The sequence below is a fragment of the Melanostigma gelatinosum genome (assembly GCF_949748355.1).
Source record: "Melanostigma gelatinosum genome assembly, chromosome: 24".
Taxonomy (NCBI): Eukaryota; Metazoa; Chordata; class Actinopteri; order Perciformes; family Zoarcidae; genus Melanostigma; species Melanostigma gelatinosum.
Window position 1 is genome coordinate 7,488,417 of NC_136657.1, and position 119,375 is coordinate 7,607,791.

The 119,375-nt window shown below is 45.3% G+C and overlaps 8 protein-coding genes across 17 annotated transcripts; 4 read left to right on the forward strand and 4 right to left on the reverse strand.

The window, feature by feature from the left end:
* The first annotated feature begins 25,872 nt into the window (after positions 1-25,872).
* Positions 25,873-28,909, forward strand: mmadhca (metabolism of cobalamin associated Da). The gene is made up of 8 exons (XM_079296086.1): positions 25,873-25,923; positions 26,395-26,439; positions 26,697-26,838; positions 27,063-27,280; positions 27,593-27,698; positions 27,793-27,911; positions 27,999-28,085; positions 28,173-28,909. The coding sequence occupies exons 2-8, from the start codon at positions 26,428-26,430 to the stop codon at positions 28,389-28,391; spliced, it is 903 nt and encodes a 300-aa protein (XP_079152212.1). The 5' UTR covers positions 25,873-25,923; positions 26,395-26,427; the 3' UTR covers positions 28,392-28,909.
* A 1,088-nt stretch (positions 28,910-29,997) lies between these two features.
* lypd6 (LY6/PLAUR domain containing 6) lies at positions 29,998-31,506 on the reverse strand (the record flags this gene model as incomplete). Its single annotated transcript, XM_079296845.1, has 4 exons — positions 29,998-30,171; positions 30,268-30,398; positions 30,522-30,620; positions 31,389-31,506. The coding sequence occupies 4 exons, from the start codon at positions 31,504-31,506 to the stop codon at positions 29,998-30,000; spliced, it is 522 nt and encodes a 173-aa protein (XP_079152971.1).
* A 4,704-nt stretch (positions 31,507-36,210) lies between these two features.
* pspc1 (paraspeckle component 1) lies at positions 36,211-44,098 on the forward strand. Its single transcript, XM_079296554.1, has 10 exons — positions 36,211-36,652; positions 37,109-37,258; positions 37,353-37,504; positions 37,601-37,696; positions 37,798-37,994; positions 38,111-38,195; positions 38,296-38,398; positions 40,548-40,605; positions 42,663-42,799; positions 43,241-44,098. Exons 1-10 carry the CDS (start codon positions 36,281-36,283, stop codon positions 43,517-43,519), a joined length of 1,629 nt encoding a protein of 542 aa, XP_079152680.1. The 5' UTR covers positions 36,211-36,280; the 3' UTR covers positions 43,520-44,098.
* Positions 44,099-47,682: 3,584 nt separating this feature from the next.
* LOC306797276 (rho GTPase-activating protein 20-like) lies at positions 47,683-56,513 on the forward strand. Of its 3 annotated transcripts, none has more exons than XM_079296552.1 (15): positions 47,683-47,921; positions 49,455-49,528; positions 50,680-50,853; positions 50,964-51,113; positions 51,256-51,297; positions 51,391-51,475; positions 51,622-51,699; positions 52,204-52,270; positions 52,586-52,771; positions 52,879-53,291; positions 53,364-53,476; positions 53,562-53,754; positions 53,847-53,958; positions 54,122-54,894; positions 55,177-56,513. In XM_079296552.1, the coding sequence occupies exons 1-15, from the start codon at positions 47,850-47,852 to the stop codon at positions 55,870-55,872; spliced, it is 3,228 nt and encodes a 1,075-aa protein (XP_079152678.1). In that variant the 5' UTR covers positions 47,683-47,849; the 3' UTR covers positions 55,873-56,513. The 3 variants fall into 3 exon arrangements, with proteins under 3 accessions (XP_079152678.1, XP_079152679.1, XP_079152677.1); XM_079296553.1 differs by having other exon boundaries at positions 52,879-53,051; positions 53,127-53,476; XM_079296551.1 differs by having other exon boundaries at positions 52,879-53,476.
* Positions 56,514-63,777: 7,264 nt separating this feature from the next.
* LOC306797053 (complex I assembly factor TIMMDC1, mitochondrial-like) lies at positions 63,778-73,733 on the reverse strand. 4 transcript variants are annotated; one of them, XM_079296228.1, is made up of 16 exons: positions 73,563-73,733; positions 72,284-72,616; positions 71,600-71,765; positions 71,417-71,505; positions 70,962-71,029; positions 70,251-70,329; positions 68,989-69,099; positions 67,713-68,871; positions 66,858-67,010; positions 66,634-66,742; positions 66,272-66,450; positions 65,841-65,930; positions 65,148-65,270; positions 64,914-65,019; positions 64,492-64,626; positions 63,778-64,404 (listed from the first exon to the last, which is right to left on the reverse strand). In XM_079296228.1, the coding sequence occupies exons 2-8, from the start codon at positions 72,592-72,594 to the stop codon at positions 68,721-68,723; spliced, it is 975 nt and encodes a 324-aa protein (XP_079152354.1). In that variant the 5' UTR covers positions 72,595-72,616; positions 73,563-73,733; the 3' UTR covers positions 63,778-64,404; positions 64,492-64,626; positions 64,914-65,019; positions 65,148-65,270; positions 65,841-65,930; positions 66,272-66,450; positions 66,634-66,742; positions 66,858-67,010; positions 67,713-68,720. The 4 variants fall into 4 exon arrangements, with proteins under 4 accessions (XP_079152354.1, XP_079152355.1, XP_079152356.1 ...); XM_079296229.1 differs by having other exon boundaries at positions 65,841-66,450; positions 67,726-68,871; XM_079296230.1 differs by having other exon boundaries at positions 64,914-65,014; positions 65,841-66,450.
* A 116-nt stretch (positions 73,734-73,849) lies between these two features.
* On the reverse strand, positions 73,850-77,808 carry poglut1 (protein O-glucosyltransferase 1). Of its 4 annotated transcripts, none has more exons than XM_079296730.1 (11): positions 77,719-77,808; positions 77,052-77,142; positions 76,744-76,887; positions 76,482-76,617; positions 76,248-76,369; positions 76,093-76,152; positions 75,866-75,965; positions 75,671-75,729; positions 75,408-75,575; positions 75,103-75,159; positions 73,850-75,012 (listed from the first exon to the last, which is right to left on the reverse strand). In XM_079296730.1, the coding sequence occupies exons 1-11, from the start codon at positions 77,789-77,791 to the stop codon at positions 74,856-74,858; spliced, it is 1,167 nt and encodes a 388-aa protein (XP_079152856.1). In that variant the 5' UTR covers positions 77,792-77,808; the 3' UTR covers positions 73,850-74,855. The 4 variants fall into 4 exon arrangements, with proteins under 4 accessions (XP_079152856.1, XP_079152859.1, XP_079152857.1 ...); XM_079296733.1 differs by lacking the exon at positions 77,719-77,808 and adding an exon at positions 77,536-77,621; XM_079296731.1 differs by lacking the exon at positions 77,719-77,808 and adding an exon at positions 77,381-77,447.
* A 719-nt stretch (positions 77,809-78,527) lies between these two features.
* LOC306797150 (calsequestrin-2-like) lies at positions 78,528-83,922 on the forward strand (the record flags this gene model as incomplete). The annotated part of the gene is made up of 11 exons (XM_079296349.1): positions 78,528-78,770; positions 80,608-80,692; positions 80,876-80,976; positions 81,411-81,519; positions 82,235-82,308; positions 82,888-83,018; positions 83,091-83,136; positions 83,210-83,264; positions 83,361-83,461; positions 83,559-83,633; positions 83,713-83,922. The coding sequence occupies 11 exons, from the start codon at positions 78,528-78,530 to the stop codon at positions 83,920-83,922; spliced, it is 1,230 nt and encodes a 409-aa protein (XP_079152475.1).
* Positions 83,923-85,951: 2,029 nt separating this feature from the next.
* Positions 85,952-113,580, reverse strand: LOC306796984 (vang-like protein 1). Of its 2 annotated transcripts, none has more exons than XM_079296104.1 (9): positions 113,509-113,580; positions 107,606-107,873; positions 101,879-102,005; positions 94,424-94,855; positions 93,739-93,914; positions 91,118-91,251; positions 88,827-88,983; positions 88,484-88,718; positions 85,952-88,390 (listed from the first exon to the last, which is right to left on the reverse strand). In XM_079296104.1, exons 2-9 carry the CDS (start codon positions 107,674-107,676, stop codon positions 88,130-88,132), a joined length of 1,593 nt encoding a protein of 530 aa, XP_079152230.1. In that variant the 5' UTR covers positions 107,677-107,873; positions 113,509-113,580; the 3' UTR covers positions 85,952-88,129. The 2 variants fall into 2 exon arrangements, with proteins under 2 accessions (XP_079152230.1, XP_079152229.1); XM_079296103.1 differs by having other exon boundaries at positions 91,091-91,251.
* Positions 113,581-119,375: the final 5,795 nt, after the last annotated feature.

Genomic DNA, 119,375 nt, shown 5'->3' on the forward strand with positions numbered 1-119,375 from the left:
ATTAAAAGTGTCTTAAAGGTAAAAAAAAAGAAAAAAAGAAGAAGTAACTGTTGTAAGAATGGGTGGAAAAAAAATCCACTTCCTCATTTAAAGTTTCATTTAATTTACAAAAATACAGTCAGAACTATTTAGAACAAAAACCCCATCGTAGTTGTCATTAAATGCACAGAAAAGGTTTTCTTTCATCCCTCAATCGGACTCCTTAGGACAAAGGACACACCTGTGATGCATTGCCGTGATTGCAGGTGCAGCCTACATGAGGCCTGTTGGTTTCAGGCTCTGTAACACACGACTAAGACCTGCAGCTCAAATATGAAGGTGGTTTTTAACCTTTATTTGCTCTCTTGAACAAAAGCTTTTTTTTTCATTTGCGGTACACAGAAGCCTGGAGTTAAACCACACACATATTTCCCACTGGATCTATATGTGCTCTGGTGGATTACTTTTGGGTGGTTTATTGATGCCCGGGCGGAGAATGAGCTCCAGTCAACAATATACTGTCAATCCCTGTTCTTTGTAAATAGATCACTGAAGTAGCTTCATTTCATTGTTGGTGAACAAAAGCCTGTTTTTTTTCCAGTTCTTTGAGACTGGCTTAAAGGTAATATGGAGCTGTTGTTATAGCAACAAGTGCTTCAGTCCAAACCTGCAGAAGTTCAGTTCATTCTGGATCAAGACATCTCTCCTCGAGTCAGATAATAGAGGCACTAATCTCTATAAACACATGATACGGTTTGTGTGTCACAAGTGCTCTGGTTTACATTTGTAGTCCGAGTAGTATTGACCAATCGCGTTCAAGCAGGCTTTCTTTGAACACAGGTAAACAGTCTGTGTGGAGAGCGAAAGAGAAGGAACCCATTGGCCGAAATTCAATCCGGGAACCCATCGGCGAATGTCTTTGCGATTATTTAGCTTTTCATTGGTTGAAAAATGAGCTTGTTAAATGGCTGCTTGTGAAACAATCCGGTCATACACAGGTTCTGAGATCACAAATACACCAGTTACAAAAATGATGCTACAACTCATAATATACATCTTCTGAAATACCGTAAAAATCTGAGTACATTTTTTAAAATTCATAATATTTACTTAAGTAGGTTGTGGTGCACAAAAATGTACTTAATTTACTATGAGCAAAATAAATATATTCAACCCAAACTTTCATTATGAGACCAGGGATTTGTCATGAAATACAAAAATGTGCAAATATATATATATTACTCTACTTTTGTTACCTTTTATTTAAAAGAAATAGATATAAGTCAAGATGAACAAATCCAAAAATGTAACTGTTCAAAGGACCAATTTAACTGACAACGAACAAACAAGTTCATTCTATCCCGCTAACGTAACGTTAGCGTGCAGACTCGGGCCTGACTCTGGTGCAGTAAAGCATCACAACAAACCGTACAGAGGCATGCAAAAGAAGCAGCATTGTGTTTACTGAACACACTGGAAAAAAACCCAGAATCGCCAGCGATGCCGCACCAAATGGGTTCAATAGATCAGCATTTACACAGCGGAGTTAACAGTTGGACTTGAGTCCTGACCGCCTTGACATCGCAGTGAAAAGCAGGTTTTGTGGCGGCTGAATGGAACAAAACGCTCTCTGTGAGTCAGACTGCATCGTGTCGTCTGCTACAGGGCAGGCCTTGGTAAATTCCCGGGGGCTGCCGAGCAGGCGAACTGCTTTTCCTCACACAGCGAGCCTATATATGATGACTTCATCACATACATGAGGTCTGTGATGTATTGGGTTGTCGGGCGGCAGGAAAACAGGGCTGTGAGGTGAAAAATAAATGTCAGAGGTGAAAGACCTCAAGTAACATGCATTTATATTAGATTTAAGTCTAAAACGTAGTCTGAAAACTAATTTCTTAAGATTCTAAGTGGACTAGCATACTGCAGCTACAATATATAGAGTGCAGTAACAGCTCTTATTACGATTTGTCCTTAAGTCTGTCGTATGTTCAAGTGTATTCTTTTAATTAGCCAAATTATGGCAAAGTTCGACATTTTGGGGAATCGATCATGGATAAATTGACATTCTTATTTTCTAGAATCCTGAATCTAAACTTCCAAAAATCAAATATATATATTTTTACATTCTGAGGTTCTACTGAGGTTTTCGGAGGAAGCTTTGAATGTCTGAAGTCATAATTTGTGATCATCACCCTAAAAAGAATAAATCCTCGAATAAATTATCTGAATAAAGTTTAGCCTTTAAAACATGGATCTTTCGATAGATAAAAACATTGCTGTGATGATAACGTCTATCTTAAAATCTATTTTAAATTGTGAACCGAGAATGAATTTTGAATCAAATCCTGACCCCAAAATTCAAAATCAAATACAGAATCGTAAGATACTAACAGATTCACACCCCGTACTTTGGACAGCGCCAGGATAGTTGTTTGTGTGAAGCTAAGCTAACAACTGCTTTGCAGTCAGTGTAAAGACATGAGAGTGGGGACGATCTTGTCATCTAGTTCTCAGCGAGAAAGCCAAAAATGACATTTTCCTTTCAGCCGTAAGTGCTATCTGATGTTGTTCATGCATTCATAAGGTTAGGGGAACAATTTTCAGCAAAACAGCAGCTGCAATCAGGTTTAATGTCAGTCCTTTACTGTTACACAGCATGGGCTTCTTTCTAGACACATAACACACAACTCTGCTGCGCAAGATGTAGATCAGACAACACTTTCTCCACCCGGATTATTGCCACATTAACCAGAATGTCTGACATTTTGAGCATTTGAGTGACGGACACAACTAACTGCAAAAACCTGGTTTCTTGCCATTATTGCCTCCATTGTTCTTTTTCACACACTCTCTGAAATGCATGAATGCAGCTGTCCATCACTGACTCGCTACGATACCGACTCCGATCCTTACAAAGAACACAACAGCTTTGCGGCAATTTAACCCGAATTCTACCGCCGGGTCCAGCCTTTGACAGTATTTAGCCTGACCCAGATACTGTAATAAGTAAGGAATCCTACTCAAGCACAGCGCTGGTCTGAAACACTCCCAACCGTGGACCGAACTGGCAGAGAATCAGTCTTCAGCAAGTCTGCAGTCCACCCTGTCCTCTCCTGTATGTGTCCCACAACGTCTCATTTTACCCAGCCATGTTGTGCAAGTATGGGCGGTGAAGTGAGCTCATCCATTGATTGCAGATGTGCTGTGAGTGTTTTCCGCCGTTTTCCCAAGATTGTGTTCTTATGATTTGCAGCTGTTCAGATCCACCAAGTATGTTTTTTAGGCTTGCCAGTGTTGTGGCTTTAAGGAATGGCAATGTTGTTTGGTCCGCCACATCCAGAATGAAATATCACAACTATTGCATGGATTGCTGTGGAATTTGGAACAGACATTCATGGTCCCCAGTGGAATCCTACTGACTTTGGGACTGCTTACTTTCCCTTTCGCAATGCCATGAGGTTGACATTTTAGTTTTTTAGTTCAATGTCTCCACAGCTATTGGATGGATTGCAAAAGAATTTGGAACGAGCATGCATGGTCCCCAGAGGATGAATCCTCGTTACTTGTTAATCCCCTGTTCTTTTGGTCTGGCGCCACCAGCAGGTCAAAGCAGGTCAAAGTTTTCACACATCCTGTGAGATATATCAACATCTGACGGATTGGCACACCATTTCGTGCGGTTATTCATGGTTCCCAGATGATGCGTCCCACTGACTTTGCTCACTTCTAGCACCACCACAATGTTGGTGGTTTTGGAGTGAAGCATCCTCACAGCTATTGGATCGATCGCCATGAAGTTTGTTTCAGACATTCATGCTCCTCACAGGGTGAATAGCGTGGCTCTAAACTCGTACTGTTGTTTATTATAAACCTCTCAGACAAATAGACTGACACAGACATGACACACACATACAGCGCTGGCATTTATGTGAGAGAAATGTGACAAGAAGCCACTCCTAATCTGGCACATGGAAAGGTTGAGCTCCATTGTAGCATTTGGCAGCTCAGTCCCAAAAGACAAAAGTTGTCTGAAGAAAAGAGAATTAGAGAATCGTGTCTTCATATTCTTTTGTTTACACCTGCCTTCCAGTCCATTCATCTGACAAGTGACAAATCGTGTGCTTTGAAATGGAGCTGGAAGGCGTCGAACGTTACAGGATGCCATTCCTCATTGGACATTTTTCTTAATTTCAAACAAATAAGTGTATCAAACCTAAGCTCATGATTGCTTAGTTGAGTTTGATTCATGAAGGGCGAACTATCCTGAGACCATTTGAAAGTATCACTCAGGATTTGCGGCACTTTGATAAATAGTTTTAATATTAAGCCGAATAGCCTTTACCCACTCTCCAGTGCAAAACAGAATAAATATCTCCATCTGTCTGCAGTAACAGACTTAGAGGGAGATGGAAACTATTCATCAGCATCTTTGTAGGAGCGAAGAAGCTTTTCCATCTTGATTAAGAAATAAGATCGCTTGGATGAACCGTGATGGCAAAAGCAACAACTCGATTGAGCGTGGGGGGGGGGGTCATCTATCACCCGCTTATTGCTTTTTGCGTGCGATCGACCGCCTGAAGTCGAGGCCGAGGTGGGAGTGAGTTGTTGTGTTTCGCGCGGCAGCTCAACAAAGAAGCAGGCGTCATCCACGCAGCATATTCTCACACGCTCTTGAAGTTCCCCGAATGTGAACGCAAGCTTCCCCCAAGTAGTGTGTGTGTGTGTGTGTGTGTGAGTGAGTGTGAGTGAGTGTGTGAGAGCAGCTGCTAACATCAAACCCCCACACAGAGTTTTCCATTTTCCTACAGGACCAGCTGGGGCGGACGCAGACTGGGAGCGTGTGGATCAATAGGTCCAAACTGGTGGTGCATTGTTGTTGTTGTCCCCCTCCCAATCCTCCTGCCGCAGACAATCAGTCATGCACAGTTGTAAAATAGAGACGGGCTGAAAGCGAAACAACGGGCTTTTTTTCTTCTTCTATCTTTTTACAGACTAAGCTTGTTGCTGGAAGTCTTGAGAAAAGAGGCTGAAGAGAAGAACGTGTTCTCTGAGGCGCACAGACGGCTTGCGCCTAATGACGAGCCTTTGGTTCATTATGAATGAACTGGTGCATCATGGGAACAAAACAAAACAAAAAGTGGCCTGGCAAAGTAACAGTGTAGAGGCTTTGTGTACAAGAGTCAGAGAACGCTTCAACTACAGGTTATGAAGCAAAAACAAGGACATGTTTATTTGGGAATTGATAAAAAAAATCATATTGTTTTCAAAATGTCTATCATTCAGCCTGGAACATCAGATAGTGTGTCATTATTGTGAATTAGTGAAGACGTTGTACTAATAAGTAGCATCGGCTCACTGCTGCCCTCCATGGGGGCCGGTGTTGGGAGGAGACTGTGGGAACGACAGGAAAAGAGCTTTTCATGCTTCTCGGTGGAATGTTTCTGTGGTGAACGGCACAGCGGCTGCCAGATCACCAGAGAAGTTCCTGACTCGTGTTTCGTTGGATTCAGTCTGCTTGGGAGCTCGCTAGCGCTATATCTTTCTGGGGATTTTGGCACCGATTGAGCTTTGACTAGAAAGCTCGGAGCTGTTTTGACATTTAAGCTTGACATCAACGACTTCAATTTCCACACAACTGATTTTTTTATATCCCGGTGAACAGCGTTCCCTCATCTTTCTCCAATATCCTCTCCTCTCCGGTCTGGTCTGCCATATGTCTGATCCTCACCCTGGACTACATCCAGACCGCTGACCTCCTGCTTCACCTCCTGCTTCACCTCCTCTCCTTGCCATCTGCTTCCCCGGCTCGGCCTTTTTGGTCGGGAGCCAAACTCAACACATGTTTGAGCATGTTGTCAGGAGAGAGTCTTCATCGCCTGCTTGAGCTCTAAATGTATCTCCTCAACGCAATAATATCAGTCAACATTATAGGCTCGGTGGGCTGCAGCCAACGATCCACTGGGGACACACAAACAATCATTTTCGTGCTCTTCTGCAATAACATGCAATTTAACCAGCAGCACATTTTCACATCTAAAGCCCAATCCATATCAATTTCAGTGTAATTTACCGCTACATTTTATTTGAAAAACTATTAAAATGAGTTCCATTTTGACGACATATAAATGACATGTCTGTATTTCTTAAATTTTTTTGTCAAACACCAATTTATTAAAGGTCTTCCCATCTGCTTACCAAGTGACCCAATGTGAGGTCCCAACCTCAAGGTTGAGAAACTGACGTAAAGCGACTCGACACAAAACGTAGTTTTTGAAATTTATTCCACCACTTTGGTCCACAACTTTGGAGCGATTGCCATGACATTTTCTTCAGGCATTCATGGTTCCCAGAGGATCAATTCTTCCTCCCAAAGGACATTCGTTGTCCCTTCGGGGTAACGGGATGACTTCAGACACCATCAGTGGGTCATGATGTCAATTTGACTTTGGCTGACGACCAAGTGCCTACAAAACGAATGGCATTCCCTTCAACCCTGAGCTGTGCTTAGAGTTCCGTGCTAATCAATGTTAGCATGCTCATGGGGGTGTTGTGGTGGATGAATAACACAGACGAAAGCTTGAGCTGACGCCAAACGTCGTCTTAGCACACGTTTAAGCACGTTTCGAAGATGATTCACACTTAATGATCGTCCTCTTCATCAAACTCGTCTTATCCGTTTGCCTGTTATTCTCAGGCTATTAAATCACAATGACACTCCTGCAGCGGCTGTTTGTCGATGGCCTGTAATGTATTTGATGGCCTTAGCTCAGCAGAGAGCCTCTCAAAGTGTTTTTTGCATGAGGGAGGGGACTTTGCAGTCCAAGCCCCACACCAACACTTTGATCGTACAACACACGCGGGGTCTGAACTGTGACTGGTGTCCCAGAGGGGAGGAAGAGGGAGGAAGAGGGGAGGAAGAGGGGAGGAAGAGGGGAGGAAGAGGGGAGGAGCAGCAGGGTGGAGATGCGCCATCATTAGCATAACTGTTTGCGAAGCCGATCGGCCTCCCGCCAAGGTCAGATATGGACCAATCGGGTGTCAGCCTCCGAATGATTTTGTTTAGTTTCCATGGCAACACAGTTCTTTTTATGTGCATCGTACGTGACGAGAGATTGGAAACTGTCAGCTCTTTTGAATATTAATTCCACATAGGATGCTTTTGTTTTGCTCAATTTGCATTGTTTTAAGCTTTTGTCAGTACGTTGAGGATCATTTTTAGATGTTTATAGTTATCTAACATGGCTGTATGTGTGTTCTTGTTGGAAAGGCCTGCACTAGCAGCTCCTGGATCATTGTCTGAGGCAGGCATATGTTGTGATTACTCTCAAAGCAGTGTGCTTTTAAATGCACGACGTGACAACATGTTGAAGCCTTCGAGCAGATTTGACTGTTGCCACTGTGTCAGGAACGTCCCTTAGAGGAGCTGTTAATACTGAATTCGTATCCTCACACAACAGCTCGCATGATGTCTTATGGAAAAGATACTCCTCAGTTTTCGTGCGTTTTCCTACAAAAGTCAAGCAACACTTGTCAACTTCCGCTTGTAACAAATAAACGTACGTCTTCACAGGAAAGAACTTCGTTAGGTTTAGGAAAAGATTGTGAAATACTTAAGTTAGGTTTAGGCAACAAAGGTACTTGGTTAGATTTAAGCAAAATAAATCGTGAAATACTTAGCGAGGTTTAGTGTTGGCCACTAGTTTAGTTTAGTTCAGGCCACTGAACCTGCCATGGTCAGGTGACGGGAACCACTGGAATCAAACTGTGTGTGGAGATCAGAGGCGAGTCCGTGGGATGCTCAGACTTGGCTTATCAGCTGTGTGCAGCACACTTGAGTCCTCGCGTATCAGTCATCTCAGAGCAAAGCCAAAGATTGAGGATGGATCACAGATGGAAGAAGCTGCAGCAACACGATTATTAGAATCCTTATTGGAAACATTCACATGCATGCAACCGGAGAGCTGCTTGCCTTGCCGAGCTGAGAGCAACCCAGAGTGCAATCTTTGCTCTTCGCAGTTTTTAGCGACTGTGCTCGTTTGAATCGAATTGTAATAAGAAAACTGCCCTTTGTGTATTCGAGGAGGTACCGCGGCGTCGGCTCAGAAAAGAGTAGACTTGCCACCGACAAAAATAATTCAAGGCTTTCCTTTTAACGTCGGCACACAAAGGAGTGCAGCAGCTTCGGCAATTCTTTGGAGGCGAAAAAGTGAATTTGTGAGTAAGATGACATTTGTTCGCCAACATAAGGCACACAGCTTTACTGTTATGTAATCATGACGGATTGTGTGGGCTGAACAATAAAATCGTCTTCATTTTGTCGTTGCATACAGTGGAGAACGCAGGAATATGATGGGTTTGACTGCACTCTGTGATTTGTAGTAATTAACACATTTGACATTCACGTGAATAAAGAGGTGCTATGGGTGTATATCCATAATGCAGATTTATTTGAAAATCAAATTATTCTCTGCATGGTGAGTGTAAAAACAAAGCATCTTCGTTGAGTGAAAACGTGCCTGAGTACCTCCGAACACTGGAGTCCTGTTCAGCTGCCACAACCCTCCCAGAGGTGCTCGACAGCCAAAAGCAATTAAACCTCAGCGAGGTTGGATGACTCAAAGTCCCAGCGAGGTGGGGGCCCAAAAACTGAAACTCAATTAAACAAGGGGAACACTGTAACTCCGCTGTCGTTGTGCATATTTCAAGGCAAACTCTCGGGATTTCCCCGCCATCTGGAAAATTAAGAAATAAACGAAGGAAAAAAAAACCCCGAAGGCCTTTCAGAAGGTCCTCCATCATCGAATCAGACAAAAACACCTGAGAGATCATGCGCTCATTTCCAAAACAAAGAAGGCACAACAGTTCTGGAGAGTTTGTTGTAATTAAATGTAAGTGATGGACATGGACAATGATGGGAAATGGTCTCCACCCAGAGGAAGCAACAAAGGAAACCTCAAAAATTAGAGGGCTGATCCAGCTGAAAATACGATCCCCCAGACCCACAAAGAAGAAATGTTGGCGATTCATACGCAATTGCTGACTTGATATCACATTTCTGGGTCTTGAAACTCCAGAGATTCAAAGCTTCTGGCTGCCAGATGTGTGAGATTGTCTTGAATGGCAAGAATCTTCCAACAAAAAATTAAAAAATACACAAATTTCCGAGCGTTGAATGAAGTGTACAGGAAGTGAGAGCTCTCCATTCTGAGAAAGCTGGACCAACGTTAGACCTCGATTGCTCCTCAGGTGTGCTCTGGTACTCATTGGTTAAGATGAGCATGCCAAGTGCAGTTCACCGAAGTCACATTGTTGGATTTCTGGCGACTAAACTCATTACATTCCAAGCACTTATCTCTTGCTTCCATTTGCAGCTGCCAGTATGTGAAATTGCCTTGCGCTGCTTTAATGTCAGACATTCAAAAAGGTCCCTTTAGAGATCCCTTAATGGTCCCATTTAACGAAAAACGTTTTTTTTGTGTTGTCTGGGTGAACGGTGTCATTCGTTGAAAGCATTTTCTTGTGGTTTTTGTGTCCCAATCCAGCCTTTTCTTTTGAAGGATCAAAGATTCCCCAAGCTGACAAACACGAGCAGTAAGAGTTCAAGAGTGTGGTTTCTTTTCCTCAATGACAAAAAACAGAAGCAAACGTGTACGCCACAGATGAAACTTTGGTGGTCTGCGAATGTTAGCATGTCCGGCTAACTAGCTAGTAACCTAGCATGAATCAGCATAAAAGGAGTTTTGATTTGACTCGATAGAGATGTCAAGGCTTTTATTTTGAAGTTGTCAATAATGTGTATTCACTGATAGGCTACATAATACAATAAAAGTGCACGAGCAGTGAACTTAAAGTGACTCACTTCATTTTGTTGAGTTCTTTAGATCATTTTTTTAGTTTTTGCTTAATTTATTCCTTTTTTTAAGTTGAAACACAAAAGGCTCAAAAGCACACAGCGAGTTCCAGCTGGTTCAAGATGAGTCGGATGATGACGACATGGATATTGATGATTACTTAAACGGCTGCAACATTAATCAACAACTACATCAATAACAAGGCAACAAGGACGACACTAAAAAACTTTTTCCAGGCAATTTGCCAAGGACAATTTTTCTCGCGACTGCCAGTAATGTGTGCTGTGTGTATAAATATTCCTCTGAGGAACCTCTCTCTCTCACACACTCAAAACACACCAAAATATTATTATTAACAATGGATCAAAGGCGAACATGTTACCCCGGCAGTCAGCCATGTTGGCTTTGCATTGATCCATGTAAAGCATTTGATGAACGGGGAGGCCTGATACATGTGGATTGGATTAAAAGGAAACCATCTTGCATTTAGCTTTGGTCCATTGAGTCCATCCTGGAAATTGTATCGTGACATGTGTGACATGTTCTCCAATGCATCCAATTAAAAAAAGACATAAAGCACAAAAAGCTAAAGGATTGGTTTTGACTCTTGGATTTTATTTCGCCATACAATTAAAAGTTCAACTTTTTCCTGATAGAAAGGAAGTCTGGGAGCTTTTGACAAGTTATGAAATAGCATCCGAGGCTCTGCTGAAAAAAAAGACTTCTGAGAGAAGAATATGACCAAGGTCCAGCTTGCGTTCAAAATCTCACATCCAGCAGTCTAAAAGAATATGTTTTGCTTTACCTGAAAGCATAACTGAGTGTGACAAAAAACAGGTCAACCCTTTCAGCGCTTTTGTGAAAACCTCATTCGACCTTTTACAAATATATATATTGAGTATCTATTGAGTCAGGTGTTGGATTTTATCCCGAAGGACGTTTGCTGAAGAATCCGTCTTCAGAAGTCCCAACAAATAATTGCATCTTTACCCTTTTAGTGCACTGTGCACAACAGCAGCTTGTCCTATAGATGCTGCAATAAGCAGTTTTCAAGGTAGGTCAAGTTAGATGGGATAATCGAATTTGACGCTACAACACTTCAAAGATATTTGCTGTGGCTCGGTTTTGAAACCGTCACAAACTGACAGGCGGCATCGAGCACGCAACATGCATTGAAGTGAGCAATTTGCTGGGTTGAATTGAAAACATGCTGTTGTTTGTGATTAAAGTTAACTGAGGCAACTGAGTTCATCCGTCAAGCAGAGTGACTGATTGATTCATTTTATGTTAAATTGTCACGTGTAACATCAGAAGTGGACCAAAATGTACTTGGATATTTCGGAAAGAAACTCGCACGATTCCTTGCTGACCGCACAATCCGAAAGATGAGAGAGAAGTTATTCACAAACATACACAACATACAGATGAAAGGATGCTGATGAGGAGATATGAACACCAGAAGATAAAATGCTCCACACATGAGCTGCCCGTGTGTGGATTTCCATTTATAACGTTTGATTAAAACTGTGTGTTTTCCGTCTTGCGATAAGTTTAAGCCTTTGTGTCTCTGCTCTGTTCTTTCTTGTTCTGTTGCCCTTTAAATGTGTGCAGTGTCGAAGGATTATGAAATTAGATTGGATATTGATTAGACTCTTAATTGCATTTCTTTCTCAAAGACCATTGCCTGCGATGACTAGTGTTACGTCTAGAAGAGTATATTCGGTTATTACACACTGAAAAAGTAACTAGAAAAACCTACTGACTGCTAAACTGCAAAAATATAAATTAAAGATAACTACGTTGTCAGGAATTCGCTGACAGAATATACCAAGAATTGATAATAGATAATCCATTTTTAAAGAGGCCAATGTTGTCCACACACTGACATATTTGAAAACAGGAAAAAGGATCGTGAGACTTTCTGAAAAAAGTTAGGAGTTGCTGAGACTCATGAGATACTCAACTTTGATTCAGTTTTCAAGGGTACGTTTGAAACTGCCAAACAAACACTTGGAGATGAAGTGAGGCTGAAGTGATGGGTGCCAAAGAAAAGAGAGAAAAACAGAAGAACTGGCACGCTGTCAGTCCTCTATCCCTCTACATTTATTGTCTTCACATTTCTCTGTACAAACCCATGTGGGAGTGAGGACGTAAACATCAAGAGACTCCAGCATCTCTCTATAGATTAGTCTCTTTAATAGTGCCTCGGAAAAATGACTAATTAAAAAGCGCTGCAGGTGCCTCTTCCATCGCCTCTGACAAAAACACAATTAGTCACCGGTTGCAGAGAACAAACTAAAAAGCTTCTTAATTGCTTTTAGGGATCCTTCTGTGCAACATAAGATCGATTAACACCAAACTCCTACACTGCTGCAAGTGCCAAACCAACCATGTAAGTCCATCTCTCAATAGTTCTTGACCTCCCTGGTCTGCAGTCCAGCATCTCGGGGAAATTCACTCTGGATTTTGCCTGTTTGTAAACCGTAACCATGGTTTTACCCTCACTTTAATTGTTTGAGTTGCCTCACCCTAACCAAAGCTTAACCATCGTTTATTTGCCTTCACCACAATTTGTTCCCAACCTAACTAGAATGCACCGATCCAACTTGTTCAGTCCCGATACTGATACCGATACCAGGGCTTTGGGTTTCAGCCGATACAGAGTACCAATCCGATACCAGAGCCGGGTTTTTAGCAAACTTTGCTCAAACTGGAGAAAAGAGTGCCTTTGTTTGGGACTATTTTCAGTCGAGAAAGAGAAAAAGGTCATTTGCTCCATTTGTGTGATGCTTAATTAGGTGGTGAGAAATCTAGAGCCTAGACTATTGTGCATACAGTAATAACATGACTGTCACAGTGACCTGCTCTATTTTTCAAAGATTCTCCAAGGACTTCAAAATCAGTCGCCAGGAAGAAAACAGGGTAAAAATTGACCTTTTAGATCGCTATTTGACTTTGAGCCCAAATCCAGACCCCGAACAACCCAATAATGCCTTCTCTTTCAGGGTTTTTCTTTCCTTGTGAGGACATTTGCTCCACATACACAAACATCCACTGGCACGTAGTGGACCGTTCATGTGTTTTTAACTACGCTGCAAACACAGATCTGTTTTTCTTTTCCTCTTTTGAAGTTGTGGAGGTTGTAAATGCATACTGAACTCAACAAAGCTAAAATAGGAGTTTTCAGACCTTCTATGAACTGGAAGCCGAGTAGTTTGCTGTATGCTGTGCTTAGTAACCTTGTACGCCTAGAAATAGTCATAACGTGTATTTGTGAAACCATCCGACGCAGCAGGAGCAGCTTGACTAATTTAAACCTGAAATCCTGAACACAACTGACTCACCGATGCCGGCGTGGAGCAACAAATGTGACAGCGAGTTGTTGTGACTTCACTTGTGCGAGCTTGAGACTATTTTTCTCTGCGCTGGTGGAGACCCAGATACGCCATGTCTGGGATGTGTGTCGCAGAAAGACTTATCTTTTCAAATTCCGAAGCTGCACACTCTTTCCTCCAGTGGCTGAGCGGTTGTTTTTTTTCCCCCTCCGCCATAGACCTTCCTGTCAGATTGTGTAAAACATGCAAAAACAAAGCAACAGACTAATTCATTGCGGCCAAGGGAAAAGAAATTACTGTAAGTCGCACTTTGTCTGTATTGTCATCCACAATAAGTGAATGTACAAGTTCCAGTGTGTCTCCGAACAGTTGGAAGTCCAGCCGCAGCCCTTTCATGGTGAAACACACCAGACTGACGCTTCAGGCTCTTTGTGGTTTTCTCTTTGTTTCGTATGTTTTGTTTTGTAGTTCCAGGCAGTAAAACAGCGGAGCCCTTCTGTTCCAAGCAGAGGATTAATAAAAGCTGCATATCTCTGGAGAGGCGCCAGTGTGCCTCGCTTTCTGGCAGAGAAACCAAACCGGATTCAGCAAGAGACGAGGGTTTGCCCGGCTCTGTGTGTCGACGGCACCTTCATGCCTCCTCAGGGAAACACACACAGGAAGATGCAACAGCTTGAGCCACGCCGATTGGCTGAGTTACAGAGAGAACAGGTGCCGTGTGGGAGTTGAACATCATACAGTTTTGGTGCTATTCACCTCCAGTGTTTTGGCATCTGGAGTTCTTCATGAGGACTGTGAATGTGTAGGTTAGGATAGAATTGTATACGCTTTTACGAGTTTAGTGTGTTCATACGTAGCAAATACAAGGAGGAACCGACTTCCAGCAACACAAGTGTGCTGCAAAAAACCGAATCCCCTCAGTGTGCGTCGATGAATGCTGAAACTCCCCCGCTAAACACTGGCAGCGTTTTCATTTTTGTGAATAACTTCTCAGATAGGGTGGGATATTATTTCCACTCAATACCGAAAGAAAATTCAGGACACGCAGCTGCACAGTTAGTTTATTTGATGCTTTAATTCCCAAGTGAGAGACAAAACTGCAATTCACAAAACAGAAAGCACATACTGCCACTTCACTGCACATCCTCTGGCTACAAATGACTACAAAGCTTCAGACGGAATTCTGTTTCAGGGCATCCAAGTGACAGCCGTGGAAGTACAAACCGGTAATTTGTTTTTTTCGCTCTTTTTTTGTCATTCCTCACATATTTGAACATGAAAGATTTGAACAGTGAGCACTGAACATGTCCCAGTTCATTACAAAGTAATTTAAGTTAATTTTAATCTCCCAGCGTCTGATTCTCTGTGTCTGACAGCGCGGCAGACTGTTAACGCCGCAGTTAGATCAGTTCACGTTTGAATTTATTTAATCTTGTGATAAACGCGGAGCCCAACTGTGACGAGGATGAAGATGAAGACTGTAATTTAATCACCGCCACGCACTGCAATCACAAGACTGAGTAGCACCTCATGAAGTTGATGCGGCTAATGTGTCAGCAAACAGTTGCCTACAACCAACCACATGCGGCAGGCACTGCTTCCAGTCTTTTATGCTAAGCTAGGCTAATCGTCTCCCGGCTCTAGCTTCAAATTAGCATAGTTCTTCTCATCTAACCCTCGCCTGTTTACAAAGATGTCAAACTATTTTGTCAAGAGTTTTATCGCTTCAACAAAAGAAAGACTTCAACATCTTCTGAGTGACACTCCTGTGTAACGGCACGTGCAGCGTCACTAAAACCTGCCAGTATTTTGTACGTCAGAAAAATGACCAGCGATCATCTCGTGACCCATAGAAACAGAGACCGGGCGGCTGCGGAGGTGCCAGATGTGGGCAGGTGTTGCCATGTCTTTGAAATATACTACATGTACGCTACAGTAATATTCCATCATCAACTCACAGCCTGATTTGAAGAGAAATGGGGCACAAAAGAGCAGAACATCTTTCAAATGATGTTATATCGAAGCTCCGCCTTTAGGAAAACCTCTAATGTCCCATTAACTCCTAATTCTATCACGTTTCAGTTGAAAAAAATATAGATTGAGTTGCTTAGAAGAGCTTTACACTGATGTGGCTTTTAGTCAATAAGATGAATGTGTTTGATTATGGACAAAGTGGTAATGAATAATCAGCTTTGACACAATATTGATACACTTTTACACGCATGTACGGGTTCATATCGACGTACAAACGAGCTGTCACTCAAACCGAATTCACGTGAAGCTTTCAAATTACAGCATCCCTCCCCTTCAGTGTCCGAGTCAGAGAATAAGAAAATGGCCACGTGGTGTTTTCGGCATAGATTGCTTTCTGGTTTCCCACTGATTTAAGAAAACATGAGTGGTGTTTTCCTTTCCCTCGGCGTCCTTTTGTTCTCTGCCGCTTTGAGGGGGGGGGGAACAAAGTGTTGCAGGGGGCCACAGATGAAATGAGCGGTGGCAAGTTTCCCCCTGGGAAGCTGCAAATGATATCTCACTGAGCCAACGTTCTGCAGACGCTGTAGAATGTTGATAAGGCCGCTTATTGCTTTTAAATGCATTCGTTTCATCGGTTCAGAGTGGATGCGGTGCGTGCGCCACAAGAATGCAATATAATCCTTTTTTTTTACACCAAATGTGAAGGGATATCAGGTTTAATGCTTCCACATTGGATCTGCATTTTCCAAGCTTGATACGAGATTAAGTTTATGCAAAAATACATCTTTTTTTGAACGGTGACGTCACACAAGAAACAACAAAGCTGTCATCATCTCAATCTGAGTTGTCTGAAAACAGTAGAAAACATTCTTACGTGTCTCATAGTATTCCTGATCATTTCTTAGAAATGAACTGACATATAACTGCAAAATGCTTTGGAAGATTCCTGAAGAGGGCTGCAGACTTTGGTACTAATTATAGGGAAAATGGAGAGAGTGTTCAGCTGATACACTTTCAATTAACTTACTCAAATGAAGTGCTTGCATAACCTAGATAGCTCTTAGTCAGGGCTCAGTAGGTCAGCTGAACAGGCAGAAATATAATTCCCTGCTTCTTACGAACTTAACGCAGTTGATACTTTCTATCCTGTCTCAGAGTGCTGTCTCTATTTTCCTTTCGATTAGTAAATGCGAAAATGCAAATTCGCTTTTCCACCCGAAGCGAATGTTTATTCCGCCATACCACTCACACAGAATGGAAGTGAACGGGTGGCTAATGTTAATTTCAGTGTGTGAACGTGCCTTCAAGATGTTACGGTGACATTCTATGTTTTTGCATGTAGAAAACATTTATGACATTATTTTAGATTTTAAGGTTTTGTGCATAAATATTACATTTGCGTGGACATAATCCATCAAAAAATATAAAATATTCAACGTGGTGATCATTTCTTCTTAATAAGAAGCCTTCTGTGTCCAGCTGAGGAAGAATGACCGCCACATGAGGCAGCTGCAAGGGGATAAAACCAAATGTTGCATAATGTTTCTTAGAGGAGAAAAACAAAAATCAGCTGTTTGCCGCAGCTTCGGCTGACTTTGACCCAGATCAAAGATCCTTCGACCTCCATCACGCTCATGCATCGGGAAAAGGGCGCTTCACCTCCATCTGTTGGGGGAAAAAGAATCAGAGCCATTTCATATCAGAGCTGGTTTTTGTGTTGCGGGAAACAGAAGAAGCCCGAAATTACAAGGTCAGCAAAAACATGAAGCGACAGCAAAGATGGAAGTTTATCTGCCGGGGGAGGAATGGTGCGACCAGATGCTGCTGCTTCTCCCGCCGGCCCTTGTTGCTTTCGCGAGGCGACAAAGGAAAGCACTCTCACAACAACCAAAGTGCCACGCTGTCGCAGAGAGCGAGGAGGTGAATTCATGTTGTCTGCCCATTACCTGAAGGCACAGAACTGCTGATGCCGGGGCTTTTTGCTACATTGTCGGAGCCTCTCCATCCCATCAGTGCCTTGTCACAACCAATCCAGCTGCTGCTTCTGATAGCTTTCTTTTTCATTTACCGCTCCCCTCTCTCTGCATCCCCAGCCTCTGTGTTTGTTTCGGAGAGGCCATCAGCTTTCAACAATGTCTCTCCGAGGTCCCACCTGTCCTTGACCCTCATCTTCTGCTGCCGATGTGTGCGTATGAATAAGCAATGGAGGGGTGACATTGGTAGTGGGTCGAGTTGTTTAACCTTTGCAGAGCAGAGTGAATGAAAGAAACAACGACTGAATCCTGGTTGGTGCAGATGGAGTCGTAAGATACAGGAGTGGTGCATCGCTGTATTTGTACCCCTAGCTGGGCAGCAGCATGCACCTGTACCTGCGAACACTCATTGTATCTGGATTACAGAGCGACCCTGAATAAGAACGTGTTCGTCTGCTTTCCTCTGTGTGTCCTTCGCCGTGCTTTAAAACCCACGATGCTGCCGCCCAGTCCAGCCGAGAGGCTTTGTCATGTGTCGAAACCAATTTGTCTCCTTCATCCAGCTCCGCTGCCGCACCACGAAGGCGTGGGGGGGGGGGGGGGGGGCGGTGGGCTTAGGGCCTACTGTCTGTCACTGCGCGCAGTGTGGTAATCCACAAGATCGTCCTTTTCTTTCTACTCTGCTGTTGCTGGTAAAGTGGTTATGGCTGTGGTGGTTCTGCCTCCCAGAGATCACTTATTTCGAGTTCCCTAATGCTACCCTGTTCCTCTCCTGTTTACTCCAAACAAAACACATCACCGCCGATGAAAAAGCTTCCCATTGTTCAGTCGTGACCGTTAGCAAAACAGGCCTCGTTTAAGCTGCTCTGGTCAATATTTTTATGTTAACAATGGTGCTTTTTAGCCTCTTCAGCACATTATTATGGTTTTACCGCCCACAGCTTTACTCCTTGGATTCACACATTATTCTCATTGTTGTGGTCTCTTGAGACGATGAAGGTTTCTTGTGGAGTTCAAGTAATTTGTATAATCTCAAAAGGAATTATTTGAGTTTGTTCTGCTCCTGCTGCAGGAGATTTCTGTCCCAAAAGTCACAATTGGATCTCTGACCTTCAGTTTGTCCACTTAACCTCCACAGCATCCGCAGCAGCGATGAGACTTTGCTCGTCTGGCTGAGAATCAGACCGCTCACCATCGCCTGAATCCACCACGGCTCCTCTCGCTCAAAGTATTGATTTTGAACCTCTTCCTCAGGAGACACTGGCCAATTTGGACTCAGTTATGAGTTTGCACCACTGGTGAGGATGTGCCGGTGCCATGTCGAGGATAGATGCTGGGTTACATGTTGAGGGGGAGCTGTGGGAAGATTAAAGCAGGTAGGCCTATTGATCGGGCCGATAGACGACGGTAGGCTGGCCATTGATTGGGCAAACAGCCAATTTTTGACCTCGGAGTGCACTGGCTGAATCGATGGTCTTAATCCAGAGGGAGAACTCACGAATGAGAGGACTGGTCCCAAAATGTCCTCCAGTTTAGCAATAGACAGCCCTTTTCTTTTTCTTTCAATATGAAATGTGTTATTCGTTTCTTGATTTAATGTTTCTGTGGTTGATGAATCTATTCTGTTTCAATGTTTTAATTAATAACTTGCAGATGCTCTTGACTTCGACACGCGTGTCAAGATAATCAGATTCAAGTCCTGTCCTGTCTTCCTGTCACACAAATAACCTAAACGCAGACATTTGTCTGTTCAGTCAAATTCATTCAGTGTGCTCCAGGTCCAGATGGAAGATGTTGACCTTTTGAAATGACTGGTCAATCAATACCATAATAGATACAGGTCATCTCTTTGCATATTCATGAGGGGCCCAAAGAGTGGAGGAACAGGGCCTGCATGACATTCATATATTTTAGCCGAATGTAGTCTTACCATTGTATAACAATTAATGCACATAACATTTCATAAAATGGCTTTAGAGTCTAAAATGAGCATTGTGCGTTGGGCTTACCTGAGTAAACTTCCTTCGTTTCTACCTGACAACAAAAGGGCATTATAGAAAAGCCGTTGCACGAACCTGGATCGCCGAACGCACCATCCTGATTTCCCTCCACCTGTCACTGGCTTAACAGCTGCAGGGAATTTAACCGGCACGCAGGTTGCTGAAGGTAACATGAGCGGATCAGAGATACCCCGCCAAATTAGGTCAGCCCTCGTCGGATCGTCGCCCCCCCGTCCGATTGGGCGAGGTCAGCGCTCTCACCTTGTCTGGCGCGTGCACGTCCCTGCACCGGACGCCGAGCGAAGCCAGGAGACGAAAGGCCGCCGATCGCGGAGCAATGTGGCCACGCTTCAACGCTTCGCTGCTGCTAACGCCGCCCGCAGACTGGAAAGCACGGAACCGAGTGAAGTGTGGCGGCGCTCCGGGTTTATGGCGTGCGAGTCATTAAAAAGAGGAAAGGACGTGTTTTGATATGTCACAAGGCTTTTTATCTAATGATGCTGCAGAGCCCCGGGAAGAGGTTAGCCTTTAAAGTTTTTAACCACATACTGTGAAGTAATTCAACATCTGCTGGATGGATTTGCACTAAATTGGGTACAGACATTCATGGTTCCAAGATAATGTATTAGACATTCATGGTACCAAGAGGATGAACCCTTTTGACTTCTGTGATCTCTTGACTTTGCTTCCAGCAGGTCAAAGTTTTACCTATCCTGTAAAATATTTCAACATCTGCTGGATGGATTTGCACTAAATTTGGTGCAGACATTCGTGGTTCCCAGATGATGTCGTCTAGAAACGTTGGGGAGTCCTCTAGCATCCCCATGAGGTTGGCCTGTGTAATACGTTGGTTTATGACTGCATGAACGTGATATTTATATTGGCCTCGTTTGTACTTGGTGTTTCTTGTGTGATTGGTGCTTATTAGCAAGCGTTAGCATGCTAATGCAATAAACCAAGACGATTGTAAACATTATACCTGGTAAAAGAAAATGAATGAATCCATGGAAACTTGAGTTTAAATCCTTTTGTAAAGAAGTAAAATTATTCTTTTCACCAGCATTCTCTTAGACCTATTATTTGACCTGAAATGCAAACATGTGTTGAAGACTGTAAGGTCCCTGCGACTCTTGACCTTTGAGAGATTTATGTGCTCATGTGGTCACTCATTGTTTCGCAAAGGTGCTTTGCCCCTCGGCACGGCATCATGCTGCTCCGTGTAATCCGACCATGAAGAGTTAAATCAGCCCGGGGGTGCCTGATGTGTGATGAACTCATTTGGATCCCCTCCAGCTGTCAGCTAGGATTATCCCAGCCTCCTGTATAATCGTGTTAGTCAGTTTCCTGGAGGCTAATTTACGCCTTTAATAGTTTTAGCGCTACCTGGTTGGTGGTGACGGCAAATGTGTGTCACCGGATGCATTTCACACGGTCTTTCCTTCTAGCTGCATAACCTCTCTGAACAAAACAAGAAGAATTATTTATCAGAAATAACCCTTCCTGCCTATATGTTGCATCGGCTCTCTATTGTCTCACCGCATGTGGTCTATGTAGGTGGCTCACGGGCATGATGGCGATCATCAGAGCGTGTGACAAAGCCAAAGCGACGGCTGACATGAACACATCAATACACATTAGGCCTCACACTGTGAACTTGTTCAGCTTCTTGCTCTGATGTATATGCACCCTCTCGTGACATTATTGTCTTGAGGAAAATGGGATTTTGTTTCTTCGATAAGGAGCTCTTTCATCCTCCAACGGGTCGATAAACAGCAGCATTGTACTCTGAGATTAGCTACATTACCGCTGGGCATAGAGTGTGAAAACCCGCCCCCTCTATCAAACTGCGTTAGAGTCACAGTGCCGTCGCCTTTTCGCACCGAGTTGCCACCCTCCCAGATCTGACAGGGATTGTGATCTCCTGCTGTTTTGAATGGAAACTGAAAGCACAGGTTAGCAGGGCATTATGAGCCGTGGCATCTCCGAGCCCCATCCACACCCTCTGCGCACCACGCAGTCATCACAATGCCGTCTTGTGTCATTCAGCCTGAAGGTGGTGGATGGGGTTCCTCGCATGGGCCACACTGAAACAATGCTGTATTCCCATTGCTGCATTCCTCCGATTTCTCAAAACACATGAAAACATGAACCAGAACCACGTGCATGATTCGATGTCGCAGTTTGATCAAGTCGTTTGAGCCACCTTAAGAAAGAAAGTAACTTTGAGAAGCTGGTACTCACCCGCTCCTTTATAAACACACTGGAGCCATGTTGTCTCTTTTCATTTTCTTTCTCAGACATGACAGAAGTTGGGTATTTTTACACACTTTCAGAGAGCTTTTCCCCGTCGACACCGCACACACTGCTGCCGTAATCCGAACAGACAGTGCTGTGAGACGGTGGCGAGGTTCTGCGTGCCTTCAGAAATGTCACCCTTCCTCTCGTCGCCGGGAAATGATGAGCGCCGACGCGCACTCACACACACACACACAAGATGACGTAGAAGTTTTAGTTACACATACATTTCTCGCGGGCTTAGCTGATCCGGAGGCAGTGGTAATCTCATTGGCTTGAGTTGAAATGTCAGTGGGTGGGACTTTCCAACGAAGAAGATGTTAGATGAAGGCCTGGTTAAAAGGCAAGAGACAAGAGACGGGGAAATAAGCACTTTGCTCCGTAAGCTTGCATTCATGACATGTAAAGATATGTAAAATGGCTTAAATGATCAGGGTGCCACAAGCTGGAGTGGCCTTATATGCAAACTGCGTAGTAATTATCTTCCTCATAATTACTACTCGCCTGAATTTGAATGAACCCCTTGCCGCATAAAGGAGCTGCTGCAGGTATGACGTCCGTGTTAGTGAACAAAGTCCAAACTGAGCAAACAGCGATCAGGGATCTCAGGGATTCGCCAGCATATCAGGATCTGCCATCAACTACCAGCAGTCACTGGGCGAGCGTCAGTTGGGGCCAGTGGTGCAGCTACACCCTGGGGCCCGTTACACATCTACATCATTTCATGCGCACAGTGCAACAGCAGACACACACCCACCGCTACCTCATTAGTGACTGCAGCCCCCCCTAGGCTCACAACCGGGGGAAAGGCCCTAATTGCACAGTTCAGCAGCACTGACAGCGCTCGGGGCGGGTTTTTTTTTTTGGAACAGACTTCGACAAATGAGCATCAGGTGCGAGCACCTACAGTAATATTCTGTTATTCCCTGACCCCGGCTGTCACGGTTGTAACCGCCGAGTTGAGCTCATGCTAAGTCCCTGGAACTTTCTGGGAGCACCGAGGGAACAAGTCAAGACTCCGTCCACTTTTTGTGATTTTTCGAGCGTGAATGTAGTCGCCAAAAGTAAAAAAGCTAACGCTAGGCTATAAACGAACTGCACCATGGTCACCATGGTCATGATCGCGAGACTATAAAGGCGGACGAGTCGGCGTGATGACATTTTGTCGTCTTACTAGCCGCTCTTTAGCAACATGCTAGACATCAGCATGTTAGCATGCTGCCGGTAGCATTTGTCTCAAAGCACTGCTTTTCCCATGTGGAGCCTCACAAAGCTGCTGGCATGGCTCTTCTTGTTGAACCACCTTGCCAGTGTTTTGGTAATAATAATCAATAATAATCTGCAGAGAAATCATCTCTGCAGTGGTTTATTGCACTTGCCCGAGCCTCTGTGCTACTTTCTTGAGATATTATCACACTTGCACCTGGTGCTTATTTGTTGAAATGCATTCCAAAACGCCCTGAGCGTTGTCAGTACTGCTGAACTCTTCAGTTATTCTCCGCGCGCGCAAGCCTGGGGTTTACAGCCACTAATGAGGGAGGGCCGTTTTTGAGCCGTTATTCTGAATTCACATAATCATGCATGTTTCAGGAGGGGGGGGGGGTGTTCATGCATTTTGCATCAGTGCCCACTGTGACCATGTTCACCAAGTTTGGTCAATCAGGGAAGAAAAATGGATATGGGGATTAATATTTAAAAGATTAACCCCATCAATGACATCGGTTTACAGGGTAACAACCTATAAATTGCAGTTTTAAATATCCCACCCTGGAGAGGCGTAGATGTGGTCGTGATGCAGTGGCAGCAGAGATTTGATGAACAAGAAAAACACACAAAACACAACCCGGCGAGGTCATCGGATAATAATTGAGAGCTGGAGAACCGGATAGATGAGGAAATGAACATGGTAATTCTCTTCCTCCTTGAACTTCAGCTAAAAGCTTCTTTATTTTCTGAAGTTCACATCGATGTCATCATAACAGGATGTAGCCTCGTAATACATGTGAAAGACTACATAAATACTTTGTCGCATGGGAGTGTCACAGGTATTGTCTTTGTCCTTCTCGTTCGTAAGTCCGTGTGAAAATCACGGGCTGCTGGGAAATGTGGACACCAACTTGTCCAGCCTATCATAAAGCAGTATGCTCATTGGAAAAAATTACAAAACATAAGTAATAAAATGGAGGAAAATCCCCCTGAATATGCTGTTTTTTGCCATTTACCAAGATTGAAGTTTTTCTCTTTATTCAGCTAAAAAAGCACCGTGGTGTTAGCAGGCAGTTGGTGGCCAGATGGTGATGCTCCGCAGCAGCTGAGAGCCTGTAGACATGTGTCTGGCTGTTTCAATGATTAAAGATGTGACTGCTAAACAGAAAAGAGACTTCTTGGAACCATCATCGCTCAAAATGAAATTATTGTTGCACATTAAAGAAATAGTTGTGTGTTTTGGATCAATGTGTTTATTTGCTTTCTTGAGAGTTAGATGAGAAGATTGCCGCCACTCTCATGTCTGTCCGCTAAATATGAAGCTACGGCCGGGAGACGGTTAGCGTAGCTTAGCATAAAGACTGAAAACAGAAGGGAAACAGCTAGCCTGGCTCTGTCCAAAGGTAACAACATCACCCAACCAGCACCTCTAAAGCTCACCAATAAACAAGTCATATCTTGTTTGTTTCCCGAAGTCTTGTGATTACGGGAGGATTTCAGGAAGAGAAAGATAAAGGCACCATCTGGAACCGAAAATGGTTCTTTAGAGTGATGCCATAGAAGAACCATATCTGGTATTCTTAGCGAGGCCCTTTAAAGATCTTTACACGTGAGCTCCGGGGTTCTACATTGAAGTTGTGTGGAGGTGGTGGCAGGTGGGAAACAGAACCAAAACCTGTAACTCTGCAATCCTGATAGGTTTGTCCTCCTCAAATGCTGAGAGATGGGATATCGGCCTTTTAATGGCTCTCACTACGTCAACAGTTAAGGCAGTAACTAGAGTGCTGACTTGAGCAGGCATAGCTCACAATGTGTGGAGGGCTTTTTTTTGACAGTGGATGAAATGTTTATAGAAAAGTGCTGATTCCAGACAAGATCCGATGTGGCCTGACAGCGCGGCGATATGAGACCTGGAGTGACTCATGGCTCTGTCTCGAGGTCTCGAGGCTCCGCTGAACTGAGGAATTCCAGTCGGAAAACCAGCTGTCCAGGAAAAAAAGGGTTTCATCGAAACAATTATACCGCACCATTACTTTTAACTGAGCAATGGTAAGTGCATGCTGGTAGATAGGCTGAAACATACTCTGTAAATTGTGTGTGTGTGTGTGTGTGTGTGTGTGTGTGTACGTCCCACAAGGGCTCCGTCTAGGGTGGATGCTGCATTGCTGTTACAAATGATCCTGTGGGAGATTGGCTGACAGCCGAGCCCTGTGCGGTTCCACATGCCTCCTCCTCATCACACACACGCACACACACACACACACACATGGGGTAAACTCACACTGCACATCCTGTCAGTTCAGAGAAAATGTCACTCAGCTTGACCGAGTCAGCTGTAAAGAGACACGTCCACGCCAGCAAAACGCACTTTCGCTGTCCTTGCCCTTCACGACTTCTGACAGCAAATATTACTGTTCTTGCTGGGACAATTCCTCTTTTCTACTTTTTCTAAAAACTTTATTGATCAAGGGAGGGGATTTTTTGCTGAGCATGTGTGCCGTTTCTTCTCAGTTTCCCACCTGGGAACCACCCAGTGCGAACCCAGTCTTTGATTCTGTACATTATTGAGGTTTGTAGGGAACTTAAGTGGAAATGTGATTAAAGCACTTTCCCTTGCCCAGGATGTCGTAATTTACACAGGGGCCTGACATCGCAGAGCACTCAGGTGTTGATATACTGTATATTGGTATTCTATCTGACAGCTGTGACGTCCTCAATGCAGCTGCGCAATCAGCTGCCACACCTGGTATTAATTACCTGCTGTTTTCTACCTGCTCCTTGTGATTTTTATAGAAACCCCGAAGGCTTGAAACAACCAATATGTCTTCTTTAGTCGGACAATACAATTATCATCAAGCTGGACTATAAATATCAACAAAAGTAAGACTGAGTAACCCTTTTTTATTTTTTATCACAAATAACAATATGGGAGGCAAGCCAACTTGCAATGTTAAAGAGGAGCAGTGGTGCTGTTGTAATCAAATATTTGGTCGTGTAAACTTGCTGCCATCTTGTGGTGAAACATGGTAAAACACGTCCCTTTTAATATCTGATAGCACCGGTAAAAAGGACAAAACGTCCGTGGTATTATATAATAATTATCGTCTCAAAGTAGCACAAATTCACGCAGAGAATGGCGCACATTGAATTCTCGTTCAATAACCCCATTGTCTCTTACGTCACAATGGATGTTGATATAATTGTTATGCAAACTGCGCATGACTTGTTCGTCCCTCATCGCTTCCCGTCGTTGTTTTCGCGATCGGGAAACAGCCCATAGTAGAGTCGCGGACGTGCGATTTCACAGGTAAGAACAACATGTACTTTTCAAGATATAATCCCGTTAACATATGTATATCTATCGTTTTCTGAATCACGTTGTCGGCTGTTTTGTGCAATCGTCATATCACGTTCGGGAATATGAAATACTGCCTAAATCGGGAAAGTGTCAAAGTAAGCTATCAGCTGATCTAGTTATGTGTTAGCAAACAACTCGCTAACGCTAGTAGCTAACGTTAGTTAGTTAGCTGCTTTGAACCCGACCCATTTTGTGACGATGTACATACTACATCCGTTACAAATTAAACGTCTTTGTTACTTGCGAGTGTATGACAGACTTTGACGCTACCCCGTGAAAGATTGCATCATGCCAGCTAGCATGTGTGTTGTAACTAACTCCGGTTAGCAAACTTCAGGTTAGCTAGCTAAAGGTTGTTTTTCAATTTAAAAAAAATACACACAGTCTGAGTTGTCCTCGTTGTTGTTTTGAATCCAACAGGTTAACGTGAGAGGGAGAAGGAGACGAACCACAATGTCCAGCAGTGTAAGTTAATTAACACATGTAATTTAAAATACAGGCAATTTTCCAAGATGTTGCTTATCGTACAAATGACATGCAAAAGTGAAACAATTTAGATTTTTGTTGAATCACTCAAAAGCCGAATTTACCACAACATTTTAAGCGATTCCTAATCGTAAACATGGATCTGCAAGTGTGTGTATCTGAGAGAAGAGGCTGCTGTCCTGTACTTTTCTTAAAATGCTTCCGGCTGTTAACGAATGCCTTTTGCTTCCATACAGGTGCTGTGTGGTCGAGGCAGGTTGGTTCTGTTTCAGACTGCCGGCCATCAAGCATTAGCTGCCCTGCGTCTCGGCAGAACCAGAACCTTCTCTGCTGCAAGCTCAGATGAGCCTTACGTGGCTGTATCCCACACAGACTCAGGTGAGTCGTATAGTAAATGAATTAGTCACCAGTTACTGGTAAATGTGACAGGACTCTGATCTAGAGCTTATGACTGTTGAATTGAATTCTGTTGAATTGTGTCGAGAGACGAGTCAAACATGGCTCCAGACGATGTTCCAGGTGCAGTTCTTCAGCAGCAAACTGAGGGTTTGTCAGAACAAAGGAAAATATAAAGACTCGTATCTTTGTCACGTCCCCTACAGGCCCCAGGACCGTGTGGCCTGACGAGAACATGGGACCATTCGGACCTCAAGACCAGCGCTTTCAGTTACCGGGTAACGCCGGGTTCGACTGCCACCTGGAGGGCATGGAGGACCAGAAGAAGACTCCGGTCCACAGGACGGTGCCGGACGTACTGACGGCCCCAAGCTGCACAGAGAGGCACCAGTTCATACTGGCCCAGTTTGTGAATGAGTTCCAAGTAAGTTTTGTTGAATAGTTTTTGTTTTAACTTGCAGCTACCATGTAAGGAGGTTATCTTGTTGTTTGTGTTTTCAATCATTTATTTGTGATTTTGACAACCTGGGGGGGGCTTAACATTCTCTTGTACCTAGTGTACATGTAATGGTCATTTAACAATACATTTTTAGCCATTTAACCGTCGAACATTTCGATAGATTCTTCACCTGCCAGGTATCTCATTATCAAGTGCAACACATGATATAAACAACTACCGGTACTCAAAACCCTGTGTGTGTGTGTGTGTGTGTGTGTTCGTTCGTTTGTTCGTCAGGGAAACCTCGGTACCATAGACACGAGAGTCCATAAAGCTGAGCAGTACTTTAATCAGACAGAGACCGACTGCTCCATAAATAACTGCCCTGAGCTGCTCAGGAAAGGTAAGGGGCCGTTATTCGGCATCGACACATCTTATACACGGACTCCTCATAACCTGAAGTAACAAAACACTTTGTGTGTGTGTGTGTGTGTCAGATCTTGAGCTCATGTTCCCCTCGGCGCCCACCACCTCCATCACAGTTGTGACGGTCACACAGAGTAACAGTCGGTGTGAGGAGGCAGCAGAGCAGGACAAAGACCAGCTGCTGCGCAAAGTGAGTCCTGTGATATTTCATCACTGAGTAAGTTAAGAGATGTGACGTTGAAACGGCGTACTGACGTGCGGTTTCCCCGAACTGCAGTTCGTGAGCGGAGCGAAGGAAATGTGCTTCGCTCTGTGGACTGCAGGCTACTGGGCCGACTTCATCGACCCCACAACAGGAGCAGCTGTGAGTTGCTCTTGTTTGCAGTCTGGATTTCTTGCATTGACGGTGATTCGTCCTCCCTGTTCACATCGCCTCTTGTTCCCCCGACAGTTCTTTGCATCGCCGTCAAGTCAAGGCAAACTGCGGACGGAGGAGGAACTAAGAGATTTGTGCTTCCACATCGAAGTGTCGGGCTCCTGCACAGTCATTCGCCACATCCTGAGAGGAACGCCTCAGTTTGTGGGGACCGTTTTCACCAACGCACCCGCTCACAGTTCTGCCATCGCGAGACTACAAGGACTTTCAAATGTGTTCGCTGAGGAGGAATAGGCTTTTTAAAAATATATATATTTCCCAGAGCGAAATCCATGCGAGGTGTTTTTATTTATGGTTTGAAGGAGCTTGGATCTCGTTGGTGTTGGTACACGGTCGCGTCAGTGAAAGGTTGTGCAAAGTTTGTCGTACTGTAACAAGGACTTGACTGAGACTCTAAAGTAGACTTGGCTGCTGGTCAACCCGGCTAACCCTGCACGACATCAGGGAGGAACACAAACTCTGAGGCCTTTCAACATGTGACATCTGTTAGAAGAGTTAGTAGCCGATGTTGTCCCTTCAGATGACATCATCTGTGTTTTATGATAATAGAGCCATGGATTTGAATAGAAACGCAGATATCGGGGGAAAAACTTTTCAAACCAACGTGTACCGTGTTTTGTTTCCTCTTATCTGTTGCACATAATTTAAAGACGTGTGTGTGTGTGTGTGTGTACTGGTTGATTTGAATCACGACAGTTGTGACCGTCAGAACTACTGAGCCAATAAAGTGACTTCTCGTCAGGCTGCAGTGACACCGTTTCCTGTAGCGGTGAGTGTGTGCTCCGTCACAGAAGTGTTTCCCAAATGTATCGACCCATTCTAGTACACCGAGAACTGAATTATCCAGATTCATATTTAAATTGTCATAATGGAGAGTTGCCTATACTTATACATGATAAAATATACAACAAAATAAAACAATCATGCAGTGATTACACAAGTATCAAGTATACTTCCAAGTACCGAAAGGAAAAGTACTTATTATGCAGAATGGCCCTTTTCAGATTTGTATATACAATATTGCCTCATAACTTGATTAACGTGTACATTTCTAATGTTATACTGCTGGGTAGTTTAACCTGTATTAATAAATCACAGTGTTTTTATTCATCAAAATTAGCAAAGTAACCTCATGAAATAATGGTCGTGGAGTAAATGGTTCAATATTTGCCTCAAAATGTAGAAGTATAAAGTTGCATAAAATGGAAATACTTAAACAAGTACCTCAAAATTGTACATGAGCAGTGTTTTTCAGTAACTGTATTTCCCACCATTGTCCAAATGAAGATCCAGTCAAGCAGACTTCGCATTGAAACAACCATGTTGCAAATGGCTATCGTACGTTTTCAACGTTCCCAAACATGTCAGTGCGGAGGATATTCATTCAAACACACACTGGATTGAGTCTGGAACAAATGTGGTGCTCGCAGACACATTTTTACAAAACCTCAGAAAATACACTAACATGGCGACAATAATACTGTTACAATTTAGTATAAATATATAAACGAAAAAGCTTCAGCAAATTGTAGAAAGAGGAAGGGAAGGAAACCTAATTTGAAGGGAAGGGATTTTGCAGCAGTGACAGTTTTTTTTTGTCTTATTTGGCAAACCTCACGTTAATAAAACAGTTAATTGCATTTCTGTGAGTTCCGTGGTGGTTTGTGAAACATCCTTACGCAGTTCTAACATCTAATATCAGCTAGATAAAATGAACACGCTAAAAAAAAATACCACGAGATTAGGCAATTTGTCATTGTTCTTCACCTTCAGCAAATATTTACACAAAAAGTGTCCTTAAGTTGGGTCGGACACGCACAGAGATGCAGAGGTTTCCCTCTCAAACGTGTCCAGCTGTAAAGATGGCCATGATGATGATGAAGTAGCTCAGCGTCACAGGAGGGAACCCTCTGCTGGAGCTGGCCAGAGGAGAAGTCGAGGAGAAGACGGAGCTGCTGGCATTCCTCGGCACCAGCACGTTACAGATGTTCCCCTCGCAGCAGGACGAGCACATCTGCCGGATGAGACCGAGATGTTGAGGAGACGTCCTCCTGATTCCGTACAACACTCTTATCTCTTTTCCGCGACATGAGAATCAACCTCCACCTACCTGATGGCCGTTATCGGTGACACCAGCGCAGCCGGTGAACAGACAGTCCTTCAGGGCCACGCAGCGCTTGGTCACAGACACACTGTTGCCATGGTTATCCATCATGTGCAGCGTGCGACAGTATCTGGCATCTGGAAGACATGGCACACCTTCACGTCTGGACTATTTGTTTTACTACTGACAATAAGCAAATGTCTTTGTAGAAGTGAGTGCGCATTTAGCTCAGTGTAGCTGAAACAGACGAGGCGACGTACCTTTTGGACAGTAAACATCTGGCGCCCAGCGGTTACACTCGTAGTTATCTGCGGCTTCTTCACACGTGAAGCACTTGAAGCCACCAGGATGGGGCGTAGCTGTGGACGACAGACGCACACACACACACACACTTAAGTACTCTTGAGTTTGTGATGTCTGATCTGATCACAACATTCAGGATTTGAGTATTTATCAATACAGGGTTTCACTGTTTGAATTAATGCACAATTTAAACACTGATTCAACCAAGCACTTCCCCCACACCCACAGAAAGGCCTTGAAAAAGACGTGACACACTCCAGTCAGCGCGGTCGAGTGGCACCAGCGCTAAAGGGACGAGTTTAAAGGCTTTGCTGCAGGAAGTCTCCGTTAACAGCACTGCCGTTTGGACTTGAAGGACCTTACCAGTCCTCAGACAGCGCTACTCGACTGTGACGGCGGAGCCTCTCACGGAGAGTCCGCTGTTGTTGCTGCTGTATATTGTTTGCGCTTGAGCGCGGAATGTGATGAAACTGTACCTTTGCCAAACCTAGGGGCAACCTCCGGGTCTTAAAGGTGAAGCCAAAGTGGAAGTGCCTTAAACCTGCATTCTTTCTAATGGCCAGCAGGGGGCAGCTCCTTTAAAAATAAGTCTGGTTGTATAGAAGTCGATGAGAACATGACTCTACTTCTCACCTTCAATGCTTCAATGCAGCGTGATGTTCATTTCGTAAATGATGGTCCATTTAGAGTCAAATAGACTATAAAGCGGGGTATGCTTTAGGGCGGGGCTACACAGTGATTGACAGGCCGCTACCATGCCGTTGTTCAGAGCTCAGTTGTACAAAAAGACACAAAGCCGAGTCGGCTGTTCGTTCTTTTCCTACTTGAGGGATGCAGCAGGATGATGTCCGTCATGGAGAAGTCCCGTGACTGGACCGTTGTCAGCCAATCAGCAACGTTGGTCATCAGCAGCACCCAGGCCACTGTTGACCAGGCCTCCATCTTTGGCCCAAAGTTCCTTCATGCACTTTGCTTTGGCACTTTGAAACTCTGTGGGAGAGAATCAGAAATAGGTGGTCTCAGATAAACCCCCAAGAGGAGCACCTTGATACATTGAATATATATATATATATATATATATATATATATATATATATATATATATATATATATATATATATATATATATATATATATATATATGTATTTTTCAAAGAAATTTCGTAGCTGCAGTAAATGCAGAACATGAAAACAAATGCCTGGAAGCTGACATCTAATAATAGCAGGAATTATACAATCTATAAAGGTGATCTGCTGTGTGTGCTGCTCACGCTGTGAGCTCGCTTCATTATTTAAATGTCAAAAGGAACCCCACCAGTCTGCAGACAAAGGACAGGAAGACGTCTATTGTACATATCAACACTTCTGACATAAACATGAGTTATGTTTCAGTTACAAGGCCTTTTTTGCTCTGGGGATTTAAACATTGGTCCTTGCTTGCCAGATGCTTTTTTTCCAATGTCACACTCGAGAGCCAGTGTTTGGTTTGTCCGCTCTGGGCTACCGTAGCAATATGTTGGTGCAACATGCTGCACTCAGTAAAGAGGATATGTAATAACAATAAACGGCTCATTCTAAGCGAATGAAAACAATGATTCTTAGTTTCCGTTGACAATACACAAAATAATGAATATTATATTCCATTTTTGCCGTTAAATCCCCTTCAATCCGGCACACTGTTCCTTTAAGAGGGGGCTTTACTGTTATAAAAATATGTGAGATGATATCTGAGTGGCCTTTTATAAAGATTTATAGCAGTATTTGTTTCTATGCAACAAAAAAAAGTCTCTTAACAGAAATGTAATAAATATTCGATGGGCTTTGGCACATCGAATATTTAGGCTGTATTTGTATGTCTTGACTCCTTCGATAACATCCAATCGTATTCAGCTACATTCCAAGAGGGACACTCTCTGACAAATGCTCTTCTTAAGATTCAATGAGACGTCAGTCAGTGAATTAGACACCAGATGACCTGGTTTTGCCCCTGATCTGAGATCAGTTGTGTTAGTTCAACGTTGACTTCAGATGCCTCCTGCTCCATTTTGTGTTTTTTCATCCCCGGGCATTGTGCTGGCTGTGTGGTTGTAAATGCTTGTTTTCTTAGCATTATGCATGCCCCAATAACATTGATCCGTGTCTTCGCTGCAGACTGAACAACCATACTGTACTATGCTGTACACGGCACACCCTAAAGGCTCCCTCAGCCACATTGAACACTGTACGATAAAGACTTTTACACAATACTTGAGAGGGAAAGCAAATCAGCTGGACGATAATTACTGTAATGAAACTTGTTGTAATTAAATGATACGTTATTATGTGATACAATTCAGGGAAGTCTTTCAATCCACGGGTTTACATTGACTGAGCTCCTGCTCAGAGCCAGGGCGCTGTACTGTATAGCTCATAATGATATTCTGTAAGCTGAAAGGAAAACTCAAGATCAGCTCTCCAGCTCTGAGCTGCGTGAGAGATGCCAGGCCTTGCCCGGAGTAAAACTTGGAGTGCGGGGGGGGGGGGGGATTAGGCCTCCCTATTACAACTGGAGAGGGTTTATATCTCTCAGGGTTCAATCAGCACCGACCAGCTCCTTTGGGTCGCAGCGCTGAAAGAATCTGAAGGAGGGCAGCTTTTAAAACAGGCGATAGAGTTTGCAGATTGTGTCAAAGTCGACGTTTGGAGCATGAGAGGCATCCAAAAAGTTGTTCTGTGCTGTGATTTTGGCTCGGTGGTGATGCAGCCACCTGCACTTTAGTGTCACATTTTGTTCCTTTATCCACAAAAGAAGAAGAACTACGTTTAGACTCTGACTCGTGACCCTGCCTGTGACCTCTTCATACCAGAGGCAAGTCTGGTCTGTCTGCTGAGTCCGACGCTATGAATCAGTCCTCACAAGGCCAGAGGTTAAGCTGTGTTTTATGTAAATATACGACTTAAAGTATTCATAAATATAGACCTGAATTAATAACATGGCAAGTCAATGGGGGAAAAAAACAGCAAATTATTCCCAAGACGCTGCGTTCAAGTGCTGTCAGAGAAAACAGATTTATGGCTGAAAGACACAAATGACCCAAAACCTTGTAAATATAACTGAGAAAGCCATCTCCATCGGAAATCACGCTGCGACCGGTGAAAGAATACAACATTTCAGTCCACCGTGGGTTGCCTTTGAGGTTCAGCCGTTATCGACCAGACACATACGGCAGGAGCTTAACTTCTGTCACGCTGCCGCTCATGTGCTCCGCTTCCACACTGAGGTCGGACATACATGACTGCACCGGAGAAATTCCAGCAATCGCTGCTGGATTCTGCTGTTTGACACTTCACTGTTGACTGGAACACTGGAGTATTATTGTGGTTAAAGTGCAGCCCCCCAATGCACACACAAATACACAGTCTGCACTGTAAGAAAGTAAAAGCATCAAATCGTGCTTGAAGTACCAAACCTGCAGCAGATGTCCCCTTAGTGTTGTATCATCATATTGTTTTCAATTAAAGAGAAATGTTTGGTCCATGAAACGTGAAGAGATTTGTACAAAAGAAAATGTTACAGAGTCAAACATGACGACCTCAGATGGTCAAAAAGTCCCCAAATAATATTTATTTAAGAATGATTATATGAGGAAAAAAGCATGAAAAGCTTCTCATGATCTTCTCAGATTATCAAAATAGTTGTGAATCAGTTTTTGTCTGAATCGACTTATTGACTCATCGTCTCAGCTTTATACCATATTATTGGATTTCTTTTCTTGGATTTCTTTTTTTCATACAGAGTCCTAATGGACAACCACCCTAATCACAATTAAAACAGCCTCAGTGTTAAAACCGCTTCAGTACAAACACTGAACTGCATTTGAGGTGAATCACAATCCAAATCATAATCCTTAATTCACGCGCATAATTACACCGATGCGTGACAACGACACACACGTATTAACACTGACCTGACCGGTCCATTTGACTACTTACCCGCTGTATTTCCCCGGTAAGTCCGCAGCAGACTTGCAGCGCAGATGGAAGTCAGAGAAACTACTGCGCTGCTCAGAGGAGCGCAGGGAGGAGGGTCCCGCGACGTCACTGTTACGTCACTCTTACTACTACCATAAGCAACGCTACAGCTGAACCAGTGAACCTGTTCAATGATGAGATCAGTAAGAAGTGATCCGACGTTGTCATTATAATCCAGCGGTGTCATCATTTGACAAAGTATTTTCCCCCCAAGTACTTTTTTAGAAGTACCTCAATTTTGAGGTACTTCTACTACTTCAAAGGCAAATATTACTCCACTCCATTTATCTGATGTTATGTTGTATGTTTACAATTTTCACACAAAACGTATGATCACTGTTTATAATGTTATGTATTTTAAGATTAAACGATCTGACACATAACATTCTTAGAATTAGCTTCACCGCTATAGCACTGACATGCTTGTTGTACATTAATGCATCAGTGTTAACTATCAACAAACATTATACACAGTAATATAACACTCACAATTAATGTTTAATGAACATAAACTTCATTGAGACGAAGATGTTTCAGATATGTAAAATGAATGCTTCAGGGTTGTGCTCAGGATCAAAAGAGATCAAACAACAAATGTTCTCTGTACTATAATGAGCATGCATTATGTCTGTAGGCTCATTACAACAATACCCCCACAAACCTCTTGCTTATTAATATTCCCGAAGTCAAACACATGTGGACAGACTCATTCGGGGACTCAGTGACAGGCAGGAGTCCTCTGACTTGCCTGGACACAGGATCCCTAACAGGAGAGCAATGAGTTCCCCAAACAGAGGAATATGCACACAGATGTGCCATAATATCTGTCCAGATGGCCAGTGCATCATGGGAATAGCTCCCAGCAGGCCCCCCCTAAGCTTGCACATTGCTCAAATGACAAAAAACTGACAGAAAAAGACACGAAATGTAGCGGATCAGTCAAAATGTATGTGTTCATGTTGGAAATAAGGCTTGGGAGCTTTAAAGGGGACATATCATGCTCATTTTCAGGTTCATATTTGTATTTTTGGTTTCTACTAGAACATGTCTACATGCCTTATTGTTCAAAAACACTTTTTTATACTGTCGGCCTCTGTGTGAAACGCTCTGTTTAGCGCCTGTCTCTTTAAGCATGTGTAGACTTTCAGCAGCTAGACTATCACAGAAGTGCCAACACCAGTTAATTATGTGCTAATGTACTCTATTAATGTTAGCTCCACAGGTTATTTTATGGAGATCAAAACATTACTATGTGAAGAGTATATATACATCTTACTAATGTTTAGTTGATTCATCAATGAGTCCATCCATAGAACATTAATCAGCAATAAATCAATACTTCTGACACTCATTGTCAAAGCAACATTTGCTTTTATTTATTTATTCATCTATTTATTTATTATCATTAATATTTATTTATTTGTCGATGTTTCAGGGCTCTCAAATGTGAGGATTTGCTGCTGTTATTATATTATATAATATTATTGTATTAAGTAGCAGCCCTAATTTGATTTTTTTGTCACAAAAATTCCAGTTGGCGTCCAAATCTTCCACGCCCCTTGAATGGGTCCAAACATCAAGTTGCGCGCGCATGCACCGCCATCTTTGAAATTCAGGAGGTGTGCACCATCAACACTGGCCCACGAGCCTTCTCCTCAAAGTTAGTTTAATTTAGATACCGTACCAAAACCTACTCTGTCCGAGAATGGCTAACCGAAATATGCAACAAGCGACTATGCAAAGCAGCAACTCTCCTCAACCGGAGAGGACCGACTCTCCGGCGCAGTCTCCGGCACACAAAGACAGTCCGGTGGCTCCGCAGCAGCAGCATCAGTCACCCGCGGCCGAAGGAGCCGAAGAAGGAGAAGGAGTCGAAGAGGGACGGGCTGAAATGACTTTGGATATCACGAGTTTTCGGAAGCCCGGTGAGAAGACGTTCACCCAGCGCTCACGTCTGTACATCGGAAACCTCCCGCTGGACGTCCCGGAGGAGGAGTTCAAACACATCTTCGCTAAATACGGGAACATTAGCGAGGTGTTCATCAACAGAGACCGGGGGTTCGGCTTTGTTCGCTTGGTAAATGAACGTGCATTGGTTTTAAACTGTGCTGTGGGTTTAACCTCAGCTAACCTGTAACTTCACGTGTTTTATAACTGGACCGACATGTGGCTAAGAGGCGCTAGCTAGCTGCTATGTTAGCATTAGCACAAGGTGCAGGTTGACTTGACACCCATTCATATCTAACCGTGTCTTACATTTAACAACAACATATTGTTTTTGTGGAACCAGATGTATGTTTCAAAATTGCATTTCATCACACCACATTGTATCGAGTTAGGTATTCATATGTCATATTTTGAATTATTTGGACTTATGTGACACATTTTCTTTGGTAAACATAGACAATACAGTGGTGCAAGGCCACATTTTGAACTGTGTAAGTGAAGATAACATTTGTAATGGAATGTGTTCTGCTGCCATTATGAATGCCACAACCTGCCTCACTGTGGTATCATCAACCTTGGCTTCCAGGAAACCCGCATGCTGGCAGAGATCGCTGTAGCCGAGCTGGATGGGACCGTTTTGAAAAATCGACCAATCCGGGTCAGTTTTGCGACACATACTGCCGCCCTGACGGTGCGCAACCTGTTACCTGCAGTAACAAATGAGCTGCTGGAAGAGGTATGTGGAACAAGAGCTTTAAAACCTCAGAAATACAACTGTACTTCCTGTGTCTGCTGCTCTGTGCAATCTGAAAACCACCCTCTACCATCAGGCGTTTTCTCAGTTTGGCCCGGTGGAACGGGCCGTCGTCGTGACAGATGACCGCGGTCGCCCCACCGGGAGAGCCATCGTGGAGTTCGCAAACAAAATAGCTGCACGCAAAGCCCTGGAGTGCTGCACGGAGGGAGCGCTGCTGCTGACCACGTAAGGAGTGCAGGGACGATGGTTTTTTGTTTGTTTGTCGCAAAATGAAGGGTTTTCTCTCTGAAGTTTAATTCACTGTCGTCCCCCTTTCTTCAGCACGCCTTGTCCGGCCATCGTGGAGCCGTCGGAGCACTTTGATGACCAGGATGGACAGCCTGAAAAATCACTGCAGAAGTCTGCAGCCTACTATAAGTAAGTAAAGTGTAAAATTATTTGTTGTCGACATCTTATAGTTAAGATGTGCTTGAGTTTGTTCTTGTTTTTTTTGTATTTATCTTCTTTTTGTACGCCAGGGAACGAGAGCAGATGCCCCATTTTGCTCAGCCGGGTACATTTGAGTTTGAGTATTCGTCGCGCTGGAAAGCTCTTCATGAGATGGAGAAACAGCAAAGAGACCAAGTGGACAAGAACATCAAGGAGGCCAAAGAGAAACTGGAGGCGGAGCTAGAGTCGGCCAAACATGAACATCAGCTCATGTTAATGAGACAAGGTAAGGGCCGCTTTAGTGGACTTGGTATCGCAGGTTTGGAAGATGTATTTGTTGAGGTTGTAGGTGCCTGTGGTGATAGATGTAAAGAGAATGGTGTTCTTCCTCCCTTCTTCCAGATCTCATGAGGCGCCAGGAGGAGCTGAGGAGACTGGAGGAGCTCCGCAACCAGGAGCTGCAGAGACGGAAGCAGATCGAGATGAGGTGCGTTGTCCTTTCTTGAGCAAAGCAATAGGACCGAAGGTACCGTTTGACTTGATTGCGTTTTATTCGACGATTCTGTCTTCGCTCTCTCCGGCTGTAGGCATGAAGACGAGAGGAGGAGGAGGAGAGAGGAGGAGATGATGAGACACAGAGAACAGGAGGACCTGAGACGCCACCCGGATGGCTTCAAAGCAAACTACAACGTGAGTACAGCTGGAATACAAACAAGCAGTCAAACACACTTAAGCTCCAGTTACACACAGTCAAGAATTACAGCCACCAAGGAGTTAAAGTTCTGCAGGTGCATACGTAACCCGGCTCTCTATTTTGAACATCACCTTACTTGTTCTTACACTGATTTCTTTTAGTTCAGACATACAAATTAGAAGTACACATGTAGTGTTTTAAGCATTTAATATACTAAATATCATAGTCTTTGTGTGTCGTAGTGTGAAATAGTTGTCGACAGCTTGTAGCGTGTACATACTTCACCTCCTAAGCAGTGTCGTCTGCAGTTCACTGCTCTGCGTTCTCCGTTATTGGTCTTTGACGTGAGCGTAGTTTTATAGTTTCTCCAGCAGCTTTCAGTCTACATCTATAAATCTATCTCGTTCAGGCAAATCTTATTTGACCGTGCGCTACGACAGGAAGGGTCCCCCGAAAGTTAGAAAACGTGCGATGAAGTTTTAACCAGTTCTTGGTGAACAGAAAGCCTCTTTCTTCATTTTGGATGCTTTTGCTTTTCCTACATTTGAGCAGAACCTCGACTGAATTGCGTTGCTGTGCAGGAACTTCTTATTTCCTCATAGTTCTGTTGCAGCTTTCACTTGTGAAAATGTTGTCTCTGTATAACCACTCTCCTGTATGCAATGGTACCACATCACTGTAATACTGTGGTTCATTGTGTCACAAATACCCACTCTCATTCAGTTATTATGTATATATGTGTGTGTGTGTGTGTATGTCTATATGTATGTATGAGAGTGATATTCATAGCAGAGGGAAACAGATTCGATGTAGCTTTGCATAAGTGGATGAGAGTAGAAAATATAGTTTTGCTCTCAAGTGGATCTGCGGTGATAAAAAGCCGCTGTGTAATCAAAAACCAAGTTGAATTCTAGGTAACTCAGCGTGTCTGTTGGTGTGATATGTTGTTGATTTCTATGTCATAACTTTTCTCTTCAGATCCGTTGCTCTGTTTAGAGGTCCCGTTGGAGGCTGCGATCTTTACATGCACGTCACACACACATCTAGAACCACCCGTCCAGTTCGTACCGACTCCTTCGCGGTCGCCGGCTGAACCCAAGTAGTCTCTGGTCAGTTCGGTGATTCGCATCAGAACACCGATGATCAGTCTCATCCGCGAACACACCGTTTGGGATGGAACACACGAGACCTTTCTTTTGTACTTTTAACCCGAGGGTGTGTCGTGTCATACAGTCGGTGTGCATTGACATGTTTATAGAACAACTTCGCAAATTAGTACAAGTCACACACTTCACTTCCCGAGCTGCAACAATGTGAACTCCACACTAGCTTCCTTTGCCGCGTTGTAAAACATAAACTTTGATTTAAAGGTGTTTTTTTTTCCAACACATTTACTTACGCTTTTTTGGTTGTTGGAAGGAAAATTGTCAGCGATGACTCCCAGAATACAAGTGCTGCCATCTAGTGCCAGCAGCAGCTGCAGCTCACACATCACTGTTGGATCTGACGGCGGACAGAGTTGAAGCTCAATGTCCTCGATTTTAGTGGCACAGTGATAAAGGGCTTCGTCATACTTTGAGCATGTTACTACTACTTGTTATAATTGCAACATATTGACCATTTAACAGGTAAGTATATCAAGATTACAAATGTTGAGCATCACAATATTTGCAGTAATTTAACGTATTGTTTTAAATCTCATAAAGTGCCGTATGTGTGGGACAGATTCTGCTGTAGCTGTATAGCAACGGGCTACCGATATGATCTCGATGTCTATATTTTCACCGCTGCCTCGGTCTGTTTGTGTGCGTTACCGCGTGACGTTGGTGAACACCAGCTCGCCCTTTAAAACACCAACGTCGCACAGTAACGCAACGAACAAACGCACCCGGTGTTCTGCGAGGTGACCTCCACCTGCACTTCACTGCTGAAATGTGTGAAACTGTATACATTGGTGATATTGACCCATTGGAGTGAGTTCATCACGTTCCGTAAAGAGAAATTATTTGGTCATTGATGTCCAGTTGGTTAGTTCTGTGTCGAAATGATTACTTTGACGCTGTGAGTGTTGGACGACAGCCCATCCGCTAAAGACTTGTTCTTCAGTGGAGTTTTGTTCTGAAGGCTCTTCTTCACTTCTTCCAGAGAGAACAGGAAATGAGAGTGGGTGAGCTGGGCCCTCGTGGAGCCATTAATATGGGAGGTACGGGCATGATTGTGTAACCACTGGTTGATACAAAGACCGGATCAAGTGACGATGATGATGGCTGTCTTTATGTCATTTATTACTTTTATTGGTCTTGCATCCCACGTGGCTCTGTTTCAACAACATTGTTTCAATGATTTTAAGTTTCACTTTGTATGTTTCGACTCCTTTTTTGGTGTGAAATGGAGTCACATGGGATGCAATGCAAAGGAGGAAAAACCCCATAATGCACCACATGACAACATAATGTGTATACTAACAGAATATACAGCGTACTGAGTGGGCGTGTTTTTGTTGGGGTGAGGGTTCATAGTGTTGAGAAATCTTTAGTTCCTGAGCTCTCATCCTCGGCTCTATGCAGATTTGAAATGAAATGATTTAAGCGTGACATTTAAAAGCCGCTGGAGCCTTTTAGTCTGTTCAAAAAGGCTCCTAAAGGCCGCAGCACTTATTTAGCACTTTAAAAAAAATTGTTTGTGGCTGGAAATAATTGGAGACGAGCGTCTGTTTATTTCCATCATGAATGAAAAGTGACGTCGCTGTTGATCTGCTGAGGATGAGGGCCGGGGACTGAGGTTAAAGCCTGTAATGGGGGACAGATTGTTAGAGGTCCATGGTGGCTCTTCAGCGTACAACGATTATAACCGAGGATTGCACATCATCTATATTGCACATCATCTATACTAAAAACGTTTGTCATGTTGTAATGTGCGTTTTAATGTCTGCTGCAATTTTCCGCCGCCTCAGTGGACATTTCAGCCTCCTGCTTAGTTTACGTCGTGCTTTATTTGCCACGTCTGTTTCCATTGCACCAAATGTTCTGTCTCAGCCAAGCATGAGAAGGTTTTTGCAATATTTCAACTTCAACTTTCCGTTATTTCCACTCTGGTGTTTTAATGCACAAATTGAAACTGCGCGTGAAAACGGGTGGCTGGGAACGCGTTTAACTTTTACCCCGTAACATTTTACAACATAACTTTCAAAATATGATAACATCCAACAGTGTATAGCCCCTATAACATTAGCTGATTTGATGTTATTATTTTGATGAAAGTGCCAGCAGAGGTGCATTTGCAGACACGTCTGTAGTTCTTTTCACAGTGGGAGATTGTCGGTAGTTTTAAATTTCTTGTCCCTGGCTCGGGGCTGACGCAAGCGTGTTTTTCCCCGTTCGGCTGGTGGCGTTAGCAGCACTTTCAGATGTTTTGCCTCACTTGTCCATGCTGTGTACGCTTCACATCAGCCATCATGTTGCAAACGGGAAGTAACCTCCGGTTCTGTGAGTGAAGCCGATACAGAAGTGTCTTAAAGCTGCATTCTCTCTAGTGACCACCAGGGGGCGACTCCTCTGGTTGTATAGACGTCTCTGAGAAAATGACTTCTCCCTTGATTTATTCCCTCAGTAAACATTGTAAACATGAGTTTATGGTCTCAGTCTGGAGTTTCAAGTCTTCTTCAACACAGCATGATGTTCATTTGGATAGTATGTGTAGATCAGTGTGATAGTAGAGGACTCTGTTATTCGTGTGATTGGGATTGAACCTGTGGTGTCTGTGCTCTGTGTGCTCTGTGTGCTCCATGACTAAGATGATGTGCAATCCAAGGTGTAATTAGCAACCGATGTGGAAGTTGGCACGTCAATAATTAGAGCCTCTCATTATTAACGCATCAAATCTGTAAAATGTGACTGTTAATATCTACTTAAGCATAATATATCACCAGTTGGCTACTTAAAATTGATGTTGGTTTTTGGTTATATTGGTGACACATTTGTATGCCTTCTTTATTTGTATACATATTACATATAAATGCTTAGTGATAGGGCTATTTGTAAAGGTCTCACTTCAAACAGATGACCGTTTACTGTTAAAGTGAACTGTTGCGGTGCTTTTTAAATGAGTTGCAAAGTTTTTAAACGCAAAATACCAATTCTAGATTGCCGTCGTCATTAGCTGTCAACCAAAAGCCAACGTTAACTGTTAGTTTCAGCGTTCAGCTACCACAGTTCTTGACCCACCAAATCACAAACCAATGCTCCGTTGTTTTGCGTGTAGATGGCTTTAACCAGGGCTCTCCGGGGCCCACTGGTAACCAGGGTCAAATGATGGGCATGAGTGGAAGGGGAGCAGCCATTGGCCCAGAGGGAACTGCAAATATGGGCACACCATTGATGTCAGAGAATGGAGCCATGGTAATGTATCAGGACAAATAGATGAAGCTTATCTCTTGATTAGTCCGTCTTCACCATTTAAAAGCTACTCTACGCGATCATTGCCTAAAACAGTACGTCAGTCAAACTGTGTTAACAAAATAAAAGTCATCCGTTATCCTTTTAACTCAGCCTTATTTTGAATCGGATGCAGAAACAAATACTAAATTTGTAAAGACCGTTGACATTTGTTTTAAACTGCAGACTTAACTAATAGTCCCTTTCCTCTCTTTCTCTTTGTCTGCTTGCTTCACCTCCTTTTACTCTCGGATGGCCGCACTTGGATCAAACCCGGACTGATGAACTTTGAAATTGCTTCTTCTTTTTCTTGGGATACGATGCATTTGTCTTTGACGCTCAAACGTTCTCCCGACTATACACCGTTCACATTCTTTTCATTACACGGACTACATGATACCTCAGCGAAAAGATAGATTCCCGCAGGGTGGATCGATGGGGGGGCGACCAGAAGTTGAATCCCCAAAACAGCAGCCGCAACAGCAGCCGCAACAGCAGCCGCAACAGCCACCGCCGCAACAACAACAGCAGCAGCAGCAACAACAGCAACAACAGCAGCAGCAGCAGCAGCAGCAACAGCAACAACAGCCTCAGCAGCAGCCGCCATTGGGCCCTCAAGCGGGGAGGGGGAGTCCGGTAGGGGGGGTCTTTGATGGGCCAAACCATAAGCGCCGCAGATATTAAATCCTCTCTGATCACGGAGACACGGCACTCATGGATCTTTGTTTCTGCCCCCCCTTCATCATCTCTTTCTGTTCTACGTCGGTGGGCAATGCGACAGATTTTTGTATTTTTGATTATCTTATGTAATGCAAGTTGGGACAAGGGGCATTTATTTTGTGATCGATTTAAAGTACAGGATAACTCGTCGGATCGACACTTATTTGCAATGTTTATACAATATCTTTCCCCGTCTAATTGCTTTTTTTTTTGTCTGCTGAATATTAACTGCAAACGAGTTTCAAAGCATGTCGAGAAGTCCTTCGTGGGTCCACAGCAGCAGTGGGTGACTGCCATTATTTTGGAGACACGTTATGAAGCTGCTGTGTGGGATTGTTCCATTTCAATGAAGAAGAGTTCGATTGATTCTAAACCAGACTGCTGATCTCTCAAACTGAAAGGTACAACAGACATGTTGGTCGTACTTTGTGGTCATCATACATACTGTTACTCTTAGCTAAGTAGATGTTCAATCCTAAAGTGAGTGAATGTTTCTGCAGCTGTATTTGATGGTGAAGAGAAATAAAATATTTGTAAGTCCTGTCTCCGTGTGATTTGAAAGAATTGTGTGTGTGTGTGTGCGCTCGTCTCACTGGATCTTGTAAATGTCTTGATTTTGTAAGTATCCCGACCAGGTGTCACGGGTTCTAAAGAATAGTTTTATAACAGGTAATTACAGTTCTTCTGCATACTTAACTATATTTCGGCGTCGTCTGCCTTTCTCTGTGCATCAAGTGTACGAATAACGTGTCGTCAGTAATCGAGATGAATCCGTGCTTTTGCATCAACGTGACATGACCCAGTTTTACCACAATTGCTGTCGACCCTGAAGATGTGCAGGACGAATGAGTAGAAACATCCGTCACCTTTTTAAGTGTATGCATGTATACGTGATATTTGTTTATAACGGATTTCTGTGAGTCAATTTTAGATACAAAGCTGGGTCACTTCATGATGATTCATTTAAAGACTATTTGGACTGTAAAGGCAATTTATAGATTTCATCCATTACATGTATGTACTTTCATCTGGTCATTTCTGAAAAATATTCTTTAGATGTTCAGTTGGAAGCAGGGAGGCGGTGTGTGTTGTAGAAAGTGTAATGTCAGCAAAATGTACAATTTTCAATACGAGAGCAGCTTTAAAGTCATCGGCCAGGGTTGCCTCTGGATTTAGAAATCATATTTGTTTACGTCAGCCATTCAGTGATTTCATACGTTTGTTTCATAATTTGGAGACTGGAAGCTACACAGTTAAATGTGTGGTATGGACAGGATAACAGCTGGTCTCCATCACTTATTGCTCCCATAGTTCCTGTAAATGTAGTTTTGGAATCGGATGCATTTCTTTTGCTGTTTCCGTTTGATCGTTGTTTGAATTCTGGCAGAAAGAAGTTTTCTATATTTCGCACTCATATTTCTTCATGAAATAACACGGTTTAGAGAAAGTGCCTTTAGTTGTGTGCTCAGTGTTGCAGAGTATTTGTTTTAAATATGTTTTCTTCTCGTCTCTTATAGGTCCGGCTGGTTTCCTGCCTCCAGTGAAGGAATAGGTAAATCCCAACACACACACACACACACACACACTGAAATATAATGCCCTGAAATTCCCTATATATAGACATATCAACTTTGAGTCCATATAGTGTCAAAAAAAAAAAAAATACAACAACAATATATCAAATACAATCTGAGGACACCAAGACACAAGTGTAATCATTGCAGTTAAAAAAAAGTCACTCGTTGTTAAAAACAGACATTTGTTCCAATGTTTCCAGAAACAAGAAGTATATCTTGTGTCACTTTGTGTTGGATCAGTTTAGGCTTTTATAATTACATTTTCGGAGTCATTTCGTCATCATCACTTAGGTCATTCCTGATGATGTGACCCAAATATTTCATTTTGTGCACCACATTTAGCTCTTGACCTCCCATACAAATGAGGGGAAATGTAGCTTCTGATCCTCTTTGGTTTCACTTTGATAACACTCTTTAGAGTTGAATTTGATGTCATACTGCACGCCATACCGTGAGCAGACTGAGCAACTGCTGTAAACCAGCGCTCTGAGGAGACAGGACCACGAAGTCATCAGCGTACATCAGATGGTTTACAAGACTTTCCCCCACCGTACATCCTGTCTTACACTCTTTTAGTTTTTTCGAAAGATCATCCACACATAGACTAAAAAGAGCAGGTGACAGTATTCCACCTTGTCGGACGCCATTGGTCACTCGGAAGGGTGCAGATACACTCTGACCCCACCTCGCTCGCATGGTTTGATGTGAATACCAAAAGTGCAAAATCCTTGTCCAGTACGGAGGGACCCCTCACTCGTGTAGCTTGATGAACAATTTACCATGATTAATTCGATCAAAAGCGTTCGATGCATCCAGGAAACACAGAAACATTGTAGAGTTATGTCTCCTGTACTTACGAACAACTTCCTTCAGTGCGTATATGCATAAGTCTGCTATGTTTACTTTTAAAACCAAATAGATTGTCAGTGGTTGTTATTCTTGAAGCCTATCGAAGAGAATTCGTTCTAATTCTTCAGAGAGGACACTAGCCAGAGCAATTGGTCGGTGATTTTCAATGCTGGATATTTTACCGGTTTTATCTTTTGATTACTGGCACGAACAAAACAGTCAGCATAGAATCAGGAAGTACACCATGCATGAACAATCCAGAAAAACACATTCAATAAAACTGAAATTCTGATAAAACTGATAAATATCATCAGGAAGTACATGTCACTTTTACTTGGTGCTTTTCTCTGCCATGCCCAAGGCTGCTCATTACCAACACGAAGGGAAGGTAATCATTGAAGTGATCCACTTTTTTAACGGGGCTGATTGCGGCCAATTTGGGGAACGAATACTCCGCGTCTCTGCTTCCACTTGCTGGCCTTGTTCTGCTTTAGCCCAGTTTGTGGCCCACTTCTGTATCTAGAAGGACTATCGATTTTGGGGCAATTGTAATTTGTTCTTCTGAAAACGTCCTCATTTCCTCCCCATGTGGTCAGGTGTCGTTTGAGTGCCCACTAGGGATTCAGCCCTAAATGTATCTAATTATCTATCAGACGTGTTTTATTACAGCTTTGATGCATTAACATCTGCTTTACAGATCAGACGCGATGGCCCTTTGTAGAGTTAATTGAAGAAGAATCACTTAATTTCAGGTTTGAGTGCGTCCTACATTACAACCGTATGGCCCAGATTGCAGTCAGTACTATTCATGACGATCCCAGAGACACTGGAATCTAATGATGTGTCTTCAGCCTGATGGTGAGCCTGGAGCTAATGCTCTGGCAGTGTGCGTCAGACGCATAATCTCAATAAATCTCAATAACTTCTTTAAGTTCAGAAAATGTTCCCAGGATTCCTTTTGAGTTTCTTGATCTGCACTGATTTTTAACCCGTGTTCTTTTCCCCCCTCATTGTTTGGACTCCCAAAGAATGCAGTGGTGTTGTACACAATGATAATTACAAAGACGTGCTCATGTGAGGAAGGTGAAAAGTGACTGAAAGGACTATAAAGTGATGGAACCCAACCTGCTGGTTCTGTAAAATGAATCTGATTAAATGATGTTGCATGAAATGGAACTTTACTCATATTTCTTTGCTTTGTTTCTTGTTAAATGCTTGACATTTAAAAAAAAAATCCAAATATGTAATGCTAACTTCATTCAACTTTAACATGAATCATGGATAATAATGTCCCTTGTTTTTCAAAGCTTCTGAGAGATGTAAACAGACTCGTGCACGAGCAGATCTCTTGGAACAGTCTGATCCCAATGCAGCCATCTGTTACCCAACAGTCGTTATCATTGTCTGTTTTGAGGTAAACCCGTTTGTCTGCTGAGCGTATGGAGCAATTTAGTTAAAAATAGATGGACTTATTTATTTTCTTGACAGCGTATTGGCGCCGCCTCCCTGTGCGTGAAGACGCATTGAGAAGTGGCACAGTCAGTCACTGGTAATCCAGACAGGAGGTGGCTTTGGTGACGGCACAGCCTTCCATTGATGTTGTGAGGAGTGAGAGACAGCTGTGTATTAACTTCTCTTCTTTATTTTTATTTTTTTTTACTTAACGGTCTAAATTGTCCCTCCTCGCAGATCACGTTCTCCGTCCACGCGCCCTGCTCGCAGACAACAAAAAAGAAGTTTCCTGCGACTGTCCAAAGGAGCGCGCGCTGGGGATGGTTTCCATGGTTTCCGTCATGAATGGGATTTCTCTCTGACATGCATCACCTGTGGGCGGTTGGACAGTGAGCCGCAGGGCGTCTGGAGGCTGGATGGACAACATGTCTCCGCAGCAGCAACAGGGCAGCCTCAGTCGAGGCGGCGGACAGCAGGACAACAAACGGGTATGATTTCCACATTACCACCTGGGCTCCCGCTCATTCTTAACGGCAATAGAAACTTGTTTTTTTACTTCTGTTAACTTTTAACAGGAGTGCGCAAAGGAGCTACAGCTTGTCGCCGTTACTTTTTGCGTCTTTTGTTTCTCTTCGGACTCATTTGTCGGGTCTAATAATAAATAATAATAAAAAGAAAACGGTCATATTTTTATATATGTATAATAAGTTCACAAATGATCAATAACAGTGCAATGTCATGAGCATAAATAAGGAATTTTAAGTCTTAAGATATGTAATTATTCTATTAATCTAAAACGCATCAAGCATCTGTCACGAATGTATGAATGCTTGGTGACGATATTTAATGTGTTCTTATTAAACGGTTAATAAAATGTTTATTGACACTGCAGAGATTTGAGTGATCGCATATCTCTCCAGAGGATTACAGCGTTTGTTATATTGCGTCTTCAAGCGTTTAAGTGTTATGAATGCTTCAGTGAAGGAGTCATAATGGACAAAATAATTAATCATTCTGCTGGTTATGACCATTTATTAAGTGTCTTATAAAAAGGGGGGCGGGCAATGTTAATCAACTCAATTATTAATTAGATTGTTTACTTTTATGTCACTTGTAGGCAGATTTCATAAATATGCATAAACATATCTGCAGTCTAAACTGGATCCACTAGTCAGCTGTTGGTCGATTCCGAATGTTTCTGTGCTGTAAAGGAGTTTATACAATTCAGAAAAAATAACTTGATAATCGATTAAAAGTTAAAGTCAATTTTCAAGCAAAAATGTTCAACATTTGCTTGTTGCAGCCTCTCAAAAGTGACGAGTTGCTACTTTGTTACATCACTGTAAATGTACAGTTAAAACATTGCATTTCAAATGTCTTTTGCCGAATATTATGTAAATCTTAACATTACCCCTGTTTCAGTGCAATGCTGCTTCATTGATTCATTCACTCATGAACAGTAACTCACTTTAAGGAGTCCTGGTATCCTGTCCTGTGTTTTCAGTAATGATTCAAACAGATACAGAAATACAGCCAGTGATCCCTGCTGGTACTCCAGCTGTTTGTGTCCCAACGTGAGACTCGTGTCTACATGTGAGCTGGTGTTTATTTTGAGCAGTGAAAGGTTACATTGTCATGTTGTGGCTGGAGCGCGGGGAATGTTTCCCCGCTGTGCGACCGCCTAACTCAACGATATCACACTGCGAAATGTCAGAAATGCGTGGAGGAGGGGTTGATCTTCGCTCACTGAGGAGCTTTTGATCTTTTTATTGGACTGAAGAGTGGAGTTCGTGAGACTCATAGGAAAGACGTTGTTATCGTGAACAACACAGGTTTGAAGCTCAGATCTGATGTTAAAGGAGCAGTGTGTAGGATGTAGTGCCATCTAGTGGTGAGGTTCCAGATCGCATCGAATTCTACACTAATACAAATGTAGTTATGAATATTATATTCCATCACCTGAAATCCTGCACATGGTTCCTTTGAATTCACTTTGAATTATTTATTTTTGTCTCTTGCAGCGGATGAAGTCTCAGAGTTATCGGCGGCAGTCCGCCCCGTCACTGGCCCTCATCAGGTCTAAGACCCTCTCCAGGTACTGTGGGTCGAGTGGGTCAGTTATGACGTCCTCAGAACCAACCGGTTCACACACACACACGCACACACAACCCTGAAGCCACACTCTCACGCACGTGCACGCTCACGCGCTCGCTTGCCCCAGGCACAACCCAGAGTGAGGTGTTGAATCCACTGGCACAGATAATCCTCCAGCAACCAGACTGATCAGAGGATCAGACGTCTATTAATGTCTCCGTCTTTGAGCGTACAGACTGAAAGGGAAGAAGAAATAACCTGATGAAAAAGCGCCTAGGTAACCATGGCAGGTGTTGTTGAGTGCAGATTATATTGTCCCAGAATGTTTTCTTGCATTCTAGTTACAATTTTGTCATTTTAGAGCATTCCTTTTTTATCTTAATTCAAAAAAAATGTTGTTTACTAATTCAGGACCCCCTGAATTACAATTGAAATTCCCATAATAAAGCAATAATTCCATTCATCTCCATTATTGCATTGACTTCCTGTTTCATACCACAATGCTGGACTATGTTCAACAGCACAACCCTTTTGCTGTTATGCCCTTTATCAACAATTTTGAAAGATCCCAATCCAAATGTTGCCTCAGATTCTGACCCCGTACTGCACTCGTGACACAACGAAGAGTGCAGGAGTCCTTTGATCTCTGATCAATCTCTTATTGAATCCCAGACACGGGTCAAAAGGGGGTCATGCAAACTCAACGTAGAAAAACATCAGTATTTGGAAGCTATTTCGTACTTTGTGATGAGGGAGAGAGACGGAGGTCTGAAGTGAATAATCGAATAAAAGAGGCGCCGTCATAAGAGCCGAGCAACCTGTAGTGTTTTAACATGATGAAAGAACGCCACATGTTAGAGTAGACTTTGGTACAGTTACGATTATTATTAACGGAAATACAATTATCCTCTTTGTAACATGAAGCAAAGGGGTTTATGGGAAATGTAAATGTAATATTATATCGATGCCTAAACAAGCTTTGATGATTCACATAAGTACATATGAAGGAGCTTGTTTTATTGTCCAGAAAACCCAAATATCTTTTGAAGTATTGAGGGTGTTTCTGATCAGCTGAATATTTCAAAGACAGCATATTTGAACATGTAAAATAAGAATAAGCAGTGACTTTGGCCCCTTGTGTTTGTATCCCAGAGAGAGCTTCCTGGTTCCTGTGTGCCCAGAGACCTGCTCATTGGTCCAGTCCTACCTCAGCGGCTCCGACAGGTCGTTCCTTCTCCACGGACACGCTCGGTTGAACACCGGGATGCAGACCCAGGACAGACACCTCTTCCTGTTCAATGACATGCTGGTGATCGCCAAAGCCAAGTAAGCACACGTGTGTGTGTGTGTCGTTATCCTCATGTGAGGAACATTTCGGCTGCTCCAGTCAATACCTGGGTCCAAGTGTGGCGTCACAGTCTCTCTGCGTCACACAGGTCGGCCAATCACTTCAAGCTGAAGGTCCAGGTGTGTGTGTGTGAGATGTGGACGGCGGACTGCGTGGACAAGGTGTGTGAGGGGAGCACGCACCCAGAGAGGAGCTTGGTTATGGGCTGGCCCACCTGTAACTGTGCGGCTACGTTCAGGTAACACACACACACGTTCTCGCCGCCTCACGTCAGAGGCTGTAAACATGTGTTTACGTTCCAGCTGTAAAAAACAGGCAGGGTGAGCTTAACCTGAAATTCAAATCCGATTCAATAACACCTCCTCCGTGCTCCCGCTCAGCTCGGCAGAACTGAAGGACAGATGGCTCCCCCTCCTCAAAAGGTGAGGTCCGCCGTCGCGCATCGACACAAAGCGTGTCCGCTTAATGTGCGGAGCAAAGAGAAAAGTGACGCGTCGTGTTTCCTCTCTCTGCAGCCGCATAAGAGAAGAGAAAGCGAGGGAGGAACCTAAAACCATTCCTCTGAGAGTGTACGGGAAGGGAATCAATACCTTTGCTGTTGTAAGTTGACTTTGATGTCTGATCTACTTTTACTTGCTGTGATCTTGACGTGATGAAGATTCTACATATATCCAGCTTTGTTGACCACCTCCAGTGATTAAATGAGTCTCTGCTGTGCTGTTGATATGTCCTCCTCCCCCCATTAGACCAAGACGCTCCCGGTCAGCAACTCTGATTCCACCAATGAGGTGATCCGACTGGCCCTGCAGCAGTTCAGCATCATAGTGGGTGAATCTGCTCCTGCTTTCATGAAGTGTAATATATGCTGAGTCAGTGCGTTAGTGGTGAGAATGTGGACACGAGAAGAGCAATACAAACTACCATGAAGGAGTTTGTGAAAGGCTGCAGGTGTCTTTAGACAGACTTTTGTCCAACAGTAAGTATCTTGGTCACAATGAAAACTGATCTCTAAGAGATCTGTATCCAGATTTTGTGTCGAAGTTTAAAAAAAAGGGACTATCGTCCAATAAGTTATCAGATTTATTTTCAACTCCCGAACACAGAGAACAGAGGGGGAGGTTTTCACAGAAGCCCTGCAGCCTGTTGTTGCATGTGATATTACCACACAGCGTGTAAAAGCGGAGAGAGAAACCATTCTTTGTCACATTTGCGTCTCCTAAAAATGTGTTTCTCCTCAGAGGGACAGTCCGTGTGGTTGTTTCTTTTCTCTGAGGCCGTCTCGTCGCACGGCTTGTTTTTCTGACCGTCTGTGTCTCTGTTCCGCTCAGGGAAATGTGAAAGACTTCCAGTTGTGGGTCATCTCCAAGAGGGACAACGCCCCCTACCCTCTGATTGGTCAGTGATTGAGGTCCAGACCAGATCGACAAAATATCTGATCCTGTCTTTAAATTGCTGCGAGGCGTTTTCTTCCTGCTTCTGAAAGGGGGGCGCTGCTCTAAGCATCAAGGCGTTTTTTTTTTTTAAACACACTCGTAGCATTCATTCCCAGAGAAGAGTGTGTGCTGTGTAATCGGCCTCCTTCAGGGTGGAAGCGAGGGGTTCACAGCGTGTGCGCTGACTAATAATACCACGTTATGGTGCTGTTGATGTTTGATACTCTATCAAAGGCCTCCAGGGAGTGATGCTGCCGTCTTCTCCTTCCTGCCTCAGGTCATGAGTTTCCCTTCAGCATCCAGATGAGTCACGTGAGACACACGATGTCTCCGGGAGGAGGCGGCGGCGGCGGAAGGGACGCCGACGGACAGAGGGCCATGCAGGTGGAGCAGATGCAGGTGTACAAGCAGTGCCAGTTCATCATCAAGCCGCGACCCATTGAAACGCTGCACATACCTGCAGGTGATGTCACTGTTCATTCATTCATTCAAAAAAAAGTGATACAAAATAGCAGATTGGGTGTTTTTGCTGATGCATTCTGGGATATCGTGTCATCTTTTGGTTTTTAGAGTGGTCTCAGAAGCCATTTAAAAGGAGGCGGTCCCTCATCAGCTGGGCCTTCTGGAGAGGCTCCTCCCCTCACCTGAATGTGCTGTCCCTCGCCAGCGCGCCGCGCGGCTGCCTGTTCGGCCTGCCGCTCGGCTCCGTCTGCGCAGAGGACGCTCTGCCGAAGCCGGTGATGGTGAGTCTCACTCTCTCACTCAGGACTGTAAAGAAAAAGCAAGGAATGCACCCTCCTCTCTCCCGCTCTCCCCAGGACATGATGGCGTTCCTCTACCACGAGGGCTCGTGGACGCGGGGGATCTTCCGACGGCCGGCGGGCGCTCGGGCCGTCAGGGAGCTGCGGGACTCTCTGGACGCCGGAGAGTTTCAACTCCCTCTGACAAGAGACCACGTCTTCCTCATTGCCGGAGTCTTCAAGGTGAGACGGTATGAGCGTGTGTGTGTTTTAGGTGGATCGGTCAAATTTAATGTGATGTGCGCATGTTTTCAGGATTTCTTGCGCAGCATCCCAAGCAGCTTGTTCTGTTGCGAGCTGCATGAAGAATGGATGGACGTGCTGGAGGAAGAGGAGGAGGAGGAAGAACAAGTGCAGGACACAAAGAGGTAACGTGCTCTATGTGGTTTTATTGGCTGAGCTTCTCCTACAGACTGTGACATCATCGTGTTCCCTGGTTGTGTATCTCTGCAGGATGATTTGCCGCCTGCCCAAAGGAAACGCCCTGTTGCTGCGCTACCTGTTGGCCATGCTGCACGGCATCCAGGGCAACGCCCACGAGAACCAGATGACGACTTTCAATTTGTCGGTGTGCATCGCTCCCAGCATGCTTTGGCCTCCTGGAGTCCCTTGTAGCCCTGAGGTGGAGGGAGAAGGAACCAAGAAGGTAAGAAGGACATATCACTTTAACAGCCAATGCATTGAGAAATGCTAACTCAGTTCACACAGTCGTTTAACATCAACCGTTGTCTTTCTCAGGTCTGTGAGCTGGTGAAGTTTATGATTGAACACTGTCAGCAGATTGTGGGCGAGGAGCCGTCCTCCCTGTTTGGTGGGCCGCCACAGAGACTCAACACCGGGACGGGATCAGGTACAAATATACGACAAATGTTTTTGTTCATGTCTGTAACCGTTCCATCTGCTGCACACATTTAGAGACAACGTGGTTGATGAGCAGTTTTATTTCAGCCCAAATGAATTTGATTGTTTATTAAAATAATATAAATGTAGTTTGCTTCCTACGTCTGTCTCAGACTCCTGGCTGTACCCTCTGATGGACTCATCCTACGACAGTCTGGAGACGGAGTTGGACTGCAGCAGAAGACACACGAGACCCAAAACACGACAAGGCAGCCTGGACTCCATCCTCACGTTCAGCGACTGCGACCAAGACAACCACCAGACCCAAACCGACAGCCCGCGGGATCTGAAGTTGCACCCGCTGGGGAGAACCAGCGGTAGAAGACAGGACGTTGACCTCTCCAGCCCCTGCCAGGATGAGCCAACTGTGGACACGTCCGCCACCCTGGAACTGCTGTCCCTGGATGGTCGGCACGAACAGCGGCGGCGCTCAGCTCCAGCTGCAGCATACGCGTTTCGGCCGTGTGTTTCAGGGGGTACTGATGGTCTCTCTGACGAGGACGAAGAGTTCTCCAACAAACCTGGCAGCCACGCACTCGCACGCTCCAGAGGTGAGCCCGCCGCTCTGGAAGCGAGCTCCCCCAGCCAGTCCTCCACCCCTGCACAGACCCGCTCCTCCCTGGACTGTCTCGACTCCCTGCGCTCCCCGAGCAGTGACGTCACCTGGGAGTCCAGACGTGGGCTTTACCCAACCAAAACACAGCTGCCCTCCGGTTCTCCCCCTTCCTCCGTACCCTTAACGAGAAGTTCTGCTGGACATCTAGACATGGGGACTTTTCAAAAAGGCTGCAGGGGCCTCCACCCAAACTCTTGGCTGAAGAAAGGCCGGAGGCTGTCACTAACCCAACAAGACACCATGGAGAAGGAAGCTGAGGAGAAGACTGAGGTGAGGTTTTTTTTCAAAAGACTACGCTATGGCTGTTTGGATCTATTTTCAACATGCTTTACCAGAAGTTCTTTAACGCCTTTATTATACTTGATACGACAGAACATTTATTATCATTCAATTGAACAGAATAAATTGAGATGCTCCGGAGCTTTGCCTGTGGAAATTCTCTTTAAATCGATCTCATTGAATTTTAATTAAATTCTGTTGCTATTGTAGTTGCCAGTTTATTTGTCTGATGTTTGCCAACGAACTTAATAATATCTGTGTTTCTACAAACAGGGAGGATCCACCGATAAGTCGCGTACATTTGGGAAACATGTCCCAGAGAAAGGAAAACTGATGTCCAGCAGCCAAGTCAAGCCCAAAACATCCAAAGATGCAGGACGCCGTGTGAAGGGGAGGTCTGGCCAGGAGCCCCACCAGCGCCAACACGACTCAGCCAGCCCCCCTTCCCACCGCCGCTCTACAGGGAGTCTACCATTTCCCAAGTCCCCCCCTTCATCAGACTACCCGTTAACCTTTGTGCGACTCAACACCACCACCACCACCCGCGCGGCTGAAAGGGACGCGAATGAGCGGAAGCAACCGTCGCCATCTTTATTCTTTAAGCAGAGTGGACCGTCTCTGTCCCTGTTCAAGCCACACAAGTCTCACTCCGTGGAGGAGGGATGCGACGCCAAGCTCCACAAGCGCCGGGGGTCAGAACCCGGGAGGCAGGTTGTGGACCGAGCCTCCACCTTCACACGGGCGAGGCTGCCCAGCGACCCAGGACTGGAGGTCTCTGAGGTAGGTTCCTGCCTTTCTCCCGATGCCACCGAAGCAGTGAGGGACTACTTCTCCTCTCACCCGCAGAGCAGCCAACAGGTGACGCTCGCACTGGTGCAGAGTCGCAGGGAGTGGCTGAAGAGATGCAGTGACCCCGCAGCAGAAGCAGACTTTGACCAGCTTCTGTTTGCTGAAGAATCTTATGTCTGATCACGACTGGAGCCCATTCATGCAGCAGGACAAATCACTCAACTTCTGTTTTATACTCTGCACCTTTCAATGCATGACTGCTTTTTGGTAGAACAGTGACGTTTTAAACTTTACCTCGAGCTTATTGCCATTAAGGGAATGTGTTTATTAGATTTACATGATCAATCATACATTCATGAAAGTCCAAACTGAATGTCTTGGTATCGAATGCATAATGGAGCTAAGTTGTCAAAGCCATGTGGTTTATTCACTATTAAGGGTTTTAATGGAAAATTGTAAGAACTTACTTGTCGTCTCCACTGAATTGCTTTTTGCCAACGCAGATTATATATTTCTGTGTCGAGTCTGTGCTCTAAATATTTGGTCATAAACGACGTACATTGTTATGAGTCTTTTTACACTACACACATTTCAGACGCTTCTCAGCATTAGCAGCAGCTAAATTTGTAAATATGATCCCGGTTTTCCATTTGTTGCCAACAATGTGGTTATACACGCCTGTATTAGTCACCTACGTCCTGTCGCAATGTTTCCATGATGTACATATGATCCCTTTATGCAGCTCGAACTTTAATAGGCAACAAGCCTTCTGCTTTATGTCTATGCCTCCTTTACATGTGTTTAAGCGCTGCGTTAACAAGCCCAACAAACCTGCATTTGCAAATAAAATGACCTGAATATAACGTGCGACGTCGTTATTGGTTCGGATTTGTCATGTTGTGCAAGCAGACAAAGACATGTCGGAAAAAGCAGTCATAGTATAGCAAGTCATACAAAAGCCATCGTAGGTCCAAAACAAGCAGATTGTTTATGAAACGGGCACTTCTTTGTGTCGGGAACATCATTTACAAACCATATTTAACAGCCAAACAGCCTCTTTATGGCCGGCATTTACACCTACAAATCCTACTTCGGTGATGTCCTTTGGGTCAAAATGTACAAAAGGTTTTTACCTCATGAAGTGATATTTTTCAGCTGCTGTCTGAACTGGGAGCTTCAGCAGTCGTCAGCTCACACCATCACGGTGAACCTGAGGAGGAACCGCTTCTTACAGGAGAGCGTCGCACGTCTGCTTCCCTTTCTGGACAGGATTGTGTTCAACGGGTGATGTATTTGGGTTTGTTATCATTTCTATTGGTGTTGTTGTGGCTTGTTCTCACTAAACAAAGATCTCTGGTGTCTTTCAGGCTCTGTCCCAGCTTTGTGTTGACCGCCATCAGAGAGATCTATAAAGCTGGAGCCGCTCCTCTCGTAGCCGGTTTACTGAGGTCTTTGGATCACGAGATCGACCTCACCTGCAGAGGGATGGACTCGGTGGACCAACAACATCACTGACAACTTACTCCAGCTGGTCTCCATCAACCCCTCCATGGACACTGTGCGGTGAGCACCGGGCATGAATCCACACAGCTGTTCCATCATATTCTTCTCTGTCTCCAGACTCTTCAGGGACAACATGGTGGATTCATCAAACTGTTCCGTTGGGATAACAAAGCTAACCACAGCTGTTCTATCAATATGTGTTGTGTAATAATGGGATGATGTTCTAGTTCATTTAAGGATGAGAAAACTTTAATCATCTCAAAGTAATATGAGAATTATTTTTGGTTGATCATTTAAAGAGCGAGAATGGCCATTGTCTCTGTTCCTCATTAAAATACTGTGTTCACCAGGAACCAGCTGACCGAGTCTGTACTTTATGAAAATACAATAACTTGAAATGTAGCGTTGTAAATACACTCAATCACTTCTTATAATATATGTAATAACGTACTGTAAATCCCAGCGCAAGAGATAATAACTTCTTATAATATATTCTTATACTTCTTATAATATATACATACATAAGAAGTGATATAGCCTGTGGCGCTTCACAGGCTATGAAGTAGAAAAAACAGTCCTAGTATAGCATGTCAAAGAAAGTCGAAAAAAGTTTTTGCTTATGAAACCAACACAGGCACTTCTTTTGTGTTGGGAACAAACCTATCGTGCCACCAATGCATACACATAGAGACATGTTATCTTTGTGGATTTGACTTATTATTAGAGTTGGACGTCAACAAGCACTGCACCTCATAATAATCACACAGAAACATGCACCTCAGGTCGTCTGTCACTCTGAGCTATTTGATCAGAAAGGATAGTCTACTGTTTGGCTTTGCAGATACCACTGCATCTCACGAGGATTGAACCCACGTACCCCGGTCTTCTGATCCTCCGACCTAGAACGGTGAGCTGTTTGATCTGACACTGCCCTGATCTGAAGCATGAGTCTAATCTCTCATAGTGTTTAGGAGGTCTGTCTTTGGTCTGATAACCAAACATCAAGTCAAATACACCAAGAAACCACTCAACTGCGTTGGGTCAATTAGCTCAAGTTGATTACCGACCGGCTGTAACTCCAAAGATTGCGTGTTCGAACCTTATCGTGTTCTTTGTGTTTTGAGGTCTGACCTGCAATTGCAGAGTTAAATACGACCAAAAAAACAATGCAAGTATGGCGTCGAAAAACTCAGGCCGATGGCAGACGGGCCGCAGCACGAGAGGTTTTGGGTTCAACCCTTATAAGTTACGATTTGTTTTGAGGCTTGCGGTGCGATCGCAGAATCAAATACGACCAAAAAACAAATCAAGCGTGGCGTGGAATAGCTCTGTCGGATGGCAGACGGGCTACATCGATCCTTATACGGTGCCATTTTTGAGGTTTGACAGGCGATCGCAGAGTCAAATACGCCAAGACACGTTGCTATGTGTGGGGGGTCGAATAGCTCAGTTGGATGGCAGATGGCCAACAACCTGAGAGATTGTGGTATCGATCCTTATAAGCTGTTCGTTTTGAGGTTTGACGCGCGATCGCAGAATCAAATACGACCAAAAACCAAAATCAAGTGTGGCGTGGAATAGCTCAGGTGGATGGCGGAAGGGCTGCAACCCGAGAGACTGCGGGTTCGATGCTTGTAAGGTGTGATGTTTTTGAGGCTGGATGCGCAATCGCAGAGTCAAATACGAGAAAAAACAATTGAAGAGTGCGCGTCGTCGAATAGCTCAGGCGAATGGCGGAAGGTCCGCAACCCGAGAGATTGCGTGTTCGATCCTTGACCCCGGAGACTGCGCGTGCGATCCTTGACCCGAGAGACTGCGCGTTCGATCCTTGACCCGAGAGTTGCGTTCGATCGCGGTCGATCCTTGTAAGGTGGGATGTTGGGATGGTGGGATGTAAGGTGGGATGTTTTTGAGGGTAATGAATGTGTGAGTGTGAATGTGCTGATACGTACGACAAGGCCGAGGACCCAAGAGGACCCCCGAGGACCCAAGAGGACCCCGAGGACCCAAGAGGACCCCGAGGACCCCAGAGGACCCCGAGGACCCCCGAGGACCAAGAGGACCCCGAGGACCAAGAGGACCCCGAAGACCAAGACCAAGACCAAGAAGAAAAAAAAAAAAAAAAAAAAAAAAAAATTTTCATATATTATTTTGCATTTGGATTGCTTCTATTGCGAAACAACATTCACAAACATCGCACCTTCCAAGGATCGAACCCGCAGTCTCTAGGGTTGCAGCCCTTCCGCCATCCACCTGAGCTATTCCACGCTACACTTGAGTTTGGTTTTTGGTCGTATTTGATTCTGCGATCGCCTGTCACACCTCAAAACGAATAGCTTATAAGGATCGATCCCACGATCTCTCAGGCTGCAGCCCTTCTGCCACCCCCTGAGCTATTCAAGCCTCACAAACATCGCACCTTACAAGGATCGAACGCGCAGTCTCTCGGTTTGCAACACTCCCGCCATCCACCTGAGCTATTCGACTTCACATGTCAATTGTTTTTTGGTCGTATTTGATTCTGCGATCGCGCGTCAAACCTCAAAACAGACAGTTCATAAGAATCGATACCACAATCTCTCGGCTGCAGCCCGTCTGCCATCCAACTGAGCTATTCGACCCGACACACTTAAATCGTGTATTGGCGTATTTGACTCTGCGATCGCGCGTCAAACCTCAAAACCAGTGGCAACTTATAAGGTTCGAAACCACAATCTCTCAGGTTGCTGCCCTTCTGCCATCCACCTGAGCTATTCCCCACACACACGTGAAAGGTTTTTCGGTCGTATTTGACTCTGCTATCGCACATCAACAACGGTACATTTCAAGTCATTGTATTTTCATGAAGTACAGACTCGGTCAGCTGGTTCCTGGTGAACACAGTATTTTAATGAGGAACCGTGAGGTAAAAAGAGGAATTCTGTCCAAATCTCTAAATGAAAAGGTCAAATATGCAAAGAGAAGATTGATGTGTGTACTTGCGTTGGTGGCGCAGGAGGTTTGTTGACGACACGAAAGGCGCCCGTGTCGTCAACAAACCTCCTCGGGACCAGCGGATGTGCGACCAGAAATAAAATAGGAATAGATGCTAAAATAGCTGCGTGAACACAATAAATAGCTGCGTTAATAGTTGCGTGAATAAAGTAAAGGGAAACAAAGTCGACAATCGTACACAGAACGTATGCATTCCTACCATACATGTACTCGGTAATCGCGGTTACGAGGTAAATGCCGACTTAAACCATGGAAAAAATGAAAGATAGGGAAGGAAATATAAAAGTTAACATTAAAAAAAAGGATCTTTCATTTTATAAATACTATTTTGGAATAAAATTGAATTTTTAAGGCACATTCTGAATTTCTAGAATTTTTTTGCCATCATTTTTTCGACATACTATATTATGACCTTTTTATCTCTTTTTCTGACATGCTGTACATTTACGTTTTTCAGAGTAATGGTGAGAGGACATGATATACTATGACTGTTTTGTGAATTCTTGACATGCTATACTATGACAGTTTTGTGAATTCTTGACATGCTATACTATGACCGTTTTATGAATTCTTGACATGCTATACTATGACCGTTTTATGAATTCTTGACATGCTATACTATGACAGTTTTATGAATTCTTGACATGCTATACTATGACAGTTTTGTGAATTCTTGACATGCTATACTATGACAGTTTTATGAATTCTTGACATGCTATACTATGACCGTTTTATGAATTCTTGACATGCTATACTATGACCGTTTTATGAATTCTTGACATGCTATACTATGACCGTTTTATGAATTTTTTGACATGCTATACTATGACCGTTTTGTGAATTCTTGACATGCTATACTATGACAGTTTTGTGAATTCTTGACATGCTATACTATGACCGTTTTGTGAATTCTTGACATGCTACACTATGACCGTTTTATGAATTCTTGACATGCTATACTATGACCGTTTTATGAATTCTTGACATGCTATACTATGACCGTTTTATGAATTCTTGACATGCTATACTATGACAGTTTTGTGAATTCTTGACATGCTATACTATGACCGTTTCATGAATTTTTTGACATGCTATACTATGACAGTTTTATGAATTTTCTTGACATGCTATACTATGACAGTTTTGTGAATTCTTGACATGCTATACTATGACAGTTTTATGAATTTTCTTGACATGCTATACTATGACAGTTTTGTGAATTCTTGACATGCTATACTATGACCGTTTTATGAATTCTTGACATGCTATACTATGACCGTTTTATGAATTCTTGACATGCTATACTATGACAGTTTTGTGAATTCTTGACATGCTATACTATGACCGTTTCATGAATTTTTTGACATGCTATACTATGACCGGTTTTGTGAATTCTTGACATGCTATACTATGACAGTTTTATGAATTTTCTTGACATGCTATACTATGACAGTTTTGTGAATTCTTGACATGCTATACTATGACCGTTTTATGAATTCTTGACATGCTATACTATGACCGTTTTATGAATTCTTGACATGCTATACTATGACCGGTTTTGTGAATTCTTGACATGCTATACTATGACAGTTTTATGAATTTTCTTGACATGCTATACTATGACAGTTTTGTGAATTCTTGACATGCTATACTATGACCGTTTTATGAATTTTCTTGACATGCTATACTATGACAGTTTTATGAATTTTCTTGACATGCTATACTATGACAGTTTTATGAATTCTTGACATGCTATACTATGACCGTTTTATGAATTCTTGACATGCTATACTATGACAGTTTTATGAATTCTTGACATGCTATACTATGACCGTTTTATGAATTCTTGACATGCTATACTATGACCGTTTTATGAATTTTTTGACATGCTATACTATGACCGTTTTGTGAATTCTTGACATGCTATACTATGACAGTTTTGTGAATTCTTGACATGCTATACTATGACCGTTTCATGAATTTTTTGACATGCTATACTATGACCGGTTTTGTGAATTCTTGACATGCTATACTATGACAGTTTTATGAATTTTCTTGACATGCTATACTATGACAGTTTTGTGAATTCTTGACATGCTATACTATGACCGTTTTATGAATTTTTTTGACATGCTATACTATGACCGTTTTATGAATTTTTTTGACATGCTATACTATGACCGTTTTGTGAATTCTTGACATGCTATACTATGACCGTTTTATGAATTTTTTTGACATGCTATACTATGACCGTTTTATGAATTCTTGACATGCTATACTATGACCGTTTTATGAATTTTTTTGACATGCTATACTATGACCGTTTTATGAATTCTTGACATGCTATACTATGACCGTTTTATGAATTTTTTTGACATGCTATACTATGACCGTTTTATGAATTCTTGACATGCTATACTATGACCGTTTTATGAATTTTTTTGACATGCTATACTATGACCGTTTTGTGAATTCTTGACATGCTATACTATGACCGTTTTATGAATTTTTTTGACATGCTATACTATGACCGTTTTGTGAATTTTCTTGACATGCTATACTATGACAGTTTTGTGAATTCTTGACATGCTATACTATGACCGTTTTATGAATTCTTGACATGATATACTATGACCGTTTTATGAATTCTTGACATGCTATACTATGACCGTTTTATGAATTCTTGACATGCTATACTATGACAGTTTTGTGAATTCTTGACATGCTATACTATGACCGTTTTATGAATTCTTGACATGCTATACTATGACCGTTTTATGAATTCTTGACATGCTATACTATGACAGTTTTGTGAATTCTTGACATGCTATACTATGACCGTTTTATGAATTCTTGACATGATATACTATGACCGTTTTGTGAATTCTTGACATGCTATACTATGACCGTTTTATGAATTCTTGACATGATATACTATGACAGTTTTGTGAATTCTTGACATGCTATACTATGACCGTTTTATGAATTCTTGACATGCTATACTATGACCGTTTTATGATTTTTTTTGACATGCTATACTATGACCGTTTTGTGAATTCTTGACATGCTATACTATGACCGTTTTATGAATTCTTGACATGCTATACTATGACCGTTTTATGAATTCTTGACATGCTATACTATGACAGTTTTGTGAATTCTTGACATGCTATACTATGACCGTTTTATGAATTCTTGACATGCTATACTATGACCGTTTTGTGAATTCTTGACATGCTATACTATGACCGTTTTATGAATTCTTGACATGCTATACTATGACCGTTTTATGAATTCTTGACATGCTATACTATGACAGTTTTGTGAATTCTTGACATGCTATACTATGACCGTTTCATGAATTTTTTGACATGCTATACTATGACAGTTTTGTGAATTCTTGACATGCTATACTATGACCGTTTTGTGAATTCTTGACATGCTATACTATGACCGTTTTATGAATTCTTGACATGCTATACTATGACAGTTTTATGAATTCTTGACATGCTATACTATGACCGTTTTGTGAATTCTTGACATGCTATACAATACAATATGGTTTTGTACGTTGACTCATACAGGTTTAATTTTATCCAAGTTAAAACAGTTGCCGACATTATGATTTGTACATGGTTATACAATATATTTCACATAATAAATTGACAGTTGAAACAACTAAGTGTTAAATGACTAGAACTGAAATGAACACTTGTAGCAGCTGTGTTCTGATTGTCTGACTGATAGTGAACAGTATAAAAAGGAAGTGTAAAGCTTGAACAAGACGTCATTCATCCTGTGCAACAAGTGCTACTGTTGGTTAAATGAACATGTACATGCTTCCAACAGGAAATAAGGCACTTACAGTTTTGTAAGGATTCTGCGGCCATTTGAAAGTAATTCTCCAAGGCATTTTGTTGACATGAGATAAATATGAAGCATACAATATAAATAGTGATCTATCTCAAGTGAGTTCCCAGCGCTCTCTGCTTGTAGGAAACGGTATATATTTGGCTCGGCCATTCAAGGCCACAGTGAGGCCTCTTCAGACGCCACCTGGTGGAGGGAGGGAGCGCAGTACGGGTCCAGGCACATTAAGACTTCTGGCAGAGCAGAGACTCCCCGAGCTCAGAGAGCGGTCTCGTACATAACTTCACTGTCTGCCGTTTCTGCGTGTCCATTTGGTATGTCAGAACGGCTCCTGCTGTCGTACGCCTGAAAAGACATCGTTTGCAGCGTGAGATTGGCTGAAGATAGAAGTGCTTCACATTTTAAAACGTGTACAAAGAGGCTTGAACTCACCTGTTTAGCTACCGCGAGCAGAGCTGCTGCCTCCTGCTTGCCAGTCTGCTGCACCATTTTGTAGAAGATCCCATCTGGATCTTGCAGCAGGGTGTAAGGCTCATCATAGGCATGAATTCTCCCTGCATCTAGAACCTGGAAACAATCACATTTGTTGTATCTTAATTCAGTTAAAAGCGTCCCAGCGCCTACTTTTTGTCCATCAAGTGAAACAACTTAAGTTGGATTTACAAAATATGCCATTTTGTTTCAGGTCTGTGATTGGCCAGCTGCACAGCATCACTCAGAGCAACAGTCAAGGCAAGTTAGAGCTGCTGCAATTTACACACTTGCACCACATGCGTGTTTAAGGGTCAGATGGTTTTGATCATATGAGATGTCTGACTCCAGTATTGCAATATTAACCGAGTACTCTGACTCACCAGTATCCTGTCGCTGTCTACGATGGTGTTGAGGCGATGAGCGATCGTGAGCACGGTGCATTCGCTGAACTTGTCCCGTATGGTTTTCTGGATCAGCTCATCTGTCCTGCAGAGACGAGGTAAAATAAATCATCCGATGGAATCACACAGGACTCTTCCAGCTTGAAAACCTACTGAATCCCTGAACTGAGATGCATTTGTATCTTGTGTGCAATAGGTTTGTCTCAGCAGTACCTGGGGTCCACGTTGGCCGTGGCCTCGTCGATCACCAGGACGGCTCTGGCCCACGCTGAAGTTGGAGCCCGACTCGGCCAGAACAGTCGCCGGCAGCTCCTCCGCCACAGACTTCAGCTGCACCTGGGGGGGAACACTGAGTGAATGGCCAAATCCCAATGTCCCCCCTGAACCCTCACCTGGTAAGTGTGAGTGCGAGAGTCTGTGAGGGCTTGAGATGGTGTAAATAGGAATGGGACAGCACTTTGCTGCAACATATCACGTTACCATGAAAACTGCAAAAAATATGAGGTATAATTGTGTGTATTTATTTTATACTTTGTCTTCCAGGCTCTTTCCTCACGAGATGAGGTCATTTTATATAATCTATTTACTTGTTTTTGTCAAAACGGCTTCGATGAATAAATAAATACCTTCTGATTTCATGATTATTTTTTGTTCCATCTTTAACCCTTGATGTTTGAATAAATTTATTATGACAGGCTGAACACACGTGAGCCGTCCTTTGTTGACCTTTTTTTTTTACGTCTCCATGCATCCACTGGTTACCCGTGTTTAACGTCACATTGCAATGATTTGTGGGTAATTCCCTTCGGCTAAGTCAGCATGCTGACTTACGGAAATGGTTCATAAAGGACTCAATGTCTGCCAGAGAGCCTCAAACACTTGACGATGTGACAGTGGGACGCTTACCTCCTCCAGAGCCTTCCACAGGTCTTCATCACTGTGCTGGTTGAAAGGCTCCACGTTCTTCCTCATGGAGCCCGTAAACAGCACCGGGTCCTGGGGAGCAGGAGGAACGACAGGTCAGTCAGAAACATTAGATTCAGCACAACCACACGCTGGATATTTCAAGGGACACTTCACTCAAAAATCTAAAAGTCTTTCGTGTTGTGCAATTTATCTCGATAGTTTTTTTTATTGTGAGTTGCAAAATGTTTGTGAACCCGACACAAAACTGAACATTTGTGCTTGTGACAGCATGAGATGTAAATGTAAATGTTAGCTTCGTGGTGCTAGGTGAACTAGCAGTATCGGGTATAGAGGCACTCTTCCTTCTGCGCGGTGATACGGTTGAGTGTCGTCCGGTAGCCAGAAAATAAACGAGGTCAGCGGATGTTTACCTTCTGGTGGAGGTCGATCTAGATCTTCCCCTGAGGCTCCGCCAGGCGGACCAGAGGGCTTTTCCCAGCACCTGTTCTACCCACAATGCCCACCTGACACGCAGGAAGGAACATTGTAAATCTTGTGCAAATGTGTAAGGTGCAAACCAGCGGGAGGTCATCAGGAACAAAAACCAGGCCTGACATCAGAGAGACAGAACGAGTATTTTAGAAAAGACCTTCGAGATACTTCAGCAAAGAAATATTGCATTGTTCCAATGCAGCCAGACAGACACTATCCGTAATAATAATGTTGGAATGCCATTGCCAAAGGAAAATGTAATTATTCAAACTATAAATGAGCTTGGAAATAAAAGGAGAACCTGAGTGCAGGTCCTGATGTGCGTCAAAGGCTTTCTTGAACCTCTCCGAGGGCTCGGATGGTCCACAGGCCCTGAAGAGACGTCAGGTGGGAGATCACTGGACTCCGAGCTGCAGGGAAGACGACAAAGAGGGTGAAATCTACGCGATTCCAAATATTCTCATTGATATCTGCTTCCCTTGCCTTCTATATCTAAATAGCCCACTGCTCATCAATCTCACGCACCTGGTGCAATTACAGCAAGAATCCATGAACACACTTGTAGATTCAAGTCGTTTGTGATGTGCGGAGGTGGAAAAGCAGCGGGATGCCGGGGATGAGGATGAGAGGGATGACTGAGGCAGCGACCGCAACCACGCCAACATTCTGTAAAGATAACTGAGGAACAAGCATCCCATTGTGAGGAACACTGGCAAAGGAAAGGAAAGGTCTTGTCCAAAGTCGGTCGACTGCAACAAAAGGTTTGAAAGTGGAGAATAAATACAATTCAGTGCATGTTTCTTAATGAATGGTGATCTTGTCTCACTTGACAGAAGTCCACAAAGGTGATGGGTAACAGAGTCAATCTGGCTGAGCAGTGAACAAAGGCTCAACAGCCAAGCCAACAATGCTGCGCAAACACTCATTCCTCAAACCAATTCCAAGAGGTGACGGTGAAAGCGCCTCGTGCCACTGTTGTTTCTCCTCCTCAGTACATGACTACATGACACATGGCGAGCAAACACTTATTTATGGGTTGTTTCATAAACAGCTTTTTTTTAAATTCGTAGTAATTTGTCCTTTGAAAACATGTTAAATTAGACTGGACTTAACACTGGAGAAAGAACTGAATATTGTATTCTGTTGGTTCGGATTGAATTCTGTCACATCAGATAGTATCTTATTGAAAATTGAGATAAATGTAGTATGTAGGGTACATTTGCAGTTCCACAGGACGACCAATAGAGGGCGCTGAGAGCCTATTTATACTGGACATAATGCTCCGATGGCTGTCATCCTATTTCATAGCCGCACATTCAGACATTTTGTGAACTCAGCAATGCTGAGACGGAGGCAACAGAATGTAATGGTAAACCTCACCTCCAGCGTCTACCTGCAATAGTTCCAGCTGGACATCACTGACCGCGCTGCGCTCTGCAGTGCAATGGGCCCCTCAGATCTGTCCATCAGCTGCTGCAGCCCCAGCTGTTGCTGTGTCACATCTCGTTTACACCAGGGGCCAGCGCTATGTTTGACCTAGTTGCTGAAAGGCCCGAGAGGCAAAGTGGAAAGCACACTACACATGAGACAGTGGGGGAAAGAAAGAAGCCGTTCGGTGTCAGTTAGGTGGGCTGAACATACTGAGCAACCGTCGGTTAACTACTCCAAGACGAAAGGAGAGGTCAGGCATGAGAGACACTTTCTCCTTCAAATGTATGGTGTTCATCCAAGACGAGTGAGCTGGTTCGGGACAAGGTTACTAGAACTCACGGTATCAGCGGAGACCGGTTGTTTCTTTCAGTTCAGGAGGTTTTATTAGGTCGCAGCCCTTACAACGCCAACATTGTGAGTTTGATTATTAGAGCCCATTAGTTGTGTCTCTAAATACTGTATGTTCAATTTCATAGAAATGCAATCTTTGAAACATTAAGCCGCCATTGTTTTGCGCCCCACATAGAGTCCTATTGAAGCGTATAATCACAATGACAATATGGAATATGTTTAGCTTCATCCGAAGCTGTATTTATACTGAACATTGTGGGAGAGGAAATTTAAATGTCACACTAGCATTCACTTAGACTGTTTGCTGAGAAATGGATCTTGCGTCATTTCCCCCCGTTGAAACAGCCTGCCACACACACACACACACACACACCATTGTACATCTGTACCTACGAGGACCCTTAATCACAGCTGAATGCCGACCTCCAGCCCTGACACTGAACTGAACCCAAAACACTCAAACTGGTCCTCACAAAGATAGATGTAGAAGTACACGGGACAGCAGCTGGTGAGGCACAACGTTGTCTTTTAATTCTGATGTGAAGCCGTTTCCATTCAGTTAGAGAGAAGGGTGTGTGTGACCCCTTTGCAGCGCGGCAGCTACCGTCATTGGCTGCGTGAGTCCTGAGTCACGTCCTCATTCTGTGGTGAACTGAGCAGCTCCCGGATCCTTTGCATGTCCTTGTTGGTTTCCTCTGCCTGAGAGCTGACGTTCAGATCTCCAATCAACTCGTCTGTCAAGTGCAGACGGGCCGCCCTTGGGATTTGAAGGATGGAGAGTGACTGGTGAGCAACGAAACGCATCACGACAGCAACAAACTTGAATGTAAATGAGGGTTTGTGTGATTTTACACAATCTATAAAAACATCTCACCATTCTGCGAGTCTGAGCTCAAACAGTTCCCTGCGTTCTCTCCTCCTCCTCTCTCTGGCAGTTTCTCCTGCAATCGACTGCATGCTGATGATCAGCGCACCAGTGGGAACCCTGAGCAGAAGTGAGCTCACGTTATTAGAAATAAACTTATTCCAATGCTTTATACAGTATAATTGCATTTGAATACAAAACAGAAAACGCATTTTGTAAATCTATTGTCCGAGCACGGCTCATCGGCTGCTGTCATGTATGAAACTCTACTGGACACATCGGGTATGTAATGGATTACTACTTCCTGTTATCGTGTAAACGGTCACAGCGGATACTTTAATTGCGTCATCCTTCTCGGCCTTCATTTAGGGCTAAATTTCCCCTCAGCGGTGTCTTACAGAGTCCGGCTCTCCTCTGCAGCCCTTCCAGTCACACCTCCGCCGTGTGGCCCGGGCGAGAGGACGATTCTGGGGCGAGATCTGGAGCGTGATGTGCTTTCCGATTAGCTGCCTGCTTTCATTTCACCCCCTTCTGCACCTGGCACAGCCGGGGCCGGGGCTGTTTGCACACGTCAAAATGCTCCAGGTGGCCGGTCACTCGGGCAGACAGCGGAGGAGGAGGCAATGAGAGTACAGAGCCAACATGGGGCTGGTGATCACAGAGACCATTCAAACCAGCCCGTCCAGTCTGTTACACCATCAAACACCTCACACTTCATCTCCATCACGCAATCAAATTCAAATCTGCTCTTGGCTCACAGCTGAATGTGGCCAGAGGAGCGAGTGAAAAGGGGGACAGAGAGGGTTGAGAGGAGATGGAGCGAAGCATAAGTCCAGATCAGACCATGGTAGCCGGAGATGCGAGGCTGGAATAACAGAGACGGTGTAAATGGAGAGGGGCAGCTGCCGCCTTGGCCTGCCTCCTTGCTCGAGCACCCAGAACATGGCCCTCTGCAGTGCACATGAGGCCCTCTGGCACCGTGATCAGAGTGGGGGGGTGGGGGTTCAGCTGGGCGACAGAGGGTTGCTGGGGGGGCACAGCTGGCTGCCAGAGTGCTCACTGCTCCCAAGCACACGGGCATGAAAGTGGACACGCGCAAACACACATCTTCTGTTGAGAAATAAACGCACAGCGGCTTCTGACGACGCGACTCTTTGGGCGATGAGGACCGACACGCTTCCGGGTAGGAACTCAGTTACTGTAACACGTCGACGCATTGGGACTGGTGGTGTGATCGACGGATGTGAAGGGACACTTGTGGAAGCACTTACCCCAGCACGGCTCCGATGATCGATCCTGCCACCAGGCCTCCCAGACCCAGGTTCAGTCTGAAAAGGCCTCCAGTCACTGCTGCTCTCACACACACAAACACACAGTGACACGTCATCATTCATAACCCAATGTGCTTGTATACACACTGTTTGACGTCATCAGCTTAAACAAGGATTATAAAAGTTGTTATTATTGTCAGCACCAAACGTTTTATGACTAATTAAGAGCTGAAATGTTCGTGTCCAGGCACAGAGGGAATTGGACAAAAATCATTTCTGCACAATATAAAATCACATTCTTTGGACAACGAAATTCTGGAGTACTCAGTTTTTTACAAATTATTTTCTGGGCACTGTCATGCATTATTTAGACAGCAGTGGTAGAGAGACGGGGGAACAAACAAATGCAACAAAGGCTGGTACACCGGTCCTAGGAATACACTCTCTGGTGGACGATAGCCGTTCAATATCATCATCTGACAGATAATAGCACATTCTACAGACTGACAAGTGTTCCACAGCACAACAAATGATATTCCACTCCAGCTATTATAAGACAGCAGAAAACAACACTGAGTTTGGACCGAGCAACTCCCAGATGGAGACGGAACGTTTTGTGACACAAGTGTGCGTCGTCGACTTTTCTTGGATAAATAAAATGTTTAAAAAAAATAGTTGCGCTAAAGCCCCGTTGAAGCCCATGTGACTCACCTCCAGCTGCAGCGTAATGGCTGAGGGTATACTTGTCTCTGTACACAGACAGCCCTGTGCTGACAGAGCTAGAGAGGGAACAGACAGACGAGGGGAAATAAAAATGATCAAATCAATACATCATATAACATTTTTGTTTACACTTGCAGCTGCCCGCGTCCTCCGACTATGGATGAGTAGCTCATACACCCCGCTTCAAAACACCAAAACTATCCCTTTAATGCTTTTGTCTTTTGTAAAGCACTTTGAATTGACTTGTTGTTGAAAGGTGTTTTGCAAATAAACCTCGATTCAGTGGAGCTTGGCTGGAAAATCACTGAATCTAATGTAGCTTATTTGTACGACAAATTAAAATGCCTACTTTGTAAAAGTTGCCTTTCAACCAATACGTTAACTTCTCAAATATAACTCTAAACCTAACAGCAGAGTCTGGGATTATCTATTCGTTTGCTTACTTGAATAAGGTGACAAAAGCAGCCACTCTCCAGCTCCATCTCCACCCGTACCTCACGAAACCCCGGACTGCTGCATTATGAGCCGAGCGCTGATTCAGAGAGAAAGGACCCTTACAATGATACCGTAACATCAAATGTTCCCAGTGGTGCAGACCCGTACGTAGTTCCCTTTCTTCCGCTTACCACTGCTTCCACGCGGCTAGTATAGATTTCCGCCTGGCTGAGTTGGATGTACCTCTGCCTGGCATGGCGAGCCGCTGGCAGGCCTCCGTAGATCAGGCCGGCCAGAGCGGCAGCCACGCCGCTCTTTATCACGTTGGTCAGCTCCTCTGGGTGCCGCTGTGTCACGCTGCAGGGAGACGAGAGGCAAACTCTGTACAAACAAATAAAACTGCCCTGACAAATAATAATATTTTTCGCAGTAAAGAGTACGCGAGCCTCACAAGACAGAACTGTATTTACTGAAGTATCTCCGTCTCTGTACGACTGGTTAAATAAAAGGAGTCTAAAAATAAGAAATAATTCTCTTTGATGATAACTTGACACCCAAAGATCGATTTGACTGAAGCTAGTAGTGACATTGACAACTATTTCCTTCATTAAATGATCGTTTGGTCCAAAAAAATAACAATTCTGCACACTTGAGTAAGTGTCAGTGACAGAAGGTAAGCATAACTTTACAATGTATAAATTTTATTTTGCAAAGTGGTGAATATTGCCCAAAAACAACAACATTGATGCAGAAACTACTGGCTGTTTTTTAAGCAGTGCTCATAATATGTAGAATAGAACTTGTTGAAGAGAGCAAGGTGACACGGGGGTAAAAGAGGAGATGAAGAGAAGTCAAGAGGGACCAGAAATACTAACTCTTTGTCAAAGAGGTCCTTGATACGGTCCCATCCTGCATCTGGGAATTCTGGCCTGCCCATGTGGCTTGGCATGCTGCTGGGTGAGGGGATGGGTGCAGGACTGTTGGAGGAGGAGGAAGAGGAAGAGGAGGGCATCTGTGCAGCAGCCACATCAGCTGCGTGGACCCTGGGGAGCAGGGGGCAGAAGGAAGGGGGCCCGACGCTCTGGATGAGGCCCCGCAGTAGGCCGGTGCTCGGCGTGCCCCAGGGCGAGGAATCTGCCCGTCGTCTCCGCGGGGCGACGCCCGGTCCGGGCTGCTCTGGCTGCATCACGCTTCAGCTGGCATCGGGGCTGCAGCGGAGAGGCAGAAACACGTGGCCATGGGTTGGGGATGTTACACTCACTCTCTGACTTGAAAACTCCATCCCCAAAATAAACAGCCTCGAGGCGAGTGACATCCTGGCAGGGTTACATTAGGATTGCCAACTCAGCAGCTGTTCAATTGTGCAGGACCTATCAAAACACACTGGGCACACAAGCAAGGCTTTCTGGGTAAATATGTATCTATCGACTTTAAAAAGTCTCATGACAGTTTTCAGCTGCCTTCAAAGAATAAACAGGAAGTAAAGAAACATACTTTCTGTTAGATCCCATCTGTAGGCTACTTGTGTGCAGACCTCGTTCAGATGTATTCATGCATTTGTAAATATATATGGAAATGTGCGTGTATCTTTGTTCTTTTATGCCTGTGAAACACTTTGATGCTCGCTTTTTATACGTGTTGTATAAATAAGCTTTATTATTATTAGTATCAACCACAAAAGATGTCTTTAGATTGAACCTTCATCGCACAACACGAGACTAATCGAGCATTAAATATAATTACACAGAAACATAGGCTTTCTACAGAACGTGGTGTTTGTCTGTCCTCTGTTGACACATTTCAGTTATTTGTCCTCATTTCTTGTGTCATTAAGTGAGAATACATAATAAGGCAATGGAGTACCAAAAACAGTTGTTTCACCAGTCACGCTGTCTATTTGAACAATCATTGATAATTAACGTTAAATCACCTAACGTTGCACAGCGTCAGTCCACGTGCAGACTTCACCCTTAATTAGCGTGATATCGCACAGGTGTGACAGGTCAGACTGCTAGAAGCTAGGATAGCTTGTATTATTTCTAAACACTCAATATTACTTGATATTAAAAATGCTAATGAAAAATGACATTAATATTTCAGTCGCATGTTTTCATTCCTTGCTATTAGCTTCTGTCATATTTTAAAAAGACTTACCAGCACGCGGCGCCGAATATCTCCGCAATAAACCCGTCTTTTGAAGTTCCGCAACCCCAGTAGATGCGCATTAATTGTATTTAGTGTCCACATGTATGTTTGTCATAATTGTCCTTCTGCTGTTTGTTTCTCAACGGTGACATTCCTCTAACACAGCCGGGCTTTCGACCTTCCACCTCGGACACACACGAACCAAATGTGCCAACAGCGCCGCCCTGTCGGTGGAGGACTAACTATTGTTCTGCACGTGATGTGCACTCCTCGCGACATTAAGATCTGGGTCCGGGATGTTTTAAGAACCAAACTGTTTATTTGCATACAAACAGAAAAAATGCAGCACGAGCCGCAACAGAAAACTTCAACGGTCATCACAGCCTTTTGGTCAAACACACACAAACGGACCGTATTTACCACAGTTGTCAACGACAGTGTGAGAAACAAGCTTGTATCTGTGAGAGTCTGCTTGTTCACAGCACAATGTGAATACTACAACATATCCAACATTATCCCGTACCAGCTATCTCTCAACACCAAGACATTCTTTTCAAAAAGGTACAAAACAATACGCGTTTCTTTGAAACTCCACACATCAAATGACTATTTCCTTGTTGTCGTTATTGCGTACTGTTGGCATTTAGTGAAGGTATTTAGACATGAGGCACAACCCCTCCAGTTGCAGACGTTGACGTCACAATTGCAACACACAAGTAAATTGAAAAGTACACGGATATGGTGTCCTGGTGACACTTGGTGAAGGAGTTCCCTCAGTTGTCCAGTAGAGGGCAGTGCCTCCCCAACATATACACATTTTGGCCACTTTAATTCTGCAGGATTAGGTTGGATGTCGAATACAAACCATATCTTTCGACATACAAAAAGTCCAGATGAAGAAATTGCAAATAAGCGTTCCATATTGTGCAAACCACAGCGTCCCAGTTTCCAGGTGACCCTTGCGATACAATAGACTGCGTTAAATATGTAACAGCGTGGCACCCGTAACTAGTATTATTATTGGTACGTCCGTTGCGGATGTTTGAGCAGCAGTCAACATCACACTTCATGTATTTAGAGTTTAAGGTGTGTGGTATTTTCGTTGGATTTTGGCAAGCGGTCTGCAGGTTTAAGGTCAATTCAGATTTTACTCGAGGAAGGCACTAAGCTTATTATGCGTCGAGTTAGCAGGTTTTCATGTCACGCTGCTTGTGGGGGAAATACGTTGTGGTGCAGTGATTGCATTCATTCTCTAGAGTTCTCCCTTCACCGCAGCGGCCCCGGTCCCGCCGAGTCTCCCTCTCACAGCTCCGTCTTGCCGGGTTTGTGGACAATCTGGTTGTAGCCGTCCTTTCTCCCGGGTTTGTAGCTGAGAAGGCGGCTAAACTCGGTGAGGAGTCTCTCCCAGTAGCAGGACACGTCTCGCATCCGCAGGTGGTCCAGGATGAATTCCTTACCCCTGTGGGGAGGGAGAGGAAACGAAAACTTCATCACTCACCTTTTTCAGAATACAGAGCTGCTCCAACCCCCCAAAAAAAGACCCGTTTACCTCGTGGCAATCTCCTGCGCGACGGCATCGTTCTCTTGGACGAACTGGAGTAGCTCCCTGCGGAGACAGAACGTGTGAAGACATATCAAGATTTTGATAGTGGTAGTTTCTACTGCCGTCACATGTATTTGGATGACGCCGACATACATTCATGAGACTAAAAAAGTATGTCTTTAGTCCTTAGATTTAGAATCCTTTCACCACTTTACCTTCTCATCAGACCGCCCTTTCTGACGGGAACTGAAGCCGGTATCTATGCTCTCTGTTTAAAGCCAGACTCCTTTCATCACAGCTAGCTGAGGTACCTGACGTCAGAGAGGTCCTGCTTGACCGGGATGTAGTGGACCCAGGGCTGCAGCTGAGGGTAGAAAAACTCCTGCCATTCATCCCCCACATGAAACACCAGGGAGCCGCAGAGGAAGAGATGTTTGAGGCGGAAGCTGGCCGCCACGCCTCGGAAGTTAAACAAATACCTGGGGAGGACACAACGAGGGTCGGGTGGGACCGTTAATTCAGTGAAGCGGTTGCCGTCGAACGAGCTGCCTTCTTGATCAACAGCTCGGCTTACTTGTATTTGCAGTGATCGACCAGGGGGATTTCTTTGGCCGGGGGTCTCCCTAGTGTGTCCTAAAACAGACAGAAAAACAGATTAAAAACACAAGATTCCTTTTGGAATATAACAGGAAAGTCACGATATCTTATACAGTGGCTTTGTAATCATCATGTTTGTATGCGGCCCTGGCGCGGTCTCAGCATGACTGACCCTCTCTGACTTCCAGGCCTGGTTCTTTGTGTACTCGGCGTCCACCAGCTCGGGAGCGTCTCTGGACAGAAGGATCAGAGGGTCCCGCTCTGGACTGGTCCTGCCAACGTAAACAGAGAAGAGAACGACTCAACAGCCTGAGCTTTGCCGCCAGCTGTGGCGAGAAGACAGCGATTGTTGTATGTTGCTGCAAAATAAAACAAACGGAATGAAGTCGCAGGACTGACCTGGAGCCTCTGAAGAACCCTTTGGACTCTTTCTTCTTCCACGGCCACTGTGCAGCAGATCTACCACGACACACGTCACGCTGTGTTCCGTTAATCCATTTCTTCTGCTGTGAATTCATGATTTATGCCATTAAATAGCCAAAATAAAACCTTACTTTTTGAGGTCATCCCTCATCAGATCCCATCTTCCCAGGCCGGTGGGGTATATGGGCCACACAGCAGGCCCTCCCTCCCAAAACGTCCACGCGGGGTACATGATGTCCTGGTAGTCCGCCGTCTGCTCAGATCAAACACGCACGTTTCAAAACCAGTTATTGCTTTTAATAAACACCAGAGTGTTTTTTTTTTTTTTCCAATGTGCGAGTAAAAGTGATGCCCAGAGTTCTGACCTTACTGAAAGAGAAGACGGGCAGGGTCGGCTGCACCCAGCCGGGGACTTGAGGGTAATCCCTCACGTTTACCACCATCTCCAAGTCGGGCAACCTGTCAATCACCTCCAGGATGAAATGCTCCACCCCGCTGCACCTGAAAACAGACGGCAGATTTAGGCAGCGCAAACAAACAGCTGTGTGTACATATAACACTGGATATACAGTCTCTGTGATCAAACATCACGAAGGGGTCACGTCAAGCACTTGTTTTCCTCCTTACCTGGCGGGGAACATGCAGCTGTGTTCCCTGTACAGCTTGTGTCCCACGATCTGGTAGTGGGTGCCCACCCCTCTTTGGACTGTCGCAGCCATGACATCCTCAGAGATTCTCCCTTTAAAGGGCCGCAAGTCGTCCTGTAGGACCCTGGGGGTCAGAAACGGATCAAATCCACATTATATAATTAACGCTTGCTTACGCAAAAAAATGCATGCGAGGTACAACGACCATCTTCACTGATCTAACCTTGTCCTGTAATAAGAAGGTATAATGTTTAAGGAACAGCAAAGACATCATGGCATCACACCCACCTTAAATGGCAGCTACAGTTGACAGGGTTGCACGCAGCGTGCCCTTTAACTGCATTGGAAATCGTGTCTTTAATTTTCTTCCACTGTTGACCTGGAAGCAACGGCAAACGGTGTCAGAATAAATGTTTATATCGGACCGATCTTAGAATTTACCGAAGGGTCACGTGACTGATACATCCGATTAGGAAGAGAGTTTATTGGGTCGTGAGGCTGCCCCAAAGGCTAGTGGTTCAACAAGGAGCTCAAGTGTCCTACAAATACCTCAAATATATTGCATTTGTCAGTTTTTATTCACTTTTCCACACAGTGTATGATTTGTAACCACTTACTCTCTCGTCTGAGTAAATATTGACAGAGCATTTGTTAGTGCTAACTAGCCTGAGCTAACTTGTTACCAAAACCGCACACAGCCTCAATGAATGCAAACCTTATAATAAACCTACATTTATATTTTTCAATGTTACTGTAAGCGAAACGTTTAAACCACTCCAACCTTAACGTTTGTACGGTTAGCTCGTAGGCTAGTTAGCTAACTTAGCTCGTGAAGTGATGAATGACTCCCAACATCAGAAGTTCCCTCAAGTAGTTACAGCGGAACTAAAAGCAACAAAGTCTCACCACATTTAAATGTGGTTCCACGTGTCGTATTTGTTTGACTGTGCATTACCTGACGCGGGAACCAAACATAAAACACAAAGTTGCAACAGCATTAAAAACCTCCACAGACAAAAGCACTCCATCTTTCATTCTATTCTCCAGCTCTGTCTGGAGAGGAGAAACAAAGCGCGGATCTGGGATCTGTTACTTCGGGCTGAATGCCGTCATTACGGTAATGCGCACAACGAGGTTAAGTTACAGGTTAGGTTACCGTAACATTTGGACGACTGGCTCAAATTGGCATTAAAAGGGATGCTCCTCAGAAAATCTGTCTTTTCTATTTCACATTCACAATCAGTCTGTTTAAATGAATGCAGTTTAATTCTTCATTCATTTCATAGCATGATATCTAATTTTCCAATGCACATATATTAGCATCATTGCAAATTAAATGGCTCATGAAATTCTCGCAGTTCCTTTTTTTTCTTATTTCTGAATTTATGTCAAGGACATGGATGACTGTCACATGGATAATTGTCCGTGGACCGTTGGGATGGGTTTCTCAGTCCGGGAGAGAAAAAGGGGGGAAAGAAAGACCCTCCTGGGAGATTTGCGGCGGAAAGACTTGAGTGACGGAGAGAGAGGAGGAGACAGAAGACAGGTGGAGAGGGCGAGATATAGAGAGAAGCAGAGAGAGAGGGAAAACAGGGATGAGATATTTGTGAGAATATTTCATATTTGCTGGGGAGGTAACAGAGATCAAATCTAGATTGTGTACGGTATACGTTACACTCTTCAAGCTGGGCCCTGAGAGGTACTTTGATTTCTCTGCCAACTTTATCCCGGCTGGCGAACGCCTCCACAACCCGAAACCCGACGATGCAGCAGTTGTGGCTCTCCCTGCTGTCCGGCCTTTGCCTTTGCTTGGTTTTCTTCTGCAGCGCCGAGGAAGGCCTGGAGTTCCCCAACTTCGACGGCAGGGACAGGGTGCTGGACGTCAGCGAGCGCAACTACAAGAAGGCTCTGAAGAGATACGACCTGCTGTGCCTGTTCTACCACGAGCCGCTGCCGGCCAGCAAGGGCCTGCAGAAGCGCTTCCAGATGACAGAGCTGGTGCTGGAGGTGAGGAGGAGGAGAGCCGGAGGAGTTAAAAGATGGTCCTTTAGACTCTTTCTACATTTTAGAGACAGACTTTCTTTTCTTCCTTTATGGTTGGTAAATCATTTGTTAGTGCTTTTGGGTTGCCAGGTTGTGAAAATCCCTTTGGAAGTGCCTTTCTATGTGGTGATAATGCAGTTTTAAATGTTAGTAATCCAATAATAAATCATTGTTTTTGTCAATTTTAAAACCGCTGTTAAGTCTGCAGGTGTAAATGTGAAAAGGTAATCAATAAATGGCTTTCGGTCCAACCAGTCAAAGAGCTTTATCACAGACTGGAAACCCATTAGTTGTTTTTATTAATGGTATAGATGTAAAGATGTGTGCGTTGTGACGTACATCGCCCTTATATATCTGAGGCGGCTGGCGAGCTACAGCTCAAATCCCAGAGGGGTCACACTGCCTCGCTCATTTGACTCTGACCTGTCACAACAAGTCACAGCAGAGTCAGTGGTCCTCCCCTGGTTGGAAACAGACACTGAACGCCTCGGTCGTCCTCTGTCTGCTTCAAGTGGAGATGGATTCACTGCTGTTTTACCTGCACAAAGCAGTGACTTTAACCCCAACATGTGCCCTCCTCTGCGCTTCACTTGTATCCAGGGATTGTTTCTAGGCCACTCTGCTAATTAGAGCTCGTTCCCAAAACTCTTCACTGTCTGGCTGTGAACTAGAAAGAACTACTCGCGTCCCTTCCTGTCGTATTCATGAGATGAAAGTATGAGACAAGAGGCTCTGTAATGAAAAGATGTACTGCCGGAGAAAGCAGCAGCACCAGCAGCCAGCTCAAACACACCGCGTAGAAAGTGACTGAGCCACAGATTCTCTTTTCAACGGTTAAAGCGATTTCGTTTTCAAGGACACAGACGGTCACAAGTGTTGACTGCAAAGTCTGCGTGGGAAACGTCGTCACTCAGAAAACTTTCCTATGCTTTTTAATGACCGTGCGACCCTTCCACAGGGTACTGACCCCCATGTTGGGAACCACTGACCCATGTCGGCCTCAGTGTCACATTCCCCGCTGTGAGGAAGTAACACCCACTAAATCTCTTCATGGAACTGAAATTATTTATTTATAAAATAATTAAATGATTAAATAAAATACATATCAAATAAAATAAAATAAAAGATCATTAAAGCCCCCAAATTAATTCATGTATCTGGATAGAATAACTGTACTGAATTTAGCCATCATGAATGATGTGTGAAAAGGATGTGTTGATAAATCGGTGGAGCTGTCCGTGGTGCTGAACTAGCAGACAGCTTTTTAACTTCTTTTTCCGCAATGCCATCGCTAACATGCTGATGTCAAGCAGATAAAAACGTATCAAGGTACACTAGCGTGACAGCATGCTTAACATTAGCTAATTAGCCCCTAACACACCCTTTAGATTTAAACGTGGTATCATTTGGACAGTGACTGAGATCCTCAGCGAGGTGGTTCCGAATGTGTAGCACAGTGACAAAGTGCAATGTCGATTTGGAGCAGCGTTTTAAAATCATGTCCTCAAACTTCACAACAGGTGTGACACACGTGACGTCGTTTTTGTTCAAACTCAGGCAGAGTTGCAGTCAGAACTTTCTCTGGTTGAACACTCTTGGGATAACCTGCCTAAGATGAATGTGTGCTTTCAACATGCGTCCTCTTGTTCCAGCAATATTTTAGATGGTAAACTGATTTAAAGTGCTGCTAAGAATTTAGATTTCCCAAAACATCACGTAGACTTGTGGTCACAGTCAGAGTTAAGATGTGCAATGACTTTCAATGACTGTACGCTGACTGACGTACTGTGTGACCGCCCAGCTCACAGCTCAGGTCCTGGAGAACAAAGACATCGGTTTTGGGATGGTGGACTCCCAGAAGGATGCCAAAGTAGCCAAAAAACTGGGTATGACTCCTGATTCCACAGCATCAGTTGCATTTCTGTGAATGCTGAATGTCTGGACTCAGATTTAGCTTCCATCCAACATCAGTACTTTCAGTAAAATCCTGTCCCGATGCTTCCTTTCTCTAAAACGTGAAGCCCTGTAATGAGCTTTCTTAAACTCACACACTGCTGCTGTTGAATTAGGTCTGGAGGAGGTGGGCAGCTTGTACGTCTTCAAGAACGACCGGGTCATCGAGTTCGATGGGGAGCTCTCAGCAGACACACTCGTGGAGTTCCTGTTGGATGTGAGTGAACAATCGGGTTCGGCTGTTTAAAAAAAGTCTGAATGCGTAATCTTGGCAGCCACTGAAAGAAGAAATCTTCAAGCAATTAACAGCTGCAGCCTCATTAGAATACATGCAAATGATGCATTTCATAGCAGTACAAGGTTCAGCAGGAGTAGCTTTCATGTCACTTTTCCCCTGAAGGTAAAGGGATTTTTACATGGATGCATTTTAAATAGTTTGACAGATATGTTAACCGGGAGAGTTTCATGCCGAGGAAAAATTAATGTGCCTCTCACTTCCGGAGCCAGCCATTCCCAATTTCCAAACAGTATTTGCCTATTCACGCATGAAGGTACAAAAGTTCTAAGGCTCGCCGCGAAAGCAGGTTTTCAAAATTTGTTGACCGTTTCGTAGCCGTAAAAGCCACTTACCTGTGTTGTACCGCCCCCTAGGTGCTGGAGGACCCGGTGGAAATGCTCAACAACGCCATGGAGCTGCGGGCCTTCGAGAGGATGGAGGAGGACATCCGCCTCATTGGCTACTTCAAGGGAGAAGATTCACGTTAGTTTACCACCGAACCCGTGCCGGCGTCTATTTTACGTGATTTATCAATGCATTTGTGTTTCCATGAATTAACAAGCATAAGGAGTGTGTGATGGGTTAACAAAAATACATCTACACTGTTCCTCTGTCCTCTTAACGTCAGCCTCACTGTGTTCCCCAGACGCTGATGGGATCTAGAGGCTAATGGAGCTACATCACCATGCTAAAGGGAAACCTGATTCCAGACTGTGGCGCTCTCAATCCCACAAGAGCCTTTAAATAGCTTCTAGTTCTGTCTAATAGGTCACACTGCAATTATAGTGCCTCTAAAAAAAAAGAAATGGGAGAAAAAGGGAGAGAGGGAAGATGCTATGTGGTCCGATATGACAGTGGCATGAAGTTTCATTATGGAGGCTATTTCTGTCCAGAGATAGGCTGGTCCTGGGTCGTGACCTATAGCTGGGAGCAGAGCCAGCAGCGCGTTACAAGCGCATACAACTGTATTAAGGGAGACGTTGTCACTTTGGGCGAGGACAGTAGCATCACGATGGGAAATTGAATGAAGCGAGTGCGTTTCACCGCTTGCCTCCTCGATCACAGACGGTAGATTTGGGCTGTGGATGTGCGCAGAATGGGAATGATGAAGTCACACACTTGAATCTGTCTTTACTTTCTCTGCTTCGGTTTCAGCCAGTTCCTTATCTCTCTCTCTCTCTCTCTCTCTCTCTCTCAGACTACAAAGCTTTTCAGGAGGCCTCGGAGCATTTTCAACCTTACATCAAGTTCTTTGCTACATTTGATAAATCTGTAAGTCCTTCATAGCGTCCTAATCCAAGGATCTCTGCTTGTTAATACACTGTTATAATCTTGACATTTGGGGATATAGACCGACACTCGTTTGCTTTCTTGCAGAGAGTTCGATGAGAAGATCACAGCTAAGTATGAAGCTACAGCAAGCAGCTGGTTAGCTTAGCATAAAGACTTGAGATGGGGAAGGACTACTTTATGTCCAGAAGCAGTGACTTCCTCTAAAGCTCACTAAATAACACTATAACATGTTAATTAGTAAGCTTTAGAGGTGGCGGCAGAGCCCGGCTAGAAGGTTCCCCTTGTTTCCAGTTTTTAAGCTAAGCTAAGCTAACAGCTTTATATTAAGCATTTAGACACAGGAGTCGTATTAATCTTCTCATCTAACTCTAAACAAATCGCGTAACCCACTTTCCCAACGATCTTTTCATGAATTGCAACACAGCCAAATTATGGGAGTTAGCTCCTTTGTTTTTTTTCTGTTTTCAAGTTTGAGCTTTTACTGTAAAATGCATCATCAGATAATACATTTCGGAGTATCATCATGGTGAAATCCTTCCCCGTCGTGTGTGTTTTAAGGTAGCCAAACATCTCTCCCTCAAGATGAACGAGGTGAATTTCTACGAGCCGTTCATGGAGGAGCCGGCCATCCTGCCTGGCAGACCTCTGTCAGAGATGGACATCGTCGAGTTCGTCAACCAGCACAGAAGGTCGAGTGAGACCTTCACTTCAAACGTCACTTCAACGCCGTTAACACCTGGTTAAACATGTGCTCTTTACAGGGCGACTTTGAGGAAGCTCCGGGCAGAGAATATGTTTGAAACATGGGTGAGTAGTTTCGGTCTGAGAATTGTCTGAAGCGGTTTTCAGGTGCAGTACTGCATGTTTTTTTAATTCCCAGGAGGACGACATGGACGGAATACATATTGTGGCGTTTGCAGAGGAGGAAGATCCAGGTCTGTGCCTTTTTTCTGTCTTTCTGCAGTTGTTTCCCTCCTTATTTTCATTAGCACCTGCAGCTGAACTCAGGTTATCTGCTCTGTGGTCCCCAGATGGCTACGAGTTCTTGGAGATCCTGAAAGACGTGGCAAGAGACAACACCAACAACCCAGAGCTCAGCATCGTCTGGATCGACCCCGACGACTTCCCTCTGGTTCTGCCTCGTCATTCGCTTCACATCTCCAACAAGAGAATCAAATCAATTTGTCACTGATAAGTTGTCTAAGTTAACTTGTCTCGCCCCCTTCCAGCTGACAACTTACTGGGAAAAAACCTTCAAGTTGGACCTGTTCAGACCTCAGATCGGCGTGGTCAACGTGACAGATGTGAGTAGTGGTTCAAATCTTAAGACTTCGCCACAGCGGATCAACCCACCTTGACTTTCTCGGTGCTCCCATGTGCCAGGCGGACAGCGTGTGGCTGGACATGTCCAACGACGAGGACCTGCCCACCCCCGAGGAGCTGGAGGACTGGATAGAGGACGTCCTGTCGGGGAGGGTGAACACGGAGGACGACGACGAGTCCGCCGGCGACCAGGACAACGCCGGCAACTACGTCCCGGAGGACAGCTACGAGAGTCACGACCCAGATGAGGAAGATGACGGCGACGACTAACCGGAATGTCACAATAAATATGTTAATATAAACATATTGATTATAGCCGCTTTAAGGTTGATGTAAGTGATAGAATGAATTATCTGTGAGAATAAATTACTGTTTTTTGTTCTTTTAGGTAGCAACAAAGCTTGAACTGTTGTTTTAGGATTAATTCAGGACAAAATAAAAGTCCAGGACGACCATGTGCACGTGTCTTAGTGTGAACCACCTCTGCTGCTTTTTAAGGCCTGTATCATGTGAGACAGTTCTCCCCTCACGAGGAAGGTCCAGACCGAGGCTCAAGACAACAGATTGGCACATTTCATCCCTCGGTCAACAGGCGTGAATTATTCAAACCTCGGTGAATAATTCAGCATCATTATGCCTCCTAATGGGAGAAGGGACCTGGACGGGGGGCTCGGGGGGAGTTGGGGTGAGGATAAACTCGCGAGCGGACACACTCCTGCTGGACATGAATTAATAATGCGGGGCCTTGCGAGAATCGCTATTTCCCCTAAAGGTGGATGTGATGCAGTGTGTCAACAGGATGTTTGTATCGCGGCGTGGGTTTCACACATAATCCACGCAGCCGCGTCTGAGGGAGGAGAGCTGCGTGCGCGCATCTAAACGTGACCCGAGGCAAGAAGACGTGTCGCCATCTCTCCAGGGGAACAAGGAAGCAGACAGTGTCACGGTGCAAGTGTTCCACCGGGGCCTTCAGGTGACATAATCCCTGTGAATGTCAAGTGTGATGGTGTTTTACATGAGCGCTGACTAAAGGGAGGGAGGCAGGAGGACTGAATTCTCTCCTCCTCCTCCTCCTCCTCCTCCTCCTCTCCCCGAGAGAGGAAGGATGACAGCGTCAGGTTCAATAAAAAACTAGCAAAGAGCGCAGAAAAAGACGGGCGCGAGACGTGTCGAGGTGTAGGTTTCTGTTCCAATCTAAAGCCGCTGGAAGGATTTCCTCTCACGGAGCCAAAGTCATTACCAAACTAATAGAGACGGGGGGATGAGGGGAAGAACAACATTCCATTTAGATGCAAATGCACCTCATCTTCCTGAGGGGGGGTTCTTAAGACGAGGACAGATGAGTTCCGACAGGCCGGCCTCACGCTCGCGGAGGTATGAGGCTGTTTGTTTTTGCAGCGCCTGGACACCCAACATTCATTTACCCGCAAGGCCGCTCTGACAGGCCGACGGCAAAGCCAATTACCTTTGAGCTTCCAGACAAGAAAAAAAAAAAAAAAAAAGCCACCAAATCACAGCCAGACGAGCTGGAATGAGGCTCCGGCGTGACACACGGCAGGGCCGGGACGCGTAATGGGCAGCGACAGAGCAGAGTGCTGGCGTAGACGAGAAACGAGTGCATATGGAGATGCTGAGGAGGGAGTCGGGAACAATGGGGGAGAGGAAATGAAAGAGAAAGTAAAATGCCATGCAGGTTGATTGCCGGGAGAACAGGACAAATCCCAATCAGCAGTGGAAAACGTTGCTTTCTACGGGAGCCTAGACCGGTCACGGTCACAATAATCAGATTTGTTATCTCGTTGTAGAAGTGTCATTTTAAGGCGTTTTAAAGTGGTAAAAAACACCTTAAAATGACAAAATAATGTTACATTTGCCCTTTAGTTTGTACTCAACAGAGCTGTAATCATCAGTTAAATATGCCCTCAAAATCATGTTGTATTATAATCATATAACAATCTTCTTAAGGTAAATAAAAGGAAAGTAAATTCATTTAAAAGCTTAATACAAAGACAATAAAAAGCCTCAATAGACCAGAATGCAATGCAGCAATTAAAGGCACAGTGTTAAGGATTTGTTGGTGTCTAGCAGTTCACTCGCTCCAACGATTCTCATTTTCAGGTGATTATAGACGAATGAAAACAAAGTTATGAATATCATATTTAATTTCTGCCAATCCCCCGACATCCTTCACACTGGCCCTTTAAAGCATGTTGGGTTTTGAGCACAGTCCTCATTTTCACAAATAAGTTTGGTGCCTTGAAAGTATTCACACTGACCAGAGCCACCTTTGAACTGGAAGTGAAAACGTCATGCAGGGGAAAAAGCAGTGAAGCACAAAACAAGGCCTCAAACTCATTCGTTTCCACATGGTCCCATACAGCAGCTTTTACAAATGTTCATAAAAATGTTTATTTTTTTTTGTACAAATGCTAATACCTGTGAAAGTGAAACACGTCTTGCATTGCAATGTCACGTCATCACCACAGAGGATTTTTAACCCGGCAACAGCGTGGCAGACGGCGGTGATGTAGAGGGGGGGGGTCTGGTCGTGTGAACTGGAACGGCACACACACACACACACACACACACACACACGCTTGTTTACATAAATAGTTACAGTGTAAAAACAGGCAGCACAGTCACATTGGGATCATAACAACTTCATCTGTCAGTAGGTACAAAATGTGACCAGTGAGTCAAATAAAGACGTCGTTTTTTTGTTTGTTCTTCCCAGGTGCTTTGACAGTTGCAAGTTTACAGTCAACAAATGTTTTTGCGTACATGAACAGCATCTTTGTGTTTTTTATTTCTTTATGGAAACTGGCTGCTGTTCCCCTCAGGCAGACAAAACGGACAGTTTTGCGTTCAGCCGCCAGGGGGCAGTAGGGGACAGCCCTGCTCGGAGCCACTGAAGATAATATCACTGACACATTTTCCTTCTTGAGTGAGTCTCACACACACGAGCTCTTTTACAACTTTGGCAGATCTGCCATTCGCCGGATTCTTCTGGCTGATGCATCGGGTGAAAGAAAACAACTCCTCTCTGACCTCGAGGGATTCACTGCGAGCGTGTTCGTCAGAGAACAGAGGTGAGACAAGGTAGTGAAGGAAAACCAGACGGTCCTGTTGGGAGGGAGGTTCCGCCCCGCTGCAGCTCTCACTATTGATACTCTCTCAGGCAAAACGCTGAGAGATTAAATCATGTTTGATGCCGTAAATAAACTGTGGCCGTTAATGTGTTTATACAATCAGTGTCTATTTCCACAGCACCAATTTTCCCATTTAAAGTCTTGCGGCCACAAGAGACATCACGACCCAATGTTCTGACTGAAAGGCATTCATGTTTTCTTTCAGGTGAGTTTTAATTTACATAACTCGCTAACACACAATACATGAACCTCAAATTAACTGACCGGGGAGAAAACATGAATGCTTTCACAACACTTTTTCCCCGACTCGTGTTAAAGATTATTCTTCTTTTATCAGGAGCCTCAAAAGAAAAAATATTCGAGCAAAATCTTTGTTTCCCGAGTTCTTAAGTCATAAACTCTGGGGAAAAACAACTTCGATCAGACTTAGGAAACGGAATACCACCGACTCTTTCTTCCCCTTGTTTTAATGTGAAAAACAGAGGAAGTGTTGCTTTGTTGCTGGTAGATCAGGAGAACGACAAAGCAGAAACAGCTGGAGAGCAGATAGAACAACAGAAACTCTCTCTGCTGTACTGACTGTGTCAATGAACCCCACACTAGATTTACCATGTGAGCTGTTGCAGTAGAGTACAGGTAATTCCAGCCCTAGAAGAGAATTTACTATATTTCGATTTCTCTGCTGTGTAGTAACCCACATAGGGGGGAATTCCCCTTTGGAGTAATCAGTAGTACTTTATTTATCCGCGACATCGTGGCCCCGTCTCTCCTCCTCTGATTTTGCTCCGTTGCACCTGGAGAAGAGCCGAGGGAAGTGTTTGTCCGGAGCGCGACAGACGTAGAAGCAGTGATGAGGAGATAAAACAGTCTGAGATCACATGTTCCGTCCTTCCAAGGTGAATTATTTTCATTTATAAAACATACATAGATGTGCATTTAATGCAAAGTCAGATTGATGTTGTTGTTTTTTGTCAAATGCAATACTTTCAAATGTTGCAGACGAGGAGATGTCAAGTGTTTCCGTTAGGCTTAAAAACAACCTAAATCCAAGTCACACCATCGCGGTCATTAGTGGTCCGTCCGTCCGTCTCGTGGAAATAAAGGAGCGACCGGGACTGTTTGGCTCAGTGATTGTGCATCATTCCTGCCTCTTTCTTTCCATTTCATCCAAATCAAAACATAAAAAAAGATCAACATATTCAAACATCAGTGTAATATTAAGATTCATATGTAATATATATAAAAAAAAATAAAAAACTACAAACCCAAAGTGAAAACATTTGAGAGCCACAAAACAGAGTGAGAGAATTCAAAAACAGTTCGGGGTCCTACACCGAGGTTTCCGACTGTAGCCGCAGCACGAACTTGTGCGACTTGGGGTCGATGTATTCCTCCGACATCTGGATGTAAGGGAGCCTCTTGGTCGTCGCCACCAGGCTGAAGTCCCCGCACCGGAGCAGGAAGGCGGAGCCGTCTTTCAGGCCGCTGGTGACCGACGCCTCGCTGATCAGCGTCCACCGGCGGGCCAGCCAGTGGTCCCGGCTGTACTGCAGGGTGGGACCTGGGGTCAGGTAGCACTCCAGGAACGCCTGGGCGGGGAGGGAGACACACTCACACAGTTATCACAACTCAGAATGAGATGTCAAGCTCACGTGGGACGGAATGAAAAACAAAATAAAAACCTTGGGCGTCATGTTGTTGGTGATGCAGAAGGCCAGGTGCTGCTGGATGCTCTCCATGCTGTGGCAGTGCTGCTGCTTGGTGGTCCTCAGGTACTTCTGCAGGGCGCGCGCCATGGACGGGAAGATGGCCTGCGCCGCCTCGCGGGGGTCCATCACGTCCCCCGGGGCCTTCTTCTGCTCCTCCTCCTGCATGCGCTTGATGTGCGTGAACGCCTCCTCCACCGCCACCACCAGTCTGGAGAGGGAAAGAAAAAAGAAAGCGTTTCACTCAAAGCGGGAAATATTCTGTCGCTGTTTTTCTCGCGTTTGTCTTAGCGCCGAGACGGCTCGGAAACTAAATTACCGTGCTTTGCGCTTGCGAACGCGCCTCTCCTGCTCCGCCTCCTCGTAGTACAGCTCGTTGTGGCTGGTGTCCCTGCGGCGGGCGGCGGCCGCGATCATGGCTCTGGACTGGGAGTGGGCCAGTCCTGCTGCCGCTGCTGCCGCGTTGTTCCCCGGACCTGTCGAGGACATAAAAGATGAGACAGGGATTTCTTAAACGCCTTAGAGACGAAACGTAATGGAACGAAGAAATCCTTGGTGATGACATAAAGATGCAACGTGCTTTTAGAGTGGGGGGGGGGGGGGGGGGTAGATCATTGATGCACATACACCACGGCTCCTTTTATCACCCGCAATATCAAAGCTGACGTGAAAAGCCGCACAAAGTCGTAATATTTAATTGTTCCGAGCACCGTGATCATTGGAAAATCTAACCACGCTGCTCACCCACTCGTTGCTGTTGCCATTCAAGCATTCCCTTTCCTCTGCCACTCGGTGCCTTCAGGAGTCTAATTAAAGAAACTTTTTTCCTTGGAAGGAGAATGGGAGGCTGCTGATGAACCACTGCTTGGTGTTAATGCAGGTTAAAAGAAGGCAGAGCCGCTGAATTATTAATGCGGGGCAGGGATCGCGCGTGAACAGAATAATTCATGGCCGGGGAGAAGAGGGGCGCTCGCTTTACTGCACTCAGATGGGATTCATGGGTGAGAGGTATCCTGCATGTGTTGCCATGTCAGGAGCAGGTAAACCTGAGATGTGTTGAACCGCTTTCTGTACGGAAGATTTAAAACGTCTGAATAAAAAGAAATCAAAGTAATGCAGTGAATATCGTGGTCACACCCACGTAAAATAAAAATGAGCAGAACTCCTCATAATAAAATGTATGTATGTGTTATCTGTGTGGTGATTAAATATGATGATGTGATGTCTTTATTGTATTATTTCAGGAGCCGTGTATAACGATGCGTTTTGTATTTCAATGTGTTTCTTTGTTTTCGTGTCGGCACTTTTAATCCCCGCTTTTATGGGAGCGGAGAAAACAACACGGAGACCAAATTCGCTCGTCGGGCGTCATAAAAATCACCTGGGCCCATTAGATGCGGCGTAAATGAACGTTATGGCCGCTTTAAAGCGTTTATTGCAACGCTGGTACGGCTGCAGAGAGAGAGGAGTGGGAGGGAAAAGCTCCAGACATGAGAGAGAGAGACAGAGAGAGAGACAGAGAGAGAGAGAGACAGAGAGAGAGACAGAGAGAGAGAGAGAGAGAGAGAGAGAGAGAGAGAGAGAGAGAGGAGAGAGAGAGACAGAGAGAGAGAGACAGAGAGAGAGACAGAGAGAGACAGAGACAGAGAGAGACAGAGAGAGAGACAGAGAGAGAGACAGAGAGAGAGACAGAGAGAGAGACAGAGAGAGAGAGAGACAGAGAAAGAGAGAGAGACAGAGAAAGAGAGACAGAGAGAGAGAGACAGAGACAGAGAGATGGAACAGGGTTCACTGATCTGAGCTGTGTGGATTCATGCCCGGTGAAGCTTGAGCACCCTTTAGGGAGAGCGATAACTTAATACAGAGGGCTTGTGCTACAGTCTGCCAGCTGTTGTGAGGACGACTTTGAACCTTTTTTTTCCATCAACCTGTGGCATGCAAGTGTGTGTGAAGCATCACTTCTGTGTGAAAAGGAGGTGCAGCTTCAAGGACACCGAACGTGCACACGATTTAAGGAGAGCTTTCATAAAGTGAACAACAGGTGCTTTGGTTGGTTTACTTACTGTCAATAAGGTAGGCTTTCAGTTTAGCTCTAAAGGCGTCTTAAAGGGTTAGCGTCGGTGTGAGGGGACACATGAGGAGAGAGCGTTTGAGGCGGGTATCAGATAACCACACGTGTCGTAGCGCGTCGGCTACAAATCACCTGCCCTCTACGTTCCCTGACAACACATCCTCCAATCGGGATAACGGTCGCGGATCCGCTTCCTTCCTTCCACACAGCGCATTCCAGCGCTGTGTGGAAGTCGACCTGCAGAGACTTGATGTGTGTCAAGGTGATTTATACTGAAACGAATGCAAACGAATGGCTGCCTGGAAGTATCGATGGAAGACATGAATCGAAAAAGCTAAAAATATGAGACAATAATCAAAATAATGGATGTTAGCTGCAGCTGACACATTATTTAAAAAGGAGGACCTCTTGTGTGTTGTAGTGGATATACAGAGTGATACAGATTATAGCATGACCCCAGCATATATGTTAGAGACACAGAAAACACAGAGTTCAAAGACCGGACCACTCACCCTCAGCGGGGGCTGCTGGGAACTCACCATCCACGTTGTAGACCTTGAGGCCGGCCAGGTGCTTGACCGCGCGGGACTTGGAGGCGGAGAGCAGCGCCGGGTTGTGCACCGGGAAGTCGCAGTAGTAGCGCTCCAAGATGGCCAGAGCCGCCCGCTGGATGCTGCAGAGAGGAGAGGAGTCAAAGAGGAGCTTTAGGCCGAGGGGGGAACGTTAGGACCCACAACACCACTTTCCTGGTGAACAACTGTTGCGAATTTGGTCGCAACAGTTTGTCATTTTTAGAACGTGCAAGCAGACTGGTGGCCGCTCCCCTGGTCAACTCTGCATTCAAACAGACCGGACCATTGTTCCGCCGGAATTCTGCCGCTGCCCGACTTCGGTCAATCATTAAAGCCGAGCAAACATGACAGAAAACCACTCCGAGCGAGCAGCTCCGCTGGCCTTACGCGGAAATAAAGACCAACCGGAGACCGTCTCCAACGTTGCTGCTCAGGACTGACCAGTCAGGGAACGTGACCCCCCCCCCACCCCCCCCCACCCCCTCTGGCTGTGAGGAATGCGTTCACATTCAACTCGTCAAAAAGGCTTCCTCCGGCCCTCCAGATTGGCATCAAAGGCCAGGCAGACGGAGACAAGCCTTCGGGGCCCCGGGGGCCCTCGGCCAGTATGATAAGGAAAACCATGCCAGGAAAAAAAAAAACAGGAATGAAAGCAGCAGCCGCCCTTCTGCTAGTGGAGGAGATACACGAGAGAAAACACACACGTTTATGTCGGTGCTTCTCTGTATGATGCATGTTTGTGGCTGCATGTGCATGAATAATTTGTGTGTGTGCGTGTGTGTGTGTGTGTGTGTGTGTGCAGGCTGACCAGATGCTGCGCTCCGGTCTGCAGGGAGCGCTAATTAGCCGCGTGTTTACAGTCGCAGACGGACAACAGAGCGAGGACGGGCACGCTGCCGGCCAAGCACCATGAATGGAGCAGCTTACAAAAGGACAACACCCCCCGAGCAAGACCAGACCGTTACACACACACACACACACACGCACACACACACACACACACACACGCCTGACCCGTTTCTACCAATGCCATGCATTTACCTCGTATCTCCAAATGTGGCGATTCGGATTGTTGTTGTTTTTCAACTGAAAGGTTTGGGTTCAAAGACGTTCCTGTGCTGTATAATTCCAGCCAAAGACACTTACTTCAAGGAATTTATGATTTATGGCAAATGGTTATCAAGTGAGATTCTGGTGGAGCAGCCACACAGACCTTCTTATGGAGGTCACAGAGAGGAGTCAGTAAAAGTTTGAACTTCAAGACACAAAGTGTGAACCAGTCCACCTGCACAACTACAGAAAGATGAGACCTCAGTGTGGGAGCAGATGTGGGGGATGATGCTTCATCCGTCCGGTCATAAAAGAGGCCCGTCTGTAAATCAATCATGATTTATGAGCGTATGTGAGACTGGGGGCTGCGTATTGATACCGGGGAGCTGCTGTGTTTGGCGTAAAAAAAAATGGGATCTTCCTGTTCAGAGATAGTAAGGTCATAAAACCTGGTTGGTCTGGTCGGAGCTGTTCTTTGACACACACACACACACACACACACACACACACACACACACACACACACACACACACACACACGGTTCCTTTCTTTCATTCCCACATACATGTTAGGATTCTTCAACTCTAGCCTCCCATTAAGTATTAATCCCTCGTTCTCTATTCTGTCTCTCCCTGCCTCCGTCTCCTGGGTCTTCCCTCTGTACTCCGTCCTCTGTGCGCTGCTCTTTTCTGAGGACTTTCCTCTCTGAAGTCTTCCCCACCCTCTCCTTTTTTTGTTGTTGTTGTTTTCCTCCTGGCACGGTTTCCTCTCCCCATCAGCCACTTAGTCTGCACGCCTTCTTGTCTCTGCATTTTCTTCCATCTTCCCTTTTCTCTTTCCTTTCTCTCGGCCTCTTGTATGAGTTACTTCCTCCCATTTACGAATGTGTAACCAGTGTATGTCTCGCTCACTTGAGGTGTCCCAGTTTCTTTCTCTCGCTCCGCCTTCATCTCGCCCCCCTTTTCCCTCCTTTCACCCCCCCCCCATGTTCTCCTCCTCTATCATCTATCAACATGGCTCTCTTTACCTTGCGCCTTGTCCCTTCTGTCTGCACATCTGGGTATTCCGCTAAACTTGCTCTCGATCCACCGATACCTCAGTGAGAAAGCTGAACAGACCGGTAACACTCTGTCGCGAAAAAAAGTCGTTAATTCACATGATTGTTATTGCAAACAGTCCCATAAAAAGACCAATCAGAGGCTGATCTGTCTCCTTCCTCTGTGCCAATGAGCCACACTGTTTACTGGCTGACGTGTTGCTTCATTACCATGAACACACACACAAACACACACTGTAGTGTATTCGGTCATGATCCCACATACACCGCCCTGCTACCCCAAATGCCAATTAATCCGCCGCTGAAAATAGTCCCCAACAAACACAGTATGTCCTCTCGTGTGATGAAAACTCCAGTGCCTAGCTGTTTGAAGAAATCAACCACTGACACACATCGTCTTGCCACGTTTGCAGAAGATATGAGAAGATATGAGCGGACGACATTGAAAAGAGCAGCTGGCCGCTCCCCGTGCTTCCTCACCTGAGCTGCCCCAGGTTGTAGTGCCTCATCTCGCCGTCGGTGGAGCGCGTGACGCACACGGAGAAGCACGGCTGGAGCTGCCGGAGCTCCAGCAGCACGATGGCCAGGTAGTGGATGAACAGCAGGGCGTCCACCAGCGACACGGCGTACTGCACGATGCCCTGGTAGTTCTCGTCCTGCGACGATATTAAAGGGTCAGTTGTGCCGCCTGACGACATATACGCACAGTATACACTGAATCTAAACTACATGCAAACGCAGTAAGCATTTCCCCCAAAAAAATATTACTGCGGGGATAAAAAAAAAAAAGAAGATCATACACATGTAAGACAAGATGTAGAGCGTATGAATATTTAGACACATTTCAAAGGATTGCAAGCGTTTTACTGTTTACATGCATTCTGAATGAGGGACCAACCGGGATTTTAAATGATGACTCTCACAGTAAACACAGCGCTGGGGAAACCAAATATCTCTTTTGGTTGGTTGTGATTTATTTGAGCTCCTAAAAGGCATAAAAAATGTATGTGTCGCCAATAAACGAGACCTCTCCCACTGCTATTGGAAGTATTTGGTTTAGTGCGTGTCTGGCGACTTGAATTCCCATGTTTATTTTTAGTTACCGTGCACTTACGAGCAGTGACATTATCATATTTCACGCCCGCATTCCCGTCTCCGAACCCACCTGTGAGTCGAGTATTCTGACGCCGTAGAACAGCCAGTACGCGACCACGAAGAGCAGCACCAGCACGGCGAGCAGCGCCCTGAACACCAAGACCCGCGGGAGGCCGGCCCGCGGCTGCCTGAAGAAGAGCGCCCAGACGGCCAGCAGCAGGATGAGCAGCTTGAAGGCCACGGAGATGAAGAGGCCCTCGCACGCCGTGCCGCAGCTCTGCAGCTTCTCCGGCCAGAGGAGGTGGGGGAGCGCCAGGAAGGCGATCGGCGTCAGGAACACCAGCAGGCCCAGGACCACGGCCAGGGCCAGGGTGAAGTAGCGGCGGCAGTCGAGGCCCACGCTGTCCTCCAGGTCTTTGGTGATGCGGACGATGTCCTCCTGGGAGAGGCTGTGCTCCGACGTGCCCGTGACGGCCGTGGTGGTCTCGCCCCAGTTGTCATCCTGGAGATATGAAGAGGAGGGAACAAGGAAGCATTTAAGATAACGAGTGCATCCTAAAACCCTTATTTTATCATTCCGAACTTCTTCATCCTCACTGCAAATGATCAATGAGATGCACCCAATGACTTCAGAAAGTCCAGCCAATGCACAATAACAAAAGCACAATGGTGGAGGGGGCTCGGGCCTGATACAGCTACTGTGCTCGAGGGGACAATGTGAGAGAGGACATCAGAAGATCGAAAATATCAGAGAGGAAGCTTCCATCTCTTCCATCTTCTGTCACTGTGCTGTATTCGGCCGGCTAACATTTTCCGACAGCCGAGGCTCCTCCAGTGGAGTTACATTGTATTTATTTTGCATTTGACGTCAGCTCAACAAAACAAGACAAAAAAAAGGCACGGGAGGTAATTTCCCAGCACGCGAGAAAAAGAAAGGAGTAGAAGACAGGAAGTGGAAAAGGTAAACAGAGCGAGCTGCCAACTGGGCTAAACGCTGACGTCTGGGTCCGACTGCATCCGCAGATAATGAAGGTCAGCGGCGTCGGAGCAGGAGCCGCTAGAACAAGGGGAGATAATAACTCTTCACACAGCCAGTCACAACAAGCTGCTGCCGCGGCTCTGTGGGCCAACGGAAGAAGAGGTCCAATGACGAACTGCCATCGGCTACAAGAACCTCCGATAACCAACGCTGTACCGCTGTAGATGAATCCTATTTCAAGGGGTGAGCTACTATTATCACTCATGCACTGATAATAGAAGTTTCACTGCTGTACAGAATATCAATAGTGGATGCACACATGCATCAGACGTCTTAAAACGCTATTGGTACATATAACCAACGTGTGCTTGTTACAGTGCAGGTCTGCGGCTCTAGTTAGCGTCGCACTACGATTTCCAATCAGTGATTCCTTAAAACAAACACGATGCACGTTATAATTCAACAGTAACATTAGATCAACTCTTTGTATTTAACTCGACAGTTGGAGATCAAGTGTATCTGACAGATAATAGTACAAAAGTCTGGGAACGTAATGCAACATGCACACAAACAAAGATAAATAATGCATGTTTCAGTGCAGTCAATTGGAGTGGAGATTGCTTTTTGAAACAGAACAGTGAGATCCACTTCATCAATCACGAGAGCGGCGGACTGAAGAGGCCCTCAGCCTCTCTCCGTGGAGACTTAGGCAACAGGCCTTTTACTCACACGGAGCAATGATCGCCGGCAGACGACAAACGTAAGCAAGGCCTCGTTATTTTCTCTTGGTATTAGCGGAGGATAAGGGCTCCGCATCGGGGACGTATGCGTGCCTCAGCAGCACTGGAGATATTTAGTCAAAACAAAGCCGCTATGCAGTCATGTTTTAGCGTCTCCCGACTTAAAAACACATTTATTTATTTTTTCTGAATGAGTAAATATGGCACAACTGATCCACGTGGTGCCGAGTGCAGATTCTCAAGTCGTAACCTTGTCTGACTACCAGCTCCGTGCACCCAGGGGAGACATGAATCACAGCTTCTCATGCCTCCACTCATCAACACTCATCAACACTCATAGTTTCATACCTCTGAATCACACACTGCTTAAGGACTCCTTTAAGAAGTCCATCACCACTGCAATTAAGTGATGTGGCAACGAGTCATGTTTAAAGCCAGAGTGGAAGAAAACATTATTCACTGCATTAATGGTGCAAGAGGATACGGCCGACGGGGAACCTCAGCGTGATTTTTTGAATTGATTGGTTTAGCTCTACTAGTAAGCATTGATAAGTACACTAGCAGAACATCACACGGTGTTTCAAATTATTTAATATGAAGCAAAATCAGTGCGAGGATTCCCTGCTCATCAACAAGCCGTCTCAATGCTCATGAAATTTGGAGCGTTACTGTCGTCGGGTCCTCACTACTCTACCTGGGCTTTCCCTCAGCCGACGCGTTTAAAAATAGACATTAGTGACCCACATTTCCTAACGGGATTAAGCAGCCACCTCAGGCTGATCTGGTTCAGTACCAGCAGCGTCGCAGGAGGCCCAGTCCCATTCGTCACAGGAAAAGTAGGTTGAAATGGAGGAAGAGGAGCGGCGAAAAGAGAGAGGGAACAAAGGCGCGAGAGCGCGACAGACATGTTCACTAACAAGGCAGCCAATTACAAGGAGAGGGAGTGATCCACACAGGGAGGGAAAGCGAGGCCAGTGGCAGTTCAAAGGCCAGACAGTATTACTGCACACAGACCAACGTGTGAAATCCTCCGCTCAAAACTACATGTGTGTCATGAATAAAACACACCTCAACTAAACACCTGTCAGGTCTACTCTACGTGCCACGCCTGCAGGGATTTATTCAACCCAGACGCCGGTTTTACAAGCAGTTCCTCCGCTCTGGGCGACTTAACAGCTGAATAACGGAAACATCCGATATGATGTGTTCTCACACGCCACTCGAGAAGAGAAGAGAAGAGAGCGTGGAGGACGGCGACAATAAAAAGGGTTAAATCTACAGAATACGTGGGAGACGTATTGACTCTCGGCAAGAAAACTAATGAGCGTATTTCCCAAAAATAACTAAATTAAATTCCTTTAATACGTCTCCGTGAATGAAGAACAGTAAGTAACACACGAGCTTAAAGCTTTGCGATGACTTTGCTTCAAAGGAAAAGTTTTTTTATTTTTAATTACATAACAATTACATCTGTTTTGCCAAAAAAATACATTTGCTGAGAATATTCTATTCTGGTCGGAGGTGAAATAACACATTTTCTGCGGTTAAAATCAGAGAAAGCTGAATATTTTGCACAAACTCACCTGTAGAAGTTCTTTGGGACGACAATAACGATCACTAAGCCTTTAAGTGCTTATCTGAGCAGGTATATATATATATATATATATATATATATATATAGCACACTGGCTACGCACACTAACACGCTATGTCTGCCAGCGTGCATTTCCAAAGCTTTCAGCAGAGTATTTTATGCATTCTTTCTCCACCGGAGTATAAATAACAGCCGTTGTCTCTCGCGGTAAGTCAAATATCCACTAAAAGCCTGTTTTCTGTTGTTCAGCAATAAGTGGGCTGCAAACAAAAGCCTCTCGCTCAGAGCAGGAACAAGTGCACTCTACTCACTCCTGGGAGGCACGGTGTGCGTGTGTGTGTCAAATATTGCATTCCCAAAGAGCTCCTTTAAAACCAACCTTTGTTCAAACTGTGGACAGCGCGCGAGGCGGCCAAGAACTTGTCGGGACAAGGAAGGGAAGCGCCGTAAAAATAGTCTCCCGGACGAACTCCAAGGATGGAGGAGTGACGGCGAGACAATGGGAGGCCGGCAGCTGAGCAGCGCTTGATGAAGAGGTTAAATTGCAGTGTGGTTGAAATGGATTATTCACGGGAATGTCAGGTAACCATGAAGGGAACAGAGAACTTATGGCACAATTCAAACCAAAAAAAAAGCATTTGTCCCTCGCCGTTGACTACCCGAAATAAGGTCCCGATGTCATTTGTAGAGAAAAGTAAGAAAAGCTTGATTTAAATGAGAGGAATGTGACGTTCCCTTTGAGCTGCTCGATGAATACAGACCAGCGGGTGTCTCCTTGTTGGAGTAAAGACAAATTGGACAAGAAATGTCACCAACACTAAGAGAAGGGGACCTGCTTCAGGCCCGTCCTCGACCAAAGACATTCTTAGTCGACTTAATCGACACTTTCTCCGCATAGAATCACACGAACGCTTCCTGGGTCCTACAACCCATTTCTATAAGAGCTATACATCCAGCGACAGCGAGCACTGGACGTCCTCACTCGTTTATATAGATGCTGTTGTTCTATATCAACCCGTAGTTCCAGTCGCTGCATGTCGGACCTCTCTTGTTCTTACCTGGCTCGGTTTAGTCCCCGCTCCAGAGCTGGCCACTGGAGGAGAGTTAGTAATAGAGTCTTCTTCTATGGTTGTGACAATCACTTCCCTTATCTCCTCTATCGCCTCGCAGATCTCGAGCACCTGCAGCACTTCGTCTCCCGCCTCCATCACCGGTGGCGACTGCATCCCCGAAATCCTCGGTCCGGCTCGCTCGAACATCGCCTCTGTGCTTCCTTCCCCCGATACATCCCAGAGTGTGTGTGTGTGTGTGTGTGTGACCTCCCTTTATATAGAAATCTCTCCCATCATGCCTCAGGAGGCATCGTGTGGGACTGTGCGCTCGTCTGCCACATAATGTGTGGGGCTCTACGGAGACGAGCGATGGAGGAGAGGAAGAGAGTTGATATGAGATGATCACATGGGATGTCCTGACAGCAGGAGAGATGGAGAGAAGAAGGGGGGAGGGGGGGTATGGGATGGATGGAGCAGGAGAGGAAGGTGGAGCGGAGGAGTACAGTAAATAAACAGTCCAGAGAAGACAGTGAACACCACCAATTAGGTGCCATCGCTATACTCCAAGGGTTTCACCCATCCTCCTCCTCCTCCCTCTCTCTTTCCCTCCTTCCTCCCTCCCTTTTATCCGTTTTTCCCTCAAGGCATCCTCTCATTGTCCGCTCGCCTCTTGCCTCAGCGCCACTCTCCGTGCATCGCTTCTGACCCAGTGAGCACCGAGGCGTCACAGCGCTGCATGTGTGTGTGTGTGTTAATGTGTGTGTGTGTGTGTGTTAATGTGTGTGGGATGGTAAGACAAACACTTGCTCATCAAGCAGCGCTGCATCGACCCGCCGCTGCTCCCATCAACCTCTCAGTATCCACTCCAATATCCAGTTTCATACAGCCAACAGCAGCAGCACGGATTGACCCAAATTGCTGACATTATTGAGTGTCAGTTCACCTCCAGAGGTCCAGGCGACGCTCCCCTCCATTGTCCTTAGCCGGCAAAATACAACGTGCCGAGAACCACCTCGTTCCCACCTTCAGACTTCACAGCTGACCGAGCACTTGACGCGTGTTCTTCACATTCACACGTACGTACGGCCCGGGGCTTTGGCCCGCGTCCTGGAATTGGAGCGACCTGCTGGAAGAGCTCTATTCAAACCCAGCGAGCTGTCCGGGAGGCGTACGATCAACCTCATTCACGGGCCGTGTCGAAATCCCATTGTAAATAAACAAAACGTGTGAAGAACTGGTCGTCATGAGGCCTGTTTGGCAGTTTACACCTAAGCTAAGAAATAGTTTGTTGAAGATTGATGTCCACAAAATATGAAGCAGGTTAGCTTAGCTTAACATAGAGACTAGAGACAGCTAGCAGAGGAAACCAAATGTGACAAAATCCACCTTCCAGCACCTCTAAAGCTAATTCATTAACTCATTGTATCACATTCATTGAGTTGTGCTTTGATATCTGTGCTCTGCGTGATGTGAATGCTTGCTGCCAAGTGAACAAATGAACACACACACACACAAACACCACCGCGCAACAGCAGGCTCTGAACAAATCTACCACCCCTCTTCTTTTTACGATGTCCTGCGGTAATCAGGAGGACATCCCCCGATGCGCCGCTCCGTCAGCCAAGACACCGATTAAGTCCCGGCAGCGGAAGTAATGAGCGGCAGCGACTGCGAGACGAGGCCGACCCTAAATATTCACATACGGGAGCACATAGCAGGGACCGGAGTGCACATTTGGGGATTTGTGCTGAGCCGCTCTCTCAGCGGAGTACGCTGGCCCCGATTACTCAAACTGAAGCCAAACGCTCCCCGCCCCGTCAGCAGCTCCACCGCATGAATAAGACATGAAGAGCGAAAAACACAGAGGACGACTGTGCTCTGTGGCAAATCCTGTCGTGTTAAAGTTAGACACAAACGACTGCTAACGAGTCTCTCCACGACGGAAAGTGAGCGCCAAGTAGGTCAGTACACGATTGGCGAACGTCGGAGGCTTCAAGACTTTTACACACAAGACGGAACAGTTGTATTCTATTTTTTATACTATTTATTTATAAATTCATTGTCTGTCATTTTTCACAACTGTTGAACTAAGCAAATACGGCGACTTAAATATATCCTAATTCATATCAATAGACTTATTTGAAGAAATGCTGTTTGTCATGACAACCCTCAAACCGTTACCTTAAAACTTGTCCGATTTCTTCTTTCTTTAAGGGTCACACGATGAAATGTGTTTTCAAAAATACCACACAAAACGCAACAAATTGGCTATGACTCAATGCCTGTTTTGGAAGCGAGCTCTCTTGTACCCCTCGAGTGCTGCCCGGAATTTCACGCCCAAACACGCCGCCGTTTATTCGCTCTGCCTTTTATATCCGACTCCAGGAAACACGACCGGGCGGCAGACTGCACCGATGCCCAAACACATGCTGACGGTGCAGCCTACGAGACGCCGAAAGTAAAAAGAAAAAGGTAATTTGACGATCGATCTCCTACCTTATATTTCTGTGTTATCATACAATCCATCACATAATCCATTTCTCTGTCACTGACAAAGTCAGCATGGTTTCTGAGGGGAGAGTTTGAACTTTGACCGACAGTCAAAACAGCTAAACCGACGTTTTTTTTGCTTGGTCCGGTCCATTTTTTGGCGCGGGGGGGGGGGGGGGGGGGGGGCTGAAGCAATCTCCCCACCTTGCACTGGACCTCACGAGTTGACCCCCTCCCTGCAGTGAAATACAGCGTTTGCTTCCGACAAAACAAAGTGGCGATGACCACAGAAGCAACCTGCTGCATCCTGATCCTGTTGCAGATATTTTATCTGCGGTAGATTTCCTGAAAGTGATGGCGCAGGCCTCGCCAAAAGTGGACTGGCCCTTTCTGGCTTTTGCCCTCAAACACCAGATGGCCCGTCCCAGCCCGGGCTGGTCAACACTATTATCATTCCAACTCATTTTGAGTCGTGACTGATAAATCTCCTGTACTCTCAATCCCTTATAAATCGGACTAGCAGAGATACTCTATCACAAAGCAACCGTGCTCCGCAAAAGGTCGAGGCGAAATGTCCAGAAAGTGTGCGGTGATTCCTCATGTGTGATTGGGTTTGGATGCGGTGACTGTTTTTTGGGCGAGGGTGCAGCGGCGCTGTGTTCAGCCCTACCTGGACCTGCTCACCGCGAACGGCCGAGTCGCCCAGCAGCGGCTCTGCGGGCGGCGTGGTAATTGTTACGGACTTTTCCGAGCGGCTGTCTTTGCCGCGGGACTTGTGGCGGTCCCGGCTTCGCTCCCTGCGAAACAAAGAAGAGAAAAAAAAGGAAGAAAAATCACGGTTAGTGCAGTACGGGTGTTGACAAAGAAATACGAGCGCACAAGCTTGGAAACAAAGAAGCCTTAGAGGGACACAAACACACATTTTAGACATGACGTTCAACATACTCATCAAAAGGAGTTCATTACAATTTTCAAAGTTCATGGTGTCTTCGTAAGTCTTGTTTTTTTCTAACCATGAATCCAAACCCAAAATATATTGAGGAATACCATTGAAGAAAACAAAAACAAAAACAGCCAATTTAAATGTTAAAGGAGCTATGCTAAAAAATGTGTGAGGTCACAGTGGCCTTTGACCTTTGACCACCAAATTCGAATCAGTTCATCCTCGAGTCCGAGGGGACGTTTGTGCCAAATTTGAGGAAATTCCCTCCAGGCGTTCCTCAGATATCACGTTCACGAGATTGGACCGGACGGACGGACGGACGGACAGACGGACAACGCACAAACATAATGCCTTCGGCGACGGCCGTCACCGGGCGCAGAAAAAAAGAAAATAACCTTTGGTCATCAGAGCTTTTAAGAGTCTGATCAAAGGGTTGTGATATTGTCAGTGAACAACCTTTTAAGAACAATTTACGAGTATATTGTTGACATTCCTCAGTCTTTGCACCTTATCTCCCTCACAGAAAGAACCCACTGTAATCCGAGATGACCCCGGCCTTTGACTTTTGCCTTGCTTCTTCACTTGTCCTATTTGACGGCAAAACAGCATGGCGGACCATTCTCTGAGATAAGCACCGTGAAAGAGACGGTTACACACAGTACATGAACAAACTGAGGACACGAAGAGAGCAGGGCATGTTTGATAAGCTCGCTGTGTGAAGGTGGAGAAATTGAACCGTCTCCAGCTGATTTCCGTCGACTGGCGGTTCATGTGAACTCCCCCCCCCCCTCCATATCACAGCACCACTCTTACTACAAGGCCCTCTGTCTCTTAACATATGAGCTCCATTAACCGCACTGACCCGCTGCCCTAATCCCGCGTAGAGCGTGAAACGCCGGCGCTCCACATCCTCCGCCCAGCATCAACACGGCCACATGGCACGGTGCCCGCGCTGCGGCTCCATTACCACAGAAAAGCTCAACGAGCCACAGTTAATCCCTCGTCGGTGTCCCTCCCCCTCCAGCTGCTGACATCTTGGACATGGTACATGCAGCATTTTAAAGCCAATTGAAAAATGCAAAGTTTCATTTGGACGACAGCGGTTGTATTTCCCAGGTGTTGCGTTTGAGAGCCGTTGGCGGACAGACTGACACCAGAGACGTGGCTGTCAGATCTCATGTAGATATTACAGGCTGCAACGAGATTACTGGACCGACGTATTGGACATCGGACGACAGCAGGCGGCTCTTTTCCAGCTTTTTGACGACAAAGAGGCCATTTAAAGATGCTGTCGTCTCGTGATGATAACAGAGTTTCCTGCCGTCTGTACGCTCGTTGTTTCACGGTAATCACTTTATTTCTCTGAGCGACATTTGAACATAAATCTAATTTCCACAACGTTTTCTCCATTAACACACTCGAGCACAGGCTGTTGCTACAAAAATACGAAATAGTCACTTGGGAATATTGTATGCCTGGGGCTTTTATTGTGAAAGGTAAGAACGGAAGCTAGTGGATCTGGTCTGTGCTGCCTTTGTCGAGGGTTGGAGAGAGTAACAAAGAGTAATGACGTTTGCAGTCTTGGTCCAGACTACGGCGCCTCCGTGTTGTTGTTTCATTCATGTCGACGCAACTCAACCCGTTCTGTACATGTTTGGTCGATGCTTTTATTCTGAAAAATCAACATTGTTGTCGCTATTCCAACGCTAAATATTCAAGACAAAAACAGTTAAACATCCTAATCGCCTTAAAAGCTGAATTTACTATTTTTCGGCCACAATCATTTCCATTAGAGCAGCTTTAATCTTTTCAAAGTTACACAAACAAAAGACAAAGAAAGCCCTACGCTGAACTACAAATGACCAACACGGGTGGCCCTTGAACGCCACCTTCTCACACAGTAACAAAACATCACCGTAATGTGCAGGATATCCTGCCTGCTGGGGGAACGGAGGAATCGGCGTGACAGACGGCAGTGGAGCTGGTGCAGTCTGACAGAGTTGCATTGGGTGGATTGGAGTGTTTTCATTAAAGGGTGTTAACCGGCCTGCTTTCCGCCTCTATTCTTGTACTTCCCCCTTTTCAATGTGGACACGATTTTCCCACAGAAAATCACAACAGCAACCAGTGTTTCCAACCTGCACGGAGCAAGAGAAAGCTCGTTTCCAACAGCCCGCAGCAACTTCTCTCACCGACAGAGTGACTCACGTATTGCGGTCGAATAAATCCAGGAGATTAGGTCCATGTAAGCCTTTAACTATATTACAGCTATCATTATTACTTTAAATATTATTATGGCTGTCATCATCATCACCGCAGAAACGGTTCCTCCGGCGGGAGCGATCATCCGTCAAAGGCTGTCACTGATTGCGATTATTAATTGGGGAGGAGAGGAGACAGGGAGGAGCAGCAGGGCCCCATGAAGAATACTAAGCAGCTCTAGGGGAAAGGAAAGGAAAGGAAAGGAAAGGAAAGGAAAGGAAATGCTGCATTAAGTAAAGAGCAGAGTGGAGCAGAAGGTCGTGTTAAAACGCAAATAAATATATATACACTCGGAAATAAAGAACAGCATTGCGCTTCATAACATTCCTCTGTGATTAAACTGCACATAACGCACATGCACAATAAGAGATAAGTAGTGAGCTGTCACAAGCAGGTATTTAAGGCTGGGAACCACTGGCTGACAGTAAACAAGGTGTGAATGTGTGTCTGCACACAAAGCATGTGTAATGTCCATTTATATCTCCCAGCGAAGCGTGACTCACAGCCAAAGTCAAGAGCAGAAGGTAAAGGAACACCTGGTTCTCAGCAAGCTGGCGAGACTACAAAATGTGTAAGAAGAAGGTGCAAAGACGATGCGAGTTAGACATTAAAAAAACGTGGTACGGACGATGCACACAGACAGGAAATACAGAGGTGAGCAGACCTGTTGGCAGCCGGGGAGTGTTTGAACAGATCGGCCTCTGTCTACCGGCCCGGTTTCTCATCCCCCTTCAGCATGCTTCTGGGGTGATCGCACTGTGTGGAAACCTCGCTTCCAACACACTCACACACACACACCACTCCCCCCCTTTCCCACATCCTCTTCCTGCCTCATTAACATGCAGCCGGCTCGTTTGTATTCCAACAGCGCGCTCTGCTATGATTTGATTAATGGAATTTGACTTCCAGCGTGGATCCCTGAAACGGGTATGGATTTTTTGGAACAGAGAGGATGGGGGGAGGGAGGAGGGGTCCTGTGAGGGCAGACGATGCCTGGCGAGCCGGGGCAGAGTCCAGCCAATTAGGCCCCGGAAGCGCCGTCTCCCTCCAACACCTGAGGATGAGTGTGGCTTGCGGTCGCGTTCTCTCCGCCTCACACGGAGGGAGGGCGATAGCAGGACGCCGCTGGAGAGGCAGAGCCAACTGGCGTGGCACGCCGGACCGTCTGTGGGCCAATTTGTGCTCTCCGTGGCTGGCAGGGCGACCCGCACACCTGTGTGACACGCCGCTTTGTGTCGATGCGCCGGTGGACGGCTCGGCCTCAGCCAAATGGGTAGAGTCATGGAGCCAAATGACAACTGAGCCGCCACACACTCAGGGGGCGACTCCTCTGGTTGCATAGAAGTCTATGAGAAAATGACTGGAAAACATGGGGTTGTACAACGTTGTCTGAACTTCGGGAATTCAATAGCGCCGAACCGCAAAGCTGTCCGTCATAGAAACGCGGTATCGCTTTAAATGTTTTGATGACAGAGCATATTTTTCAGAAAGTGTCTACTGGAGGACATTCCTAGTGTTGCACTTAAAAGTAGAAGAGAAATAGTTATGTAGAGCAAGAAAGAAGTGAGCTGAAATGGGATCTATACGATATGTATGTGGATCGTATCATCCAGGACCCTCCAAATGGAATCATGACTGTGAATGAATGAGTTTAAATCACGTATCCAGCCCTATGCCGATGCTACGTGCTGCCCTAGAAGTTAGAGTTCGACCAATCAAAGGAACCAATTTTCCACATGAGCAGCTGCTAATATGAGATTTACTATTTCACAATCATTTAAATACTCCAAACTGACAGAGTGAAGGAGCGAGATTTGGGGAACTTTTGAGAGAAAGACTGAAGTAAAGTGACCCAATACAAGACTACCATGATCCTTAAAGTGGTTTGAATGGTTTAAAATCTCTAGTAGGAGTATGAGTAAAATATGCAACTTTGTCAATGCACCAAAGAATATATATAAAACAAAAGCATGGCAGCCACTTGCACCGTCTGTTTATGAAAACCTAAGCCAATCCCATTCTTCTATTTTCTGACAAATGATTGACTCACAAATATGCACAGATACAAACAAAACGAGACGATAATGTCGCTGTGTGATTATTTGTATGCGATCACGCTCCGCCGTGCCTGCGTCTGTTCCTGACATCAGTGTAATTAGACGACAGCGATGCAGAGCCGCCTCACGCGTGGAACCCCCTCGGCGCTCCCACCACCACCACCACCACCACCACTACTACTACCCACTAACCTCCCCCCCCCCGTCTTTGATACCAAATCAATGCGAGACCACTTTTGCTCTGCTCTTACTTTGAGCTACATGGGCACATTCCTGCCCCGGGGAATGCCAGCGAGAGGGGGAACGAGTGATACGCCCGAGCCTACCCATCCTCAAGAGAGTAGCCAGGAATCCATTTAAGAAGGGGGAGGTGGAGAGAGAGAGAGGGGGGGGGGGGGGGGCGATACAGAGGAGAGGTCAAGAGCGAACCAGAAAGGGGCAGCTGCTGCATTCATATCCCGGCGGACACATGAGAGCAAAGAGTACGATGAGGGGAAAGGAACGAGATAAAGAGGACAAGAGCGATAAAGGGCGACAGAAAGCGTCCCACGACGTGAGACACAAAGTTCCTTAAATGGCAACAGGTGGCGGCGAGAGCGGCAGCGTAGAAATGAGTGAGATATATGGCGAAAAAAAAGAAAGCAAGAGGGGGCAAGTGACAAGGGAGGGGCCGTCGTGGGAACAGGAGCCTCCTCTCAGGGCTCTCAGCGTGTCCGCCGAGCCGTCGGTCAGCCGGCCCTCTCCGGCACCCGTCTCCCGCCGCCTTCCTGAGCCCCGTCAACCACGGCCATTTCCCTGCTGACAGACTAATGCGCCGACACAAGCTGTGGGGCTCCGCGCATGCCGGGGGCCGGAGAGGAAGACGGAGACACACGGGGGGGCGGGATCACAGGGGTGGAGAGGGAGAGGAGGAAGTAGAAATCCAGGGATGAGAAAGAGGAACTGACTGAGAATCAATGTTTCTGGTTCTTGTTTCAGAAACAAGTATTGTAGTTTTTTATCCGTTCTAAGAATCCAACTCTGTTGCGTTACGTGACTCACCGTTGGAGCATTTCTTTGACTCGGATGGAAATCAGCACAAAAGATGAACAACAGGAGGGAACGGAATTATCGACGGAGCAGGATTTAGTCTTACCCGTGCCTGTGGGATCCCCGGGAGCGTCCGGAGTAGTAGGAGTAGCCCGAGTAGGTGGACTCGGTGTCCATGGCGGCGCAGTCCCGCCCGGGCAGCCGGGATCGGGGGGGGTTTGAAGCGGAAGGCTGCTCGGCTGGTTCCGCTGGCTAGGCGCAGCGGGCTGTCGACGAGCTCGGAGGCGATCGGCCGGCTCGCTCACGAGGCGAGCGAGCTGTCGGCGGTCGGGCTTGAAAGCGACCCTGGGGGCGCCCGGTGAGGAAACATCAACCTGGAGGGGAAGCGAGGAGGAGACATGTGAGTTTGAAATGTCCGGGAAGCCGGCCCACATCTGACTGCTAGAGACAGGAGGAGCCAACGAGACGGCGTCTAGAATAAAGAACATGACACAATCACCCCTTTCTTTCTCATCACTTCTTTTATCAGTGTGCATTCATTATCACGCCTCATGCATAAATCCTGCAGGAACAACACTCTGTCACAGGCAGCTCTCAGGAGGTTACAGCTGAGCGTTCCGTGAAACAGCTGCCGTGAAACAGCAATTTGCTCTTATTCCCACACGGCCCGACGACTGTTGTTCAGAGGCGCTTCTTAAGTCTGTGACAGACACACAGCAAACTATTTAAGCCTGACACGACGAATGCGGCGAAGATAAAAGCCCTCTTTCTTGCTTTTCCCAGGAGAAGTTCCTGATGGAGGTGGGGAGGGGTTGCCAGTTTGGGAGCGAATCTGGGACTTGTGACGGCAGAGCTGCTCCCAACTATGCGTCGTCTTGTTCTTCCGGCATTTAATAAACAGTTGATTGCATCAGTGTGAATACAACACCCAAACTATCTCTTTAACTCTTCATTGCTACGCTCCAGAGCCCAACCGTCACAGCAGCAGAGGACGGCATTAATGGAAAAAATGGGATCGCTCGTGGCGAGAACACTTGAAATTAATGAAAGTGAAGCGCTACGTGATGTCTTTACCAACACTTCTTCACAACCCCAGGATGTTTCCACGTAGTCTCACCGCCAGCCAGCAGCTTCTGATCCCACTGAATACTTCAGGTGCAGTGGGGTTTTCCAAACGCCATTTAAATGGTAATTCAGATATGGAAAAAGTTTAAAGCACTGAAACTATCTGGGTGCCATTTAACGCTAATACAAAACAAACAAAAACAACGACACAACAATACATTCTAAACATGTGGGGGGTTTTATTACATTGTAGCTGGATTGGGCCCCTGGGCCCTGTGGTTTGAGGACCCTGGTTTACAAGGACCCTGGTAGGCACTGCTCCCGCTCTACCGCAGGAATTCACCCATGGAATAATGACTGCTGAGTAAGCTGGACACAGTCACAGAGGCATTCCCATCACCTGCTTTAATCCTCTTAAAAGCGAGGGGCACGTGGCTAAATGAGGGATTAATAGGGTGAAATGAGTGCGTGGTCCAGGTTCAGCCAGAGTGCAGCCTCGACGAAAGAGAGCCGCTCGGTTAAAGTCCGATTGATTAGTTCCTCTGTCGTGCGTTTCCTCAAAAAACACACAAGAAAAGCAGCAGTCAGTCAGTGTCTCCCCACATCCTGGCTCTGAGGTCTATGTTGAAGTGGAACAGGATCCGCGGGTGCTCTCACATGTGGTTTCTGTCTTTGCCGTGCCAGAGAAAATTGGTAAGCGGAACCATTTCAAGTTTGCGGCGCTGAAATAGGAATCCTGGGATGGGGGGGGCAGGGGGTCCTGGCAGGTTCCTTCGCAGTAATCCAAGACCCCTGCTGAGCAGCCGGCTTGTCTGTTTGCGCTGGCAAACGCCAGGCGACGAGCGGAGCGGGAGAGGAGGAAGGGCAACATTATCGCAGCAATCGTGAAGCACGGAGGGCACAGTCTCTCACATGAGAACGTGAATCATTGTTCGGGGGGGAAGCTTCTGTGTGCCAAACCCTCTCCCAAATTCCTCCATGTAACACAAGAAGTACAAGAAGCAGGATGAAAACACACACAGGCTAACAGGTGAGCGCCGACTCCAGGATAAACATCCCGCGGCCTGAGCTGGGGATGTAAACAAACAACCCGAGGAAACACTTCTATCTCGGAGAGCAGAGCTGGAGCAAAGTCACAGTGGAGCCGCGAGACATCCGCTGTCAGCCGCCGCCAATCAGCTCTGCTCAACCTTTCACATCACGTCCAATAAAGGGAGTCGGCGCCGCCACTTGGCGAGACTTGATTATCAGCCACTTGGAGAGACTTGATTATCAGCAGCTCAGGCGGATGGCTTGAAATACTGACTCCCGGACTACGGCAGTGTGTGGTGTAACACATCAAGCACCGCTTGTCTCAGTATTCCCATTCACCGGCGCAGTCACGCGGCCTGAAGTCACCGAACCGCCCCGGCAAACTGAGCCCCGAAGACGAGCTTACTGTGCGAGTAGGTCAAGCGAGGAGCAGCGGGAGTACTCCCGGGTTCCCCGCGCAGAGCGGCAAATTAAGCAGCCAATGAACCAGATGAGGCGCGCCGTTATGTTTTCAGCATAACATGAGAACATATGGAGCAGACGGACGGGGGTTTTACTAAACTGGAAGCAAACACAGACTCCAGCCCACTCTGCTTTTCTGAATGATGAAGATGTAGCTCATTCACACTCAGCAGTGATTAATCCTGAAATCCCACTGCCTCTTATGACACATCTTTGATTACCAATTACAACAGTTTCTCTTCCTGACAACAATAATAATCCAACTGAACCAGAGCCAAAAAGAGACGATCGTTCAGGAAATGTTCAGGGCTGAACATGTAGACAACATGTGGTCCTGGAGCACTGCCAGTTTGAGCGAAGATGCTATTAAAAGCTCAGGTATTTAGAGCTAATGGAGAGTATACGACCTATGTTTACCCAACATGGGATGATAAATTTGAGATGATTAAATGACTTAATCTGGACAACTGGACTGTGAGATTTTCCCTGCCTTTTGACACAATCTGTTAAAAAAAAAATCTGCTTTTGCCACCCGCAGAAACGAAGCCTGCTCCGTTAAACCCATCAGCCTGCAGCTCGTTCGCCAACACCTCTGCCTCCTCACCTCACCCCTCCCTCTCGCCTCACCCCTCCCTCCGTAACCATGGCTCTGCCTCTATTATCGCCCCGATAACGCGTCTCCTCGCGCCACAATAAAAGAGACAAAACCGGCATCGCGCTCGGTGATGACTTCGCGCCAGCTCGAGAGAAGGTAACTCTGTCATGAGACATGCCGGGACACGAGGGAACGTTAAGAGCCCCCCCCCCCCCCCCCCCCCCCCCCCGGTCACATGCTCGCTGTGTTCCTGTCCTCGACTGAGCAAACGAGGGGTCATTAATTCTGTGGAATTCAATTAACATTCCCGAGCGTCACCGAATTTAGCCCCTCGGATATCCTATGAGGTAACACGGACGCAGAGCAACACAATTGAGGCGGGAAAACTGCAGCAAATCCAGAGTATTAGCATCTAAAGAGATGATTAAAGTGTGCTCGTCATTGACTGAAAAGATCATTAGCATGCACCTTGCACCTGTGCAGTGTTGATTACAGACAGCTCTCAGTAACAGGTACGTCTGACTAACACTGACTCAGACCCCTGCGCGTGAATCACATGTTGGCCTTTTACCCGTTGCATTTTTGGTGCTGGTGTTCCTAGGCAACCACAGCGGGCTGAACCCGAGCGGTCGGTCGACGGACCGGCCGCTGATGATCGCATGAGCTGGAGTGAGGTTCTCTGGGTTTCTCAGATAAAATCAAGACGACTGCGTTGGCAAATGGGGACCATTAAAAAGTACGCAGAATTAGCTTTAACAGTTCTTAATGATTCTCAGGGCAAGTCCTGGAGTTATAAGGAGCGTTTTTTAATGATTTCTGAGTGGAATAATGGACTTTTATTGGCAATGGTCTTGTGAGATAATGGTATCTTCAGAAAGTAGGGAAATGACACTGATTGAGTGCCTGTTTCCTCCAAAGAGACTAACTTTTCTCATCTTTTTGTCCTAATACAGCACAGAAGAAGACAAAAATTTGGTCTATTTTGATGCAACCGGCCGTAAAGGCTAAAAAGTCCAACAGTGACAGAGTTGACCTGTTCATGAAATGGTGCTAAAGGGCAAAATAAGATAATCATAGCAATAACAAGCCCTGACTGGAATAACTCTGTATCACCAAAGAAATACATTCAAGTTCAATATCTTGAATATGTTCACTTTAGCACTTATTATATAATTCATAACCGACATTAACATACATGTTGTGAGCTCTGTAAGCAAGCAACACACCCACGTAGCTCACCGCGCTCAAGCACACGTCTGACAGCTCGACAGCTGTCGCCATCGCGACCGATGCTGTCGCGCAAAACCACCACCACCACTTTTCTGCGACGGAATAGAGAAGAAGAATCCACGCACAGCGCTCGAATGGAAATCTCATCCAGAGCAGACAAGTCGTCATGATAATGAGGGTCTTGCATAATTTATGGGGCGGAAGAAACATTTGTTGATTTAATGTCTGTCTGGGAACGTCAAACGATGTTAGCGTGCAGCTATAAGAGGATTTTTATATTTTCACATGTAGAATTTAAATTCCATTGCTCTTCGAAAGAGTGCACTTTCATTATCAGTGGTCTTAAAATGACAATATTATTTATCGCAATTGTTTCTGGGACAATGTATCGTCCAACAAAAGTACAACAGGCTTAGTTGGTAGGACAAAACCAACAATCGTTGGCTCTGTAACATTGTGATGGACTTTTTATTTTATTTTTTACTATTTGACATTTTATAGCTAGACTATTACCAGGATAAGCACATTAATCTTAAATATCCAATATTAAACAACACAACAAAAGCATATACTGTTGGTTTCATTATGCAACCTATGTCTTTTGACAAAAATTACGTTATTAATTACACGTCACCGGACTGAGCACGTGCTACTTGAGCACCTGTTTTTGCCTTTTTTGACCAACTTGACATGGCGCTAACTACCTTATGAACCATTTTAATAAAAATAAAATAGGCTGAACTATGGTTCTTAACTGTGGACAGTCAACCAAAAAGGAAGAGTTATATTAAGCGTAGAATCATTTAAGCAGAGGAAAGCTATATGAGGTGAGAAATAGGTCCCACTTTACCTGTCGTCACTTCTCTGTCTGGTGGAGCTCCAGAGCCGGTTTACCCGCCCAGCTCCTACCTGAGACCCGTCAGGCTGGCGGACCTAGAGGCAGGAAAGTCCCTGGTTATATCGTGGCCTCTGGAAGCCCCCCTCTTCCTCTTCCTCTTCCTCTTCCTCTTCCTCACCTCAGTAACCTATTTGTGCGACTACTTGAGAAACCAAAGCACGCCACAGTGGAGTACTACAATGTATCCGTCCGCGGCAACTCCGCCGCAGGTTACAGTTTACAGCTGAGCTGCGGTGCACCAGCCGGGGTAATGCGGCTCCAGTCAACCGAATGAAACATAGTTGACTTTTTGTTTTTTTTACTGTGTCGCGGTGGCTGTGTGACTTTCTTGTTGAGAGAGGAGCTATAAAAAAAAAAACGTCTATTTGCACAAACTGCACAAAATACGGTTAACTTTGCCAGTATGGTGGCTGTGCGTCGGTCCGACCGCAGTTTGAGGGCATTCTAACGAAGTTGAACGCGGTCCCTTTGATACAGGTAGGGGAGACAGCAAGGGCGTGTTCACAAGTCTTTAGGAAAAACACGTTCAGCCCAACACCGAACCACAACCTTTGTTCTGAGTGTATACGGTAACAAGTAGAGACGGTAAAGTACATGTCCGAGGGCTCCACGAGTCAACACAGGGCATTATAACATGTAAGCTGCACGCACTACTGAGCCCGCACACCAACATCTGCAGGATACATATGACCGACAGTATCACCAGCGGTACTGGAGCGGAACTCACCCTTTATCGGCGGAGATATCACTCCCGTAGTCGGTCATTTATCCGGAGGTTAGTGTCACAGTTTTCTCCCCCGGAGCACACGGTAGGAATACAGTAGGAAGCAGCCCCTGGTGACCGTAGGAATCACCCCGGCAGTCAGGAATTTCACAGGGGGGCAGTGCTTCTCGGCGCACGGGTGGGGTGGGGTGGGGTAGGGGTGTAGTATGGACACGTGGCGCTAGGGGGCGCGTGCTCAACACGTGAAGCCCCTGCCAATGTCACAAGTGAACCTGCTGCATGTTGAGTTGGTTCATTACAGTAATGTGTTGTATACAGGGGCAGTGGAGATTCTCAGAGTGGGCACCAAATATAGCACACGAAAAGATAAACTTATATGTTTACATATTCTGCTTTGAATACTTGTTTCTACATCCTCTGTCCACATCGTGTAAGTTTCATATCGGCTAGGTTCCAAACTAGTTGTGATGTCTCAAAACCATACAAACATACAACAGCATCATAGTTTGATGTATACAAAAACACACTCATTACATCACATCACTCTTAAAGTTCACTCCTCATGTGGACAAAAACCAGACGAATAAAAGACCCCAAAAAGATCTGCAGTTGTCCATCTTTTTAACCCATAATCCACCACTGTTTTGACCTCTGACCTTTGTGTGCCAAATGGGCTGGAATAAAAAACTCAACTAAAAGAACAAAAAGCCCTGCAGTACTCCAAGGCGACAGATACTGTTGGAGTCCTTTTTGTCAATGCCGATGATTTGCGATCTATTATCTCCCAAAGATGTCGCCCTAAACAAGCAGATGGGAGCATCGATGTCACACATGTCGGCGATCAATAAAACAGTTGGAGCATCTTCTGTCCTCTCTCCACTTGTGTCAGTCAGATCAGAAGCACACACGTTACAATATGAAACTAAACAACTGTCAAAAAGCACCATCTATTCTCTCGTCCACTCAAGCAAAGGGAGTGTTTTCGTCACGGCTCGTGAAGCTGAACAAGGTAAACAGTTACCAGTGAACCAAACACTCACTCGCTCAGCGACAGCAATCTGACCCGGACACAGTCAGTGAAGGAGACACAATGCAGTCACTGAGGCCTTCAAGCATCCTAACATCTAAAAAACGAAATGAATGAATATATGCATGACATGAAATGCAGGAAAGTGTCTCCTAGAACAGATTAGGACAGAAATATATGCTCATTAGGGTTAGGGTCAGGAGATCAATACCACTCTCCTGTAAATGTGATATATATATAGCCAGCGGCAAGTTAGCTTAGCTTAGCATTAAGACTGGATCTCGTGTAATGCTGTGATTCTAAAATGCTCATTTATTGCTTTGATGTGAAATCCTGGATTTAAAGGAATACATGTGAAAACCGAGTTCTCACAGCCAGAGCAGTCGAGATGCTGCGCCCTGATTGGCTGACAGCATCAGTTGGCATTGGTCAGAAGAACATTAAAAAAAAATACTTTTGAAGATTCTCTTAGAATGTAATCACAGAAACTACATTTTAACAGGCGTGCATTACATCCAATCCCTACACCGGTGCACCTTCAACCTCCACGAGTCCATCGGGTTCAATAAAGATAACATAAAATCAATCAAAACAAATATCGCCACCGATTGATTTCACATTACTCTGCTGCTGATGCTGTTGACCACGATAGTGTCACCAGACAAGAGAGAGAGAGGGGGGGGGGGTCTCAGACCAGTTCATTCACACTCCAAACACACACGGATGTTCAAACCGCAAGGCAACAGATGCCTCCAGCAATTACACGGCTGTATATGAATCAATATTTTGTCTTCCTTTGTACGCACACACACACACACACACACACATACACACCCCTCCAGAACACAATGGAGGTCATGACTGGGACACGACCCCTGTCCCCTCCCCATGGAGAGCTAAATAAACACCAATGCTGGTGTCAAGGATGGGGGATGTGTGTTTTAATCTCTTTCAATATTTCTACAGGCTTCAAATGTATGAAATATACAGATATGAACACTGATGATATTTAAATACATGCTATTAAGACTTTAGAATTCAGCAGTGGTTGTTTTATATTTACAAATTTTAAAAATGACTATTTAACAACATACTTGTTTTGTTATATTAAACATGTTTTTCATGCACATGATTCCGTGTCAGAATCTGTGCATCAGCAGCCGTTTAGCGCCGTATGATAAGTGCGCCACCACGTGGCACTTTGCCGCTATTACACGGGCTGGAAGCTTGAAAGGGCGCATCGTCGCTCCTCGTCCCGCAGACAGATGAACGCTTGCTGTGTTTTACACCTCAAATGTTTTCAAATTAAAGTTGGATCATAACGTTATTTGTGTTGATCACGTGTCAATCTGCTTGTTTGTTCATTTTTTCAATCATTTCAGCTTGATGAGAATTTTTTTTTAAAGTTCATTATGAAGATGTGATTAATTAATAAAAGTCAATGCGTCTGACAAAAGAGTTTAATACCCGGATGTGCGAGTCAATCAGCTGCAGTGAAAGCGGGGGAATCAGATTACACGGCTGAACGCAGGCGCGAGGTGTACCCTAGGCACGCGCGTCGTGTGACGGCGAGAAAAAAGCAGCACGTGCTGTCCCATTTTTTTGTGTGTTTTCCTTCACGTTTTATTCAAAGTGGGAAGCGCGCGCGCAGATGGCCCCCTATTGAAGAAAGGCGAGGTGGGGGCCCCGGAGATCAATTCAATTTGGTGTCCGGAAGATGGATGGATTCCTCCCCAAAGACACGGAGTTTATGAGTTTAGAGGGGTTTTTGGTAAATAGGGGGGAAAAATGAACGCGCGTAAAAATGAAGACGAAGTGGGAAGAGATGCGGCTTATGAGACCACACACACACACACACACACACACACAGACGTTTCAGCCCACCTCAGCCAGATGAGGTCCTCTGTTCAGGGGCCAATTACATTCAGTGTGTGACAAATAAGGTCTGAAGGCCCAACCCGGTTGCGTGTACGTGTGTGCATGTGTGGTTATGGACTAGGAGATGAGATGCACGTAAAGTAAATAACATACACTGTAAATTCATAGGTTTCATATAAATATGTACATCTTGTTCACGGCAAATGTTTTTGAGGCAATTTAACCACAAAAAAAAGAGCTGAAGTCATGATTGGACTTTCAATGATTTGCAGCTGGAAAAAAAGTGTTGCAGCAGCAAAAGTACAAGAACAGAAGCAGAAGGTTTAAATGCGTTTATATATCAACTTAAATATTGTATACATTTTAAAATGTGTAAAAAAGTAGCATGGAAAATACAATATGTGGTATAAATTTTTCTGTCCTAATAACAGAGGATTAGAGTTGACATCATGTCTTTATGATTCAGTAATTACAAATCATGGCTGTGTGTGCGTGTGTGTGTGCGTGTGTGTGTGTGTGTGTGTGTGCGTGTGTGTGCGTGTGCGTGGGTCCTCTGAGAGGGGGACAGCAGGATGTTGAATAAACTCCCCTTCATGCTCACAGTGGCTCGCGACCGGCGAGGCGTTCACAACAAAAGGCCCAACAATTGGATTTCAAAGATCTTAACCAAATTGAAACCAATGAATTTCTCCCGTTTTTTGTATTTTTTTTAACTCGCCAGATTGGGCCTCGCGCCGCCGCTGCCCTAATATGCATGCGCACACACCTCATGACAGGCCGGCGGTACAGATGGTCGGAGCGTGATGCTGAATGAGAAGGGGGGGGGGGGCGTCCGTGGCTGCTGACGCATTGTAGGGGAGGGGAGGGGAGGGGAGGGGGGGGGCGTCTTCAATACAGCACTTAATGAGAACAGACTGACTCTTTCTCCCCCCTCCCCTCCCCATTCTATTCCTCCCTCCCTTCTCTCTTGATTCTCCACTTTGCTCTCTCTCTCTCTCTCTCTCTCTCTCTCTCTCTCTCTCTCTCTCTCTCTCTCTCTCTCTCTCTCTGCCCATTTCCATCTGTCTGGGAGACAAAGGGCCACGAGCCAGCTCCGAGCCCCGGGACCCTGCTGGTGAAGTAGGCAGGGATAATACGGCCCATCCCGGGGGCCGCATTTCAACACATGGACCCGGCTTTGTACTCCTGCTCCACGAGCACCCTTCATACTATTACTACTACACACACAGGGATGTGCACGCTTCACGGACGCACACCTGAGGGCCTGAGGGAGGGAATCGGGGGTTCTCGCCTTGAACGTGAACACTTCTCCACGGCGGCCCCGATAAAAAAAGCGAGGGCGGCACCAGGAAAAAAGCCCCAAATGTTGCTCCTCGCGCTGCGAACATATGGCTGATTGTTGTCACACTCTTCCTTCCCTGTCCAATTTACACAGAGCGAGCTGAATTAAGTGTGTGTGTGTGTGTGTGTGTACCTGAATGATGATGAGGTGAAGGATGTCCTTATACTACGATAATGGCTGCTGTATAATCCCCCTGCTGTCTGCACACACCTCCTGACATATGGTCACTCCTATAGGCCTCCACCATTACATAAGCCCACAGTGCAAAGAGTGAGTGTGGCGGGGGGGTTTGTGGTAACGTGGTACTTTCTCACGCACACACACACACACACACACACACACACACAGAAGCAAGCACCGGCCACACTGTCAGCCAGGCTGCTCGGTGCCCCTCAGCGGCCCGGGCTTTTCGCCTGTCACTTCTCTCTCTCTCCCCCTTCTGGGGCTTTTTTTGAAAAGAATAAATTTGAAGAGGGCCGATCGCTACGAGAAGCTCTCGGGATGAGGAGCACAAATGGCCTCGCGGTGCTCGGCGGCCGGCGTGCAGATGGACCCCTCCATTCAATAACGCTCGAGCAGAAGTCCGGGCTCCGCGGCTCGTGCCAGAGCCGCGCCGCTTGTTTTTGTGTTCTGAAGGGGGACAATCTGTTGACGCGACCATATTGGGGGGGGGGGGGGGGGGGGGGGGTCCTTTCTTTCTTTTCTTTTTCGGTTTCTTGTCGAAGCATTGACAGAGCGGCCTGTGACAGTTGGGCCGGTCCGGTCTAAATGATGTGCAACAAATGCTCTAATTAAAATCAAATGGTCATCAGACATCTAAATGGAAGCATTGGTTTTCTTTTGGGACGCAAACCGCTGACGGTGCCAGTTTTAGTTGAACCCGACACATTTCGGCGCCTTTGTTTTCTGTGTGTTCAGACGGACCGGGAAGCAAAATGTTAGAGTGCGAGTGAGTTGAATCGGCTTCATAAACGTACAGAAATGAGAGGGGGAAAAATCAGAGAACGTGGAGAATCAGAGTTTCAGTCAGAACTAAACACACACACTCTCAGAGCAGCCCGTTGCTAGCTTACAGCTAACGTCTGTGCAGTTGGTGTGCAGGCTGTTTGGGGCGAATAAACACCCGGCGATGAGGTTGGTGTGAATGACCCGAGGTCGGCCACTGTGGCATTAACAGACTTCATTTTCTGCTCAGCACAGCGTTACTCCACTATATATATATATTATATTATATATTATATATATATATATATATATATATATATATATATATATATATATATATATATATATCTTTACAAAGCAAATGGTTGTTTGCTGCTGTATTAAATGTTAATTAGCGTCTTTAAACTGCCTCAAACATGCCACTTTGGAGCAGCAGAAACAAGCTGTGAACACAACAGTGACATGTTATGGTCTTTTAGTGAGTTGATGGTGTTACTGAGCAACATAGGTCTGTTATTCGCTCTCTTTTAGCTCTGTTTTTGGTCTCCACCGACTCCTGGGGGAAATATCTGGCTTTTTAGCAGCTAAATGCTCCATTATGTTCACCGGTTTCCATTGTTGGGGTATTCCCTGATATATATTTGTATCGTCTTCCTCTTTGGACAGCATAGACCTTGA

Coding starts and splice junctions, on each gene's coding strand:
- mmadhca (XM_079296086.1), top strand. Junction 26,839..27,062: donor TGTATCCCACACAGACTCAG/GTGAGTCGTATA, acceptor CGTCCCCTACAG/GCCCCAGGACCGTGTGGCCT. Junction 27,699..27,792: donor CCCTGAGCTGCTCAGGAAAG/GTAAGGGGCCGT, acceptor TGTGTGTGTCAG/ATCTTGAGCTCATGTTCCCC.
- pspc1 (XM_079296554.1), top strand. CDS start 36,281: ATGGCTAACCGAAATATGCAACAAGCGACTATGCAAAGCAGCAACTCT. Junction 37,259..37,352: donor CAAATGAGCTGCTGGAAGAG/GTATGTGGAACA, acceptor CTCTACCATCAG/GCGTTTTCTCAGTTTGGCCC. Junction 38,196..38,295: donor CGGAAGCAGATCGAGATGAG/GTGCGTTGTCCT, acceptor CTCCGGCTGTAG/GCATGAAGACGAGAGGAGGA.
- LOC306797276 (XM_079296551.1), top strand. CDS start 47,850: ATGGACAACATGTCTCCGCAGCAGCAACAGGGCAGCCTCAGTCGAGGC. Junction 51,476..51,621: donor GAATCAATACCTTTGCTGTT/GTAAGTTGACTT, acceptor TCCCCCCATTAG/ACCAAGACGCTCCCGGTCAG. Junction 53,755..53,846: donor AGGGAGAAGGAACCAAGAAG/GTAAGAAGGACA, acceptor TGTCTTTCTCAG/GTCTGTGAGCTGGTGAAGTT.
- LOC306797053 (XM_079296229.1), bottom strand. CDS start 72,594: ATGCAGCCAGAGCAGCCCGGACCGGGCGTCGCCCCGCGGAGACGACGG. Junction 71,030..71,416: donor GCTTTTGTCACCTTATTCAA/GTAAGCAAACGA, acceptor TTCCCTCTCTAG/CTCTGTCAGCACAGGGCTGT. Junction 68,872..68,988: donor GAGCTCAGACTCGCAGAATG/GTGAGATGTTTT, acceptor TCAAATCCCAAG/GGCGGCCCGTCTGCACTTGA.
- poglut1 (XM_079296730.1), bottom strand. CDS start 77,791: ATGGAGTGCTTTTGTCTGTGGAGGTTTTTAATGCTGTTGCAACTTTGT. Junction 76,888..77,051: donor AACTGTAGCTGCCATTTAAG/GTGGGTGTGATG, acceptor TCTGACCCCCAG/GGTCCTACAGGACGACTTGC. Junction 75,730..75,865: donor AGGCCTGGAAGTCAGAGAGG/GTCAGTCATGCT, acceptor TGTCTGTTTTAG/GACACACTAGGGAGACCCCC.
- LOC306796984 (XM_079296103.1), bottom strand. CDS start 107,676: ATGGACACCGAGTCCACCTACTCGGGCTACTCCTACTACTCCGGACGC. Junction 94,856..101,878: donor TTCGCGGTGAGCAGGTCCAG/GTAGGGCTGAAC, acceptor TCATATCTCCAG/GATGACAACTGGGGCGAGAC. Junction 88,984..91,090: donor CCCAGCAGCCCCCGCTGAGG/GTGAGTGGTCCG, acceptor TGTCCTCGACAG/GTCCGGGGAACAACGCGGCA.